General features: G+C 46.2%; 3 protein-coding genes and 1 long non-coding RNA gene across 9 annotated transcripts; 3 read left to right on the top strand and 1 right to left on the bottom strand.

The window, feature by feature from the left end:
- The first annotated feature begins 782 nt into the window (after positions 1-782).
- Positions 783-3,588, top strand: LOC144583719 (uncharacterized). Its single transcript, XR_013537638.1, has 3 exons — positions 783-973; positions 2,325-2,394; positions 2,721-3,588. It is a non-coding gene; the product is annotated as an uncharacterized LOC144583719 (long non-coding RNA).
- A 2,754-nt stretch (positions 3,589-6,342) lies between these two features.
- On the top strand, positions 6,343-22,976 carry CIB3 (calcium and integrin binding family member 3). 3 transcript variants are annotated; one of them, XM_020800256.3, is made up of 6 exons: positions 6,343-6,525; positions 7,124-7,158; positions 13,520-13,631; positions 20,529-20,676; positions 22,004-22,199; positions 22,673-22,976. In XM_020800256.3, the coding sequence occupies exons 1-6, from the start codon at positions 6,475-6,477 to the stop codon at positions 22,692-22,694; spliced, it is 564 nt and encodes a 187-aa protein (XP_020655915.3). In that variant the 5' UTR covers positions 6,343-6,474; the 3' UTR covers positions 22,695-22,976. The 3 variants fall into 3 exon arrangements, with proteins under 3 accessions (XP_020655915.3, XP_078234319.1, XP_078234318.1); XM_078378193.1 differs by having other exon boundaries at positions 6,351-6,525; positions 22,043-22,199; XM_078378192.1 differs by having other exon boundaries at positions 6,354-6,525; positions 22,001-22,199.
- A 3,794-nt stretch (positions 22,977-26,770) lies between these two features.
- On the top strand, positions 26,771-70,356 carry SUSD2 (sushi domain containing 2). Of its 3 annotated transcripts, XM_078378194.1 has the most exons (14): positions 26,771-31,425; positions 32,521-32,725; positions 40,264-40,415; positions 40,929-41,096; positions 41,594-41,765; positions 43,772-43,973; positions 45,732-45,817; positions 45,925-46,193; positions 47,602-47,754; positions 48,631-48,789; positions 52,652-52,906; positions 63,805-64,077; positions 64,760-64,942; positions 67,027-70,356. In XM_078378194.1, exons 1-14 carry the CDS (start codon positions 31,356-31,358, stop codon positions 67,110-67,112), a joined length of 2,433 nt encoding a protein of 810 aa, XP_078234320.1. In that variant the 5' UTR covers positions 26,771-31,355; the 3' UTR covers positions 67,113-70,356. The 3 variants fall into 3 exon arrangements, with proteins under 3 accessions (XP_078234320.1, XP_078234322.1, XP_078234321.1); XM_078378196.1 differs by lacking the exon at positions 52,652-52,906; XM_078378195.1 differs by lacking the exon at positions 48,631-48,789.
- SMARCD3 (SWI/SNF related BAF chromatin remodeling complex subunit D3) lies at positions 70,068-105,416 on the bottom strand. Of its 2 annotated transcripts, none has more exons than XM_020800189.3 (13): positions 104,064-105,416; positions 88,902-89,182; positions 88,345-88,387; positions 87,573-87,695; positions 85,647-85,769; positions 84,634-84,729; positions 83,137-83,238; positions 82,043-82,204; positions 81,105-81,202; positions 77,987-78,122; positions 75,968-76,090; positions 75,157-75,258; positions 70,068-75,022 (listed from the first exon to the last, which is right to left on the bottom strand). In XM_020800189.3, exons 1-13 carry the CDS (start codon positions 104,139-104,141, stop codon positions 74,969-74,971), a joined length of 1,521 nt encoding a protein of 506 aa, XP_020655848.1. In that variant the 5' UTR covers positions 104,142-105,416; the 3' UTR covers positions 70,068-74,968. The 2 variants fall into 2 exon arrangements, with proteins under 2 accessions (XP_020655848.1, XP_078234323.1); XM_078378197.1 differs by lacking the exon at positions 104,064-105,416 and adding an exon at positions 89,860-97,152.
- Between the last annotated feature and the right edge of the window lie 6,671 nt (positions 105,417-112,087).

Raw genomic sequence — 112,087 nt, forward strand, 5'->3', positions numbered from 1 at the left:
TTTTTAAACATTGCTCTTCACATGCACACTCCGTACCGCACTTGGGATGGCACTAATTAATACAAAAGGAACAAGAACTGTAAACCCTAAAGAACAGAAACCCACATGCTATTTATACCGATCGCTGTGACCCCAAACAATTCACCTTGCACGGCTTTAAATACCTCACTTCCAAATCAACGTCCCATAATTCAATGACAACTTCTTAGATTTTTTTTAAACATTTCTTTTCAAATAAGAATTCAAACGCACAATTACGAGGGCACAAACAAGTAAACCCTAACCAACAAAAACCCAGATGCAATTTATTCAAATCACTGCCACCTGCAAGATTTCAGTTTTCAGTCATTTAAATACCGCACCTCCGCACTGCCCTTTAACAATGCATCACGGACCCCGTAGCAACTCATTCCCTTTTCCTTTCAAAACCTTTCAAAATTTCAAAAACCTTTCCCAGGAGAGGTAAAACACTCAAACGCTCCCCCTTCACTTGATTCGTACAAAGAGGTGCACCTCCCCAACGGAACCCTAGACACTCTTAACCTCTTCTCTCTTTTGCTTAACCAACGAAAGAAACAAAAACCACCTCTGGCACGGCACAGTCCCTTCATTAGTACCTCGAACCCTTCCCCGCGTAGAACTCAACCCCCCCCAGCCCCCGCACGAGAACTACACCGACTTGCTTTCGCATGGGAACCCGAAGTCCAAATACCCCTCAACCGGCATCTCCCTCACTTTCCGCAGCACCGCCTCCTCCGTATTTCTTTTAACCCCATTGGTTGAATTCAAACCACTACCGGATAGACCCGCCAATCAAGGATACCGTTTCGTCACGTGTAGCCCCTCACCTGGCGCGGTTGAGATTCCTGGGGGGGCAGCTGTGTCGTCAACGTGGGGAGAACGGCGTTTCGGATTTCAGGTAGCCAAGCCTGACCAAGAAGCCTTTTTTCCCGTCTTCAGATCAACGCTCAAAGTTTGTTGAGGGGGGGTTTGATACATTGGGTGTTAAGCGGGGCGGGGTGGTGGTGGTGTTTCCATCTGACAAGCTCCTACAAAAGTTTTGAACCAGCTTGGCAGCCTTTTCTACACAACGTCAGGTCCTTTATTACCTTCCTTATTAGTCGCCTGCGGTAGTTTGGAAATCTAGGCTCTCTCTGATAAAACCTGTCGTGGGGGACCTGTGTTACTCTACTGCAGTCCCCCCCCCCCCAGTGGTTGCTCAGGAGGGTCTAATCTACTGTCTGCCAGCCCGACCCCATCAAATAGCCAAACAACCTCTTTTTAATGTATCTTGTGCTCTGCAGAGTTTTCGGCTCAGTAATTTGCAGGGGTTAATGTTTTCCTCTTGCCTATGTGTTGCTGAGACTGTTAAGCTACATCTTCGTTTACAAGATTTCCTCTTACATGATTACAGGCTGCTAGAATGACTCTACCGCAAAATTCAATGAACGTGCAACAAAATTAATATGCATTTTAAATAAAAATAGTGCTGCCTAAAAATACTGTCCTCCGATTTTGGCTTCTCTGATGAAACATCATGCACTGGTCAATCTTAGTTTTCTTCACCTGCGGTGTTCAAATCTACTCAATAAATCGGGAACTTGGAATTTCTAATTTGGCCATTGTAAGTGTGCGTTAAAAAAAACACCAGACAAAACAACGACTTATGCAACGTTGGCTTTATTTCAGGGAATCTAATGTTCCCTAAGGAATGTTCTTTCCCCCACAAACCTGTTTCATTGGGTGTGGCAAAAACAAACAAACAAAAAACTAAAAGACATTCCCAAACACGAAAATAAAAGAGTGGATTTGTCTGTTATAGGTATGTACTTAACAAAGACAAAATGACAGCCACTCCTCCCTGTGTGTTCTGGGTGAAAAAATTGTATGCAAGAAACGTAACTAGTAGGTTTCAAACTGAATGATACCAATTTTCATCCAAGAGCAGGATGCTTAATTTAATGCTCTGTGATGTTACTCGTCTCGACGAGTATTTCAGCCCGGGCTTCCTGATTTCTTAACGTACTCTCTCCACTACAAAAAAAATGGATGTTTTCGTTAGGAATAATCATGATAGGAATAACGATGTTATACAAATTTTTGGATTGATTGCTGATTTTAACTTATAAATATTATCTTTTAATGCTGTGAGTCACCTTGGGTCCTGTTTTCAGCAGGAACACAGGGTAGAAAAACTTCAAATGAATAAAATCTACACGGTCGTCTTAGAACTCCTAAGTTGGAGGGCTGTTTGTCGGGTTCTCTAGACGAAGCAGATTTGTAAGAAGCGATCCGGTGATACTAAATATTTTACTTTCCCTTAGTAGGAGCATCGGAGACGTCGGGAGGAGGTGCTTGCGCCTTCATGGAGCGGCCGAAACGTCTTCTATAAACGTATGGAATAGGAGCTTCCGTTTTCTCTATTAGTATCGATAAAGGAACGTGTGCTGTGGTGGTTTCTTTTTCTTTATACCTGCCAGAAGAGAAAGAAACAAAATGTAAACTAATGCTTTTGATGTTAATGTGCTTCTTAACGTTAATGTGCCAGGATTAGTTTCTTCTTTGTACGATGACAGGATGAAGGAAATCCCTTCGTGGGCTTTCCTTCAAGGATGCTTTTGTGTCTCTTCCTATATAGAGGAACGTGTAAGCAATCTATAGCTATCTTTTTAGGATGGGGATTCTGTGCAGGACATTTGATTCTGTATTTTTCTTTATAGGACGGGGAAAAGGAAATCCCTTCAGGGGTTATTTCGGCTATCTTCCTATGGAGATCCATAAACAGACGGGATCCGCTCTGCAACCACTCAGGGATCTTCACATGGAGGCAATTGCTCATCATACATCCCACGCCTCTGGCCTTGCATCGGCGTTGCTTCTGAAGGAGACCAGCAGTCTAGCCTTCTGTGCAGGTGGAGTGGGGGTGGGAGTTAAGCCCATAGGGGTAGTTTATCATAAGGAGCGATTATGGGCTCAAGAAGTACCCTTTATTGTAGCTTAATAATCAATCCAGATTGGGTACCAGGCTCCAACTGGTCGCGTCGATAGAAAGTGTCAAGATACTTCCGCAGGACTAAAACGTGGCGGCCGGATTGCAGACTGTGGTTCCTGATAGGGATCGCCTCGCCCTCGTGTTATGGCAGCTCCGCAGGCTGCCGATCGGTTTCTGGGCTCAATTTAAACAGCTGGTTTTGACCTATAAAGCCCTTTCTCTTCAGGCAACTCTTCCCGGAGTGTCTGCCTACCTAAGTGTGGTTTTTAGGTGGATTTTCATGCATTATACCTATGACTGGATGTTTACTACTACTTGTGTTTTGCTTTATTCAGAGTGATTTTAGTTTGTTCATTTATAATATTCACATATTGCTTTTACCTTTAATATAATATTTTGTTGATGTAAGGTGCCTCTCTGTATTCATTGGTCCTAACTTTAAATATGGCCTTTTAATGATGTAAACCACTGTTGGATAGTCCTTGTTTCTGCTTTTAACTATTGTCTTTCAACAATGTAAGTGGCCTCTTTAAAGAGAAAGGGGGGCTAAAAGTATTTTAGCTAAAATGAATGAATAAATAATAGTGTCTTGGAAACCTGAGTTTCAGGATATTTTTTCCCACCTCTGCCGCTGGCTGTCAACTTTGTGCGACATCCTCTCGGTAAATGAACGTGACCTTACTCTGTTGGCGTTGCCCTGCATCACAACCCGTTGCTGTCCAATTAGCGCTAGTTTGTTACAGTCATTCAAATATTATTTTTTTCTAACTTTAATTGAAGGAAAATGGAGAAAACCACAGCTCCATATGGAACCTCCATCCTTATGAGAGCCTCGTGGTGGACTGGTTAAAATGCTGTACTGCAACCAAAACTGCTCACGACCTGGGGTTCGATCCCAGGTAGCCGACTCAAGGTTGGCTCAGCCTTCTATCCTTCTGAGGTCGGTAGAATGAGCACCCAGCTTGCTGGGTGGGGGCAATGTGTAGCCTGCATAATTAACTTGTAAATCACCCTGAGAGTGCTTGAAGCACTATGGGGCGGTATATAAGCAGCACACTTTCTTTTTTTTCTTTTTCTTTCTTTTTTTCTTTCTTTCTATTTTTCGCTTACTGTGCCTGGGTCTTCTTTAACAGCTTGGTACTCTTGATCCTCTTATGGAAAAACCGGTCCTCCCCGCCTTAACTACAGCCATGGGAATTTCGGTGGGGAAAGCCTGAAGAATATGGCTCCCCCTCCTTGGAAGTAATCCAGGAGTCCCCCGTCAAATGCCTAAAGGGGGAACTCAAGAGCTTAAAAGCAGCACAGGTTCTTGACTCCTGAAATTTTAAATTTCTGGGCACTTACATCTCAGAGGACTTCTCATGGACTATAAATGGCAACATGCTAGTGAAGAAGGCACAGAAGAGGTTGTATTTCCTGAGAATGCTCGGCAAGTTAAATTTATCTCAGCATTTACTTCTGTCATACTATCGTAGCACCGTTGAGAATGTCCTAACCTATGGCATTCTGGCATGGTTTGGGAGTAGCTCTGTAGCGGACAAAAAAGCTCTACAGAGAACCATTAAAATTGCCCAGAATATCATCGGGTTCCAGCTACCAACCCTGGATGACATCTTCACATCCCGCTGTCTAAGGAAATCACATAGCATCCTGAGAGACTCTTCCCATCCTTCTTATAACTTTTTAGTTATAACCCTAACCCTAAGCGTTTTGTCCGAAGACAGTTTCCATGGTCACGTGGCCAGCACAACTAGACACGGAACACCATTACCTTCCCACTGAGGTGGTATCTATTTATCTACTTGCATTTACATGCTTTTGAACTGCTAGGTTAGAAGGAGCCGGGACAAGTGATGGTAGCTCACTCCATCACATGGATTCGATCTTATGACTGCTGGTCTTCTGACCCTGCAGCACAGAGGATTCTGTGGTTTAACCTGCAGTGCCACCACTGCCCCAGTGATGGGGTAAGTAGTGGGTGACATATCCTAATTTTAGCAGAGGGGAAGAAATGAGGCTGGTAAACCACTTGAAGAGAACTCTGGGAGGGCAGCTGTAAATCAGAATCAGTTTCATAGCACACAACTTTAAAAACTGTCTGTCAGTGTGCATGTCTAGTTCTTGTGGTGCCTTTGCAGGAGGTGGGTCACTTTCATTTTATAGTTGGCTGCACTGTCTGAAGTACTGGAGGGTTGTAGTTTTGTAGATTCTGCAAGAAATTGCACTTTCTCATCCCACCTGCGGGCACATATCCTATTGTCTTAATCCTTAGTAGCTTCTCTTGGCCATCAGGAAAAACAATAAAGGAATCCAAAGTGTCTAATGGATTTAAAAAACTGTTAAAAGAGCTAAAATGCAATAAATTACAATAATAAAAGCAGTTATATGGATTATAATAAAAACTGCTCAGCAAAAACTATTTAAAACATATTTTAAAGATAAAGCACACATACTGTACACCTTTCTAAGAAAATGAGTTTGCCCAGTGTGGTACAGTGGGCAGAATTACGATTAGGACTTGGGCAGCCTGGGTTCAAATCCCTGATCAACCATGGAAACTCACTGGAGGGTGGTGGTGGTTGAACTTGAAAAAAAAATAGACTTACCATGAAACCCCAGTTAAGGGTTGCCATTAGTCCCGACTTGATGGCACATAACACACATACAACAGCTATTTTTTCTTGACTAAAAGAACGGGTCTTACCTGTGAACGAACAGCACCGAGGGACTAACTGCTGTCTCCTGCAAAAACGGTACGTTGCCCTAAGTCGACTTGACTTCAGGGCACAGAACTATGATTCATCCCGCTGGAGTTCGGTACTCAGTACCAAGGCCCTAGTAATTTTATGCAGGAACAACGAACGTTTAATAGTTCCCAGGGCTGAGACTGGCGTTCGGGGGCAGCGTGGGACTTATTTCCTTGCGGGCCGTGCTGAGACGCCTCCAGGTCAGCGAGGATGTGGCCGGAGCGCGCCGTGGCTCGACTTCCCTCGGGAGCGATTAACCAGCTATGTGTGGCCGGTGGAAAGAGTTCCGCGCGTTCTCCGGAGAACAGTTTGTGGGAAGGAAGCTGCGGGGGGGGGGGTTGCGCTTGAGAAGTACCGTTGTCTTGGGCCACTTGGGGAGGTGCTGAGGGCAAGCGAGGCGTGGGCAGGGGTTCCTTCTGGCCCCCGGGAAGCGAACGACCAGGCAATGTCTTTAAGCTGGGCTCGCCCCACCCTATGCCTGGGGCCCCCGGTTGAGGAGCGCCCGGCGTTGTTCGAGGCAGTTAGTGCCCTTGGATCTTCTTGGCCCGGGGATGCCGGCCGCAGGTGGGCGGCGCGGGGCTCCAGAGCTCATGACCTGGCCCTGCTCCGATCCGGAGCTCTGTGGAGCACAGCAGGCCGACACCTGATCCTCGCCAGGCTCAGAGAAAGACCGATTGTTGCAGCTTGCCGCCGCCTTCGGGGAAGGAGGTATGGGACGAGGCGCGGGGTGCCGAAATGGGTAACAAACAAACCGTGTTTACTCCGGAGCAACTGGACGCCTATCAGGTAAGGAAAACGCAGGTCCTTTCCACCCCCACCCCCGCGTGTGTGTATTCATCTGCTCTGCAAATCGTTCCCACTCCTGAATATTTCTAATGCAAGATAAGGAAAACGGCGCTGTTTCCGTCCAAAATGCCAAAGCAGCGCACCGGAGGGGAATGGCGTGCTGGATCACGACACCTCCAGGGCGGCGAGAAGGCAGACAAGGACAGCGCAGGAACCGTAGCACCTGCTGCCTTCGCCACTGGATTTAGAACAGTAACAACAACAGCAGCAGCAGCAGCAGCAGCAGCAGCAGCAGCAGCAGCAGCAGCAGCAGTAGTAGTAGTAGTAATAATAATAATAATAATAATAATAATAATAATAATAATAATAATAATAATAATAATAATAATAATAATAATAATAATAATAATAATAATAATAAGGAACGAAGGAAGGAAAGACCTTTCCTGACTTGACAGAGCAGATGGTGTGTCTTCATGGTTAACACGCATCACGTTTTCCCACTGGGCAGTGAGAAATTACGGAGATGTTGGAGGCAGGGTTGGCGGTCATTTATGAACTCTTAGATGCCTGTTCTTGTCTTCTTTTGGTGTTTCAGGATGCAACATTCTTCACAAGGAAGGAAATTCTGAGGTGAGATATGCTTTTTTACAAATCGGTCACTTCTAAAGCATGTATCAGAAATACCAATTTATGGGGGAAGCAGAACTTTTGCCTTTTCAGTGCCAAAGGAAATGAACTTTAGCTTTCTACTGATTGCTGACAATCTCATTTCAAAGCATAGGGCTTTACTGGCCTTTCATTTACTTCACTAGCATGTCAATTCCCCCATTCCCCAGCTCAGCCTCTGGTATCACAGCAACAGAGTATGTTTAAGAATTCAGCAGGAACACAGTCTACAGCTGTGACTGTTACGTGATGGGGGTTTTTCTTGTTTGTTTGGGTTTTTTTGTACTTCCAGATGAGCATTCATGCTATTATCCTACTTCATCCATGCCATGTTATATGAAAAGACGTTACCCAGATTTTGGCATCTTCCACTTGTAATCTATTAGGGGCAAAGAAATGTGGATAACCATAGGGCATCCACTTTGAAAGTGCCTGGAAGCCCCCATAGTTTTATCCAAGAACTCAGAGAGTCTCTCCCTAGATGTCGAGCTGGATAAATGCATTGGCAAAGCAGCTATCATGTTCTCTAGACTCACAAAGAGGGTATGGCTTAATAAGAAGCTGACAGCATACACAAAGGTCCAGGTCTATAGAGTCTGTGTTCTGAGTACACTCCTGTACTGCAGTGAGTACTGGACCCTTTGTGCATGGCAGGAGAGGAATCTCAATATGTTCCATATGTGTTGCCTCCGACGGATTTTTGGTATCACCTGGCAGGACAAAGTTCCAAATAGAGTAGTCCTAGAATGAGCTGGAATGTTTAGCATGCATACATTTCTGAAACAGCAATGTCTACATTGGCTTGGGCATGTTGTGAGAATGGCTGATGGTTGGATTTGAAAAGATCTGTCAGCGCCCCAGAAGGAGACCGCAGCTGCGATACAAGGAGATATACAAGTGGGATCTGAAGGCCTTAGGAATAGACCTCAACAGATGGGAAACTTTGACATCTGAGTGTTCAGCCTGGAGGCAGGTGGTGCAGCATGACCTCTCCCAATTTGAAGAGACACTTGTTCAACAGGCCGAGGCAAAGAGGCAGTCCCGAAACCAGGAAAATCAGGGAGCTGGACAGGGGACATTGTATTTGTCTTCAGTGTGGAAGGGATGGTCACTCTCGAATTGACCTTCTCAGCCACACTAGATGCTGTTCTAAGACCTCTACTCAGAGCACTTTATCATAGTCTCTTGAGACTAAAGGATGCCTCCTAAAAGAGAGCTTGAGGTATTTGATACAGGTGACTCAGTAAGTTTGTAGTAAATAATTTATTTTCTGGACCTTGGGTTTGCCAGCAAAAAAACCCACTATTTAAAACAACAACAACACAATTTTATAATCCTCCATGTTTTCCTCCCCCTCCCCCCATGTAGACTATGTGAGTCTTGAAGAGATAATGAGGTGTCGTGGGTGAATGTTTGGCTTGGAATCTTGATACATCTGGTTTCCAATCCGCACTCACCTAAGGAAGTTTACTGGGTAATCTTAAGAGTCAGTTTTGCTCTTTCTGTGATCTGCCTCTCAGTGCTACTGTGAAAGTAAAATCAAGGTAAGTGCAAGAACAATGCTGTTTAAATACAGATGTGGTATGAATTAACAAATGAATGAACACAGTCCTGATGGTGGAGAGACATGACCACAGGCTGAGGGACATGGCAACAATATCAGGAAAAGCAGGGACACAGGGCATGCGGAGGGTCCAGGTCAATAAGCATTTGCCCCTCTTTTATAATGAGTTGTATGCCAAGTAGCATGAAATGCAAATGGAGTGAAATAATGCAGTTCTTGAAACCTAAGTACGGGTATGCTTTCATGTCTGGAATGGAAGCCAAGACCATAATTGTATCAAGAATAAGGCATGTATTATTGATAGGGAGCCTTTCAAAACTTCTCATTCATTGTTCTCAGCCACAGCCACTGATGACAGCTGTGCACAACAGACACTCCTCCACCCACTTCAGAAGCTACAGAAGTAAAACATTGCCAAGAAGGCAGACCCCCTACTATTTCCCTCCACCCCCCACATTTTCAGTGTAAAATTGAGGACTTCGCCTTCCTCCTGCATTTCAGAACTTTTTCACAAATTATTTTGTTAATTAGTTATATTTTTCAATCCCACTTTTTTACCTCCTTTACAGATCAGCTGACAACAAAATTAAAATGATAACTTATATATGGGGGCGGGACCTGGAAAGAACAGATTTTGATATTAACTTGCGAAGTGAAATGAATGCCACAATTAGATACTAATTCAGGTTGTTAGAATAGGAAGAGAGCAGTTAAAACTAATATATGTTTACTCAAGTAAACTTCTCTGCATTCAGCAGGCCTTATTCTTAAGTAAACACAGGGTTGCAAGGAACATTCATGAACAGGGATGGCTAAATTTAACTGCACACCCTGGCAAAGCCCTCTAACCAATACCAGCAGGTTCACATCCTCATGGACTTACACAGCAGTACCATTATTTCCATACCATAAAGGGATGTGGTGGCGCTGCGGGCTAAACTGCAGAAGCCTGTGCTGCAGGGTCAGAAGACCAAGCAGTCGTGAGATCGAATCCACGCGACGGAGTGAGCTCCCGTCACTTGTCCCAGCTCCCGCCAACCTAGCGGTTCGAAAGCATGCAAATGCAAGTAGATAAATAGGGACCACTTCGGTGGGAAGGTAACAGCGTTCCGTGTCTAAGTCGCACTGGCCACGTGACCATGGAAGATTGTCTTCGGACAAACGCTGGCTCTATGGCTTGGAAACGGGGATGAGCACCGCCTCCTAGAGTCGAACACGACTGGACAAAAATTGTCAAGGGGAACCTTTACCTTTACCATTATTTCAGAAGGTCTTGGCACAGCTGTCAAATCTGTTTGTGTCCTGAGCTCTCCTAACTGCTTCGAGATGACTGAAATCTTAACTTGACCCTCCTTCTGCCCTCTTCTGTATTTGGGGTGGGGTGAAAGGGCAGGACCCTGCCAGCCTATATCCTCCAGGCAGCAGCCCCATTGCACTATTGAACGGAGTCTGAAAAAACAACAACCAAAAAACCCCCTTCAAAAACTATTTAAAAAGGCCTTCTTGGATCTTAAAACATACTGCCTCAATAATGTAACATCCAACCTACTGTCATGTTTCCATTTTTATTTTTTTATGTTTTTACTGTGTATTTTTACTGTAATTTGTTTTGCACCTGTAATATTTTATTTGGCTGTTGTTGCATACCCTTGTCACTACTGTATATTATTGTTATTGTTTACAGTACAGTATCGTCGTTTAGTCGTGTCCGACTCTTCGTGACCCCATGGACCAGAGCACGCCAGGCCCTCCTATCTTCTACTGCCTCCCAGAGTTGTGTCAAATTCATGTTGGTTGCTTCGCAGACACTGTCCAGCCATCTCATCCTCGGTCGTCCCCTTCTCCTCTTGCCGTCACACTTTCCTAACATCAGGGTCTTTTCCAGGGAGTCTTTTCTTCTCATTAGATGGCCAAAGTACTGGAGCCTCAGCTTCAGGATCTGTCCTTCCAGTGAGCACTCAGGGTTGATTTCCTTTAGAATGGATAGGTTTGTTCTCCTTGCAGTCCAGGGGATTCTCAAGAGTCTCCTCCAGCACCACAATTCAAAGGCATCAATTCGTCGGCGGTCTGCTTTCTTTATGGTCCAGCTGTCACTTCCATACATCACGACAGGAAAAACCATAGCTTTGACTATTCGGACTTTTGTCGGCAAGGTGATGTCTCTGTTTTTAAAGATGCTGTCAAGATTTGTCATCGCTTTCCTCCCAAGAAGCAGGCGTCTTTTAATTTCGTGGCTGCTGTCCCCATCTGCAGTGATCATGGAGCCCAGGAAAATAAAATCTGTCACTGCCTCCATATCTTCCCCTTCTATTTCCCAGGAGGTGATGGGACCAGTGGCCATGATCTTAGTTTTTTTGATGTTGAGTTTCAGACCGTTTTTTGCACTCTCCTCTTTCACCCTCATTACAAAGTTCTTTAATTCCTCCTTTCTTTGGGACTGGAATGTAGATTGATCTTTTCCAATCCTCTGGCCACTGTTGGGTTTTCCAAACTTGCTGGCATATTGAGAGTAGCACCTTAACAGCATCATCTTTCAAGATTTTAAATAGCTCAACTGGAATGCCATCACCTCCACTGGCCTTGTTGTTAGCCAGGCTTTCTAAGGCCCACTTGACTTCCCTCTCCAGGATGTCTGGCTCAAGGTCAGCAACCACACTATCTGGGCTGTCCAGGACATCCAAATCTTTCTGGTATAATTCCTCTGTGTATTCTTGCCACCTCTTCTTGATGTCTTCTGCTTCTGTTAGGTCCCTCCCATTTTTGTCCTTTATCATGTCCATCTTTGCGCAAAATGTTCCTTTACTATCTCCAATTTTCCTGAACAGATCTCTGGTTTTTCCTTTTCTGTTATTTTCCTCTATTTCTTTGCATTGTTCATTTAAGAAGGCCCTCTTGTCTCTCCTTGCTATTCTTTGGAAGTCTGCATTCAACTTTCTGTAACTTTCCCTATCTCCCTTGCATTTTGCTTCCCTTCTCCTCTTTGCTATTTCTAAGGCCTCATTGGACAGCCATTTTGCTTTCTTCCATTTCCTTTTCTTTGGGATGGTTTTTGTTGCTGCCTCCTGGACAATATTATGAGCCTCTATCCAAAGTTCTTCAGGCAGTCTGTCCACCAAATCTAGTTCCTTAAATCTGTTCTTTACTTCCACTGTGTACTCATAGGGGATTTGGTTTAGATTATACCTGAGTGGCCCAGTGGCTTTTCCTACTCTCTTCAGTCTAAGCTTGAATTTTGCTATGAGAAGCTGATGATCAGAGCCGCAGTCAGCTCCAGGTCTTGTTTTTGCTGACTGTATAGAGCTTCTTCATCTTTGGCTGCAGAGAATATAATCAATCTGATTTCGATATTGCCCATCTGGTGATTTCCATGTCTAGAGTCGCCTCTTGTGTTGTTGGAAAAGAGTGTTTGCGATGACCAGCTTCTTCTCTTGACAAAACTCTATTAGCCTTTGTCCTGCTTCGTTCTGAACTCCAAGGCCAAACTTCCCTGTTGTTCCTTTTATCTCTTGGCTCCCTACTTTAGCATTCCAGTCCCCTAGAATGAGAAGAACATCTTTCTTTGGTGTCAGTTCTAGAAGGTGTTGTAGATCTTCATAAAACTGTTCAATTTCAGTCTCCTCAGCAGTGGTGGTTGGTGCATAAACTTGGATTATTGTGATGTTGAAAGGTCTGCCTTGGATTCGTATTGACATCATTTTATCATTTTTGAGATTGTATCCCATTACAGTTTTTCCCACTCTTTTGTTGACTATGAGGGCCACTCCATTCCTTCTACGGGATTCTTGCCCACATTAGTAGATATGATAATCATCTGAGCTGAATTCGCCCATTCCTGTCCATTTTAGTTCACTGATGCCCAGGATGTCGATGTTTATTCTTGCCATCTCCTGTTTGACCACCTCCAGCTTACCAAGCTTCATAGATCTTACATTCCAGGTTCCTATGCAGTATTTTTCTTTGCAGCATTGGATTTTCCTTTCACTTCCAGGCGCGTCCACAGCTGAGCGTCCTTTCGGCTTTGGCCCAGCCACTTCATTAGCTCTGGAGCTACTTGTACTTGTCCTCCGCTCTTCCTCAGTAGCATGTTGGACGCCTTCTGACCTGAGGGTCCCATCTTCCAGCGTCATATCTTTTAGCTTTTTGTTTCTGATCATGGGGCGTTCTTGGCAAAGATACTGGAGTGGCATTGCCATTTCCTACTCCAGGTGGATTGCGTTTAGTCGGAACTCTCCACTATGTCCTGTCCGTCTTGGGTGTCCCTGCACGGCATAGCCCATAGCTTTTCTGAGTTACTCAAGCCCCTTCGCCACGACAAGGCAGCAATCCATGAAGGGGATTGTTATTGTTTGCTTCCATTGTTATTGTTTACTTTGTTGTAAACCACCCAGAGTGGCCTTGGCTGCCAGATGCGTGGTATAAAAATCAAATAAATAAATAAATAAATACATAAAAATAAATAAAGGTATCTTGTTGGCCTCTTCTGGCCTCCAAACAAAATTGCTTTTAGCGGTTGAAGTAAGATAACCACTTCAAGGTCTCTTGCATGTGCTGCTGTTGATGTGTTTGATGTGATTGCTGGTTGGGCTCTACCTTTGTTCATTTTAGAAAACAAACATCAGACCAAACTACCCAGTATTGTCCTGTGTCATAAACAGCATATTACTTGCTAATGGTTGTTGGTTGTATATCAACGAAGCCTGATGGACCAGCAAAACACTGGTCCTGGCTCTAGAAATTTTCCTCTCCTTTGCTTGCTTGCAGATTGTTTGATCGGTATCGTGATCTAGCCCCTCAGCTCGTCCCACTTGATTACACAAATAAACCTGATGTGAAGCTCCCCTATGAACTCATTGGCAGCATGCCTGAACTGAAGGTAATGTCTATGAGAAAGTGTGAAGGGAACAGTACAGGCACCACAGCTTCCTCTAGTGAACAATGCACTGTATGCTAATTGCCCAGGGCCTGGAAAATTACTGAGTGTCAGCAGTGGTAGCCTAGCATATCAAATGTATAACTTTCCAGAAGCCACTTATATGGAGTATGTGATTAAAGCAAGAGAAGAAACAGAGGATAGAAGTTAATTGTCTTCAAGGAGGTAGCTGGCCTGACTGGCAGGAGAAGATGGAGCACCAGGCCTCCTTGGCCTGTTCTAGCTGGCTTTGTGTCCAGGCACTATACAGTGGGGTCTTGACTTGAGAACTTAATCCGTATTGGAAGGCGGTTCTCAAGTCAAAAAGTTCTCAGGTCAAATCTGCATTTCCCATAGGAATGCATTGAAAACCATTTGATCCGTATCTGCTCTTTTCCGTCCATAGAAACTAATGGGAAGCTGCTATTCTGCCTTCGACCACTGGAGGGGGATATTTTGTTTCTTTTTTTCTTAGGTCACGAAAGGTTCAGGGAAGGCAGGGAAAATACAGTCCAGGCAGTACCACGCAGTCTGAAGACTCCCAATCCACTCTCTAAACGCTGGGAGGAGTGAGGAAGCAGACAGGCACCCTTTTCACTGGCCAACAGTTAACTGAAAGTTCAAATTTTGCACTTTCCCTGCCTCCCACGTGTTTTTTTTCAGTTCTTAACTCAAATCTAAGTATGTAAGTCAAATCAATATTTTCCTATGAGAGCGGTTCTTAAGTCAAAATGTTCTTAACTCAAGCCGTTCTTAAGTCAAGACCCCACGTACAACAAAGACAGGTCCACCATTAATAACAGCCACAAATGCCATTGACTCCAGATTTACTTAAATATCAAAGGGCAAATTATTTCACTAGAACATTTTGCTTAAATGCTGGAGGGAAAGGAATAGAGAAGTACATCTGTATATACACACACATATATGCTGAATGAACTATGAGATATTAACTTGCCAGTCAAGGCATTGATGACATTTTCTGATTTTTCTGGGTAGGAGGCAGCATTCTGATCCAGTCTGAGTTTTCTATTCTGTAGAACGAGCACAGTGCAAATGAGTCCCTACTTAGTTCCAAACCAACTGAGTGTTCATTCCCCCTTCTTTCTATATCACCTGAAGTATTAGAATTGCTAGATGCTCAATGCATTATTAAAAAAGAAACTGCATTTCTAAATTCCATTACTTGATGTTTCAAAAATCTGACTAAGAAAACAAGACACTCTCAGTATACCTAAGTCTATTAAAGAAGAAGAAAGTTAACCATTTAATTGTATAGTCTCTGGGGCAGTATTCCATGACCTATGAGTATCTTGTTCCTAGTACTTAGCCCTGGACCAGCAAATAGAGGCCTTTCAGGGTATAAAATAAGTGAGGTGCAAGAGTTTTGAAGCCAGAGTCAAAGCCACATTTGGGATCATGCAAAGAAATAGAACTGACATTTAGATTGCAAGGATGCCATAGCCCTTCCCTGAACTCCGCTGCAGGAATGCTGAAATGCAGGATTTTGTCCACTGTTCTCCTCAGGAGGAAGAGCTTTTTCTCAAGAAGATACCTATTCTTGAAAAGGCCTCTTTCCCCTTCAGCCTAAGTATTTCTTCTTGTAGCTTTTATTCAAGGCTTGTGACATTAACCTGTGGTGTTCTTGTGGGCTGGAATAAATAAATAAATAAATAAATAAATAAATAAATAAATAAATAAATAAATAAATAAATAAATAAATAAATAAATAAATAAATAAATAAATAAATATACCTCAGAGCTGCCTTTGTGTGGTGTGAGATTCTGGTCCTGTGGCATTTATAGAATCAAGGAACTGCTGGATCTGGCAACTCTTCATCTATGCTATCTTTGGGAGGCTGTGACTCACCCTCAATGTCCTATAGTCAGTCATCATAACCTTTATTGGCATAAAACATACAGCAAGCAGGGGTCCTCAGATAGATGGAGGGTATATACCCTGCATGAAGCAGATCAAAAAGCTTCAATGCGGGCAGAATAAAGCATTACATAGTTTCAAGGTATACAGTAGTTGTAGACCACTGCATCATGTGGATTAGGAATGCTTAATGCAAAGCTTAAATCAATAAAAAGCCTGTGGAGAGTAATAGAGCCATGGCCAGATTACGTTGGGAGAGTGATTCAACTATGCCTGGGGGATGGTCTCTCTGATTTGAATTGCGGTATGTAAAAAGCGAGCGACATAGGTAGTGACATGGTTAATATTCCCCTGGACTAAAAAGCAAACCTTGGCCTTATCGGAGCGTCCTTGAAAACTGGAGAGCAATGGTTCTAGAAATCTTGCACGCAAGCTGTTGTAGAAAGGGCAGTCCAAGAGAACGTGAGAAACTGTTTCGATGGCATCTTGACCACAGGGGCATAGTCTGAGATTAAGTGGGACTCTGTGGTATCTACCAAGTAGAATAGCTGACGGTAGTACGTTGAATCTTGCCAGCATAAATGCTCTTCTGTAGTGGGCGTCAGTTAGAAAGGAGAAATAGGGAGCTAAGAGCCCTGGCTTCAGGGGTAGGCCCAAATGACTAGGGGAACAAGTTTTCCGAGCTGCCTCGGTCAGATGTTGGAATTGGATGTCTAACAGTCTGCGTTTGATTGATCGAAGTATTGCCTGACTAGAGGACAGGTGGAATGTATCCAGGGAAATTCCCAAGGACATGATTTTTTTCTGAATCGTGGTCAACCATTGGGAAGCATGATGATCCGTCAACATCAGAAAGGTAAAAGAGTTCTGTTTGGAGTTGAATAAAAGACGGAGCCAGAACTTGAAGGTCAAAAGCCAAGCACAGGTTTCCAACAATAGCAATCCCGTTTCTATGCACATAGCGGCATAGGGGACACAATTAGGCAATCCGAGAATTTTCCTCAGGAAGGCAGATTGTAAGCCTTCGATGGTGCGATCAAAGGCTTCAATCCATATGGGGGCACCATATAGGAGTTGGGAGCAAGATTTCGCATTGAAAGCTCTTAGAGCCATAGGGACATATCGGTTCCCTTTCAGATAGAAAAAACGGGCAATAGCCGAAGCACTAGTTCTTGCCAGTGATAGAGCGCACTTGCGGTGGGTTAGCCAGCTCCCATTGTAAAAAAAAATTGTTCCCCAAGTATTTGATTGATTTGACCTGCTCAATAACACTTCCCTGTATTGACCGGTTTCAAGCTGGCCTGTCTTTATTAGTTTCCCAGCAATCTAAATTTAAAGTCCTGGAATTACCCCCTTGTGACACTCTTGCTCAGGCTTTCCGTTTTAGCTACAGTCTTGTGTTTATTGTTGTTAATGTTTACCTTCCCCCCTCCCACAACAAAGCTTCACTATGCCTTCTTTGGGAGCGCCTGTCCTCATACCTTGAGCATCTTGAACATCTGTTTCCCATGACAGACATCGTTTTACTTGGAGACTTTAATGCTAGAATCGGCAAAGATGACAGGGATCTTTTGGATGCCTTGGATTTAGACCCTAATGTTTCCCTCCCCTGGTTTTTTAGATCAGGCAGGATCTCCAAAGACGCACATATTAACCAGGCCGGTATCCAACTTGCCAAGTTTTGTATTCAATATGACAAACAAGTGCTAAATGGTTCCACCTCCAGAGATTCCCCGGGAGAAGTTACTTTTGCATCAACCCGAGGTTGCAGCGTTTTAGACTATATTTTAACTCCCCCGTCTTTTAAAGATAATTTAAAGCATTTTTACATTGACCATCGCTCTGAGAGCGACCACTTTCCCTTGGTTTTTATATTTGACATTTCACTATTTCCCAATGACAATTCAGCTTGTGCAATAGCTGATATGTCAACGGGGTCCTCACCCAGACTTAATTGGTCACCTAACCTTGCCGCAAAAGCTCAGTCAATAATCACTGAGCAATTACTCGAGAACCTACATTTTATCCTTATGTCCCCTACTAACCCTGAGGAAGTTATTACTGTTTACAATAATCTCATTTCCAACTTCATCTCCTTGCTTAACCCTTCTTCTTCCGCGGTCTCAAAAAGCAAACCTAAATACAACCCCTGGCATAACAGAGAATGTCTTCATCTGAAGTCCACCCTTCGCTCCATCATCCACCATTATAGATGCCGCAACATGCCCAGTCTACCCCAAGACTATTTTACCATTAAACGCCAACTATCAGATACGGTTAAAGCCAAGAAACTTCAGCTCGCTAGAACCCAATGGGAGCGCTTGATCGAAGCCTCCAGGTCCAAGGATAGTGGGAAATTCTGGGCACTAATCTCCGGGGATCTGCAGGGGAAACCCAAACAATCAATAACAATATCCCCCCAGATTTGGCACTCATACTTCACAAATCTTTTCAGTAGCGATGGGGCAAACCTTTCCAACCCCCCTGAAACCGATATCAGAGAACACCCTGAGTGGCCGCCAGTATCCCCCGAGGATATTATTACTTTGATCTTGCAACTTAAGCACAAAAAGGCTCCTGGCCCTGATGCAGTTATTCCAGAACTATTGAAGTTCTTCCCAGAATGGTGGGCTCCCCCTTTGGCTGCCCTGTTCACTACAATTAACAGAACTGGAATAATGCCCACAACATGGACCAATGATATTATAGTGCCTATTTATAAAAAGGGCAACCCCTCACTCCCGGAGAACTATCGGCCAATCAGTCTTCTATCAATCATCGGTAAGCTCGACGCTAAACTTCTTCTAGCAAAATTAGAAGACTGGCTAACAACGTGTAACATACTAGGCCCAGAACAAATAGGGTTTCGTCATGGCAAGTCTACCCTTGACCATTGTGCAGTATTGTCACACTTAGTTTCCAAATACAGTGGGAAATATCGGAATAAACTCTTCGCTGCCTTTTTGGAACTTAAGGCGGCATTTGACTCAATCCCGAGAGAATTGCTGTGGGCCAAGTTGGCCAGGTTGAATATAGATCCCAGACTGCTCTTCCTGATTAAAAACCTATACTCATCCACTAGTTGCCAAGTCAGGTATAATCTTCAGGGGAACTTAACTCCGGGAATTCCAATTTGCAAAGGCGTGAAACAGGGCTGTATTCTTGCTCCAGCACTTTTCAACTTATTTTTAAACGATCTAGCCCCAGTCTTATACACAATCAATGGGCACGCCCCTAAACTTGCTCACCGCCATATTCCCATCCTCCTATATGTGGATGATGCCGTTGTATTGTCATGCTCCCAAGTTGGACTGAAGCGTTTATTACGTCAAACTATGACTTACCTCCATCTTAACGATCTAACATTGAATACCAGGAAAACAATGTCCTATACATTGAGTGTTGGTATAACAAAGGGCAAGGCCCTATCTACCTGTTTAAGGATGGAGAGAAAGGTCCACCCTTTGAAGTGCTACAACACTATACTGCTTCTCCCTTAATGTAGCACATATTTCATGTAAGAGGAGCAAATCAGTGGTCAGTCCCTTTTCCTGCTGGAAGAGGCTTTAGATTCACAAATGGCAAAATCTATTTGATTCTTAGACATGTCCCAACACAAGGGGCAGGCATATCTATTTTGTTCTTTTTGTCCACAATGAAGTGGGTAAAAACAACAAGGTGAACAAAGAAACCCTGTTTGCTCCTTTTTTCTATCCACATTACAGTTGTACCAAAAGAGACTGTACTGTACTGAGTTCTCTGATATCAAAGCGCTCCAGATGGACAGATAGAGTTGTCCTGTACATCTAGGCAATAACACACTTTTCCATTTTTAAACTGGTTCCACACAGAATAGTGTGTCTGTCCGTCTGCAGCAGCGGATGGAGCAATGGGGTGGCTGGAAGTGCCCTGAGTCTTAGCTCTGCTGAGACACCAACTGTTATTTGGCTCTTTCTCTTCCTGAACTGCTTCCATTCAAACTTAATGCTGTATGATATATTATACAGTACAATATAAAGTACCATTGCCTGTGTTTACTTGTTTCCCTCATGACTCGCTGTCCCCTTTTCTCTTTTGTTGTGTTTATTAGATTTTGTGTGGCAACACAGAGTCAGTTTCAGCTGACACAAGATTTCTGAAATAGCAGGATCCCACTGCATTTAATTTATTAAATATTAGTTTATTAGCCTGTAAACTGTTCCTTTTAATTCATGTGCCAACACTTAATATCCTACACTAATGGATCAGCCTAAATCTGCTTTAACCAAGAGCAAATGGTATCACACCAAGACCTTGGACAAATACTCCCTGGTGTTCTTCTCTGTTTCTTCTCTGAAGTTTGGCAGAATTTTCTTTTAAAAATTCTATTAATTATTATATTAGCAGCAGCAGCACTACCATGCGCTGCAACATCTGCCTATACGTTTTATTCCACCTTTTTCTTGTCTCGTGACACAACTAAAAGTGATTGTGTCTTTAACCATCACTTTGGGGTTTTCCAAACGTGCCAAGGGGCATTACAGAAACCCAAAAGACGGAGAACAGTGTTTGCTGTGCTGCCATGGCAGGTTAGAAAAGTAAGCTTGATTGAGATAGAAGCCATAATTATTTGTGCCAATATATGCTTAAAAGCATCTTTAAAATGAGAGCACCAGATTGGAAGGGCAATAGCATCTTGAGTATATTCTGCCCCTGGTGCCACCCAGGACAGAGTTTGCTGTGGGCATGATACTGAGTACTATTTCTAGCCCAAAGTTGGCCTTCTTTCTCTCCCTCACAGACACCTTTCCAGCTTTAAAAAAATACAAGGAACATTGCTAAGTGCGAGGCTTGCTTTGCCTCTCTTTCCTAAGAGAAATTTTGTTTTTTCTGGTTACCAAGTAAGGGACCTATTCTGAGGCCAAAAGGGGAGTGCAAGGGAAGCCTTCCACTTGTCACAATAGATGTAGCTTGGTTCACATTCTACCCATCCCTTTTCCAAGGACAACCCTTTCCGGCAACGGATAGCTGAAGTCTTCTCTGAGGATGGTGAGGGCAACATGACCTTAGATGACTTCCTGGATATGTTCTCAGTGATGAGTGAAATGGCACCTCGTGACCTCAAGGCTTATTATGCCTTCAAGATCTATGGTGAGTGATCCTGGGGATGGCGGCGGGCGGGGGTGCAGCTGGGGATTGTTGTAGAGGAGTGTTGCAGGTTGCATCCATGGCCTTGTCAGCCTTCCAGAGCACAGGCAGCCTCTTGTCATTTGCACTCCCACTAAGTATTGTGAGGAGCCATTAGTGGCTGGAGCACCTACTTGTTCCAATAATGGAAAGGGCAGGCAGCTCTTGAAATGAAATCACAGTGGCATGCAGTGCTAGCCTTGGCAGGCTCCATGTAAGAGTTGCAGAGCAATCAAGGGACAAGAAAAACTGCATTTCCAAGATTTTTAACCCATCATACATTTCTAAAGGTACAAAGAACATCACTGAAACCTCACTGAAGAGTGAACGCCATAGAGGAAGAATATGTTTTAACATTGATTATGACCTGCCATATGTAGGAATAAGACAGGCCTGACATTTGCAGAGGGAGACCAGAGATGGTGAACCATATTGTGAAGTAGCAACCTTATGCAGCAGGTGTCACAGTCCAAGATATCCCAGGCAGCCTCTCACCAGGGGCAAGGGCACCAGGACCCAGTCCACCACACAGGGTATTGAGTCCAAAGACACTCACTGCACAGTTAGTTGTGACTAAACAAAGGCAAGAGCACATGGCTGGGAGCACAGAGCCAGAACAAGGCACCGAGATGCAGGAGGCCAACAGAAGTAAGCAGGGAGGAAAGCAGGGACAAGAACAGGAGCAGATGCAGGAACACAGGAGTAGGTCTCCGGAGCTCAGGAGCTGCTAGGCACCCAGGACAGTAAGCACACAGGGTCGAAGCAGGGTTGAAGAGCTATGCTGCTAAGGCAAGTCCTGGGAGAACCACTCCCAGGACAGGCCTTCCCTCTAGGTTTCCAGGAGAGCCTCATAAGTGGCCCAGCAGCCACTACACAGGACTGGGCCTCAGCCTGCAAACACCAGGCCATTCCTGAGTCATGCTGGCCCCGATCCTTCAGCTGCCAGGGTGGCATGGGCCAGATCGTGACAGCAGATTTAGAGGGTGTGGGCCACATTCCCTAAGCTTCCACAATGTCCAGTCTAAATGCTGGATGAATCCCATCACTGGGCTTGAACTAAGAGTCAATGGCCAATCTAGTTACTTCTGTACATAGGGCATGCAGGGGGGTGGGAAAATAAGTCCTTTGCCTCATACAACATAGTATCTTGGGTTTGTAATCCCACATGGGCAGCAAAGAGATATCATGAAGCATTCCTGTGTTGAACTCAGAGAGTGGACCTTAATGCCAGAGAAACAAGTTAGCTTTCTGTTGGGCTTCTTCTGATACTCCTAAGTGCTCCTTTTAGCAGACTTTAACAATGATGACTACATTTGCAAATCTGACTTAGAGAAGACTGTTAACAAACTGACCCGCAAAGAGTTGACCCCTGAGGAGGTGTGTCTGGTGTGTAACAAGGTGATTGATGAAGCTGACTTGGACAACGATGGCAAGCTTTCCTTAGAAGATTTTCAACACATGATTGTGCGGGCGCCTGACTTCCTAAGGTAATAGAAACCATCCTTCTTCACTGCTTGTCTGCTCTGCCAAATTATGTCTGTGGCATGCTTTACTGGAATGTGCCACATGTCTTCTTCTGAAGGATCTCATCTCTGCTCTCAGCTGAGGTAGAGTGGCTCACTAGATGGTTTGGGCATGGTAGCTGCTGCAGATCACTATAGCTTTAGCTTCAGGATTGAGCATAACCTGTGCCTCTCTCCTTTCGTAGGACACAAACACTTGCCTCCCTTCTCACACTGTTACACTGATTTTTTTTGCTGCCTTATTTCATCAAATGCTTCAGACAGGGTGGTGGCAATTTCTTGGCTACATTAATGTTTGAATCTTCTGACCTTTCATGGAAGTTAGAAAGCTTAAAATGTGGTTTGGAACTTTTTTATTTTTATTGTTGTCTTTGGTATCAAATGCTTTCCTGGTAAATGATAAGAAATGCATAATCATTACTCTTTTTTTTAAACAGCACTTTTCATATTAGAATCTGATGCACCACAAACTCTCCAGGAGATAGACAGCAGACAAGTTTTTCTCCTCCTCCTGCTTCCACTGCTGATACTGAAGGTGGATCAGAGGATTCCTGGAAAGTCCTCTACAATATCTAGCTGCCGAGTTCTCATTGGTTGCTAAAGTGAAACCTTCCACTGAGAGGTGCAATAACAACAACAACAACAACAATAACAACAACAACAACAACAACAACAACAACAATAAACTTGTTTTGTTTCTGACTGTAGGATTATTAAATGAAGAGCTAAAATGTGACAGGATATATTTTTCTACCTATTAATTGGTTGGTTGGTTGGTTGGTTGGTTGGTTGGTTGGTTGGTTGGTTGGTTGGTTGGTTGGTTGGTTGGTTGGTTGGTTGGTTGGTTGGTTGGTTGGTTGGTTGGTTGGTTGGTTGGTTGGTTGGTTGGTTGGTTGGTTGGTTGGTTGGTTGGTTGGGTTGGGTTGGGTTGGGTTGGGTTGGGTTGGTTTCATTTGTATACCACCCATCTAACCAAAGCTACTCTGGGTCATTCATAACATATCAACAGTTTTATTTTATTTTATTTTATTAAAAAGGAACTCATATCTACAATATAACAAGGATCAAAAAATCTTTCCTTTTTACTTTTTGACTGGTTCAGTGAATTCCATACATTGGATTTTAAAATAACTCATTTTGCCTTGTTCTCTCAGAAATGGCAGTCTTTTGTAGACCTGCCACTCAAAGCTGAGCATGGTATCTTATCTCACAGTGACACCTAGCTAAAGAATGATAGTCTGATCGTAGATACCCTATCATTTGTTTCATGTCACTAACCTTCTGTGCAGCAGCCATTTCGCTCCGAAGTATACAGAAAGAATGAACATTGAGCTTTGTTGATGGTAAATAAATCCTCTTACAAAAGGATCCTGATGTAAACACACATAGTAGCACTTTTTACTGCTGTTCTGGGAAAATGAGCCCTGAGTTTTCACAATGAAGTATACCCCACAATTCCAATTTCTGACCAGAGAAAACAAATAAGCATCTCTTCTTTTTTTTCACATGAACAGGAGTGATTAAATCATCCTACTATTTTTGTGCAAGCACATTCCCAGTCCCAGCCTCTCATGTATGCTTAATGCTGAAGGGACTCCAGAGTCAGGTTTGCACGCCCTTCCCACTCAGGATGGGAAAATAGTGCATTGGAAATGGATGTCTGTCTCTCTAAGGGACAGATATGGACTTTGATTGAAAAACTGGCATTTGTTGCATATGCCACAACAGTTGTTAAATTAATGCACAACATGGAAAAGAAAGGGAAGACACTGGATTGGGTTCAATGATTTCCTCCAAGATCAGAGTTCTACACCATGGAGGAAGAAGGAGGATAATTACAAGGTTCATCGTTGTTTAGTTGCTCAGTCGTGTCCGACTCTTCGTGACCCCATGGACCAGAGCAAGCCAGGCCCTCCTATCTTTCACTGCCTCCCGGAGTTGTGTCAAATTCATGCTGGTTGCTTCGATGACACTGTCCAACCATCTCATCCTCTGTCCTCCTCTTGCCTTCACACTTTCCTAACATCAAGGTCTTTTCCAAGGATTCTTCTCTTCTCATGAGATGGCCAAAGTATTGGAGCCTCAGCTTCAGGATCTGTCCTTCCAGTGAGCACTCAGGGTTGATTTCCTTTAGAATTGATAGGTTTGTTCTCCTTGCAGTCCAGGGGACTCTCAAGAGCCTCCTCCAGCAACACAGTTCAAAAGCATCAATTATTCGGTGGTCAGCTTTCTTTATGGTCCAACTCTCACTTCCATACGTCACTACAGGAAAAACCATAGCTTTGACTATGCGGACCTTTGTCGGCAAGGTGATGTCTCTGCTTTTTAAGATGCTGTCGAGGTTTGTCATCGCTTTCCTCCCAAGAAGCAGGCGTCTTAATTTTGGGGCTGCTGTCTCCATCTGCAGTGATCATGGAGCCCAAGAAAGTAAAATCTGTCACTGCCTCCATATCTTCCCCTTCTGTTTGTCAGGAGGTGATGGGACTAGTAGCTATGATCTTAGTTTTTTTTTTTTAATGTTGAGCTTCAGATGGTTTTTTGTACTCTCCTCTTTCACCCTCATTACAAGGTTCCTTAATTCCTCCTCACTTTCTGCCATCAGAGTGGTATCATCTGCATATTGGAGGTTGTTGATATTTCTTCCGGCAATCTTAATTCCGCCTTGGGATTCCTCCAGTCCAGCCTTTCACATGATATATTCTGCATATAAGTTAAATAAGCAGGGAGACAATATACAGCCTTGTCGTACTCCTTTCCCAATTTTGAACCAATCAGTTGTTCCATATCCAGTTCTAACTGTTGCTACCTGTCCCACGTATAGGTTTCTCAGGAGGTAGATAAGGTGGTCAGGCACTCCCATTTCTTTAAGAACTTGCCATAGTTTGCTGTGGTCCACACAGTCAAAGGCTTTTGCATAGTCAATGAAGCAGAAGTAGATATCTTTCTGGAACTCTCTGGCTTTCTCCATAATCCAACGCATGTTAGCAATTTGGTCTCGAGTTCCTCTGCCCCTTCGGAATCCAGCTTGTACTTCTGGGAGTTCTCGGTCCATATACTGCTGAAGCCTACCTTGCAGGATTTCGAGCATAACCTTGCTAGCATGTGAAACGAGTGCAATTGTGCAGTAGTTGGAGCATTCTTTGGCACTGCCCTTCTTAGGGATTGGGATGTAGACTGATCTTCTCCAGTCCTCTGGCCACTGTTGAGTTTTCCAAAGTTGCTGGCATATTGAATGTAGCACCTTAACAGCGTCATGCCCCATGATCAGAAACAAAAGTTACAAGGTTAACATTAAGCAATGACAAGTAATAAGTGGCATAAGAACATAAGAAGAGCCTTGCTGGATCAGGCCAAGGACCTATCTAGCCCAGCTTCCTATATCTCACAGTAGCCCCACCAGATGCCTCTGGAAGCACACAAGACAACTAAATATGTGTCTCCTGGCATTTTGATGTACCTTCTTTACAAGCCTGCAGCTTATACATCCTTAACATGTGTCCTTGTGCTGACTCTGTTTGAGATCTTTTTTTTTTAAGCTGAAGCATGCTTTTGGAATCCAACACCTGGGGTGTGGGAAAAAACCCCAGGGAACCGCCACTGGGGCCAGCCCAAATTAGCAGTTGAATGAAATCAGGGAGAGAATCTCTGATAGAATGAAGACAAAGACAGTGATTTTACAGATTTTTGATAACACTTAGTGAAAACATTAATCAATGAAGGAATACATCATATAAAATAGTAAATAATACCATTCATAAATGTTAACAATGAAGAAATTGAAATAGTTGGAGAATTTTAGATCATGAAGTGTGAGAATGTGTCACTGGAGACTAAGACCAAAATCATCCACTATCTCATATTTCCAGCCACCATGTATGGGTGTTAAAGTTGGATAGTAAAGAAATCTTCTAGGAAATAATTGAATTTATTGAAATGTGATACTGGAGGAGAGCTTTGTGTATACCTTGGACGGCCCAAAAGATGAACAAATGGGTCCTAAAGCAAATCAAGGCCAAGGTTTCTCTGGCGACAAAAATGATAAAATGGAAACTCTCCTACTTTGGGCCGATCATGAGAAGGTAAGATTCTCTGGAAAATGCAAACATGCTGGGTAAGGTAGAAGCAGCACAAAAAGAGGTGCCATCTCCAAATACAAGATGGATTGGCTTCTTAAAGGAACCGCAGGCTTTAATTTGGAGGAGGTGATTGGGACTGTTGAGAACAGAACATTTTGGAGGTCACTCCTTCATTGGTCAGAGATGACATGATGGTACATAACAACCACAACATTGCCAAAAAGACAAGTAAGTAGGTGCCAGTCCAATCAAGTTTCAAATCTCACTAAAAGCTAAAATGATTACTATTGTGCCATATATGCTGCAGAATCAGTACCAAGTTTTTGGTGGTAGTGATGATGGACTGAAAAGCATAATGTGATCTCTGCCCAAATTGTGGAGAAAAAGTTTCAAATTGCAACGTGTGCTATGTAGGCTGGACATTTTCTGAAAGACAGTTTTGGCATGGGTAATAATAGAGGGAGGCAGTCCTGCAGAGTTCCCACTCTGAAGCATCATGAAGAATGGTGACATTGTGTCACCACTGCTATTGCCAGGATTGCTGAGCTGTTGCTGTGGATACTGTCTAGCTGCTGTGTAGTGCAGATGGGAGGAGCACAGCACTATTGCCGTGGAATTAGGGGCACTGGTGTTGCTGTTTCTGCCTTGCATTTGGTGTCGCTGGGCTGGGTGGTGTCAAAGAACAGACCCAGAGTCTTTTTGTCTATGCTGTGGGCTAATAGGAATAGGCTAATAGGATCCAGCTGAGGCGCCAGTACTTTGGCTATCTCATGAGAAGAGAAGACTCCCTGGAAAAGACCTTGATTTTGGGAAAGTGTGAAGACAAGAGGAGAAGGGGATGACGGAGGATGAGATAGTTGGACAGGGTCATTGAAGCAACCAACATGAATTTGACACAACTATGGGAGGCAGTGGAAGACGGGAGGGCCTGGCGTGCTCTGGTCCATGGGGTCACGAAGAGTCGGACATGACTAAACGACTAAACAACAAATGAATAGGATCCAGCTAGCAACTGAAGACTGAGATTTTGGGTTAATTTTGTGTCCTACAAAAGATTATTGTCCAGATCTGTTACTTTCACTAACACTTTCCAGATGATTCCTGAAATAATTCTGCAGACATTCTAGAGAAGGAAATGAAAGAAAAGATAGAAAAATGTTCTTGCAAGAGAGAACACTAGATGCCACTCTTGCACTGTGAAAATAGACTACCTCTGTGGATTCCACTGAACTGTGCAGGAAATATTTCAGAAAGTGCTCTACTGTAGATGTGGTACCTTTACTTTTTATATCAAGGAATAATGCAGCAAAATAATATTCATCAATAGTTTATCATCAAATTAACTGGAGGTTTCAAGTGTGTCATCTTTACCACGTCTGGACCTGTTGATCCAGTTACAGAGTTAAAAAGTCTAATCATAAACTTTAGTTTCTGAGTTAACTGAATTGCTAACATGACTGTATTATGTTATCTTGGAGTTATCTAAGAAAATATAGTACACCTCTAATCTAGCAGAGACTTTGATCTCAGTTCACTACCTTGAGCTAAGAACAGGCAGAATACTGGCAACAGACATGGAGACAATCTCAGCTAAAACATCTATCTATCTATCTATCTATCTATCTATCTATCTATCTATCTATCTATCTATCTATCTATCTATCTATCTGTCTGTCTGTCTGTCTGTCTGTCTGTCTGTCTGTCTGTCTGTCTGTCTATCTATCTATCTATCTGCCCGCCTGCCCGCCCGCCTGCCTGTCATTTATTTCTAATTTCTTAAAATAACAAAGTGGCTTACATAAATAAAAAGACAATGTTTAAAAGCAAAAAACAATGTATATTAATATTTTAAAATAATAAGTATTCTATTAAAATGGTAAATAAAATCAATACCAAAAACACATTTAAAAACAACAGACCACCATAACAATCCATTTAAAACAAAAACAAAAAAACAACCCTTCTCAGATAGCCAGTCACCAAAGAAAAGCCTGCCTGGACAGAAAGATCTTCGCCTTCTTGTGAACAGGCAGGCAGCAAAGGGGCCAGCCTGGCTTCCCGTGGGAGGGAGCTCCAGAGTCTGGGAGCAGCAACAGAGAAGGCCACTGTCCCATGTCCCCACCAAGAGCCCCTGCGAAGGTAGTGGAGAGAAAGGCCTCCCCTGATGAGCTTGATTCCTGGACAAGGTCATGGAGGGAGAACGGGTCCTTGAGACAACTTGGACCCAAACTGTTTAGAGCTTTATAGGTCAGAACCAGCACTCTGAATTGTGCCCAGAAATGGATCAGCAACCAGTGGAGCTGCTGTAACATTGGACGCATGTGGTCCCTGTAAACAGCCCCAATTAGCAATCTGGCGGCAGCAGATAATTTTTTAAAAATGGAACTTCATAGGGCTCTGTCCTGGACTGCATACTCTTCAACATTTTTTAAAAATCAAAAATATAATCAAGGGTGGCTAATGTGTGGCTCTCTAGATTTTGCTGGACTACAGTACTCAAACATCATGGCTGTCTTGGGCTGGGAGGGGGCAGATACATTCATACAGCATATGAATGAATTCACATGTTCGGATACATGCCCATGAGTGATTTTTGAGTCAAAGATTGGGCTGAGTCTCAACTGCAGGTGAAACGATGTAAAGGAACTTTTGGGCAAGGGTCCTAAGAGAAGACTGGTTAATAGAAGCCCTAGGCCAGAAACTAGAAGCCATCTAGGCTAGCAGGATTCTCTGGCTAAATCCTGTATTTTAGGGGACTAAGGTAGTGGTTTCAGATAAGAAATTAAAACAGCATAAATAGGCCTGGAATGGATAAACAGGAGGATTAAACAGAGATAGATACAGAAAAGAGCTTAATCCCAGAAGATGCTTTCTAGAATATCAGAAATGGCTACTGTGTGCCTTTTTATCTGGTTTTTGACCAGGTTGCCTAAAATGTCCCCTTGTTAGTCATGTGTCTTGTTCAACTCTGATCACAGTCCTGCCACCTGGCTGATAGTCCAGACTCCAGAGACAATTTAAACGTAGCAGGCCAATTCACTTGAAGGAAGAAGGAGATGGGCAGACACACAATTTGTGAAAATGCTGGACATTCTAGGGTATTTTCTCTTGAAGACCTCCAGACAATCCTTGCAGCCCAAACAGAAAAGAAAATGATCTAATCTGCAGAAGGGCTATCCTCTGAGACAACGTTTTGGCTGCGGTATTCATGTCTTCTATGTCATTTTGACAGGAGCTATATTCCTGTCATTTCCTCTTGGGGCTTGGTTCACTTTGAGACCAGAGACTACTTTTTAGACAGTGGCACTTCTCCACATGCCTAGCAACTATGATGGTGAAGAAGGGGGTCTTCAAGCATGACACTTCATCTCAGCAGAGCCTCATCTCAGGGGTTGGAGGAGTTTCCCCAATATTTCATATCACCCCTCAAGCCCGTTTCTGGTCCTCAGATTCCATGCTCAATGTCAGGCAAAAGCAAAAGAAGAAGAAGAAGACAAAAGCTTTGTGAGCGTTCACGGTCAAGTCCACTTCCTCAGACGAGTCCATGACAGCCCACATTAAAATACAGCAGTTAGTCTTTAAGTTGCCAGAATGCTTTTGTTTTAAATTTTTTTCTTTTGTTTTTGCCTGGAAGCACAGACTAACCTGACTACTTCTTCTAAAACTACATCCTAAATGTGTTTGTCCCCCTCCTTAAAATGAGAGACTTTTCAGTTTTTCTTTTTCATTTATAGACTAAGAATTAATGTAAAAAATATTCCCCCAATACTATTCACTGTTCACTTATCACTATTACTTTGCGTGTTGTGCTTATGATTGGATTATTGTAAGTTGTTCTATGTGGAGCTGCCAATGGGAAGTGTCAGGAAACTTCAGCAGGTCTAAAATGCAGCAGCTAGACTGCTGACTGGGACTGGATGCAGGGATCATGCAAACCCCCTGTTACAACAGCTCCACTGGCTGCCAATCCATTTCCAGACACAAATCAGACTGCTGGTTTTAACCTATAAAGTCCTAAATGGCCTGGGTCCAAGCTATCTCAAAGACCATGCCCCTCTTTGCGAATTTGCTTGAGTGTTAATATCATCAGGGGAAGGCTTTCTCTTGGTGGGGACATGGGGAAGGACCTGTTCTGTCACTGCTCCTAGACTCTGTAATTCTCTCCCACTGGAGGCCAGGCTGGCCTCATCTTTGCTGTCCTTCTTCAAGGAGGCAAAGAACATTTTCTTCAGGCAAGCTTTCCCTCAGTGACTGGCTACATGAGTGTGACTTTTAGATGGATTGTTATGTATAACTGCTCTGGCAGGGTCTTTTGTACTACTTCTGTTTATAATCTCTCAGAGTATTTGTTTGTTCCTTTTTAATATCTGTATACTCATTGTTTTCAGCTTTAAATATTGTATTTCATTGATGTAAGATGCCTTGGATCCTTTTTAAGGATCACGGCAGAGTAAAAATATTTTAAATAAATAAATAAATAAATAAATAAATAAATAAATAATAACTTAGCATTTGCATTTATAGTTAAAGTGAAATAACAAGAAAATAAAGTTGTTAAAATCCTCCCAAACCAATACTAAGATAATGCCTTTACTGGCAACAGAAAACTGTGAGAACCTGCAAGCATTAATCAAGCAAGGAACTGGCAAAAAGGGAGCAATGGGGGTGTGTGTGTGGGAGGAGCTGAACAAGGGATCTAGTGTCCACTGAAGAGATCATGGCTTCCATGTGCAAGCCTGGGGACAATTTCCCCTCTGACAAGGAGCAGAAATGCAAGTGTTGCCTGTCTGCAGATGCTACCACAGAAGGAAGTACTGCAGCAATCATACTGGCACTGAGCAGATCTGCTGTCTGCATTGGGGCAAGAAAGAAAGAGGCGGGCCAGTTGGCAAAGAAATGTGACCTGCATTTTGCTTGTCAGCAGTTCCCAAAGGATCTTTGTGCTACAAGTCCAAGGATCACTTTTCCCTGCTGAGGCAGTTCTGCAAATATTCCTTTCTTTCAAGAAAGTAGCTTGTGGAGAAGATAACTTCCTCAACCAAACATGACATATGATGGCCCAGGCAGTGCTTTCTCCTTCATGCTTTTCTTCATTTCTGTTCTCCTAAAAGCAGGTAAGTCATGATTCAGAGGCAGTCTTGGGAGGAACTGCCTTGCTGCTAACCTAAGGGGCAAAACATTTGGGATACAATACAGATGATAACATTGAAAATGAATATTCTGAACATCTAGACAGATTCTGATGCTGTTCACAGTAATTCAGCAGGAGGAAAGAGCTGGCAATTTAAAGCATATTCTTGATGGAATTATTTTTGGTAGCCAACTTGTCTTTTGGCTTTCTTATCTTTTTCCCTGGTTCTTGTAATCATGCCATTCTTTAACGGAAAAGACTGGGCTATGGACTGGCTCATGAAATTCTCTGAATGGTTCTAGACATTCTACCCTGGGGGGAAAATTTCCTGCATTTGCCTTTGGGATGATCTTGCTGTAGTGCCCCACAGCACAGCTTCAGGAGAGCCGCCAGCCAGCCAGCCAGCCAGGAAGATTGCTTTTAGGCCAAGGCATGAAATGACTAGTTTCTAGAGGACTGGCTGGAAAGGAGGTACAAAGAATTCCTCCAACAAGTTGCCACTGGCTCCCACTCATCCAGAATCCAGGAAGGTGTCAACATGGGTGAACCGTGTATATAATTACAAAATGTCTCCACCCATGTGAGTTGTAAAAGGAAGAAAATTATAATCTTCTGCTGATTGTTCAATGGATTTCAGTGAATGCTTGTTGAGAAAGAAGGGGAGAAGGTGAGGCACTCCTTCTATGCAAAAGGATCCATGATCGTGCTTTGTTCCCATCTGAAGATGTGGCTTGTCCAAGAGAAAACAGGCAAAGATAAATTTCCTGGAAGAGTTAAGAGTTGTGAGATGCTTCCTTTTTCAACCGGTACAGGTAACTAACTAATTTACAGAGGTGGAGAAAACCTGAGTAACTGGAATATATTTCTGCATGAACGTATCACAGGCTAACAGGAAACCCATCTCATGAAAATCTAGCACAGAGCATGTTCAGATAAACATAAGCTTTCAAGTACATCTAGATTAATGGGAGGAAAAAGGAAGATGCTCCCACTCTCATGCATGTTATTTTGTTGTTCTAGTAAACACAAAGGACATTTGATTTCGCTTTTCAGGATTTAATTTTCATTTTCTAACTAGGAGCCCAAGATACTTGCGCAGAAGGCTGTGGGACTTCATTAACCAGCTGTTCATGCCAAGTCACCTGTGAATCCCTTGGAACTTGTTGCTCTGATTTTTGGGAATTCTGCCTGAACATCTCTCCATACTCTGGAACTCTGCTTGGCGGAAAAGATTTTACTGCACTCAATGTGACCTTCAGCGCCCCTTATTCTGTGAAGTGCAGGTGAGGAGAGAAGCCACAAGGAGCTGAGTGAAGCTCCTGCCTACCTATTTATCAGACATAGCAGGGACCTCTGCCTCTGTTCATTTCCTACTACATTGTAGCTTTATTGCACTTTACTTGGGAAAAGGAGAAAGTGAAAGAGTGAATACAAATTAATAAGTCAACAGTTTATAAGTGAGAATAGCCTTGAAACCGGCACAGAGGCAAGAACCAGAAGGTGGAACCTCTTTTAATGTGGGGACAAAGTATCCTAGAGGACCCATCGTCCAGCCTTAAAACTGGTCTTGACACTATTCCTTCAAGGTGACTGGGATTGCCAGCTAGGTCTCCTGAAGAGCTTATTGCCCCTGCCAAAGCCCTCCTTTTGTTGTTACTGTTCCATGGGTATCTCTTCTCCCAAAATATCTGTGTTGGTGGATAAGTTTCAGTTTTTGCAGCTTGATAATGTGGACAGGATCCTTGGAACAGAGAAGGCTAGCACTTGTCTGCTAGACCCTTGCCCATCCTGGTTTATAAAGGCTGATAGAGAAGGACTGGTGTGAAGGTGTAGAAAGAGAGAGTGTGCCGTCCGCAGAGAAGAAAGAGGAAAAAGATGATGGAAAGAAAGAACAGCTGAATAGCAGCGAAAGTAATAAAGAAGAGAGGAAAGGGTTAACAGATAAAGAAGGGGAGGTAAAGGTGGAAGTGTGTTTGGCTGAAGGGGAGTGGGAGGAGTCAGGAGTGACAGTTGGAGGTGGAGAGAAGGAGAAGGGGGGAGTAGTGTGGTTTAGTGCGGTGGTGGAGGAATATGAGAGAAAGAAGAGAGATGAAAAAAGACAAGCATTTGAGAAAGTTCGCACCCAAGGTTTAATAAGAGATTTCCCAAACCTGCGAGTGGGCGGACTCTTGCCAGATCCCTCGCCTCAGCAATATCCACCAGTGCGTATACCAACCCAAGAGTGGAAAGTGACCGTGGCTCCGTGGAAAGAAGAAGAGCAGCGAGAGCGCGGTGGGAAAAGAGGGGAGTTCGAGGAGGGTCCGGATGAGAGGGGGTGGATTCGGCACAAATGCTGTGGGACAATCTGTGCCAAGAGGAGTCCCCCACCCCCTCAATGGGGTTACAAGAAACCCTTTGGGGACCATCGCCGTTAACCCCTTGGGACTATGTTCAATGTTTGGAGCATGTTGATGAGGCTTTGTTGCCAAGTTGTAAACCGTTGGAACCGTTAAAAGAAGTGCTGGAGAGTGGAAGTGGCAATAAAAGTTCTGTTGTTAAAGTTATAAGGACTCAACATTTGTTATTTCCTGCTGACATGGAGGGGCCGCCTGAAGGGAAAGGCGAACCTTTTGACAACTGGCCAAGTGGATCCAAGGGGTGGTGAATGCCTCCTTGCAGCAGGGTAGGATTTCCAGCTTTCTTGAAGGAGGCAGACCATGATTACACCCTCCTTGAACCCCACAGTACTGCATAATTACCAGCCAGTCTCTAATTTCCCATTCATGGTCAAGGTGCTGGAGCGGGTTGTTGCTTTTCAGCTCCAGAGATTTCTGGATGGGATGGATTATCTAGATCCATTTCAATCTGGCCTCAGCCTGGTTATGGGGCAGAGACTGCTTTGGTTGCTTTGGTAGAAGACCTACGCCAGGAACTGGACAGGGGAAGTGTGTCCCTGTTGACTTTGCTGGACCTGTCATTGGCTTTCAATACCATCGACCATGGTATCCTTCTGGGCCATCTCTCTGGGATGGGACTTGGAGGCACTGTTTTATGGTGGCTCTGGTCCTTCCAAAGCATGCCTTTGGAACTGCAACAGAATGTGTCTTTCTCTGGACTGGATCAGATGGAAAACTCTTTAATCTCTCTAGATTGAGAACGAAGACCAAAGTTCAACTGAAATGCATGCCGGACTTCCTCTTCGCCGATAATGCAGCTGTTATTGCCCATTCTGCTGAAGAGCTCCAACAACTGATGAATCGTTTTAGTAAGGCTTGCCAAGACTTTGGATTAACAATCAGCTTGAAGAAAACACAAGTCATGGGCCAGGATATGGACTCACCTCCCTCCATTAAAGTGAGGAGGAATTAAATAACCTCGTAATGAGGGTGAAAGAGGAGAGTGCAAAAAATGGTCTGAAACTCAACATCAAAAAAACTAAGATCATGGCCACTGGTCCCCTCACCTCCTGGGAAATAGAAGGGGAAGATATGGAGGCAGTGTCAAATTTTACCTTCCTGGGCTCCATGATCACTGCAGATGGAGACAGCAGCCCTGAAATTAAAAGACGCCTTCTTCTTGGGAGGAAAGTGATGACAAATCTTGACAGCATCTTGAAAAGCAGAGACATCACCTTGCCAACAAAAGTCCGAATAGTCAAAGCTATGGTTTTTCCTGTCGTGATGTATGGAAGTGAGAGCTGGACCATAAAGAAAGCAGACCGCCGAAGAATTGATGCCTTTGAATTGTGGTGCTGGAGGAGGCTCTTGAGAATCCCCTGGACTGCAAAGAGAACAAACCTATCAATTCTAAAGGAAATCAACCCTGAGTGCTCACTGGAAGGACAGATCCTGAAGCTGAGGCTCCAGTACTTTGGCCATCTCATGAGAAGAAAAGAGTCCTTGGAAAAAACCTTGATGTTAGGAAGGTGTGACGGCAAGAGGAGAAGGGGACGACCGAGGATGAGATGGCTGGACAGTGTCTGCGAAGCAACCAACATGAACCTGACACAACTCCGGGAGGCAGTAGAAGACAGGAGGGCCTGGCGTGCTCTGGTCCATGGGGTCACGAAGAGTCGGACACGACTAAACGACTAAACACAAAACACCCTCCATTACGATCTCTACACAAGAACTGGAGGTTGTTCATGACTTTGTGTACCTTGGCTCAACAATCTCTGACACTCTCCCCCTAGATGTTGAGCTGGATAAACACATTGGGAAAGCAGCACAAAGAGAGTATGGCTTAATAAGCAGCTGATGGCATACACCAAGGTCCAGGTCTACAGAGCCTGTGTCCTGAGCACACCCCTGTACTGTACTGCACTGAGTCCTTTGTGCACAGCAGGAGAGGAATCTGAACACATTCCATATGTGTTGTCTCTGACATATTTTTGGTATCACCTGGCAGGACAAAGTTCCAAGTAGAGTAGTCCCAGAATGAGCTGGAATTTTTAGCATGTATACATTACTGAAACAGCAATGTCTACATTGGCTTGGGCATGTCGTGAGAATGGCTGATGGTTGGGTTCCAAAATACCTCCTGTATGGAGAATTAGTGCAGAGCAGAGAAATCACCCCAGAGGGAGACCACAGCTGTGATACAAGGTGATCTGCAAGTGGGATCTGAAGGCTTTAGGAACAGACCTCAACAGATGGGAAACCTTGACACCTCAGCGTTCAGCCTCGAGGCAGGCAGTGCATCATGACCTCTCCCAATTTGAAGAAACACTTGTCCAGCCGGCCGAAGCAAAGAGGCAGTCCCGAAACCAGGAAAATCAGGGAGCTGGACAGGGGACAGGTTTTATTTGTCTTCAGTGTGGAAGGGATTTTCACTCTCAAATTGGCCTTCTCAGCCACACTAGATATTGTTCCAAGACCTCTACTCAGAGCACGTCACCATAGTCTCACAAGACTGAAGGACGCCTACATAGGTTCTTCCTGGAGGGCAGAATCCAGAGGGTGGTGCTGCGAGACTCTTCTTCAACATCCTGGTCATTGGCCTGTGGTGTCCCTCGTGGTTCTGTTTTGTCTCCTATGATATTTAATATCTACATGAAACCACTGAGAAAAGTCATCTGGAGTTTTGAGATTCAATACCACCAGTACACTGATTACACCCAACTCTATCTCTTCTTTCCATCTAAACCCGAGGAAGCTGTCTCGGTTCTAAATCAGAGTCTGGTGTCAGTAATGGACTGGATGAAAGCAAATAAACTGAAACTTAATCCAGACAAGACAGAGATGCTCCTGGTCAGTTGAAAACCAGATCAAGGTATAGGGTAGCAGCCTGTGCTAGAGGGTTATATTCACTCTGGAAACACAGGCACACTGCTTGGGGGTGCTCCTGGATTAATCTCTGAGCCTTGATGCCTAGGTTTCAGCAGTGGCTTGAAGTGCCTTTGCACAGTTAAAACTAGTGCGCCAGCTGTGCCCATTTCTTGAGAGGTCTGATCCGGCCACTGTAACACATGCCCTAGTTACATCTTGGTTGGATTACTGCAATGCACTCTACATGGGGATAGCTTTGGAAAGTGTACAAAGCTATCCCCATGTAAAAAGGTCCAGAATTCCACAGCCAGTTTGTTAACTGGGGTTGGTTACAGGGAACATGTAACACCCCTTTTACAACAGCTCCACTGTCTGCTAATCAATTTCCATGCACAATTCAAAGTGCTGTTTTTAACCTACAAAGCCCTAAACAGCTTGGGTCCAAGCTATCTAAAATAATGGTCTCCAACCTTGGGCCTCCAGATGTTTTTGGACTTCATTTCCCAGAAATCCTGACCAGCAGAGGTGGCGGTGAAGGCTTCTGGGAGTTGTAGTCCAAGAACATCTGGAGGCCCAAGGTTGGGGACCAGTGATCTAAAAGACTGCATCTTCTATGAGCTTGGCCAGGCATTAAGATAACCAGGGGAGGCCTTTCTCTCAGTCCCGCCACCCTCACAGGTGCACTTGATGAGGACACAAGAGAGGGCCTTCTCTGTTACTGCTCCCAGACTCTGGAACTCCCTCCCATGGAAAGCTAGGTTTGATCCAATCTTTTCTGTCCTTCCACAGGCAGGCAAACACCTTTCTCTTCAGGCAGGCTTTTTCTTAATGACTGGTACTCTTAGAGGGATTTTAAATGGACTGTTGTGCACTATTGTTTTAAACGTGTTCTAATATTGATCTTCGTTACCATTTTAATATACTGTAGTAATTTAATTCTTTTTAAACATTTGTATACTTATTGTTTTAGCTTTCAAATACTGTTTCAGTGATGTAAGCCACCTTGGGTCCTTTTGGGGAGAAAGGCACCATAGAAATATTTTAAATAAATAAAATAAAATATTTCAAATTAGATATTCTTTCTTGAGCTAGGGATTGCAAGACCACAGCAGTATTACTTAGGGAGAAAATACCTAGAAAATGTGAAGATCGGATTTTGATAAGCAAACATATCAGAGCTCTTTGGAAAAATCTATTAATGATTTGCTTATTATTCCTTATGTTGTAATCAGGGTTCCGTGCAACTAAAGAGTAGGAAAAATACAAATTGATCTGCTCTGAATTTGCACCCAGAAGTCAGATTTCCCATGCTAAATTCACTCCAGCTGATCAGAGACTTAGCAGTTAGCATTGTGTTAAGGCAGCTTCTGTGTGTCTCTGACCTCCTACAGATCTGGAGGCAACACAATGTGAATGCATTGACTGTCAAAAAAGTAGAAGTCTCAGAAGGAATGACAAAACTATGAATGGAAGTCTGAGCTGATATGTATTGACTTTTATGTTGTGTAGTCACAGAAAATAATACAAATCTGACTGTCCTGGAGCAGTTCCTATGTTATTTGTCAATATATTTGCTCCTTTGGTCTGTTGCAGTAAAATGACAGAAGGACAGATGGTTTCATAAGGGATGTGTGGGACCACAGAACTCATGCTATAATAAATCTACTGTGCCGTATACCTCTTTATCTTTTTTTCTGTCTTCAGAGTTGTTTGCAATCTCACTCATGTTTAATTGTGATACCTGGCATCCAGACTTTTCCAAATCTCCTTGAAGTTCTGACATGCAGCCCTATTGTGTCATGCATCCTCTTGCATATAGGATTTCTTTAACCCTGAATGGTTGGCAAGGCTCAACATTAGCAATTTAGGAGTGGAGTAGAACTGAAGAGTGTGGGCCTTACATCAGGACTAATGTGTTACAAACCATTAATCAGGATAACAGCAGAAGGAAAGAAGGAGACTATGGGGTGATGATAGAGTTGGAGTCTTAAGCATATGCATTCGGATGACGAGATTAAGATTTCTCTTCCAAAGCCTTATCTGAGAAGGGAGAGGTTGCTGAACTTCCTGATGTGTTCCATTCATCTCAAGAAGTGTGCTTGGAGACAAAAAAAAGCTTATGAAAAATAATTTTGAAATAAAATCTATCCTTCAAACAATACTAGAAATAGGGAGATCCCATTATCAAGAGACAAAACTATCCAATCAACATCAGAAGAATTATAGTCCACAAGCGACAGGGAACAATGAAGAAGGAAATGAGAGTGTTCCAGATGATGTATGCCAATCAAAACAGGAGCTGGAGGAAATTAATCTAAGAGAAACGTCAGTCTTGGATCAGAGGAGAGTACTAAGGGAAGACAAAGGGATAAAAACAGCAAAATTAACAACAACAAAAAAAAGCCTGGAAGATCCATTGAAAATAGACCAAGTACATAAAGAGTTAGTGGACATAAGTCAGATGTACAAAATGGTTTCAGAGGACATGAAAGATGGCAGAATGCTTAGAGACACAGAAATACTAAATGAAAAAAGAGAAATCAGAGAGGGAATTACCTAGAAAGATGAAAAAGGGGAAAACAAGGAAGGGCCCCTTAATATTGAAAATATGTATATATTTAACATCGGGAATTGTATAAGGGTATATTCTGTATATTAAAAAGGAGAATTAAATTGAAATAAGGGAGCCCTAATCAGGGTAAAGATGTAATATGGTGTTTTTTATTTTAGGCAAACTAAACTAGAAATAAAGCTGGGTCATGGATCTGGAACCACTTTCAATAAGAATGTTATTAGAAGACCTTGAGAATATTATACAATATGAGAGTAATATTATGATAGTAGTCATATTATATACTAAAATTTGTACATGAATGGTTTGAATGTTTGAAAGATGTTTGGAATTTGGGGGGACAACCGGGAAGACACTGAGATGTAAAAAACAAATAATTGTAAGCAAAGCATGTAACGCGATGTTTGACAAGCACAAAACAATGTACATAGATTAAAAAACTAATAAAATGTTTAAAAAAGCTTATGAAAAATAAGAACTAGTATTAAGCTCTTAAAGGGGCTGCAAGACATCTGATTTGCTTTTTGCTACAACATGGCTACTGAATTACCTTTTTGGTATAGAGGGAAGCTATTAACAGCAGATGTCAGACAGTATTTAGGAGATGTAACATGAATGATTAGGAATAAAAAAGGAGACCCTTTATTGCTATGGCATTTAGGGTAGGAGTCAAGGAGCTGTTTAAGCATCCTTGCAGAGCCAAAGCAAAATTAGGAAAAGGAGTTATGGGGAGCTGGCAAGGCCCCTGAGAAAAAATGAGGATGGCAGTGGTGGAGAAAGTAATGAGGGAACCCTCCAGTGAGCATAGTGGCAGTGATCCATACTTGAATGGTTGTGATCCTTTGTGGAAAAGAAGAAAAAGAAAGGGAGAGAGAGAGAGAGGTAGGTAGGTAGGTAGGAATACCACAAGACATCAGCTGGTACAGCAGGGGCATATTTTTCTGCTGGGACTTTCCCTTTTGCTCCTTTTAGCCACTGGTTGGTTCACTGTTGCTATTAACAGGTTTGATGGAGAAACTGAGACAAGTGGCTATGTCGCTGAAGATGGCCGGGTTCATTGCATCTCCCCTTTGCTCTATCTTACTGGCATGGTTAGCCTGGAGATTTCTCAAGATGATGGACAAACGTTTCCCTGGTCTGGAACTTGGCTGTCAGGTGATGTATTTGCTGTAATTATTTTTCTGCTTTGTATTTTCTCTCTTCTTCCACAGAACAGACTGCACACATGTTCCTCCTCTTCTTACCAGTTTATCGAGGAACAAAGTGTCCCTTTGATTTAAGCACTTGATGAAGCATTCTGATCTGTTCTTACCCGAAAACCTTAATGAAATTGCTTTACAATATGGCATGGGTGACAAAGATCGATCTGGTCAGGCACCACTCCCACCTGCAGTTCTGAGCACCCAAAGGCCTTTTGCTTCCAGGGCTCTGTTTAAAATAAGATGCTCGTGGGGGGACAGGGGGAGGGATGGGGTTTTTCCCCCCTGAATCTTCAAGCTGAGAGGCTGCAGAGGGGATCTCTACATACCAACCTTCTAAAAACTGATAGTTTGCATGCCACAGTTAATATCAGTCTGTTTGCAACAAACCATGACAGAAGCACGTATTTGTTTAGGTGAGATGTAAAGCAAATTACCAGTCTGATTCATCTTTTCTTCTACACTGCAGTTCATCATAACAAAGTGCCACCTTCAGAGAAAAGCACATTAGTGAATGAAACAAAGTGGCAGTACTACGGCACTCCAGGGACAGGCGGGAACCTTACTGTCAGCTGGAATCACCAGATGCTGCAAGCCAACTATGTCAACATAGAAGTCTGGGGCTATAATGAAACAGGTGAGTCCACACCACAGGTGCACGTGGTTTTTCATGGCAGGTGGGGGAGGGATGCCTGTTGGCAGCCTCCATGCATATACGTAGCAGAGGAAAGTTATTTCCGTATATCTAAATTGTTGAAATATGTCGGTGGGGGGAAGGGTCTGATGTAGTCCATACTAAATGGACTGATACAAGTTTAGTGGGACAGGGCTGGTCGCTGAGCTGAATCGGTTGGAGCTGTGACTTAGCATAGTAAGGTTTTGGGGAAGGGTGATCACCTGACACCAGCACCTGGAGAGGCCACAAAACAGGTGGCAGGGATACTGGGACAGTTCCTCCTGCTCAGATGCTTCCTGGGCTGGCTTAGGGTTAGGGTCTGTCAGGCCACTTACAGAAAATGCTGGACTAGAAGCCTCTTCTCTTTTGGTTGATTATTCATGTAAAATCCAGGTGGGACTTGTAGCTTGCCATTCTATGGCCCATGACGGCTAAGCCATTTCTCCTCCCTCCTTCAGGAAAACCCTACTCCAGTAATTGGGCTGCTGAATGGAAGTATCTTTACACCCTGAAAAGAAACCATTCCAATATAGGGGAATTTACTTTTCTGCCTGTCCCATCGGCTCAGTACAGGGACTGGGAATTGGGGGCTCTGAGGATTTCTTCCAGTGCTGCTTCTGATGGTCAGAGGTGAGTGGCTTCCAGCTTCTGCTTCTGATGGTCAGTGGCTTCATCTGCCAGAATGCCAGATCTATTCAGCACCTTCTAGACTAATAATAAATAAATAAATAAATAAATAAATAAATAAATAAATAAATAAATAAATAAATAAATAAATAAATAAATAAATAAATAATAATAATAATAATAATAATAATAATAATAATAATAATAATAATAATAATAATAATAATAATAATAATAATAATAATAATAATAATAATAATAATAAAATTTATTGTCATTGTAAGTAGATACACAGTATACCCATACAACGAAATTCACAGACACCCAGAGACCAGACACATGCACACACATAACATTCCCCAAACACTCCCCACCCACTAGAAGTCCCCCACTAAAAATACAAACATCTACACCTCAGGCCAAGTAACACAGTCCAACTAATTATTCGCTACTGGTGGTCTTTAAGATCATTATTAATTGCAATTATAGCTCTAGGATAAAAACTATTTAGAAAACGTGTGGTCCGAGTCTTAATTGTTCTATATCTTCTGCCAGATGGTAACAGTTCAAAAAAGTTATAAGCAGGATGGGAAGAGTCTCTCAGAATGCTGTGTGACTTCCTCAGACAGCGGGATGTGAAGATGTCATCCAGGGTTGGTAGCTGGAGCCCGATGATATTCTGGGCAATTTTAATGGTTCTCTGTAGAGCTTTTTTGTCCGCTACAGAGCTACTCCCAAACCATGCCAGAATGCCATAGGTTAGGACACTCTCAACGGTGCTACGATAGTAGGACAGAAGTACATGCTGTGATAAATTTAACTTCCCGAGCATTCTCAGGAAATACAGCCTCTTCTGTGCCTTCTTTATTCGCATGTTGGCATTTATAGTCCATGAGAGGTCCTCTGAGATGTAAGTACCCAGAAATTTAAAACTACCAACCATCCTCTCATGTTGACCCAGTCACACAAGGAAGGACTTTCCCATGTCCTACAAACGATGGTGGGAAGGAGAAGAATTGGGCATGGGATGAGATAGCGATGAGCAGTCACTGCTTCCTGTCTTAACTTCTCATTCTGTCTCTGCTAATCAGAATCTTGCAAGGAGCTCAGCTCCTTTGAGGGAAGACAAGTCCCAAAAGTACCATCCCATTGCCAAGTCTTTCTTAGTCTTGGGAACAAAGTTTCCGTCCATCAATCTTATTGGCTTTGAGCAACCCTACTCCCCCTCCTCTCTCCTTCCTCTCCACTCATTTAATTAGGTTGACAGTCCCCCAGACTTAACCTGAGCAGAGTCACCCTGAAGGAATCTATGCCAACATTCAGTAGAGGTGCCACTTCCAATCTGGAAACGACATAACCTGAACCAGCGGAAATGGCTCTTGACAGGACTCAACGTCAGTCATGTGACAGCGTTGGTAGCATGCCAGGGGTGCCAACTAGTAGTTTTCCCAGAGAACGAAGTTGCTCAGTGAGTTATCAAGAAAAGAGACAATGTTGATTATAGAAAGATTATATTGAAATCAAGTTTGCAGCAAGTTTCATACATACAGCATAGTCCTTTTTCAGTCCTTTGGTCATACACAGCAATATCAAGAGCTTCAATCCATAAATCAGTCCAGTAAATCTTTGTCCTTGTTAAATCTGTCTGACAGCATTCCTCCTCACTCCTCTGACCCACGCCACAAGGTAGAGTGCTGGAACTGCTGGCTTTATTCCACCTTCAGCCAATTGTTGGTTTCTTTACACAGCTGTTGCAAGTTTTACTACATATCTTGTTCTTTCACAGCTGTCTAAATCAGTATTTTACAGTATTTCTTTACAGTGATCCTTACAAATAGTTACAGCATTTATAAGTTCTTACATATGGTTTTACAAAACTGTATTAACAATTCTACTCAGGTTCTTGTCAGACCTGTCATCATGTAGTGCCTGTTCCTTGGCAGCCTCCAAGCATTCCTTTGTCTGTCTGCCTCTGCAATGGCTGGTTCTGTTCTGTTCCACACCCCCAGCAATGTGGCAGCCATTTGGAGCACGGAGCATGCCCTGGCTTGGCACTTGGGTGATGACTTCCGGAGGGATTCAGCTGCATGGGCCACAGAAAAGTGTCACCAGTGGGATGCCAGAGAGAGAGACCAGCCAAACTTTTTGGACGAGATTGAAGATTGCCCCTGCACTTTGGCACAAGCCCGGGCTGACACAGGCCGATTTCATGTAAGCCATTGGTGTTTGACCAGAGGATGGTCTGGGTGGGAGGGACACCCTATGAGACAGTTGCTGAGGAAAGGTTGGGAGCAAGTTTGGAGGCGTCTCGTCAGACCTTGATCTGGGGGAAGCCATGAGAGGTGCCTTCTCAGAGACACAGCAGCTGCATTCAGAGGCCGCAGAACAGGGAGAGCATTGTGCTCCCTTTTCAGCCACTACAAACCTTCATACTTGTGGGGCAGCAAAAAGATTCTAATCATTTTAACAATAAAAAAGACAATTTAAGATTAACAAAAGAGAGCACACTGTTGCTGAAATGAATGCAGGTATGGGAAGAATAGCCAGAACACGCCAACAGATATAAAGAACAAATCAAAGAGTCCACAAACTGGAAACATTCAATGTACATTCCTATTCTCAAGAAAGAAGATATGCAAGGAGGACAGTACCTGTAGGTAGGTATGGGCATTTTGTATTTTCTGGACTATAAATACCATCATTCTCCATTCTTGGAGTTCTGCCTTCCTTGTAGATACCTTGCAATACTTCAAAGTGATGGTCCTGGGAGAAATACTTAAATTAGGCGGCTTTCCGGCTTAGCTAGGCTGAGATCCACCCAAGCATTCTTCTTGGAAAAAAAAAATTCTGGGTAACCTAACACTCAGGTGGGAATGGGAAGCAGCCATAGCTTAGCTATAGTCCTTCTCATGCTGGCACTTTCCATGCTTTTGAAGACTTCAGTCTCTTTAGATAGACAGAATCCAATGGAAACACTGTCAACTTCAATATTTTGGGTGTATGGATTGCTTGAGAGGGCGCAAATAACTTTGCTGACCACCTCTTTGTGGGCAGATCAATGTGGTTTTAATTGCAATGTTCTACCTCAGTGGTTCTTAACCTTTGTTACTCGGATGCTTTTGAACTGCAACTCCCAGAAACCCCAGTCAGAACAGCTGGTGGTGAAGGCTTCTGGGAGTTGCAGTCCAAAACTCCTGAGTAACCCAAGGTTAAGAACCAGTGTTCTACATGACCTAGCGTCATGGTCTCTGGAGAACCACCTAGTGCAGAGGTGTAAACCTGAGTTTCTTCTTGGGCTGCATTGGCATTAGGTTGCCCTTAAAGGGCCTCTTGTATCTGTAAGACTATATAAATGTATCTGTCCTTTATCATATTAAATATAATCCTCCTCATTCAGTTACCACTTTCTGACTCTTTGCTGCTTGGAATGCTAGAAGTCCCACTGGGTGGATTCCCAGCATCCTTCTGGAGCATTATGAGTGACCAAGCAAGCGCCTGCGTATTGTATACTGCACAATAGCAGGCAACATGGCGAGGGCCACAGGAAATGGCCCGGTGGGTTGGATTTGGCCTGCAGGCCTTGACACATGTGACCTAGTGCAATCCCTCCAAACCTCCCGTTTCTTACTAGGGTGCCCGCCGTCAAACTGAACACTCTTTAGGCTCAAGTTCTAGGCTTGCTTAACTAGAAATAAGTTTGATTGTAGGCATATATAAAACTATATACCTAACCTCACATTAAAATTTTCCTGCTCACCCGGATTTTTAGTGGCCCTGAGATGTAGTTTTTTCCTCTTCCTACACTGCCTGGCATCGCTTACAAACACCTTTGGTGTATTTCACACACCCTTTGCTGAAAGGTCAAACACAAATGTTTTAGATTTATGAGTAAAGTTTGTCATCGAACGCAGGTTAGGATCAAAGCAGAACTCAGCTGGCATTCCCTAACATGTTCCCCTTCTCTTTTAGACAGACTATGGGTGTGACATAGAAAAGGGAAGTGTATGCACCTACCACCAGGGCGCCGTGCACTGTGTGAGAAGTGTTCAAGCCAGGTGAGGCAGTGTTCGGCCCATGATCATGGCCAGTGACTTCCTTTGCAAGGACCTGTGGCTTCTACAGGGTTACAACAAGCTGCTCTCCTTTCTTTGTCTCCAACCAGCCCACAATATGCTGCGGGGCAACAGTGCTGCTATGATGCTGCAGGAACCCAGGTCCTCACAGGGGACTCCATTGGGGGCAGCACCCCAGATCGGGGCCATGACTGGGGAGCTCCTCCTTACAAAAAGCCCCCTAGGGTCCCTGGCTTCTCCCACTGGATCTATGATGTCCTCAGCTTTTACTACTGCTGCTTATGGTCTGACAACTGCTCCATCTACTTCAAGCACCGTCCCTCAAGCGGCTGCAGGAGATACCGCCCTCCCAGAGCTGGTATGTTTCCCCCTGGCTTTGGTGGTACTGTTCCAAAACTGACAGATGTCTGGATGATTTTCTGGAGCTCAGTTTGTAACGATGTAATAAGCATTGCCTGGTTTTTTTCCCCCAAAGGACTCGTGAAAGGCATAAAAACGTCAATCAATTAATTTGTGAGAGACAGTGTGATGGCAATCAACTTTCTAAAACCAAACCAAGTCTTAAAATTTTACTGAGTTACAGGACATTTTCAATTTGAACACAGCCTCTTAGCTGATGAATTCACAGGCCCAGAACTTCAGTGGAACATTTCAGCATGCAAGAAGGCTAGTCCTATGTGGCTGATGTAGTTGGAAATTATCAGCTTTGCAGGAAGTGAGGGTATGAAGGTGCTATTGTAATAAGGCAGGTATAACAAAAATTAAAAACAGAACAGCACTCACACCTTAAAGATTATTTCAGACCTACTTCAGTGTAAGCCTTCATGGATTGCATCCCAAATCTGTAAGCAGTATGTTGTGATCTGTTAGGGTTTTTGGCAACAGTAGAAATACGCAGAGTTATTGAAGACACTTACAAGTTCTTCTTTGTTACAAGACAGTTGTATTTACACATATTTACAGTTATATACAGGCAGGTATCTTAACAGCACAGCAGGAACTCTTTATACAAACGGACAGCATGCGTGGCAGCAAATGATAGTGGAGGAAGAGAAAGAAGCAAACACACAGTCCACTTATATACATTTACATGGCATATTTTGTCCAATCAGAAAACAGATGACTTCATGCTTTGCACCTGGTCTTCTCCTGGTTTCAAGTCATTACATCATGTCCAGAGTGATTCAGCACTCTCACATCTGTGCACAATGACAGCTCGTTAATGAAACACATATACAGGTTCAGGCTTATAAAATTTCTATACTCTGACATGATCTATGAAAGTTCATTCTGAAATAAAATTGCTCTGAGCACCTGTTAGGCAGAGAGCCTGATTAATTAGTTCATTAAAATGACAGGGTTACTATATACAGTATGTGTTGTTTTATAGAAGATCCAAAAGAAGAGTGTGGCTGTAATTTACAGAGAAACTGGGGTTATCTGGAGGGCAAAACTCAAAATAGGGCTCCCCTTGAAGCCTGATGCTGTAGGATGGGACAGGTTTCACCTGTTCCTGTGGTGGTTTTCTAGTAGATGACATTCAACAGGACAGATCTGATATGGTCTGTTCTTAGCAGATACAATATTTGATGCATGGGTTGAAAGGAAAAACAATCCAAGGTGGCTGTGTGTACAGTCCTTTGAGAAACAGACTCAGGGTGATCTACGTGGGTCCTCATTCACAGAGCACTTGCAGTTTTCACATTACATTCCCAATAATCAGCAAGAACCATAATTTAAATTCCATCCCTGTGTTTGTTTCTCAGCTTCAGCTTTTGGAGATCCTCACTTTATTACTTTTGATGGCATGAATTTCACCTTCAAAGGCCTTGGAGAATATACCCTGGTGGAGTCGGACCTGACATGGTTAAGGATTCAAGGGAGAACTCAGCTTGTCAAGCTGCTGAGTGGAAAGGAAGGTGAGGTTTGGGGTTGCTTTTGTGGCCTTTTCTGGAAGGCTTTTTTCTCTCTCCAATAGCCTCTCCCTCCCCAAACTGATCTGCTTTCCTACATCCCATGTCTGAGGAGAACCTGCTTGCAGTCAGTGAAGGAGAGGGTCTGAGATCAGAGCTGAGAGGAGACAGAAGATGTTCAGGTCCATTCCCAGCCCGAGGCAGGACAAAGCCACTGCCATTAAGTCTCCTTGATAGCAGCCACTTAACCCTTCTTTAGAAATCTGCAATAAAGGGACACCCACCCTGTTTTAAGTGCAGCTCCTTCTTCTGTCAAAGCCTTCTTCACTCCAGGAAGACTCCCTTTTGGATCAAAGCAAAACCTTTCATGTACCAGCCCTTCAGAAGGTTGAATGAGGCTATCGTCTCACAAGTTAAATGCAGGTGGAATGTTTGATTTCTAAAGCTCTAAATTCACAAAAGGGACCAGGGACCAGGTGTCCTCTGTATGTGTCCCATGAACCCTCTTATCTATGAAGATGGCTGGGCTTCAGCTCCTTCTCCTCCTGGCTGCCCTGCCCTGCCCTGCCCTGCTCTAATAAGGAACAGAGCTTTTTCAGGGTTGAATTGGAACGACCCATATTCTCTGAGTAGGTGAGTCAAAAGGGATTTCTTCCCAGTCCTCTGTAGGTGCCAAGCTTCCAGAGTTTTAAAATTTCCACATTTTGTAACCATTGGTTTGTCATTGTAAGCTCTTTGCAGGGGGTGGGGTGGGGGCTATGGATTAGGGTATATTAAATGCAATGTAGAAGTGTAGGGTATAATAAATGCAATATAAATTTTACCTTCAGTCCCCAGGGGCCTGATAAGCCATTCTGATTCTGTTTTAAAATTACCTGGTAGGAACAGAAGCCCCAGTGACAGGCTTCTCTGCCATTGCAATGCAGGAGAATGATTCAGATGTGATTGAGATACGTATTCCAGAACACTCTGGCTCCTTAGAGGTCCTGTTGAATCACAAGACTCTCAACTTTTCTGAACAAACCTGGATGGACTTGAAAGGTGAGATTGAAAGAGACCCTTTCAGAACTCTCTGAGTAAATGTAAAAGCAAAAGGCAAGTAACCAAACTAGGAGGCTCCACCTCAGCTGGGGGAAGCAGCCAAATGCTCAGAAAGTGAAAGGCAGAGGCCATAATCCTACTGCATCATGGTCTGGGTAGGAAAAAAGTGCATGGGTTAGGGAGTGTGTGGAGCGTGGGCAGCTGTGGGCAGGGTTGTGGAGAGGTTTCCATGTCTTTTCTCTAGATTATTTTCCCTTTCTTAATCACGATGACTCCTGCATCTGATGAAGTGACCTGTGGCCAGCTAAAACTTTGGCCAAATAAAACATCTTAAGTCTTTATGGTGCTAAAATTCTCATTGTCACATTGTAAACAAGTCTTACCCATAGCAAAGGGCACTACTTATATGGTGCTTAAAGCTCTCTCTAGGCAGTTTATAATTTAATAATGCAGCCTACGCATTGCCCCCTCAGGAAGCTGGGTACTTAATTTACTAATTTCAGAAGGATGGAAAATTGAGTCAACCTTGAGCCAGCTTACCTGAGCCCAGGATCAAACTAAAGTCATACAATCATAAAAATCATAGAATCATGGTGTTGGAAGGGGCCTCTGAGGCCAATCGAGTCCAACCCACTGCTCACTGCAGGAATACGAATCAAAGGCTATCTACCAGGTCTTAAGCAGAGTCTTCTCTGCAGTAGTTTAACCACTGCACGATAAGGTTCAACTAAGCCCTTTAACCTGTAGAGATCTCTGAAAAAGTGGACATCATTTTACCCAAGTGGGTCAGCAAGAGACTTCATGCACTTTGACCTGCCAGTAGGCTGGCTAATGAGTGCAGTTAGCACTCGATTGACAAGAGAGGTCCCTGTGTTAAACCTCAGTCACTAGGGGTCCAGGTCCCAAAGAAGCTTGGCTCACTTCCACACACACACACCCCAGTATCCTTTTGAGCCCTCCTTTCCCTAGCAGCAGGTGTGGAGGACTGTCTTTAACCCTGCCTGCCTGTAGGACCTTGCAGTCCAGCAGAGGTTTCTTTGTGGACACAAAGAGACTTCTGGAGCTGTTGAAGGCACTGGAACTGATGTGGTAGTTGGGTGGAAATGGGGCCCTGGTATTCTTGGTTGAAGACCAGCAGCAGGCCCCTCTCCCTTTCCTTGCCAGTCCTCAGGGTTTCCTGCTCTGGCATACAGTTGACTTGAGCTTGGCAAGCAGGGTTCCTGGCATGGCAAAGATGAAATCATCATTCAAGAGTATCACTCCACACTCTCCTTCTCCTCTCACCCCCCCCCAACACAGGTCAGCCTCCTCCTGTCCCTTGGCTTCCCAAAGTTTCTGGACATTTCACCCTGCCTTCTGCCTGCAGGTCCAGGATCCCTCTCTGTGCCTGGCATTACATTGTGTAATGCCAGCACCCAGATGGTGCTCCTCCTGGGGGATTAACCCACCAGGGATAAGGTCCTGCTGGGTTGGGCTGCTATCCCCTACAGCCAGTTCCAGCTGTGCCTCTTTTCCTTTCATGACACTGGTCTCTGGAGGCAAGGAATGTGCAGAGGTTAGACCAAGCCCTCATCTCACTAGTCTCCCACTTCCAGTATCTTGTCTCCTTAGCATCTGTCAGTTCTTAATTCTGAAGGAGACATAATTAAGTTGGGAACTGAGATTCTGGGGGAGGGGGTGGCTTAACGTGATTTGAGAAATATTATATTCTTATGAATGGTGTTGACTGAAACCTCTGATAGCTGCAGCATTTTGACAAAAGGCACCTTCAGCTTCTGGAACGTACACTGAAGCCTTTGGTGAAACGACCAAGAAAATCATCCTGTTGCATCCGGTGGCTATAACTGCTCAACAAATCTGCACCTGGTTGGGATGTTAGGGTATTAGAAAACTATAAAGGCTGTTATCTATCTCAAAAGAGAAAGAAGGCAAATTGTGTAGTTAATCAAGAAGGGCTGAGAAGGGCTCTCCAAATCTAGTCCTTGTCTGGAGTTAAATGAGTTCTTCACATCTCACGACAGAAGATCTTAGGCAGAATCTGCTGCCCGAATGGTCCCTCCTGACTAATGAATTAAATCAGATACAGGTTAGAAGAGAGGATGTTTTAGACCTAATCGATAAATTGAAGTTCAATAAGTCACCGGGCCCAGATGGCATCCACCCAAAAGTTATTAAGGAACTGAGGAATGAAGTTGCTGAGCTCTTAACTAAAATATACAACTTGTCCCTTAAAACAGCCACAGTGCCAGAGGATTGGAAGATAGCACATGTCACACCATCTTTAAAAGGGGAAGGAGGGGGGACCTGGAAAACTACAGGCATGTTAGCCAAACATTTCTTCCAGGGAAGATGGTGGAAATGTCCTCCAAGATAAAGTCTTAAAACACATAGAAGAGCAAGCCTTGCTGAGGGAAAATCAGCATGGCTTCCGTAAGGGTAAGTCTTGACTCACAAACTTTTTAGAATTCTTTGAAAAGGTCAACAGGCATGTTGATGTAGGCGAACCAGTGGATCTTGTCTATCTGGATTTTCAGATGGCATTTGACATGGTCCCTCATCAAAGACTGCTGAGTAAACTCTCCAGTCAGGGGATAAGAGGGCAGGTCCTCTTATGGGTTGAGAATTGGTTGAGTCTGTCCTGGGACTGGTGCTTTCCAACCTGTTCATCAATGACCTGGAGACAAGGATAAGCAGTGAGGTGGCCAAGTTGATGGGTTCTGAGCTGTCTATGATGGATCAGGAAAGAGATCTTGGTGTGCTGATGGACAGCTCGATGAAAGTGACCACCCTGTGTGCAGCAGCAGTGAGGAAGGCCAATTCCATGTCCACCATGTCCCCTAATTCCATGCCAGGTATCATTAAAAAGGGGGATTGGAAATAAAACAGCCAACATAATATTGCCATTGTACAAAATGCTGGTAAGGCCACACATGGAATATTGGTTCTGGTTGCCACACCTCAAGAAAGTCATCGTGGAACTGGAAAAGGTGCAGAGGAGAGCGACTCAGATAATGACTGGGCTGGGGCACCTCCCTCATGAGGAAAGGCTACAGCGTTTCGGACGCTTTAGAGAAAAGGCGCCTGAGGGGGGACGTGATTGAGATGTATAAAATTACAGTATGCAGGGTATGGATCAAGTGGATAGAAGAAAGCTCTCCCCCCCACTCACAATTCCAGAACCAGGGGACATCTACTGCAATTGAGTGTTGGGAGAGTGAGAACAGACAAAAGAAAATTTTACCCAGCATGCTGTTAGTGTGTGGAACACTTTGCCACAGGATGTGGTGATGGCATCTGGCCTAATTGCCTTTAAAAGGGGCTTGGAGAGATTCCTGGACGAAAAGTCCATTTCAGGTTACAAGCCAGGCTTCGAAGCAAGGGACCGCCAAATACATCAGGAGACAGATATCTTCTTGTCTCATGCACTCCCAGAGGCATCTGGTGGGGCCACTGTGAGATACAAGAAGCTGGACAAGAGGGGCCCTTGGCCTGATCCAGCAGGGTTCTTCTTATGTTCTTAGGAGTTTCAACTTTGTGACTAATTTGCAGGATAATCATTGATATGAAATACGTAAGGATGACTCCTTAAATCAAGATGCTCGCAACAGATTTAGCTACTGTGGAACAGCAGATTATTGCATGGCCCATGGTTGCTCCTGCTAACCAGAGAGTCTTGCCTCCGCCTCTGAGCTTTCCCCACACATGATCATCAGATGCTGCCAAGGAAAGGGCATATAGAGAGGCAAACCCATCCTCACTGAAGACTCTCAAGGGTTTGGTCCGTTCTCTCCACACACACACACACACACACACTACTGTGCCTGACCAAGATGCTTACCTGTCGTTTTCACCTCTTGCATAGGTCTCTTCCTGTCTACTGCACCTGGGCTGAATGTCACAGTAATGTTCTCCTCTGGTGCTGGTGTGGAAGTGAGTAGGTGGAAGGCAAGGTCACTGAGCTTGACGGTTTTGCTGCCAGAAAAGTTCCAGAATCACTTGCAGGGGCTCTTTGGGAACATAAATGGCAACCCACGGGATGATCTGACTTTGCGCAATGGAACCTCCCTTCATACTGACTTCAGCACGCCCGAGGACATATTTGTGTTTGGAGCAGACTGTAAGTTACCACATGCCCCCTTCGCCTCTCTCTCAGACAGATGGGCTTTTCAGAGAAAACTGCAAGGAGGCAGGACCTCATCCCAACCTCGTCACATACTAAGAGGCCTGTTGTATGTCCTTGCAGACATTTTAATATTGAGGGGAAGGAGGCACTGAATCTTCCATGGGCCATAGACAAGGAAGTGGCATTCTGTGTGCGTTCTGCCTTTCCATTTCAACTCCTTGGTGGCTGACACAATCTAAGGGTGCAACTAGACAGAGAGGCTCTCCTGAGTTAACTCTGATGGATTCTATTTTTTCTATGGCCATTAAATAGTTATTGCTGTTCACACACTATGCTGAATTATCCCAGACAGTTTTCAGGGCAAAAGCCCACACCACTTCTCAAATCACTACAATTCTTATTAAGATCATTGGTTGCTCACCCTTCTCTGTCATTAACACTGTCCTCTTCACTGCTTTTTTTTCTGATGGAGGCAGTGACATAGCACTAAAGTAATATAACCACTTGAAACAGCAGCCCTTACCTGACATAGTACCATAATGGAAAAGCATAATTTTTTAAAAAAATATTCAGGCAAAATAGAAGAGGCACTCGAGGGAAATGTTCCAGCTGTATTGGCATATCCTTTGGCAGGGAGCAGCATGCCACTACAGCAGTGAGTTTATCTTATCTTTCCTCAATTTTTTAAAAAATTATATGTTCCCAGTATAACACTATACGATAAACATTATCATTTCACAAGTGGTTATAACAATTCTATGCTATGTCAATGGATAATTTTGTAAATAAATATGCCTCACTGCCAACCTCACCCAAAGATACCCAATCCACTGCCCTTTTTGACTGATATAATCACACATGCCAGAAACTGAAAAAAAAGCAATGAGTGTGGAATGACTAGACAGGCTGTGCCAGCTAGAAAACAAAACAAACAATAAATGAAGGTGAAAAAAGATCAGGCTCACTTGTGATTAGTGGTAGTTTTTTTTTTTTTTTTTGAAGAGGTAGTCCTGTTAGTCTGTGCTAGCATATCAAGCAAACATTTTCTGTTATTTTTCTCTTGAATGCCTCCAATGCAGGAAAACTCATCACCAGGGTAATTGGTTCCATTCTGTTAATGCTTCTTAAATGAACAATGCAAAGAAATAGAGGAAAATAACAGAAAAGGAAAAACCAGAGATCTGTTCAGGAAAATTGGAGATATTAGAGGAACATTTTGCTCAAAGATGGACATGATAAAGGACAAAAATGGGAGGGACCTAACAGAAGCAGAAGACGTCAAGAAGAGGTGGCAAGAATACACAGAGGAATTATATCAAAAAGATTTGGATATCTTGTACAACCCAGACAATGTAGTTGCCGACTGTTACATAACAGCACTGATGTTACCTGTCTGTCATGGGTTTGGAGGGAAAGTTCCATCCTATGGGGAGTGGAAGGCGGGACATCAGGAGGAGGGGCTGTACTGTATAAATATGTGATGCCTGTGTGGTGAAAGGAGATGCTGAGACAGACTGTGAGACACTGGGTTGGGACGAAGCAGCAGCTGGGGAAGAAGAAGCTGTTGTGGGAGTCTGGGTGTCTGACAGGGTACTACTGTGTGTCAGAGTACCAGCCTGAAAGGTTCAGGAGTCTGTTGGTTAGCCAGAACTGATGGGTTCAGGGTCTGTGCTTTAAGTTAAAGGTTCTAGGTGAACCAAACTGTATGCTTGTGTGTGTGAGAATAAGCCACGTTACTTTATTTTATTCACCTGATTGTTTTATTTACCCTGTTTGTATTTAAAATAAACCTTATTCTTTTATTGTTTAAAAATCCATCCCTGGTCTGTGTGACTTATTATAGGGAATGGTTGGTGGCAGCTTAGTAACTGTGTGATAGATCCCAGTAGGTCTGGGTTTGTCACATTGATTGGTGTCCAGCGTGTGGGATACGACTGGTCCAGTTGTCCAGTGGTCCAGCAAAGCCTTGGCAGGTGTGCCCAGAGCAAGGGGGGTCTAGTCAGGGACAGTCTGAGGCGCGTAGGTAATCTTCTAGGTGTACCTCACGGGGAGGTGCGCTAGTAGAAGAACGTGCCAACTGGGGAGACTTAGATTAAGGTGCTCTGAGGCAGCCTAGTTTTGGCGGGAAAACGCTGAGGCAAAACTGCGTAGCAACAGCGAGCTAGCTTGCCAGCTGAGAGGCCCAGCAGAGGGGGGTAGGCTCTGACTCGATACTGTTGCAAATTTAGTGCTGAAGAACAGCAGCAATCTCTAGGGAGAGCTGGTTCTGAGGCAAAAAGGAAAAAAAGTGGTCGTTTTATTTTGAGGCTTGACTTTTTAAAGCAGCCTGTTCTGAGGGGGGGTATGCCCTTGACTCGAAGCCAAGTAACAGAAATGAGTGAAGTGAAAGACCCCCAGATTGACCAAGGTTCTGAGGATGAATTTGGCTCAGTGCAAGGTGACAGCACAGGAGAGCAGGACCCAGAACTCAGAAAATTGATCCTAGTCCAACAGCATGAACTGAGGGTGAGGGAAATGGAGGAAAGGTTAGAGAGAGCGAGAATGGAGAGGGAAGAAAGAATGGAGAGAGAGAGAATGGCGTTTGAATTAAGAAAACTGGAACTGATGAACCAGAACAATAATAATAATAGGGATTCTGAGGGAGGCCAATTGTCTAAGGCTGACCTGAAGAAATTCCCTGTGTACCACAAGGGAGATTGTCCTGAGGTGTTCTTTTCCTTAGTGGAAAGAGCGTTTGTGGACTTCTCAGTGAGGGAAACTGAGAAGATGACCATCATGCGGTCTTTAATCAGTGGTAGCCTGGCTGAGGTTTATGCCGAGATGCCTGAGGAACTGATGAAAAATTTTGCAGAGTTTAAAAAACTGGTGTTTGCAAGACATGGGATAAATGCAGAGCAGCTGAGACAAAGATTCAGGTCCCTCACCAAGAAACCAGAACAGACTTTTACCCAAGTGGGGGCCCAATTGGTGAGGCTGCTTGAGAAATGGCTATCGCAGGAAGGGACAGAGACCTATGAGCAGCTTAAAGATTTGATAGCACTGGAACAGTTCTATTCAGTCCTGCATGGGGAATTGAAATTCCAGGTGAGGGAAAGGAAACCGAAATCTGTGGCAGCAGCTGCAGAGATCGCAGATTTTATTTCCCAAATAAGAAAGCCCTTGGGTGAGGGGAAATCTGTAGGTAAACCCAAAGAAACCTACAGCAAGTACTCTCAGGGACCAGGGAAAAGCCAGCAAGGGGGAGGGGCCCATGGTGAAGGGAAGCCCTCAGACATGAAACAAAGACCTCAGATTTTGGAGGGAAAACCAAAACAAGATGAGAGAGAATCAAAATACACTAGAAAATGTTATTTCTGTCAGGGAAAGGGTCATCTAATCTCAGAGTGTCAGAAATTAAAGCAGCTAAAAGGAATGGTGCCTCAGGAGTCTAGTGGGACCAAGACAAAAGCTGTGTTCTGTGTCCAGAAAGAGCAAGGCTCAGTGTCACAGAGGGAGCCTGTTGCCATGGCTACTCAGTCTGGGACAGCTGCCTATGCTGATCAGGCTGAGGAAAATGGTCCTCTACTGGAGGTAAAGCGCTGCTTGCTGATAAAAACAGATTCTCAGTTGTTTGAGACAGCAGGGGTGGACGTAGGAATACTTGACCGTCAGTATAGGGGGCTGCGGGACACTTGTTCCCAGGTAACCCTGTGCCATCCAGATATCATCCCTAGGGAGTTTATAATCCCAAATGAGAGCATGAAGGTGGCAGGGATTGAGGGCCAGGTAATCTCTCTGCCAGTAGCAGAGGTACCTGTCAACTTTCAAGGCTGGAGGGGAGTTTGGCGGCTAGCGATTTCATCGACTCTGCCAGCAGCCGTGCTCGTGGGAAATGACCTGGCTGAACATGTGAAACGGGTGCTAGTGATTACACGCTCACAAGCCACCACAGGGACAGTTCAGGGGGGTAATGATGAGCCAGAGACGGAAGCAGAGGGGAGTTCAGAAGCTGTGGTGGAAACCTTAACCACAGACAGCAGATTTGGACAGGAGCAAAAGGCAGACGCCACTCTCCAAAAGTGTTTTGAACAGGTGACTGACGCCCAGCTAACACCTGAGACCCCAGTGAGATTTCTGGAGAAAAAGGGGATTTTATATAGAGAAACCCTGAGGAATATCTCAAAAGGGGGAGATGGGATCAGAAGTCAGCTGGTGGTACCTGAAAAGTATCGCCCCATGATCTTACAAAGGGGGCACTCTGACATGTTTGCTGCACACTTAGGAGTGAACAAGACACAGCAGAGAATCACACAGAATTTCTACTGGCCTGACATAGGGAAGCAGATCAGGGAGTTCTGTAAACAATGTGATGTGTGTCAAAGGCAGGGGAATAACCGCGACAGGACCAAAGCAAAGTTGTGCCCTTTGCCTGTGATTGACACTCCGTTCAAATGCATAGGGGTGGATATAGTGGGACCTTTGCCCAAGGCCACAAAGAGGGGGAACAGGTTCATCCTAACAATTGTGGACCATGCCACAAGGTATCCTGAAGCCATACCCTTGACTAACATTGAGACTAACACAGTGGCCGATGCTTTGGTGGGGTATATGTCCAGGATGGGATTTGCCTCAGAGATAATCACAGATTTGGGAGCATCGTTCACATCAAAGCTCATGAAACGCTTATGGCAGATCTGTGGAATTAAGCACAAGGAAACCACTGCTTATCATCCTGAAAGCAATGGGTTAACTGAGAAGTTCAATGGGACTCTAATGCGCATGATTAGGGCTTACTTGGCAGAGAATCCAAACAATTGGGACCAGAAGCTGCAATCCCTTTTGTTTGCTTATCGATCAGTGCCACAAGCCAGTACCGGGTTTAGTCCATTTGAACTTCTATTTGGGAGACGGGTGAAAGGGCCCCTTGATTTGATCAAACAAAATTGGGAGCAGGTCACCCAGGATGACCCACAAGATGTTGTGACATACATAGACACCTTGATGAATGACCTAAAGCGAAATCTAGAGCTGGCAGCAGAAAACCTGCAAGCGCAGAAGGTCAAACAGAAAACATGGTATGACCGCAAAGCTAGAGAGAGGCACTTTGACCCAGGGGAGGAAGTGCTCTGGCTTAGGCCCTGCAGAGAGAATAAACTGCAGCTCAAATGGGCAGGACCATATAGGGTCATTTCCAAGATGTCAGACCTGAACTACCTAATAGAGCAGGAGGAGAACCAAGCAAGGAGGGTGGTTCATGTGAATGCCCTAAAACCCTACTACAGAGGGGAACAGAGGGTTTTATTCGCGATAAAAGCAGCTGAGAGTGAGGAAGCTGAATTACCCTTCTGGGAGGGTAGAGGGGAAGTAAAATACAACCCAGAGGAGGTAAAGATCAGTCCTGCACTCACCCAAGACCAGCAGCAAGAACTAAAAATGCTGCTTAGTAAATATCAACAGGTGTTTTCCAACAAGCCGGGGATAGTGAAGGGAGTGATGCATCGGATCCACACAGGGGATGCACCCCCGCAGGCAGTATCCCCATACCGAGTAACGGGACCCTATAGGGACAAGGTGCGGAAGGAGCTGGACGAGATGCTTAGGGAGAACATAATCGTCCCCTCTTCTAGTCCTTGGTCCTCTCCAATAGTCCTTGTGGACAAGCCTGATGGGAGCATTAGGTTTTGTGTCGATTACAGGAAATTAAACCGTGTAACCACTCCTGATGCCTACCCAATGCCCAGGCTAGACAACCTGATTGAAGCCATAGGGGGTTGTCGGTTCATCTCATCATTGGACCTGGTAAAGGGATATTGGCAATTAAGAATTGATCCCAGGGATCAAGAAAAGACTGCCTTTTGCAGCCCTTTTGGTCTCTATGAGTTTCGGGTCCTGAGCTTTGGTCTCAGAAATGCACCAGCCACATTCCAAAGGCTGATGGACCAGACCTTGGCAGGGCTCAGTGACTTTACAGTGGCCTACATTGACGACATAGGGATCTTCAGTAATACCTGGGAAGATCACCTGATACACCTGGAGTTAGTGCTGCAAAGGTTAAGTGCAGCAGGGCTAACAGTAAAGGCCAGCAAGTGTCAGCTGGGTAGCCCAGAAATAAAATACTTGGGTCACATGGTAGGGGGAGGAATGATAAAACCCCTGGAGGCCAAAATAGAAGCTGTTCGTGATTGGCCTAGACCCAACACCAAGAAAAAGGTCAAATCATTTCTTGGGTTGGTGGGCTACTACAGAAAGTTCATCCCGAGGTTTAGCGAGATTGCGGCTCCGCTGACCGATCTGACGAGGAAGAAGGCTGATGACCGCATCCCGTGGACCAGCGACTGTGAGGAGGCGTTCCAGAGGTTGAAGCAGGCGCTAATCAACTATCCAGTGCTGCGTGCTCCAGACTTCGACCGGGAGTTCATCATCTACACCGATGCGTCTAACAGCGGGGTAGGAGCGGTTCTTTGCCAGGAGGATGAGAATGGTGACCAACATCCAGTGTCCTACCTGAGTAGGAAACTTCAAAAAGGTGAGAGACATTTGGCAACCGTGGAGAAGGAGTGTTTGGCCATAGTCTACGCGATCCAGAAGGCCAAGCCTTACATCTGGGGAAGACATTTTATTCTGTGTACTGACCATTCACCATTGCAATGGTTAAAGACAATGAAAACCCACAATAGCAAACTTATGAGGTGGGCTTTAAACTTACAGGACTATGACTTTGAAGTGAAGGTGGTCAGAGGGTCAGTGAACTGTGTTGCTGACGCCTTATCAAGAAGACCTGAAGACTGAAGACGGCGAAAGAACATGGACTATATGTATATAATGAAAACAAAAAGTTAAAATGTACCTGGTTTTAAATTGGTTTGTATTAATAAAGGTAAATTGATGTAATGTATATGGTAAATGTTTAAATGCCTATTTGAAATGTTTAACTTAGAATGTAAGTAAGTATAATATGGTAGGTATAATTGGTGTTGTGTGTTTTATACAGGTTGTTTTTTGGTGAAAAGCACCTTAGCTTTCCCCCTACAAAACAACTTATAAAGAGGGGAGGTGTTACATAACAGCACTGATGTTACCTGTCTGTCATGGGTTTGGAGGGAAAGTTCCATCCTATGGGGAGTGGAAGGCGGGACATCAGGAGGAGGGGCTGTACTGTATAAATATGTGATGCCTGTGTGGTGAAAGGAGATGCTGAGACAGACTGTGAGACACTGGGTTGGGACGAAGCAGCAGCTGGGGAAGAAGAAGCTGTTGTGGGAGTCTGGGTGTCTGACAGGGTACTACTGTGTGTCAGAGTACCAGCCTGAAAGGTTCAGGAGTCTGTTGGTTAGCCAGAACTGATGGGTTCAGGGTCTGTGCTTTAAGTTAAAGGTTCTAGGTGAACCAAACTGTATGCTTGTGTGTGTGAGAATAAGCCACGTTACTTTATTTTATTCACCTGATTGTTTTATTTACCCTGTTTGTATTTAAAATAAACCTTATTCTTTTATTGTTTAAAAATCCATCCCTGGTCTGTGTGACTTATTATAGGGAATGGTTGGTGGCAGCTTAGTAACTGTGTGATAGATCCCAGTAGGTCTGGGTTTGTCACACCGACCTTGAGCCAGACATCCTGGAGAGTGAAGTCAAGTGGGCCTTAGAAAGCCTGGCTAACAACAAGGCCAGTGGAGGTGATGGCATTCCAGCTGAACTATTTAAAATCTTGAAAGATGATGCTGTTAAGGTGCTACATTCAATATGCCAGCAAGTTTGAAAAACCCAACAGTGGCCAGAGGATTGGAAAAGATCAGTCTACATCCCAATCCCAAGAAAGGCAGTGCCAAAGAATGCTCCAACTACTGCACAATTGCACTCATTTCACACACTAGCAAGGTTATGCTCGAAATCCTGCAAGGTAGGCTTCAGCAGTATGTGAACCGAGAACTCCCAGAAGTACAAGCTGGATTCCGAAGAGGCAGAGGCACTCGAGACCAAATTGCTAACTTGCGCTGGATTATAGAGAAAGCCAGAGAGTTCCAGAAAGATATCTACTTCTGCTTCATTGACTATGCAAAAGCCTTTGACTGTGTGGACCACAGCAAACTATGGCAAGTTCTTAAAGAAATGGGAGTGCCTGACCACCTTATCTACCTCCTGAGAAACCTATATGTGGGACAGGTAGCAACAGTTAGAACTGGATATGGAACAACTGATTGGTTCAAAATTGGGAAAGGAGTACGACAAGGCTGTATATTGTCCCCCAGCTTATTTAACTTGTATGCAGAATACATCATGAGGAAGGCTGGACTGGATGAATCCCAAACCGGAATTAAGATTGCCGGAAGAAATATCAACAACCTCAGATATGCAGATGATACCACTCTGATGGCAGAAAGTGAGGAGGAATTAAGGAACCTTGTAATGAGAGTGAAAGAGGAAAGTGCAAAAAATGGTCTGAAACTCAACATCAAAAAAACTAAGATCATGGCCACTGGTCCCATCACCTCCTGGGAAATAGAAGGGGAAGACATGGAGGAAGTGACAGATTTTATTTTCCTGGGCTCCATGATCACTGCAGATGGAGACAGCAGCCACAAAATTAAAAGACGCCTGCTTCTTGGGAGGAAAGTGATAACTAATCTTGACAGCATCTTAAAAAGCAGAGACATCACATTGCCAACAAAATAGTGAAAGCTATGGTTTTTCCTGTAGTGATGTATGGAAGTGAGAGCTGGACCATAAAGAAAGCAGACCGCCGAAGAATTGATGCCTTTGAATTGTGGTGCTGGAGGAGGCTCTTGAGAATCCCCTGGACTGCAAGGAGAACAAACCTATCAGTTCTAAAGGAAATCAACCCTGAGTGCTCACTGGAAGGACAGATCCTGAAGCTGAGGCTCCAGTACTTTGGCCATCTCATGAGAAGAAAAGAGTCCTTGGAAAAAACCCTGATGTTAGGAAGGTGTGACGGCAAGAGGAGAAGGGGACGACCGAGAATGAGATGGCTGGACAGTGTCTGCGAAGCAACCAACATGAATTTGACACAACTCTGGGAGGCAGTAGAAGATAGGAGGGCCTGGCGTGCTCTGGTCCATGGGGTCACGAAGAGTCGGACACAACTAAACGACTAAACGATGACGACTGTTAATGCTGAGACAGTATTAGCAGTAGAATCCAGCTATGACACTTCTTTTATTTCATTTTATTTTATTCCAGGAATTTGTTTTTAACATCTAGCATGACTCCACCTTCTTTTCTACACTTTCTATTCTTTTTGAACAATTTACATTCTTCAGTTGCTATTCTGCCATCTTGGGAGTGATCCCACCACATTTCAGTTATCCCTATCGAGTCATATTTGCCCTCCGGAATTAGGATTTCTTGACCTTGCTTGTTTCCCATACTCCTGAAATTAGTATGCAGACACTGGAGAGGGTGTGATTTGTGATCTGGTTTCCTTCCTTCATTTTTATGAAGACTGTTATTGAGCCCCATTAAAGCTGTTTGGCCTGCTCCTCTTACTGTGCATAAGTATTCATCTATCTTTACTTCTGACCTTGCATCTCTCTCCTACTTCCAATTTACTTTAAAGCCCTTTTGATGAAGTTCATTTTGTGGCCAACACGTTCTTCCCAGTTCTTGTAAAATGCGACCCATCGGTTGCCAGTGGTACATCTTCCAGGAAGCATTACCTGTGGTCCCAAAATCCAAATTCCTCACCTTGGCACCACCTTCATAGCCAGTCATTCACCCAAAGTATTTTTCTTCGAGAATACATATTTCCCTTTCCCTTTCTATTCCTCTTCTGAGCACTGGTAGGATGTTTGAGAATCTGTGCCCTAATGTCCTTGAGTCTCCTTTCTAGAGCTTCAATGTCTGATGTGATTTTTTCATGATTCCTCTTGGCTGTGTCATCTGTTCCCACATGGATGAGTAGAAAGGGATATGTTATCTGTAGGTTTTATGAGTGATGGCAGTCCTTCTGTCACATCCCTAATCTGTCCTTCAGGGAGACAGCATACCTGCAGGTCCATGAATCTTCCTGGCATACTTAAGTGTCAGTCCCACTCAGTAGGGAATCTCCTACTACAACTATTCTTATTTTTTGGTAGGGTTTTTGTTCAGGGTCCCCGCTTGGCTGAGCTTCAGCCTCTCTCTTGGGGTCCCCCATTGGACACCTGTAGGTTTTTCTCTGCAAGCTTTCTGACAACTTCCCTTCCAGAATCTGAAAGTGGTTTTTGCAGTTCCCCTGGTGAAAAGTGTTTTTCTCCAGGTTTTTTAAAAATGCTCCTGTGACCCTTTCCCATGATGTTTTCTCCACAATGTCTTTTCTCTCCTCAACACTCTGCTTTATATTGCTATACAGTAGTTCCACCTCCAGTGCTTCTCTTGGCTGCTGCTGCTGTTCAAGTGTTCTGTCTGTTCACTCTTCATCTGCTATTATGGCTTTAAGCTTGGCCATTTGCTGTTCCTGTTCTCTCACTTTTCCGTCTAACATTGTTGTTCTCAAGGACAAAGATAAACAGTGCACATACTTTGAATATCACGAGTATGGAAGTGTCTCTTCCCTCCATAATCCTTATTATCTTGGTTACATTTTTGTCTTTTGCGGAGGACCCAACGTTCAATTCCCCACTGTGTACCCGGGAACAGCCAACCTGTGTCTCCCTGGACAAGCCAGACAGTCACAGAGGAAGGGAATGATAAACCACTTCTGAGTACCTAGAAAACCCTGAAATGCATCACCATAAGTCTCTTCCACCAAACCACACAAAATGCCTGGTTTTCCAGCCCTTTACACTGGCTCTTGCTCCTGAGATCCCAGAAATTGTGACCTTTGCTGTGTGTGTATTGGTAGTCAGGTGGCTGTTCAGCTTTGTTTTAGAAGTTGGCCTAGCAAAAAGGGGCCACTCTGTCTCCTTTTGTCTTTACAGGGGCCATCAGGAATGAAACATCTTTGTTCACTTATGACACTCAACATTTGTTAGACAAATACTTCTATGGGCCAAAGCACGACCCCACTTTTCTTCCTGTGTTTACTCCCTCTGAAGACCCAACTGACCCCCTTGTGGAGCAGATGGCGTTTCTTTGCCAATCAGACCCTTTCTGTAGGTTTGACGTCCTGACAACCAGAGATCTTGCTGTGGGAAACAGCACCAAGTTGTCCCATCAGAGATACCTGTACCTCCAGGAGAGTCTACAGCCAGGTAAGCAGTCCTTATGGGAATGCAGAGGAAAGGGTAATGTTCACTGCATAAGTGCCTTCGGTTTCTGGATGAATCATACTGTGCACCACATTCTGGCAGCTGCAGTGAGTGAAATGTGAAATCTGGCAAGAAAAGAAACGTTCATAGTAACACCACGTCCCTCTCATTATAAGACAGCCAAAGTCCCATTCCGCCTCAGAAATGGCACACAGACCTCTATGTTCCTTTAGGACTCCCTGAAGAATCTTCACATTAGGATTGGTAGCTTGTGAGCTATAGCACAACTGAGACATTCCAATGGACCCGAAACAAGGTTCTGGGTATGTTCTTTTGCTACTGGAAAGGACTCCTGCTGAACCCGCAAGAGCTTAAGCACTGTGCCTGGCTTACCTCTCACTGAAGTCCTCTCATCTAAAGTCAGTTAATGTTCCAGACCTCCAGATGGAGGATAATGTTCCCCCCCCACCAGATTGTCGAGATCCCGACACCAGATGGGTTTCAGCCTTCCTGGGATCACAGAAGACAGTATTCTACCATCCCGATCCTGAGAGGAAGCAACACAGCAACTTGCTGAAAGGGGTTGCCTCTGTGCTTGCTGTGTGACCCCCCCCTCTCCAGGGCCTTCCTTCCATTTCACCGTGATGTGGCTTGACCAGAAACCCTTCTGTTTTTCTCCTCTCAGTGGTTTCTTGTGGTTGGCTGGCTCCCCCCTCAAATGGCAAGAAAGAAGGAACCAACTATTTAGTTGGGTCTGTTGTCAGATTCCATTGCAACCATGGCTACAGCCTTGCAGGAGCCTCAGAGAGAATGTGTCAGGACAATGGGGCATGGTCAGGAGAGCCCACCAGCTGTCTGCCACATGATGGTAAGTGTTGCTTTAGCACATGCACAGGGTCCCTAATCCCACAGGATGCGCTTAACAAAGATGTCTCGCAAGCTTTGCCCACCAACACCTCACATTGATTTTACATTTTGAGTGTGGAGGAAGCGTGCCGTTGTCAACTCTCTGCTAAAGAGACCAACACCATAACTATTTTTTTGATAAGCGCACAGGCAGAGGAGGGGAGAATGGTGTGGAACAGGACTGAGTGGCTGTAGGACCTGCTCAATGGACCAGAGGGACCCTTGGCCAAGGCAGTCACTACCCTCGTTTCCCCTTGCTTTTTTCTCAGAGAGCCAGTAGAGCGTGGGTGCGGGAGGGAACAACGGACTGCTAGAAAGGTAGCGGGCATAGCTTGGAATGAAGGATTTGCCTTCTCTCTGCTAGTTTCCCTCCTGTTTAGCCAGAGGGGTCTCCAAACTTTTGAGTGGGCGGGCCACATTGTGTTTTCCACATTTTTGAGGGCTGAAGGAATGAGTACGCACCTCTGCCCACTCCCCTGCATGCATGGACGCACGTATACACGTATGCCCCCCATCCTCCCACACAGATGCCACCCCCCCCCCCACGCACACAAACGTAGGCTGAAGAGGACAGCCATATAAAACAGCAGGGTTTGGAGACCCCTGAGCCAGAGGGTTCAGGTTGCACAGGAACAGCTGCTGCCACTTGGAGGCCACGGTTAGTGTTGCCACATGATGAGTGCCTCTATAGCTGAAGCCCACACTTTGCCACGGCAGTCCTTGCCACCTTGGGGAGCTTGAAGCAAAGAAGTGTCTCCCTTGCTAGCAGCTACCTGGGCCAAGTCAAAAAAGCCTGGGCTGGGTGGGAACAGACGGTGATGTTCAGGCTAAGACACTTCCTTAACATAAACATAAGAATGCTGGATCAGGCCAAGGACCCCCCTAGTCCAGCTCCCTGTATCTCACAGGGGCACCACCAGATGCCTCTGGGAGCACACGAAACCACTAGAGACCTGGCTCCTGATATCCCTCCTGCCACATCTGGCATTTCGAGGTACCTTTCTTTGATGCCTGGAGATTGTACATTCCCATCATGGCTTGTAACCTGCAATGGACTTTTCCTCCAGGAATCTGTCCAATCCCCTTTGAAAGTCTTCTAGGCCACATGCCATCACCACTTCCTGTGGCAAGGAGTTCCACAGACTAACAATATGCTGGGTCAAAAAATATTTTCTTCGGTCTGTTCTCAATCTCCCAACACTCAGTTTCCTTCCGTAGCATTTCAGTCTGGCTTATTATTCATTGGTATTATTATTCAACTTGGTATTTTTTTTTGCCCTTGAATTTTGAAATGTGCAGAACAATGAGTTCTACTGGCTTTGGACACGTATCATGTACAGATGAACCTAAGCAGGGGACTTTGTGTATTTTCCTTTACAACTACAGAGCAGAGCAAAAACTGCACATATATGCCCACAGGTTCTCTCCTGTTAAATCCAGCATTTGTGGAGCTGATGTCTTCAGTACTTCTTTGCATTACTTTCTGGTTGTGATTGTTTTACTTCATTCTGAAGCCATTGTTTACTTTGCTGCAGGATTTGTTCTGGGGTGCGTTGATGGAGATTATGGTGTTTTCTATGGCACGTGGGGCAACTGAGCCCATTCTTCACCTTCAGATCTTCTGGGGAGGCCCTTCTCTTGGTCCCATGTGCCTCTCAGGCACATTTGGTGCGAGCATGAAAGGAACTTCTCTGTCCCTGATCCCAGATTGTGGAATACCCTTCTCTGGGAGGCCAGGTTGACACACATGCACCAGTCCTTCCAGAGGCATGGGAAGACATTTCTTCTTAGGCAGGCATTTAAACTACACTGGGTGTTTAAGTTACACTCTCTCTGAGATCTAAAGTGTGTTTAAAAGTTTTTTTAACTGTTTTCTTCTTATTCTAAACTTTGTATTTTAAGCACAAGTCCTTTAATGAGAGAAAGGTGGCATGTTAATGATAGCAATAAATACACAATAGAGAGGAAGCAGAAGCAGCCAGCCAGGGCCTCTTCGGAGAGCTGGGGGTCTGACCATGGCTTTGTCTTCTTCTCCTCCTTCCACAGGCTCTGGTCAGCCGGTGTCCCCCTTCGTCCTGAAATGCGGCATTCTGGGGTTTGCGGCCCTGGCAGTTGCCCTTGGACGGGTCTAACCTGGTCACCACCTTTGGTAGAAAAGATGGAGGCTGCGGAGCCACCTGTCTTGGCTCACTTTCTGCCACAGCAAAGGGAGTCCAGAGGTTTTGTGACCTGGATTTGCAACTGGATTTCAAGAATGGCCACACCTCAACTACTTGCGGACTTCACTACAGAAAGTGTAGTCAAGCACTACAAGTAAATAAATAAAGCAAACCAAATTGTTCAGTCGTTTCAGGGAACGGGCTCCAAGGGCTGGAAAGGGAGGAGTGCATTTGTACGTCTCTCATCTGAGAGCTTACTGCCCCCAAATGGTGATGGAAATTGCCACATTCAAGGGACTGCTCGATCTCTACCCCTTCCCAAGTTTAAATTCATGTTTAGACTTTGTGTGTGTGTGTGATAGTACATCACTCCATTGGGTCTCTTGTGTGTGCATCTGGCCAGCATCTTCATGATGTGTGTCACACATTTATCTGGGTCAGCATTTACCTAGGAACACTTTAATCTTGTAACACACAATCCTGTAGCATGTTGCAACTAGAGTGGACCCACTTGAGTCAATGGAACTTATGGAGGAGCTTACTCACGAAATCCCCACTGATTCAATGGGGCAACTTTAGTTGCAGTGTAGCCAGTAAATATTAATGTTCAAGCTACATATAGGAAAAAAGAAAGCTAGTGGAGGACTCCATGGCATATCAGGACATCTAGCTTAACAACAGTAGCAGGTAAATTGTGAGAGACACAATTATCAATATGCAGGAGAACAAGATGTGATGAAGACTTTTGTCAAGCTGTGCCGTTTCATGAACCTCTTACAATTAATTCTACCAGTGTGAAGCACCTGAATAGGAAAGATCCTAGCACATGTTGGCTGGTATCCTGTTGGGTCCCAAACAGTCACAGAACAATCTGTCTGGCATGTGGCTCCTTTCCCGCCATTCCTTCCACAAGGGGGACGTATACTAATTCTGCATGCAAATGGAAATTTCCATTACAGTATTTGTGAAACTTCCAGGCAGAGGTCACAGGAGCAAACACCGAAATGTTTGCTGTTTTGTGGTGTCAGTGACTGGCCAGAAAAAGAGCTTGGGACTGTGCCGGAGAGTTTGATGAAAATGTCAAACCAGTGTGTGGCTGCTCTCAACGTAAGCCAGGGAGGGGAGGTGTCCATTTGGGGCTGATTAGGAAAGGATGTGAAATTAAAGTTCCTCTTATGATACCTACAGTGAGACCACACTCAAAAGACTGCACACAGTTCGCTGCACCTGAAAAGAGATACTGTCGATTCAGGCAGAAAAGGGCAACTTAACGGGTTAAGGGGCTGAAGCAAATCTCCTGTAAGGAACAGTGGCAGTGTTTAAAGCTGCTCCAGAAATGCAAGTGAAAGGGGACATAAGAGAAGTGCATAAAATTCGTGCCTAAAATTAGGCATCTTGTGGAGAAACTGGAGAAAGAACAGTTCTTCATAGTCCCATCTGCGGGAATTAACTGATGGGAGACACACATTGCCAACCAATGGCTTTCAACTGGGATTAAACAGATCGATTGGGTGCAGGTTATCACCAGGGCAGAAGACAATTGGAATAGCTTCCAATAAGCAAACCTTTCAGACAAGGGCGCCTTTTATCTCCCTATCTGTTCAATCTGTACACATCATATAGCTAACTGGATTAGATTCAGAAGGAGGAGTGAAATGGTGGAAGAAACACCAGTAACTAAGACATGCAGATGCTCTTTTCTGCCATCTTCCAGACAGAAAGCAGCAATGACTTGAAATGACTATTAGGGAAAATGGAAGAAGAAAGTGCCAAGGCAGGGCTGCAGTTGAATATTATGACGACAAAACCATGAGTACAGAAGAACTCCACAACTTTAGCAATGACAATGAAGAAACTGAAATAATCAGAAATTTTGAATACCTTGGCTGAATCATCAATCCAAATAGAAACTGCAGTCATGAAATCAGAAGACTGAGACTCGGAAGGGCAGCAATGAAGGAATTAGAAAAGATCAAGTGTAAGGATGTGTTACTGGAAACTAAGACCAAGATCATCCACACTTTAGCCTTGACTGAAGAAGCTACTTGGATGAGTAGTGAAATGTTTCAACCTAATAAGAAAGAAGTCCAGTTGCCATGTTTCAGTTCCAGTTGCAGATAACCTCACCTGGATGACTGAGAATCTTCACAGATATATAAACACTTTAGTATTCCTAGTTACTACGTCTGAGTGTGAAAGCTGGACAGGGAGGAAAGCTGACAGGGAAGAAAACAATTTGTTTGAGATATGATGCTGGAGGAGAATTTGGTGCATTTTCTGCGCCACCACAGATTTAAAACAAGGGTCCTAATTAAATCCTGGACTCTCTCTTTAAGCAAAAATGAGGTCATCATACATTAGGAGCATAATGAGAAGACACAACTTGCGGTACTACTGTACTACAAAAAGCTGAAAGTAGCAGGAAAAGAGGAAGACCATCTAGGAGACAAACTGATACAGTAAAGGAACCACTGGCTTGATTTTGCTAAGAGGAGGACCTTTCACAGGTAAATAGTTCATAGGATTGCCATAGAGCAGAAGTGACTTGATGGTGCGCAACAACAGCACGACATGATAGCTGCATCTTATCTCCAGTATCAGAGGGAGAGGGCTCAGCAGATCAATCGCTCACTGCCCAGGGTGTGAATGGACTGCACTGCTGGACAGCCCTTTGTTTTATTACCTGCATGGCTCATCCTGGCCCTGTCTGGTTTTCAATCAAGTGAAATAGCTACCATACTGTACCTGAGCATATTTTGCATTATCCTATTTATTGCCTTAGTGCAGAATTCCACAGACATCTCTTCCCTCTTTTATCTTGCAGCTAAATTTTTTTAGGAAATCAACATGAGCTGCAGTTAACTGGTAGATCTCTGCCAAACAATTTTGCAAACTTCCAGATGAAGCACTCAAGCAATGCTCGATAGATACAAAGAAACAAAGTATTTATTATTTAAAAGCTTTTCTACGAATCACTCTGCACCACACAACAAAGACGTGGCAACCATCAGGGGAAGAAGACCCCATGTCCACCTGCCTTTCAACCCATCTCCCACTCCAGTGAATGCTGGTCCTGGAGAAGACTTATTTGTTACGGCCAATACTTCTGCTAACAAAATATGTGCAAACAGACAGCAAACTGGAAAATGACAGAGCACTTATGAAAACAACCTTTTCTCAGGAACAGAATCTGCTTCACTCCTCTTTCCGCCCCCCAATCAACCAGTAGGAGGCTTCTGCTTGTATAACTGGGCTTTGACTTCTCAGATGCACCCACCCCCACCTTGCCTTCAGAGCTGCCCCACACACCCTAGCAGATAGCCTGTGGAATTACTGCTTCCTGCCATCACACTCCAAGCAAGCAAGGAAAGGCAGCAGTCATATAACAGCGAACCACCAAAGTACCAGTAGTTAGATTAGGCATCCTTCAGTCTCGAGAGACTAGGGCCACGTGCTCTGTATGGAGGACTTGGAACAGCGTCTAGTGTGGCTGAGGAGGCCGATTCGAGAGTGACAACAATCCCTTCCACACTGAGGACCAACACAATCTGTCCCCTGTTCAGCTCCCTGATTTGGCTGGTTTCGGGACGGCCTCTTGGCCTCGGCCTACTGGACAAGGGTCTCTTCAAATTGGGAGAGGCCAAGATGCACCACCTGCCTCCAGGCTGGACGCTCAGATGTCAAGGCTTCCCATCTGTTGAGGTCCATTCCTAAGGCCAGTAGTACAGAATTTTATAATATTACAAAAATGTGAGACTGCAGGCAAAGCCAGATTGTAATGTGCTGTTTTAACAGGCCAGGATATTAGTATATGCTTGGTTCAAATCCAAAAGCAAAAGGTTTTTCAGAAACAAAAATGACTGGGTACAGCAGGGGTGGGCAATTAATTTCTATAGGGGGGCACATGAAAAATCTGAACTGTGTTCGGGGCCTAAACCAAGTTTACTTTAAAATAAAATGAAACAGTGATGTTATGATTGTTTTTATTTTAAACTTAATCTTCACAAATACTAAGGAGGTTTTTTTTACGGTATGTTAAAGATAAGCAACTGATCAACTTTAGACAAAAAACTATAAATGGTTTTGATGTTCAAAACTGTCCGTGGGCCGGACAGGAGTGGCTCGCGGGCCGTATGTGGCCCTCGGGCCACACTTTGCCCATGTCTGGGGTACAAGATGAGCAGACATGCAGAACAAATCTAGAAGCAAGGCATCACCAAATGGTAAAAACTGAGTCAAGCTTCTGGATAAAAGTTACCCTGCTTCCATTGTTTCCTTCAGTATCAGCACTTTGTGTGCTGTAACAGGTCCCAAACTATATCACAGTGAATCTCCAGAAATGTCTTACATTTTTGACAGTTTGATAAAGATCTTGCTTTTAGATTCGTTCTGAATGTGTAGCCATGTTTTACTGTTTGTTATTTTTATTCTAATACTGCCTTTTGTTTCTGGATTTTACCAAGTCTGATCTCTTATGGCCACTGAGCTTCATACCCCCTTTTCCTCACCTTCTGTAACTCAACACCATGGCACGCTGCTTGTTTGCGCGTTGCCTGCCAGACCCTGCTACCTTGCCTGGCATCCAGGCTTGGATTACAGGCAGGGTTTTGAAGGGAGAGGAAGTGCGAGATTTCTGTTTTTCCCCAAACTGCTTAATCCAAACCCCTTTTCTCCAGCTGCCTTGTGCGAAGCAAATACTTGCTTGCAGCTTTTAATGAGCACTGACCAATGGAGAGCAACAGGCATCCAGAATGAGGCAGGAGGATGAAGCCAGACTCAGCTTGTCCAGGAAGGATTTAGTAGGCAGGTCACCTAACATGTGACTTGCTATCGTCAAGAAGTGGCCTGCCTATGGCTGGTTGCCAGGAGAGAGACCCACTGGCAGAGGCAAAGAGGCATCGACGTGCTACACACTTTCCATGTTTGCTAGACCTGTAGACTTCTGAGATAGCCACTGTGTTGCAGTGAAGACCACTCAGGAGCCCTGGGTTCAAATCCCTGCTCAGCCTGAAATCCCACTGGGGGTGGCAACAGTATAACCAGTCCTCCAGTCTCTCACATACCTTTATAAACCTTTAGGGTCACTGTAAATTGGATGAGCCTTGATGGCAGATACAATAGACCTTCAAGCAAATGGAGCTGACCTTGGGCTCTTCCACCTGCTCTCCCTCATCTCTCTTCCCCCCCCCACACACACACACACTGAGGTGCTTTCACTGGCCATCCATCAAGTGGGACAAGACAGCAGATGGTTATCCAGGGGCTCCTGCATGCCAGATTCTCAGTACTCGTTAAATGCCTCTGAAAAAGCCCTTTTCCGGGACCATTTTGTTCACCTCCAATTTTTCAAGCCAACCAGGGCTGGGCACGGTTTGAGGCCCTTCAGCCATCCTGCAGGCATTAAAGGCCAGTACATAAATAGGGCTAATAATGAGAGGAGACCACTGATTGCACTGAGTCGCCATATTTTGGAGGAGGCTTGGTGGCTCATGACAGCTACATTAGAAGCACTGAAGAGTCCAGGTATGATTCATTTTCTGGCTCTTGAAGTATCGCCATTACTAGTTTTGCCGCCTGCTTGCTGCCACCACCACCTCCACCACAGCTGCAAGATTTAATCAGGGCTGAGGGCCTGGCTTTGTGTTTGCTGCTCCCCTTCACACAGCCTGTTGTGGCTTGTCAAACCCTCACAGCTCCACAACTCCACGTGTGTACGTGGGTTCTGACCCTAAAAAAAATCACAGTTCCACATTTTGAGAAACAAAGCCACTGGGTTCGCTAGCAGGAAAAGGAGACAGTCGCGGGGGTGTGCATCCGACAACCTTTGGTCTATGCTGGAGGGTGGCTGTGGCTCTCCAGGGGTACCCATTCCTAGCCCTGCCACGAGTGGCCTGGCAGATTGGCATGGGCACCTTCTCCATAGAAAGCCTGTACTCTGACATGGCATTCTGCCCATTCCTAGGCCATTGGCTTCCCCTTGGGTCCATCCATGCAGAAGGACCCGGAGAGAGTCGCATTATTCTGCCTGGCAGCCCAGCATCTCCCTCGCCGTGTCTCCCCGTGCAGACTCTCAGCATGTCCTTATCTGATAAAGCGGCCTTTGCCCTCCAACTGGCCTGCCCATGGCACGCTTCACCCCACACTGCTCTGCTCCCTGGCTAGAGCCAAGAGTTGATTCCTCAAGGGCAGCTGCCCAACCCGCAGGGAAGCACCGCTCTAGCAGTCGTCTGGCAGGGCTCTTGGTGGCAGCCGTTGGGCCTCTGCCAGTGCAGGACCAAAGAGCAGAAGCGGCTGGGCAGAGGCCGTCCGGCCAAGATGGCCCTGGCCAGGACTGTGCCCTGCCTCGCCCTGCAGCCTCGGATGGCCTGGCTCAAAGGGGGGGCTGCTTCCCCAGGCTTGCTGCCTGTGGCAAAGTACAGAACAGAAACAGTTGGTCCTATGCCGCTGGGGTGTGCCCCATCTTGGGTCATAAAGAGGGACTGAACATCTTTCTACATCGCAGCTTTTGAAGCTTTGCAAATGGGAGAGGAGGAGGTAGGAAGGGAGAGAGAGAGAGAGAGAGAGAGAGAGAGAGAAGCACAAGGAGGCGGAGCTTCAGGGCCCTTGCTTGATCCAACAGGTGAAACTGCTGAGGGAGAGGGGCAGCTCTTTGCCCCAGCAAGGAAGCGCTGGACCGACTGACTGACCGACTGACCGACCAACCACAGGCATGCAGGGAGAGCCACTGCTTTTGAGATGCCATGCCAGAAACAGCCGCCCAAGGTCATGCTGAAGCCTACAACCCTGAGGTATGCCTGTCCCAGGAGCGGCAGAAGCCCTGGAGGCTCAAGACCCCAAACGTCTCGGCTATCCAACACAGCCAGGCCATAGGGCTTCCTTGCCCAGCAGAATCTGACCCTCTGCCCACCAGCTCAGCTGAGGCTGGAGCCCTTTGGTACTCCCGGCTCTGGGATGCCTTGCCTGCGAAGCATTCCACCCCTTGGGGGTCTGGGGTTCCTTCCAGCTGTGGAAGGGACACCCCCCCCCACGAAAGCACCCACTTTGTCACTGCCCCCAGGGAAGGGCAGGGCTTGCCTCCTTGGACTCGTCTCTGAGGAAATGGGGGAGGGAGGGATTGGGGGGGGGGGGGAAACCTGTCTAATATTTCAGCCCTTCCCACCCAAGGGCCTTGCCTGGGGCCAAGCGGTGAGAATGCCAAGGGGGCCACCGGCACAGCTAACCGCAAGAGGGAGGAGGAGGAAGAGGAGGAGGGGAGTTGGGGTGCAAGGCAGCTTTGCCAACAGACCTGATGGTGCGGCTGGGAGGCTGGTGGGATGCCCCCCACCCCCACCCCCACCCCTCCTGGCAACGGCTAAAGCCCCCATGTGCATTGCTTTCTGAAGCCTCTGTCAATCCAGAAATTGGCACCCTTGCTACTTGATGCCCGAAGAGGCAGCGAAAGAAAAAGAGGCAGAGGGCAGGGAACAGGGCGAGGGCGAGGAGGTTCAGGAGCCCTGCTGCCACGGGGCCTGACCGCTTGCCCCTCCAAACCCCTCCACCTTCGGTCCAAAGGCATTCCTGTGCATCACGTGCAGGTGGCCTTACCCGCCAGTGGAAGTGAGTCAGGTGAGCAGAAGCCCCTCCCAGCCAACCAAAAAAGGGGAGGAAGAGGAAGAGGAAGAGGAGGCGCTTATGGGTCAAAACACACTCGACAGCTGGTGAGGCAGGTTTGGCATTGCTGGGCCCAGTCACGAGGCAAGCCCACAGACAATGGGAGCTACATAACACTGAGAGGTCCATTGGCAGATGGGGGGCCCCCACAGGGGCCAGCAGCAGGTCACGTGGGCCACCTATGTATTTCGCACACCGAGGGACTGCTCCAACTCTTGCCTGCGCTGCTGGATCTGAAAGGACAAGAGAAGGCAATGTGCAGGGCTGCTGTGGATGCTAGCGCATGGGTGCCTCCCCCCCCCCCCCGCTGCTGGGGTGGGAGATTTCTCTTGCCCGCTCTCGCCTGCCCCCCTCCCCCGGGTCTCACCTTGCAGTAGAAATATCTGCTCACGGCCTCCTGGGACCAGGACTCATGGTAGAACTCAGCTCTCCGCTCCTCTTCCGGATTGCCCACCACATCGGTCATGACCTTTCCAGGCAGAAGGAACAGCATGCGGGTCCAGTTTCACCAAGAACCCAAGAAAACACCCCTCTCCCCACCCACTCCAGGTAAAAGGTCTCCTGACCAATAAATTGAGCATCTCTATTTACACACAGGTGTAAACAAAAGAAAAATCAGAAAGAAAGGGAGGGAGGGAGGAATCAGATGAAATGAGGTGAAATTAAGGTTGAACAGCCTTTCACATGGAACATTATGAATCACTTTCAAATTTAGACCTACTTTGAGTATTTAACTGACTAACTAGCACGCCTCTCAGGATCTCAACACTTATGAGGGTGCATACAGAGAGAGAGAGAGGCAGGGTTTTTCACTTCGCAGTTATCCCCTGTTCAATTTCAACCCTATAAAAAGAACTGCACAGCTAAACACTAGAGATGGTGGCCGTGGGCAGAATGCAAACTACAAACCATAATAAAAAGGAAAACTAAGTAACAAGTAGTTATAAAAGGAGGACATCCTGAAATGCCTCCATGAAAAGCAATGTCTTGATATGCTTTTTGAATATTAGGAGGGAAGGGGGCCTGGCACCGCCTCTACAGGCAGAGCATTCTACATGTTTCTTTCCACTGTGAAGGCAGAATTTGTGTTTGCCCACTGAGGGCCATTGTGATGCCCTCTGCCCAGCTCCCCACCTTCACCTCAGTGCTACAGGCTAAACTCAGACCTCGTTGCCTACCTTCAGGTCTCTGCTCTGCGATCGGAGAAGATCTTGGATGTATCCTTTGGGGTCCTTGGAGAAACTCAGCATGAAATCTCGCTGTATCTTTAACTGATTGATGGACTCGATTGTCTCATGAATCTACACAGGAAGGAGAAAGGGACCCATTTCTTAGAAGAAGAGAAAGTGGAACCAATTCATCAAGGGAAATGTTCTTCAAGTGTTGTGTAACCTGGAAGCGGGGGAGGCGAAAGGGGCTGCGTTGCCTTCCCTCCAGACCAGCCTACCCTCTAGACGTTCCTCAGAGTGGCAGGAGGCCCAGCTTCCTTCCACATCCACAGCTCCCAAACCTGACAGGGAAGGCCATCCTCCAGGTCAGGCTGGGAAGAGGTGGAGTGTCTCCTTCTCTTCCTCCCACCCCCGTCAGCTTAAGCTGCCAGGTTGGCACTGCCAAATACTGCTTGTGTTATGGCATTACTCGGAAAGCAAGGGCAAGAACATGAACCCACAGACTCCTTGGTGGTATGCGAGGCTTCACCGGCTGTGAGGATAATGGTAGAAGGAACCCTCCTTGGAAGCACAGAAGACAGTGAGGGAGGACTTCGGGAGACACTTGAAAGTGAAGGGCCCAAGCTTGGGGCGGAAGGTGTGGAGCAGCAACCCCCAAGGGAAGCTGGACAAAGGGACACAATGGGGCCCGTCCACAGCATCCCTGTCTGGGGAGAGGGAGTGCCAGGAGGAGCTGCTCCCTGGTGTCGTCATCATGAGCCAGACACCTCTGGTGAGGGGAAGCAAAACATCACACCAAGAGGTCTCCTGCTCCCCTGTCATTTGCAGACACCCACCCACCCACCCACCCACCAAGAAACACATCATGGCAAAGAGCGGACTGCCAGACCCTGCTAGGTTGTCACAGGGAGGCCCCAGGCTGGGCACTAAAGGGAGGAAATGGAAGGGTGGGGGTGGCAGAGAGTCACCCACCAGGGCAAGTGCAACCAGGACTGCCTGCCATGGTTATCCGGCAACAGACCACTGACCGACAGTCCTGTCCTCCTTTGTGTCCCTTCCAAGGGCACCTGAGCCACTGGCCACCAACGCCAATGATTATTCCACCCAATCTTGCTCTCCATCAGAATGACCTATTCTCCAAAAAAGGGAAGCTCCTGCATGCAGAAAAGGGCAACCGCTCTTGACAGTTGAGTTCCAAGGAAGCCCTACTGTTCAGCCACGGGCCTCGGAAGGCAGCCCACCTTCTGTTTTCCATCTGATTTCTGTAGAACAGGGGCAAGAGAATGACGAAGCTGTGCCAGGTCAGGCCAGTGCCCTATTTTATCAGGGGCAAGCCTGCAGTTGCATCTGAGTGTGGAGGGAGTCCTTCCCCATCAAGCCTAGCAGCCACTGTGATGAATCTGGCTGATCTCCCTTTAAACCCATCCACGCCTGACTTCATCGAACAGCAAGGAATCCACCTGGCAGGAAGTTCTTTTCAGAAACCAGCCTCTGTGGACGACCCTTCTGCAATGCGAAGGGAGAAGAAAGGGAAATTCTGGCTTCCCTGTTTCTCCCCACGGCGCCTCTGCTGTGTTGTGTTGTGGTCCCCAATGTTGACCTCCCGTTGGCTCAGCAGTGGTTAGCCATGCCTTCCAGACTGAAAGTGTCTTAGGGACAACTCTCAGAATGTATCACTAAAAGAGAGAGAGAAGAGTCACAGCGGAATTACAGATTTATTTTAGTTGAGCTTCTGTGGAATAAAACTAACCTCCTGAAACAGGCGGCTTCTGAATTATAATGTGTTCGTTGTGATGGTGCCACAACAGTTGTTTTTATTTTCACTACAGACAATGAAACAGATTAACATGGCTACCTTTTTGAAAAATGGCAGGGAGCCTAAGCCTCCCCCCCCCCCCGCTACCAAATCTGTCCTGTTTCACAGACTCCTTCCAGCCCACCCTACCCTTGTGCCTCCAGCCCCGAAGATCTGCAGTAGGGCCCTTCTCCCCACCCCACCCCCCCTACCCACTTGTCACCCCACGGCACCTTGTTATCCAGGGCTGTGATTTCCTGCTGGTTGGCTGTGGAGAGAAGAAAACTGCTCATTTGTCCTTTCAAAGGATCTTCCACTTCAACGTCAATGTCATAGCAGGCTGTCTTCTTCTGGTCGTTGGGGTCTACACTGCAGGGCAGAGCCAAAACCTTTCAAAGTCACACACCAGGTCCAAGGAAAGTCACCTGACCAGCGTGGACCCCCAGGTGGCGATGGAGCACACAGCGGCTCCGAGAATGGACATGGCCGACCAGTGACTTAAGTAAACAAAGTCATTGAAAAAACAGAAAGCTGCTTCTTAACAGTTAAGTAAACAAACATTAGAGAATATATAAACAGCAAGTGATTTCTCACACGACAATCAGAGGAATCAGAGAGCGAGTGGCAGCAGCAAGAAACATCAGTTCCAGTGAGTAAACAATGGATTTCACTTAGGCTGGGTGAGATGTGTTCAGAAATATTTTCCTGTGTGTCTAAATATGCTTAGAGCTACATAATGCTTTTTGCTTTTTACAGTCTTATTGCTAAGAATTTTGATGTACGTATTTAGAGATGTATTCTCCACTTTTATAGACGATAAGGTTCGGTATTTTAAAGAATGTACGGTATTTTTCAGTGTATAAAATGACACTTTTTCCTAAAATCATTACAGGAAAATTGAGGGTCGTTTTATACAAGGAAGGAGGCGGAGGCAAAGGAGCGGCCCCACTCAGCGGCCTCTTGCGACTGCCCACTGATGGCTGTGGCCACGGTCCAATCCCCTCCTCCAGCGCCACTGCTGGGGCTCACCTCCAGCTCACATCACCGCCTTGTCCCCTGCCCAAAGGGAGCCCGCGAGTGGCACTGGAGGAGGCAACCTGGTGGCAGAGGCAGCAGCAGGTGGAGACGGAGGCAAGGGAGCAGCCACACTTGGCCGTCTCCTGCATCTGCCCATGGATTGCTGCCACTGCCGGATCAGTTCCTCCAGCCTCACTCGCGGGCTCCCTTCAGGCAAGGGACAAGGTGGCAACGTGAGCTGGAGGCGAGCCCTGGCAGTCGCACTGGAGGAGGCAACAGCAGGAGACAAAGGAACAGTTGTGCTGGGCTCGAGGCTGCCCCACGCCTGCTCCTACGGCAAGGGACAAAATTAGGGGGTCATCTTATACACTGGGGGTTCGCGTCAGGTCTTAGAAATACCTGTAAGAATTGTTGATCAAGTTTGTAAGAAAGTCAGTAATAACGTTCTGTAGAAAGAGTTGTTGAAAGACTGCAGCTGTGCTAGGAACAAGCTAACAGTTAAACTTCAAGCAGCCGTGGAAACAAAATGCAGGAGAAGAAGGCTACAGAAGCTAATCTCCAATTGGCTGCAAGGGGAAATAAAGCTGACAGCCTCAGCTCACTTGTTTTGTGGGTCAAATGGAGAGAAGAAGGGGAAATTCTGCTGGACTTATTTACAGAGCAGAATTTACTACAGATGCTGAATTATTGAATAGTAAGTGGACTGATTTTGATTGCTGTTACGTGAATGACCAAGGACTGATGAAAAGAACTAATCTGTATGTATTAATGCTGCTGCAACATTGATTCAATATATTTACTTTACTACACTCAATATGGTTTGGTTTGTTTGCTGACACCCTGAAGAGGCTTAATCTCTGTGTGAGTGCCCATTATTCTGCAAAGCACCCTGTCAGTTTGTATACACAGAAAAATATGATAACTTAAAACATTCTTTCTGATATTTTATTGTGTTTTGGATGCTGGATTTGAGCAAAACTACAACTTAGGTTTTTAACACTTGAGACTTGTCATAAGTTGCAAGAATGGATTTTCAGTATTTAATGCCCACAGTTCTGTTCTCACAACTGTATGATTGTTTCAATATATTATGGATTTGCTGTTTTTGAATTATAAAATATAGAAGCTATATAGACAATAAAACCTGTGGGAAAAAACCCAAGAAGCTTGGTGTTACTAGAATGATTGCAACAAAGAAAATACTTATATTTAAGATACCTAGATGAATCTTGAAATGCTTGTCTGTGATTGTCTGAGTTCATTCTAGTATTAACCCTTTACTCATTGCTATTGTCAGCAATGATGAACTTAAGAAACTTTTATCAGCTATTCCAGAGAAAATTGGATAACCATCTGTCATATCTGCTTTAATTTGGATTCCTGAAATAAACAGGGGATTGGACTTGATGGCCTTATAGGCCCCTTTCCAACTCAATTATTCTGTGATAAACAAGGATAGGCTTCTGTGATTTGCCATGTACGTCTGCCTTTAGGTTGGCTTGTAAGGGAGATTGTAAAAAGTGCCTCCCAGCCCCCTAGCCAGAGGATCAGATAATCTAATAAGGTAAAGTTAAAAGATCCAGAAGACTGATATGCTTAACTCTAACCCTAAGACTAACCCTCCACCCTGCATTGACCAACAGCATGACATGCAAGAAGGGGAGGCGCCTTTTGCATGGCTCCTGCAGTCCTTTCTTCTTCTTGATTGCTACCATAGAAATGGTAGCCATCTTAGTCTGTGCAAGCATTATAGGTGAAGACAATAGAAATAAAAAGTAAAAAAAGACAAAAATGTGGTGGCAGCTTAAAGACTAACATTTATATATTTTAATGTGAGTTTTTGTGGACAAGCTCACTTCATGAGATAATCTTTATGGTGACATCACGGTTTTGTCTTTTTTTATTGTTATTTTTTACTTTGTTTATTTTATTTTTAATTTTAATTTCTTCCTCCTCCTCCAACTCCCGTGTCCAGGAAGGGCCTTCAAGTTCTGCTGCCCACCAGGCAGGGAAGAACGGGGTCATGCTCAAAGTCTGGGCTGGCAATAGTCCTGAAGAGCTTAATACTCTGAAGAGACAGAGAAAGGAAGGCCCCCTATCCCACCATCACTGGGAAGGGGATCCTAGCGAGTACTGCTCAGCTCATCTAGGCCAGATCACGTGGGCTGTGATGCTGCACGGCTGCTCTCCGAGGGTCTCCGGGAAGACCTTGGCTTGCCTATTGGAGCCGGTGGGAACTTCACAGTCTGGGCACATCAGCCTGAAGGGCAGCGTTTGCTAAGGACATTCCCAGCACTTGGGGCAGAAGAGGGCAGGGAGGTGGTTCTGTCTGACCTGATGATGTGATTGATGACTATGGGGTCGGGTGGCAAGAGCAGGTTGGTGAGCCTCTGCGGGATTTCTGAGAACTTGAGCCGTGGACAGTCAAAGATCTGGAACAACAAAAGGTCAACCAATTCCCTGGTTATCTAGAGATGGGCACGATGCAGAGGCACAGCACCCAGTGCCATAGACAAAAATCTCTGGGAAGTGCCACCCTGGAGAGCCCAGCACCCCCACATCCCTCCTCCTCTGCTCCCATCAAAGAGAGAAGAACCAGGGAAGCAGGAAGCGCCTCTGCACCAAACATAGCCAGAACAGCGAGGAGGAGGAGGAGGAGGAGTGGGGAGCACCCTTATCCCCTGCCTGCCTCAAGAGGCAGAAAAGGGACACCCGAAGTGAAGACATGGCCTTGGTGGGCATCAAGGAGAGGTGAGTGAAGAAAGGTCTGCCGTTTCCCACAGAAGTGAAACTCAAAGGCAGACCATACGGGAGGCGTCTTCCCTCTGGAATTTGCAGGTCGCCCATCTCAGAGATGGGGCTAAGGTGGCTGCCCTTTCCCCACGGGCAACCTGGAGACCGCTGGAAGTCATGGGCTTCCAGAGGAAAGAGGGGCTCCAGCACATGGGAAAGGGAGTCCGACCCGCCTCCCTCCTCCTCCTTGGAACCACGACCCATTGTGCCCAGGCCTGCCGGGGGTCTCGGCCTCCACTTGGTCTGAACTCTCCCCAGAGCTCCAGTGACATAGAAGCCAGGACCCCTTGCTGAAAAGGAAGGCAGGGGGAGCAGGAGGCAGCTGCTCCCTCCCTCTCCTCCTCCTCCTCCTCCCCCTCCTTCCCATGGACATCTTGCTTTCCTGCACAAACCACCCCAGGGTGCTGCCCCCCAAAGCAAGGAGCCCCCAAGGGAATCTGCTCCCCCAACCGGAGCGCCACAAGGGTCGAGGGGCTCACCTGCTGAAAGTACTTGTCACAGTTGATGTATTCCTTGTCGTGGGAGTCCTGCAGCTTGTTGGTCTTGATGTACTGCCAGAGAGCCTGGATAATGGCTGAGCGGGTCTGTGTGTGGATGCCCAGCAAGCGGGCCAGGCGGGGGTCAAGTTTAAATTGTGGCGGCTGCAGCAGCAGAGAGGGGGGGAAAGAGAGGCGGCATGGGGGGAACACGTCAGAAAACACAGGCCGCCATGCCTTTTCCATCCCTTTCACCTACACTGCCCTTAGTGAAGGGGCATCAGCGGCTCTTTCCAACTAGAGACATTGCTCCCCTCCCCAGACACAAAGGTAAGGGGGCGCGGGGGCATCTCATGAAGCCTCTGGATGCCACCATGCAAATTATCTGGCCCCAAGATCCAAAGGGGCTGATCCCTTCCTCAGGCTGGGAGGCTTCTCATCTATACGTGGCAATCCACAGAAGAAGAAGAAGTGGCCAGGCTTGCAGGTCTAGGCTCATTTGCCACAGCCCTCCTGCAGGTGGGCCCAGCTGTTGCTCATGAAACCACACGCAGCCACCCTCGGACCACCATGGAAAAAGCAGGCCTTTCCATCAGAACTCAAGAACCTTTCATTTTTGAACTGTAGCTCCCAAAATCTGTTAGGCAGCAAGGCCTGAAGGACTCAGGAGGGAGACCAGCTCAGTGGACAACAGCAATCACCACTAATGTAGAAAATGTTATTGTGGCTTTCTGTGAGTCACACGAAGAACCTCAGCGGCCTGTTGCTCAAGGCCACAAGTTCTCTGTTCCAGCCTCTCTGGCTCAGGACCTCTGCCACACCTAGTGGCCCCGCTGTGTCCCTGCGTCTCATTCTGCCAAACCTACAGCCTGGTCCTGCTGGATCAGAGAATCAGGGAATGGCCGAGCCAGAAGGAACCCCTAAGGGCCCTCGAGGCCAAGGGCCTGCCGAAGCAGGAGGTCAAGGATGCCTCTGACTCAGGCGGGCACCACTCGTGGCAGGCAGGGAGGGGGCAGCTGAGGGGAGGGGCTCACATTGGCTGTGAAGGCCAATGTGGTCGAGCAGAACATAGGCCACCCACAGACCAGCATCTTGACCTGGTAATCCAGCATGAGCAGAAGAGTGCAGCGTACACTGACGTCCCCCGGTCTCTTCACCTGGAAGCCATCAGTCTCTTGGGTGGTAGGGGTCCTGTGCCACTGTTAAAGAGGAGCAGAGAGACCGGCTCAGGGCTGGCAGGGATGCCCACGGGCACAAGGACACGGACAGAAATCACGATCTTCGTGAGACAATCTTTCTGGCTCCCAAAGAAGGACCCCCACCTCCACCCTGGGACAAAGCTTGAACACTGAGGTCTGGCTCCTTAATTCTTTCCAATGTAGAACCCAGGCAGTTTTGGTTCTTGCCCCTCTCCTGCCAGCACATCAAAGGCTCCACTGCAACAGCCCCACTGATTCTGCCAGGCTCCAAGATGGGTGCTGCCCACCAAGCCTGCCAGGAGCTAGCCCACCCAACCTTCCAGTCTTCTTCACCTCTCCATCTGCTGCCGAAGCTCTTAACACTTTCTAAGGAGACAGACCGAAAAGGTCTCCAAGCAAGGGGTTGAGGCCACTGGGCACTGCTACATTGGGAGAGAGGGTTGGGCGGACGGACGGGAAGTGCCAAAGCCTATGACCGGGCATAGTCCAGGGCTGAGAGAGGCAAGGAACTTGAGCGGCACAATCCTATGGCCTAGTTCTAGCTCCATCTAGGCAGAAGCTGGTCTTCCTCCAGACGTTCCCAGAAACCTCCTCCTCCTCCTCCTCTCGGCCTTGGCATGCAGGTCCAGCAATGCAGGCTCCAACCCATCATCCAGATTGGCTTTATGGAAGGCTCTTGGGAAGAAAAGCTGCATTGTTGGGGTGGGGTGGGGTGGGGTAGAGAAGAGTCAGCTGGGAAGGTGGGCGAGACGGGAGGGTCCCAGAGAAAGAGGACCCACTTCTACAGCAGAAAAGAAGGAAAGTCAGGAAAGTGGGTGTCCTCATGGATCTATGCAGGGGCTGCTCTATAAATAACTGGCTTTAGGGTGAGCAGTGAGGTGGTCAGACCAGGGGAGGTCACCAAATCAAGAGTTCTCCCCTTTGAGAGAATGGCTGGAAAAGGACGGCCAAAACCATGGAAAGGCTTCCACATTAGGGGCTGAAAACGGGACGAGGAAGAACCACTGGGGCCTAATCCGCCAGTGTTCAAGCACCCTGCAAATGGCAATTAATTAATTAATTAATTAATTAATTAATTAATTAATTAATTAATTAATTAATTAATTAATTAATTAACTAACAACAACAACAACAACAACAACAACAACAACAACAACAACAACAACAACAACAACAACAACAACAACAACAACGGTAATCCTCTCCCCACCCCTGCCGCTACAGTCTCCCTGCCCTGGCTGGCATCCCAGGCAAACCCACCACAACCAAACCAGAGACAGGGATGTAGCACTAAGAGGAGGGGGAGCTGTGGGAGGAGGGCATCCTGGGGTGCTCAACGGGTGTATGTCTGGTGGGGAGGGGGGCAGGTGTGCATTCTGCTGATACAGGACTGACCTCTACCAGGTGATTGTCTGGTCCGTAGAGATCCTTGTCCAGCTCGATGACTAAACTCTTGAAGAAAGAAGAAAACTTCCGCTTCTGCTTGCTAAGCTGTGGAGTCCGAGAGAGAGAAGCATCACCGCCACCTGAAATCTCTGGCAAGACACAAGGAGGCTCCTGGACGCCCGTCCTTCCCTCTTCTGGTTGCGCCGGAGCCAGGAACCATCTAAAGCCCTCCAAAGAGCGAAGAAGGACAGGATCCAGGCCTCCCTGATACCCACCCCCACCACAGGACTGCACTGATGCCTTCTCTGCATCAAGAGCCTTCACTCGAGGGAAGCACACCCTGGGAGGAATTGTGTGCCGGGTGCAGGTGTATTTGGGCATTTCTGATTCTCTGTGAAAACCCCACTCCTACAAATGAGGAAATGCAAATAGCCAGGCTGGGTCATGGCCTTAACAATGCCAGCAAGACAGAAGGGTACCTGCTGCAGAAACATACCTTCAATGCCTTTCCCACATCCAGGGAACAGGAAGGACACAGAGAGAAAGTGGAGAACAGGAGGCTCCCTGGATTGCCCTTTTAAGAAGAAACTGAACACTGCTGTGTTTGTTGCCCTTTTAAAGTCCTCCACTCACTGCCTTCATGGTGGCTGCCTTAGGAACCCAAGTGGGAGTTTCCACTGGCAGCTGTAAAAGAAGGGGTGTGGGTGGCCAAAAAAAAAACCAAAAAAACCTGAGCTCCCAGCTGCCTCCTTCAACTGGCGACCTGGCCTTGCAGTTTGCACACCCTAGTAAAGAGCATCCTGTCCTTCCATCTTCCTGAATGTTCTTGATCTTTCCCCCTTCTAAGGGTGACCCACGAATGCTGAGTTTAACAGAAGACATTGGTGGGGGTGCCGCTGTGTTGCTCTGCCTCCAAATCTCCCTGAAAAGGAACAACCCCCCCCCCAACCCAGTTCATATTGACACATTTGTCTAGAGGCAACACACAGGCCTAACGCCACCACACTCATCCCTAGGCCTACATCATCGAGCAGTTTGCCCTCCACACGCAGCTCCCAGGAAGCGATGCTGCCGTCGGAGTCGTCGGCGTCAGACTTGGCTGGGTTGAAGGTATTGGAGATGTAAAGGCGCAGCTTCCGCTTTTGCTGTTAGACAAACAAGAGAAGATCAGGGTCAGGGGGAGGAGAGGGAGGAGAGGCCAGCAGACGACGATTCTGGACAGTGATGGGATTGCAGTGAAAACGCTGGATTAAAAAAAAAAAAGAGGGGGGAACCTCCTCACACGGTCCAGAGGGTAACTATGGCGCACACACACAAACATGGGAGGTGAGGATGACAGACCATCTAGACAGGGTTCTCCATGGCGATGTGCCGCAAGGGGGACTGAGTCCTTCCAGCCTCGGTGGCTGCACAGCACTGGTGCCAAGGGCCAGGGAGAATAGGCTGGGGGTGCTGGGGCCTGGGGTGGCCTTTAGGAGAAGAGCATGCTCGGCTACCGAGGCCTGCTCGTCTCTTAGCCAGTCTCAGGACTCTTCCCATGTTTTGGGGGGCAGATGTGTATGTGTGTATGGCATGTGTGTATGGCATGTAGTCAATTGGCATGAAGTGCTCAACGGGGCCCCTCCTTGTAAGAGGCACTATGATAACCAGAGAACTCAGCTACCTGCTCCGCACACCTTTCTGTGGGTTAAGTGGGATTGGGGAAATGACTTTCTCCTGGTGGAGGAAGCCCACCTCCACCTTCGGCTGCTTTGGGATGGGGAGGCGGCAGGGATAGAGACGATGAGGCTGGAACTGAACATCTCCAGACGTTTTACAGAAAAGAGGAGCGTGAACGGACATGAGCAATAAACTCACATCCTGTGGCTGAGAAATCCTTCTTGGGAGACCAAGACGCTCGAAGGCAGAGCCTCTCAGAGGCAGGGAGGTGGAACGGGCATCCATTGGGACGCTGCTGACCCATCAGCTCCCACGGTGCTGCTTGAGACCCTCTTGCACACGACCGATGGGAGGCGACGTCCCATCCCACCTGGAGGGCTGCAGGTTCCTGCCCATCCTTTAGATGGCATCACACTCTTTCACCCACCCAGGCCTGTTTGGGGGTGGGGTGGGGACAGCCTATTCTCCATTCCCTGCTCCCCCCCCCCCAAATTCTCTCAATCTCACTTGCTCTGCCCCTACCACACTTTTCCAGCATCTCCCTTAGTTTTCTGCCCTACGGCAGTCTGCCTGCTCTGCTGGCTAGTGTCAACCAAAGGCAGGTCATGAGAAGGAGTCCTGGCTCAGAGTTCAAGCTTATAGAATGAAGAAAACGAATTCTTCACATGGCCGGAGGAATCTCCAGCTTCATTCGAGCTGGAATGTTGTCTTGAATGAAGATTTGTCAGATTTATGACAGTCTCCCAACATGTCACCACAGATTTCTGTTTCTATTTATTTTCACAGAAGGATTCCACCACGGACCCTTGAAAGAACCACATGGTGGTTAACAAACTATATATATATAGAATAATCAAGGCTTAAATATTAGGATGTAGTCAGCACAGACACAAATGAAGGTACAATAGACCAGAAACCTAAAAGAGGCCCCCAAACCCTGAAGTTTAAGAGGCCATCCGTCCTAACCTCCTTCCCGGACGGGGCAAGCTCAGCGCCTCTCGTTTTGCTAGGAATGACAGGGAGACACATAGCAGTGAGATACAGAGGCGGCTGCTCAGGCAGAAGGTTTTCCAAGGCACAAAGGCAGAGAAGGAGCAGCAGGAAAGAGCCCCCAGTATGGCGGGACAGTGGGACCCCTCGAGCACTTCGGGAGACACGTGTTTCTGACAGGACACAGTCCCCCGTCCCCAGGCATGTTTCAGGAGCAAAGGAAGGTGAGGAAAAGTGTCTCTGCCAAAGTGAGGGCAGGGGAGAAAGCGGCCTGGCAAGGGGCGGTCAGAAGCCAGTACCTTCATGGGCCTCTTCAGGGCCTCTTGGATGTCCACTCGCTTGCGCATGATGGTCTGATCCAGCTTACGCTCAAAGGCCAGAAGGTCCATGTAAGCCTGCGACTCTGGGACAAGCTCCCGGATCTGGAGAGTAAGCAGAGCATTGGCGGAGGAAGACCCACCCATGGCCCAAGGTGGACTCAAGGTCCCTGGGGGCACCAGGAAGGGTGGGAGGAGAACCCACACGGCCTGATCTAGGCCTGCCTGAGAGAAAGCCCCACCAAGAACCAGCAGAGTTCATGGTCTGTGCAAGGGGTTGCTGCCCTCCCCAAGAGCGGTGGCGGTGTGTGTGTGTGTGGGGGGGGCTGATTTGGACCACACGCTGCCTATGGCATACTGTACGCCGAGGGGCCAGGCCCACGACGAGACTGCCGGGCTCTGCTTGGGGCTGGGGAAGAAGCCCTTTGCCTTCTTAATAAGGCCATAAGACCTGTCCAGTGGGTTCAGACCAGAGGACACCCCTCTCTCTGTCTCACGCGTATGCACATGCACACATGCATGCATGCATGCACACGCACGCACGCACGCACGCACGCACGCACGCACGCGCACACACACACACACACACACACACACACACACAGAGACATATATTCTGGGCATGCAGGGAGCAACTTCCAGTAAGATCAGAGCGCTTGCACATGTCAAGCCATGCGAGGCATTCTCTGGATGGAGCTCCGTGGGATCCCCTGATCTGGCAAGGAAAGAAGCAAAGAAAGGAAATGCCACTCACCCTCTGGGGAAGGATTTTGTCAGCCATTTTCCTCCTCTTGGCACTGTACATTTTGGAAAGAAAGGAAAACCCTTTTGCCAAGGTGACTGGTCTAGGAGCAAAGAGGCCATCTGCTAAATTATCCTGGACAGATCTTTGCTGGACAGATCTTGGAGAAAATAGTGCCCAGGGTCTCCCTACCCAGCCCCGGGTGGCCGGCTCTGCTCAGTGGACAGCCTGTCCATTCCACGGTGACCTGCGAGAAGGGAAGGCTATCGCAGGAAGAAGCTGGGTCACGAGGGAGAGAGCAGACCCACGCAATCAAATGCCCAGTGGCCAACCCCATGGAAACGTAGGCAAATCCACTGAGTCCATGGCCGGGCGAGCCAACAGAACATTGGGTTAGTGTCTTTAACACCCCCTCCAACAGAGAGTGCAACCGAGGACTCTGGAAACACAAGACAAGGAGCCGGGAAGCCAGAGGTTGGCGGTGGGGGGTGGAATCCCTCTGCCAGGAGCCCCGGGGCAGAGGCAGGAAGGGCCAAAGGAGGCTTCCCCATGTGCCACCACTCTCTCACCTGCGTGGCCGGTTCTGAGTCACAGCCGCTGCCTGCCGCTGCTCCGCCTGCTGCTGCTGCGCCTGCTGCACCTGCTGCTGCGCCTGCTGCTGCTGGGCCTGCTGCTGCTGCTGCTGCGCCTGCTGCTGGGCCTGCTGCGGCGCTGCCCTTTTGCGTGTGGGCTCCATCACAGCCTGGGGCATCCCAGGGCGCACAGAGGGGCTTCCAACATAGGGAGGGCCCGGGGGACCCATGGGCGCCCCCTGGTGGGGCATGCGAGCTCCTGATGGCATCCCAGGCCGCTGGAGAGGGAGGGAAAGAGAGGAAAGAAAGCCTGGGTGAGAAAAGGATAGGGCTTGCCTGCCTAAGGCATCATGAGCATCCCTTTGAAATGCTCCCCCTCCCCTCCCCACCCCATGCAGAAAAGCAGCCTCAGAAAGCCCAGCCACCTGATCAGCTGAAGTCTTGGCCTGGGGGGGGCTAAGGTCAGGCACAGGCGGACAGTAGCCAGGCAGGGCAGCAAGACCTGTATTCCTGAGTCAGCATGAAAGGTATGTGTGTGTGTGTGGGGGGGGAGAGACTCTGTCAGTGACCCTCTCTGTCTCCTATCAGACAGGTAAGTGGCTGGTCTATTGCTCTTCCTTCAGCTGCCACTGTCTACAAAATAAAGAGGAGCCTGCCAAGAGGATGCAGCTACAGCAGCCCAGTCCTGTCAGGAGGGCAGTCTCCAACCCAGACGTGACTCAGGAAAGCCAGCCGGGAGGGGGCTCTGTCCGTCACCAGCAGGACAGAGGAAGGCATGCCGGGCAGGCAGGTTGGCTGAACCTGGGGCATGCAACCCGCCCAGCAGCAGTGAAGTGGCAGGAGCTCTTCCCAGCCCTGCCTTTTTTTGGCAGGAGATGCTGATGTGGCTGCTGGGGAGTGTTTTCTGGTGCAAAGCATATGTGGTGCCCCCAGATGGTCTCCTCTTCTTGCTTACCGACCATTGTGACTGTCTATGGACATGATTTCTGCTCCACCCTACGAAGCTCCAGGCAACAGTGGTGCAAGTCCAGAGCCAGGGACCAAAATGGCTGAAACTCTGCACCTGCTAACAGATGCATGGCTGCTACAGAGGACAGTAGGTGGGTGGGTGGGGCAGGGTGAGGGGGTAGCTAGATCTCTATGCAGAAGGGGCAGATTCAGAGATGCCTTCCCTTTCCTCACTCTCCTAGTTCTGCCCCAGATAGCTGTGCTCCCCAACTGCAAGATTCAGTCTGTAGCCCCAACCCAAAAGTTTGGCAAACAGCAAATGTACTTCAGATGGATTCAGATCTCACTATAAAAGGAAATTTCAAAAAGAACAACACTTTTCAAAAACAGAAAAAATGAATGCAATTTGCAGGCCTAGTAGCTCCTAGGAAGAGAATTACACCTGTAAAGATCAGACATATCGGTGCATGGTTTTTGTGCTAGACTCCACGATGTCTTGCTCAGTTTTTAAAGGGGACTGCCAATGATCTTCATACTTTTAACAGAGCTGACTGAAATTTGGAAGACGTCTTCTTCTTCTGAAGTTATCAATGATTCCAAATTTCAGAATATTGTTTACAATTTGGGTTTTTTTTTCCTTTTAAAAATGAGGACCTATTCCTCATGTGTATCTGAGAGGAATTGTTATGAAAATGGCACACAGAACAGAAGTGGCCTTAAGAGACCTGCCAACTTTCAGAACTTTGGGATAAAGTTTTAGGTAGAGTGGTTAGCATGAGGGTAGGCTTAATGTACTTGGAATGGTTTGCCTCTTAAAGCAAAAAAAAGTCAAGCGTGCTGCTTATATACCGCTCCCCATAGCACTTCAAGCACTCTTTGGGCAGTTTACAAGTTAAATATGCGGGCTACACATTGTCCCACCAGCAAGGTAGGTACTCCTTTTACTGACCTCAGAGGGATAGAAGGCTGAGTCAACCTTGAGCCGGCTACCTGGGATTGAACCCTAGGTTATGAGCACAGCTTTGGCTGCAGGACAGCAGTTTAACCACTGCGCCACGAGGCTCTTAAGGTTGTGCACTTCCTTTCACTAGAAGTCTTAAAACACAGGTGAGGTGGCCACTGGTCAGTTTTGGACATCCTGCACTGGCAGGCACCTGGGCTCGGTGGCTCTTGGACTCCCTTCTTTCCAGCTGTAAAATCCTATGCTTCCTCTTAACCCCTGCTATGTATTTTCTGAACATCTGTTTGAAAACCTCATATGTTGCAGTCACATCCCTAGGCAAGAACACTGACACATTTCAGAAGGAAGTGGGGGAGGTATGAGGGAAGAAAAGAGGCTATGGTTTGAACAGTTTTATCCTTCTTTCTCTGATAAGGCCACATGAGCGCAAGGGGTGACTTCTGAGGGTCATGGAGTGCAGTACGGCAGCAGAAGGAAGAGGCCAGGGGCACCCCACACGTTTCACTATCCAACATCCAAAGCCCATCTTCTCAGGTCCCACCAAGACTCCACCAAAGAGTGTTAGGGTCCAGTTCTTAGGCAGAGACAGCTCACAAAGATCCATCCTGTCACAGCAACAGTCCCCCTCTACAGAATGGGAACTGGAGACTCTGGGCACAGCCTTTCACTGTCACTGGCTTGCAGAGCTGCCAATCAAAACAGCAGCAGCAGCAGCAGCAGCAGCAACAACAACAACAACAACACCCTCTCCTCTCCCTGCTGTTTCCCTTTCAGATAGTGTGGAGAGTAATGTGCATCTCTCCAAATCCAGTGACTAACATATCTCCAGAAAGCATTAGTTCAGATTTGTCTGGAGCCAGTTGTTGGATGTCTCACTTTACTTCAGACCCCTTGGTAACATGTCAACATCAGCCCAGTTTCCTGTCGGACTCAGTATTTCTCTGAATCCAGAGCACATCACTCCTACAAAGAACACAGGATGGCCAATGTGATTTAAGAAGTATTAGTAAAGAGGAATGAAACCTGCTGGGATAAGATTCATGAGCGGATTGCTGTAAACTTAGAGTATAACTTTTTCATATTATTCTTAAATCTAACCCAACCTAAACCACATAAACCTAACAACACAATAAAATACAATTACATAATACAACAGTGCCACCATCACCCTCAGGGCTAGCATTAATATTTTAAATTTCCTTCAGTGTGTTTTCTCTCCAAAACTCCGTTTCTTCCTCGGTGTATACCCCTTCCCTCCCCAAAATATATATTTTAAGAATACACTCCATAATTTCTTAAAATCATTATTTTTGATAGACCTCTTCTCATTTTCATATCACATGTCAGTTTATCATTAATTGCCATATCCCATAGTTCTCTATATCATTCCTCTAAATTGAGTTGGTTATCATTTTTCCAGTTTCTTGCAAAAATTAATCTTGCTGCTGTGATCATAACTATTAAGTCCTTATTTTTTTTCAACAATTGATCCTTCTCAACCAAATTCAATAAAGCCATTGACGGGGACATTTGAATATTTAATCCAGTTATTTCCCTTATTTCTTTAAAAATTTGCTTCCATTCTTCCTTTCTTAGTTTACATGACCACCACATAAGTATATATGTCCCTTTCTCTTTTTTACACCTCCAGCATAGTGATGATACATTTGTATTCATTATATTCAGTTTTACTGGTGTTAAATACTACCTCCATATTACCTTAAAACAAATTTCTTTTATCCTTACAGACATGTTCTTCATAAATCTTTGATCCCACATTTTATCCCATTCTTCTCCTATTACTTCTTTGTCCAAATCATACTGCCACTGTATTTTTAATCCTTGTGTATCCTGTTTGGCTTGAACTAATAATTTATATGTATGACTTACAGTTCCCTTTCTGTCTGTCTTTTCCTCTGATTTCAGTCTTTTTTCCATAATCTCTTCAAATTTTGTCATTTTTCTACTTTTCCCTTCCTTACTATTTCATTCCCTTGTCCACCTTTCTATTTGAATCATATTAAATCAAGAAATCCCCTCTCCTCCTAAAATCTCTTTTATGTTTCTTTTACCCCTCATCTTCTCCATCCAGTCTTCTATCCTATTCATCCCTTTATTTTTTGATATATTCTTAAGAGTTTTTAAAAAAGATTTTCTGGAAAATTCTTTAAATCTACCACCTGGGATAAAGGAGAGATTGGTGGGCTCAATATACCTCTAAACTTTTTCCAATTTTCTACCATATTTTTAAGGAAAGGGTTAGTAATCTTTTTAATTTCTCAGATTTTTTCTTTATACAATATACTTTTAATTCTTTCTTCCTTATCCTGCATTTCTATTTCTATCCATATTAAATTTTTATTACCTTTAATAATATCTGGAATATGTCTGAGCTGATTTGCTGTATAATGTAATTTTAAATTGGGTAATCCAAGACCTCAATTTTTTTGTGTTACATACCATAATTTCTTATTAATCTTCACTCATTTATTTCCATTGCAAGAACAATTTATCATTATCTGCCACTCTTTCAGTTGTTTTTCTGTAATCTTTATAGGAAACATCCAAAATATAAAATTTAATTTAGAAATAATTTTAATTTTGCATAATGCCACTCTACCAAACCAAGAAATCTTTAATTTCTGAAAATCTTTTATCCTTTCAGTTATCTTTTTTCAGTCTATCCAGATTTATTTTAATTATATCCTGTAAGTTCCAAGTAATATTAATTCCTAAATATTTAATAACATTTCCCATTTTATCTTCAAATATTGCTTTCATTCTTCTTTTCTCCTCATCTGAGTGGTTTAACAATAAACATTCTGACTTTCCTGAATTTACTTTTAATCCTGTTATACCCTCAAATTCCTCCAAATGTGATTTAAGCCTTTCTGTTGTTTCTACTGGATTTTTAACTCTTAGTAATGTGTCATCGGCAAACAAGTTTATCTTACCATTATGTTCTATCCCTACAATCTGTTTATCATCTCTTATTATCTGTGCCAATAATTCTATTATCATTGTAAATAATACTGGAGATAAGGGGCAAACTTGTATTGAACCTCGTCCTGGGTGTATTGTCTCAGTTACTCCATCATTAACTATTACTCTAGCTGTATTCTGGGAATATAATTGGTGAATTAGCTGCCTAAAATTAGCTGCCTGGTTTTTAAATTTCACTATTTTTTTTTATTCTCCAGACTTTTTCATCTGCAGGCAGCTGTAGGCAGGAGAGGTCCTAGCATCTGGCAGTGAGTTGAGAATTTAAAAGAGGGCTAGAGAGCTGGAGGGACGTGGCTGGCACTGTGGGTTAAATCGCAGAAGCCTCTGTGCTGCAAGGTCAGAAGACCAGCGACGGAGTGTGCTCCCGTAGCTTGTCCCAGCTCCCGCCAACCTAGCAATTCGAAAGCATGCAAATGCAGGTAGATAAATAGGTACCACCATGGTGGGAAGGTAACTGCGTTCCGTGTCTAGTCACGCTGGCCACGTGACCACAGAAGATTATCTTCCGACAAAACGCTGGCTCTACGGCTTGGAGATGGGAATGAGCATCGTGCCCTAGAGTCGGACACAACTGGACTAAAATGTCAAGGGGAACCTTTACCTAGAGGAGGGCTGGAAACCACACCTGCCTTCCAGTAGTAAATTACAACTAGAGTAGGACCATTTGAATTAATGGCATTTATGGAGGAGTGGACTTACCAAATCCCCACTGACTCCATAAGCTTTTTTTTTTTTTTTTTTTTTTTTTTTTTTTTTTTTTTTTTTTTGCTTTTAACTTACTCCCAAGTTTCAACCTATGGGTTTGTTATGGCTTCTCTCAAATACGGTACCTTTTTTCAACATCAGACTTTTCTGGGCAGCTCATAGCCCACAACTGGAAGGAGAGAGAGAGAGAGAGAGAGAGAGAGAGACCCAGTGCCAAACACACTGCACACAACCACTGTGGCCCTTCTGTTTCCCATCTCCTCCCCTGTTACTGCCTTAAATGTTGAACACATTTTTGGTACAGGCTTTAGAAGCACAGGCTTTAGAAAGATACTAAAAACAGTACACCTGTGAGCATTTATTTGATCAAATCCTGTGGTTAATAAATTTTGCACAGTTGTTTGCCAGTCTTTATCTGATTTTTCTGGGTTCCTGGGAAGTTAGGTTCCCTAAAGCTGATGTTTGAGCTGGGGATGTTCCTGGTGGTTGGGGTTTTGGTTTCTTTGCTGCCATTATAGTTCATTATACAACCCAAATACAAACCCACTATCAACCTCCTCACCTATACCTTCCCCAATCTTTACCCAGTATTACAGTGTATAAGACAGTTTTTAAATTAACACTTGTAGCTAAGCTTGTAGAATGTAGGCTAGACAATGATACTGTTTGCTGGATTTGTAGCGAGTCAATGGGCCATGGATACGCAGCACAGTGTAGGAGGCATCCTTCAGTTTCTTTTTTTTTTTATTTTAATTAAAAAAAATACAAAATACACCTACTACTACAGAAAAGAAAAACTATAAAATACAAAACAAAACAGTGCACCCATCACCCTCAGGACTAGCATTACACTTCATTCCATCCATTTTCCTTCCAAAATTTCATTGTTTCTTCACTCGGTGTAAACCCCCTCCCTCTCCAAAATACATGTTCTAAAAATACATTCCATATTTTTTTAAAATCATTACTTTTCATTTGGCCCCTGCTTATTTTCATGTCACATGTTAGTTTATCATTAATAGCCATGTCCCACAATTCTCTACACCATTCCTCGAGGTTAAATTGATTTTCATTTCTCCAATTCCTTGCCATAATTATCCTTGCTGCCGTAATCACTATTACGGTTAAATCCTTATTTTCATTCACCAATTGATCTTTACTCAAATTCAATAAGGCTGTTATTGGGGACATTGAAATATTCAATCCAATTATTTCAGATATTTCTTTAAATATTACTTTCCATTCTTTCTTTCTTTTTTCACATAGCCACCACATATGTAAATACGTCCCCTTCTCTTTTTTACAACTCCAACATAATGATGACACAGTTTTATCCATCATATTCATTTTGACCGGCGTTAAATACCACCTCCATATTACTTTATAACAGTTTTCTTTTATCCTTATTGACATGTACTTCATAATTCTCTGGTCCCATATTTTATCCCATTCTTCTCCTATTACTTCTTCATCCAAATTATTTTGCCATTGCATTTTTAACCCTTCAGTACCCTGTTCTACTTGATTTAATAATGTATATATTTGGCTTACAGTTCCTTTTCTTTCTGTCTTTTCCTCTGATTTCAATCTTTTTTCTACAAATTTTGTCATTTCTCTACCTTTCCCTTCTTTAGTATACCATTCTCTTGTCCACTTTTCTAATTGAATTAAATTTAACCATGAATACTCTTCTCCCCCTAGTATCTATATTATGTCCCCTTTTTCTTTTATCTGTCCAAATTAGGTTTTTATTATCCTTAATTATATCTGGAATATGTCTAAGCTGATTTGTTATGTAATATAATTTTATATTAGGTAGTCCAAGACCCCCCCTTTTTTGTGCGACATAGCATAATTTTTTATTAATCCTCACTCGTTTATTTCCATTGCAATAACAATTTATCAATGTCTGACATTCTTTTAATTGTTTTTCTGTAATCTTTATAGGGAGCATCCAAAATATAAAATTTAATTTAGGGATTATTTTCATTTTACATAATGCAACTCTACCAAACCATGAATTTTTTAATTTCTGATATTCCTTTATCCTTCCAATTATCTCTGTTTTTAATCTATCCAAATTTATTTTAATTATTTCTTGTAGATTCCAAGTTATATTAATCCCCAAATATTTCATGACCTTTCCTATTTTGCCTTCAAATATTATTTTCACTTTACTTTCCTCTTCTTCTGAATGATTTAACAATAAGCATTCGGACTTCCCCCAATTTACCCTTAACCCCGTTAAACTCTCAAATTCCTTCAAATGTATTTTCAACCTTTCAATTGTTTCAGCTGGATTATTAACTATTAATAATGTGTCGTCGGCACATTATTACTTTCCATTCTTTCTTTCTTTTTTCACATAGCCACCACATATGTAAATACAACTCCAACATAATGATGACACAGTTGAGCGCCCCGTAGAGCGATGAATTCGCTCTACGGTGACGCTTTTGCAATCGCTAATGCGATCGCAGAGCGATGCCCCCAATGGGCGAAAATCGCAGAGCAAAGGTCGGTAAGCGGTTCGCTTACCGACCTTCGCTTTGCGACCCGCCGATCAGCTGTTCCGCGGCTTCAAAATGGCCGCCGGAACAGCCGAAATGGCTGCGCGCAGCGTTTTCGCGCCCTCCCCTCGCTTACCAAGGGCGCGAAAACGATGCGGCCGGCCATTTCGGCTGTTCCAGCGGCCATTTTGAAGCAGCGGAACAGCTGATCACAGCCATTTTTGCGCCCTCGTTAAGCGAGGGGAGGGTGCGAAAATGGCTGCCGGCCATAGAGGGACATCGCTGTACGGTGAGTAAATCAGCCGATTGGAATGCATTAAACTAAGTTTAATGCATTCCAATGGCTTTTTTCTTTCCGTACAGCGATATTTCACACAGCAAGGGTTAATCCGGAACGGATTAACCTCGCTGTGCGAGGCACCACTGTATGCTAAAAATTCCAGCTCGTTCTAGGACTACTCTATTTGGAACTTCGTCCTGCCAGGTGATGCCAAAAATGTGTCGTAGACTATGCATATGGAACCTGTTCAGCTTCCTCTCCTGCACGCTGTACTGGCTAGATTAATGGATTAGGACTCAGGAGGCCTGGGTTCGAGTCCTCACTCAGTTATGGAAGCTCACTGGGGGGAATGGAACTGGTAAAACTAGTCCTTAAATAGCTCACTTACCTTGAAAGGCCTGTTAAGGTTGCTATAGGTCAGTTTTGACTTAACACATAACAGGAACAATGATGGGCCACATCTAACAAGTGCTCTCACCCATGGTTCCTAGAAAAAAAGCTGGAAGTGGAGAGCCTCAGGGTTTTGTCTTGGGCCTGGCATTGTTCAACATCTTGGTATTTGGGAGGGCAGGTGACAGGCATCAGAACAGCTGGCCTCACCACGGGAACTAAGCTGGACTCTGAAATGCATCTTTATCAACACAACTTTCAGCCTTCAGCATTCCCTATGTTTCCTTCCATGCTGCTAGCTGTCCACACCACACACACACACACACACACACACACACATACACAAAGCAGTGTTTCCTGATCCCTTAGATGGCTCTTCCATTTCCCTTGGCTGACGACCCCCACCACTCACATTGTTCAAATCAGGATTGGCACGTGACTGCCATTTAAGTGTCAACACTTCCCCCCCAAAGATCTGTAAAAATGCTTGAAATGCTCTTTCAAAAGTAACTAAAAACCATTACCTTTTCACACCAATAACACATGCTGAAGCCATTTATTGTGCTGCTTTCAAAGTGTGACTTTGCTACACCTTCATTTCCAAAAAAACAACTTCTTGCACATGGCTATGTTGGCTAGTAGCCTCTTGCTCCCACATTCCAATTCAGTGGGGTTTGGCAGAGAGAAACCTGTCCTCATTGCCATCACTACCACTGGCTGCAAAGACTCTGGGAGGGGACAACAGACAGAAAGGCTGGAGGCAGACAGAGGCCCGTTCCTTCAAGAAGCGCAGGCTCGCTGGTTGCAAAGACAACTGCAGGAGCCGGGCTGTAGCGAGTGGGGCTGCACCCACCCGGACGGCCCAGCATCCTCCACCCTCGCAGCAGCTGACCCTACAAGCATTCTGCGCCCACCTGCTGCTGTCCATCTGTAACTCGGGCTGCCTTACATGGAGACTCAGCTGCTACCTTCAGTCACACCAAGAGGCAGATCAATAAACGTTAGAAATGTGCTAGCAATCATTGCAGGCAACCTGCTCCCAGCTTCGCTCTAAGAACAGATTTTCCATACTTCACAGAAGACACAAAAGGCCTCGCAAGTTCCTCAGCTTTCCCGCTCTTCTTAATCTTATTCCTCAACAGGAGAAGCCTTGGAGGCTGGCAAGGTCCAGAGGAATCTATGCCTCATCACCGTAATTCAGACTTTGCCTAAATTTACATTTAAAAACTCATGTAGCATTAATAATAAAAATGCAATTAAAGAAGAAGAAGAAGAAAGGAAAAAACAGTTGCCAGTTTAAAAAGTAACTGTGGTATAAACAACACAGCAGTACAATTGTACTGTAGGAAGCCATCAGTCCGGTTGACCTGGAAGGTCTGGGCTATAAATTAGAATCCTAGAATCATGAAGTTGGAAGGGTCCTGCAAGGCCATCCAGTCCAACCCCAGCTCAATGCAGGAATACAAATCAAAGAATATCTGCCAGGTGGTTTGTCTTTAGGTTTCTCTTGAATGCCTCCAGGGTTGGAGCACTCACCACCTCGCAAGTTAACTGGTTCCCCCGTCTAACTGATCTGACAGTTAGGAAATGCTTCTTGTTATTCAGTCGAAATCTGTCTTGCTGTAACTTGAGTGGGGTACTCCAAGGGTCAGTCCTGGTTCCGGTACTCTTCAACATTTTTATTAATGATTTTGATGAGGGAGTGCAGGGAATGCTTGTCAAATTTCCAGATGACACAAAATTGGGCGGAATAGCTAATACCTTGCAAGACAGGGAAAAAATTCAAAATGATCTTGATAGGCTGGAGCACTGGGTTGAAAACAACAGAAGGCAATTCAACAGGGATAAATGCAAAGTACTGCACCTAGGAAAAAGAAACCAGACACACGGTTACAAGATGGGGGATACCTACAAGCGAGAAGGATTTTGGAGTTGTCAGAGCTCACAAGCTAAATATGAGCCAACAGTGTGATATGGCTACAAAAAAGGGCAAATGCTGTTTTCGGCCACACTTCTGCCTTTTCTTTGCAACCTGTTATCAATTTTTCATTTCCACTGATAGTTGTGCCACTATTTCTTTTATCTTTTGCTTTGCATATACCTGAAGAATGCTTTTTTTATTGCTTTTAGTGTTTCTAGCTAATCTCAATCCATTCTCAGCTTTTGCTCTCCTAATGCATATAATGCAATAAATAGCCAGTGGAGGGGTAGGAGGGGGGGGTAGATGGGTTCCTGAGTGCCATCACTAGAAAGGTCCTCCCTTCCAACATACTGCTAAGAAACCTTCCTGTGCTGGCAGTAGGAGACAAAACAGCCAAAATCCTCTTGCAGAACTATGCACGTCAAAACATTAGGAGGCCAACTGCCCCAAATTCAAAAATCACTGTAGATCTTATTAGTTGCATATAGGGTCATACAACTCAGCATACATGTAATAATGTCTGCAGACCGGTAGTACTTCCTTCTTGTTTAACATTTATTTAATACTTGTTTCTGTCCTCCAAACATCATTGAATGATGCTGGTGATTCAGATCTGTCCATTTCTTCTTGTTCTGAATCAGCAACGAGGTGCTATTGTGGACGACTCATGGCAGAGGCCGCGTTCTTTGTTCTCTTGAACCTCTTAGTGGCTTTTGTCACCATCCATCACAGCATGTTTTTGGCTCCTTTGCCCAAACTGGTCTTTAAAACATGAACAATCTTCATCACCACCTCTGTCCCCCCGCTTCTCCCAAGGACGACATGGGGAGGTCCAGCATTTGGAAGCAGATCGAGATGGGGAAGTGTGAACAAACAGACACTTAATCCAGACAAGATGAAGATGCAGGAGACAACATGGCTAGTCCAGGTAGAGGTGCACCACTGCTCTTAGATAAGGTCACTCCTCCTGAGGGGGGCGATGTGCTTCATTTGGGAGTTCTCCTAGGCTCTGGAACCAATGTGGATACTGGACAGGGGAGCACGGAGGAAGGAGCAGGAGTGCTTCACAGCAGCTTATATTGTGTCATCAGCAACTCTGCTTGGAGCAATCTGACCTGTTTCAGCTGTGTGCTAGTGATATCTATACAAGACCACTGTCGTGCGTCCCGTGTGTTGCTGCCTTTGAAGATGGTTCCAAAACTTCAACTGGTGTTGAATGTGGCTGCCAGAGCAGCAGTGGGTCAGGCAGTTGGTTCATCGGACACCTTCAGAACACCTGCTACTCTGATTGTCTGTATATCCAAGCCCAGTGCATCTCCTTGGCTGCGCTCTGAGACTGCTTGTCAAGCTGTAGTCATGAGACCACTCATGGCTGCTGGGCACTTGGTGGGTGGCTGAGAGTTTGGAGGTGGCCCCACCCCACGCTTGGGGAGTGCTTTGCCAATGTCAGGCCCACCAGTAGAAGCCCTTGAAAAGTCCCTACCGACTTCCTTTCTTCTGCCTTCATGTTAGTTTTTACCACGTGCTCATAAAACATTACCTTTGTTAAAATTGTCTATTTTCCCCCGTATTTGTGTCGGGCAGATGAAGGTGTATTATTGGCTCTTATCTAGAGATGGGCACGAACCTCAGTTCAGAGAATTGTGCCAGTTTTTATGTATGGTACCACAAGTGTCACACATTCTCTTCCCCCACCCACCTGGCCAATGACCCACCCATCAGTCAGAGTGAGAGAGAGAGACCACCTGACTTGGGTGTCTTGTGATGTGGTGGCCCACGGGACAGCCTCTGAGAAGCTAAGAAGCATGGTGTAAAAGGGCCCTCCAAGACCTCTCCATTCCCCCAACTTCTGGCTTCCTGGTCCTGTCATGGCCCTGCCTGTTTCTCCCTCATCAGCAACAGGAAGAGCCCTCACCTGAAAGTTTGGATTCTGCCTCTCTTCCTCTTCCTCCAGCATCTTTTCCACATCACTCTCAGCCTCTTAAGACCTACTGCTGGTGGGGTTTAGTAAAATCCTATGTTCACTTCCACAGTTTCTTACCACTGTTAAGAGGGTGAGAGGAAGCTTCAAGGAAACCAAACGTAATTTATATATCTGAGAAAAAACAAACTATCTGTTGAGATGCCTATACAAATTCAGAGCTTCCTGGGGCAAACAGAATGCACTTCAGGATGAACAGCAGCAGCCTTTCCATATAAAGGTAGGCTGAACACTCAATAACCTCAGAACTGTGGGAGGCCCTAGAGGTTATGGGCAAAGGCAAGCAACCAAATGCCCAGAGCTAGTTCAGCTGAGACATAACAACATAACTTCAAGAAAAGAGGGCCATTTGAGAGGGAGGGAGAAGTGGGTTACCCAGTCATTTCCTCACTCCAAACTTTGCCTTTATCACCAAAAATCATATGTGAGGACAGACATGTGAGGACAGACATGTGCCAAGTACTCTGTGTGCATGGGAATCCTCTTTCCTTGGAAATGGTAGGATACCAAAAAAAAAAAAAAAGAAAAAAGAAAAAAAAGAGAAAAAAGAAGGGAAGACGGAGTACAGCAACAGGTACAGGGTGGACCAACAGCGTGCTATGTCATTACATCTGCACACATGCGCTCAAGGTGCAAAATGTTCACAAAACTCATAATGACTCCAGACTGTTCAGCATGTGGAGAAGGTTTTCAGGTGCAATGTGAGTGTTCAACGAAAGGTGATTTCTCTCTGCTTCCATCTGGCAACACCCACTTATCTTGAAGGCCTTAGGAATGGCACTGCCAAGTGGCAGACAGTGCAACACCCTGCCTGACGGGCTTTGTGGTGTAGATGCTAGCAGGCTCTCAAGCAGTGGGGCAGAGGTAACGGGCGGACCAGAAGCTAGCGGGACACACAGAGGATTGGGCCAGAAGGAGCAGGTCCTGGAAACAAATGGTGGCAGCCATGCTGGTTACTGATGGGCAGAGGAGCCCCTGAGTGGCTGTGCAGCTAGAAAGTGGGAGCAGCCCCTCACCGTCTCAGGTTGTCCATTGAGAAAGCAGCTGTGGGGCATGGAAGAGGGATTTGGGGACTAAGGCAAGATGGGGATGGGGGAGGCAGGGGGAGGCAGAGAAGAGTCATTTCAGCCTTCACCTGGGGTGCCACAACATCCCATTTGAGGCCAGACTGAAGCAGGGGGGTTGCTGAGTGAGCTACACACCCGCTCTCCTTAAGGTGTCTACCCTTCATAGAAACCATCCGCTAAAGAAGCAGCTGGGCCCCTGAGGCCCCTTACCAAGCCGACCACACCTGAGCACTGCCTCAAACAGGCTTCTTGGCTAACACCCCGGATTCCTGGTGTGTGCCTTTGGTGAAGTTTCCTGTTCCTAAAGGATGCTCTGGAGGGCTACACACCGGCCCATCTCAGGAGTTGGCTGGCACAGGCCTTGCACAGGCCTCCCTGGTGCTCTGAGAAACTTCAGAACAGGCACCAGCTGGCCAGCTACAGAAAAAGACTGGCAACCTAGAAACGGGGTGACCTCCCCACCACTGAAGGATTTCAGGATCCTGCCCCAGAACCAGAGACCCAATGGCAAGAGGATGCACATCACATGGGAGAGGGAGCTTACAACCTCACAGCACCAGAGGCAACCTAGAACTGGCAGCAGATGGCCAGGAATTACAGCAACCAAGTCGGCAAGCACCAGCCCTCATAACCTCACGGATGGGCAGCGTCCCCCCTACCCTATTCTGTCTGCTAAACCTCGATCCGCCTGAGGCTGGTGGCACAAAGCTGCAGGCACTGTTTTGGTCAAATAACCAGTTGCCACCCACCAGCAAACCTCAAGCAACCCCCTGCCAAGCATTGCCACAGGATGTGCCAGTCCCATGCCAGATGCCAACCTAAAAGGCCCCAAATCCCCACATTCTGACACAGCCAAGGCCCCTGCCCCTGGGTTGGGCACCCCATACAGGGGGGACTCCAGGATCTGTCTCCCCCGCCCCTCCCCCCGCCGGACTGGCCTTTTCTTTTCCCAAAAAAGGAACTTTGGACTATGGAGGAACAGCATCCCCCAGCGCCACTAGCGAGGAAACGTGGGTCCGCCACACACCGCCGGGGTGCCTGGGCTGCCGCCGCGGCAACTGCCCACCTCCCACCCCCGCGGCTCTCCGGCCGCCGCACCAGTGGCTTCAGCGCACCTGCTCCCAGACGCCGGGCCTTCGGCCAAAGCACGTGCGGGAAGGGGGCGTGGGCACCCCCCCCCGTCTACCAACTGACACTGTGACTGACACACACACACACACACACACACACACACACACGGACGCACGCACAGAGGCGCCCAGCCCGGGCTAGAGGAGCCGCCGCCGCCCCCTCCCCCCTTCCCCCCTCTCCCGCCGCCCCCCCCCCGGCCGCCCGCCCCGAGCCAGGCCGCTCCGCATTCCAGGCAAGGCCGCCGCCAACTTTCCCCACTCACCACCCCGTGGACCAGAAACTCAAAAAGTTTGCTTTTCGTCGCCTTTCGCGCCCCTCCGGTGACTTCCTCCGCGGCCATCGGGGTCGGCTCGGGGCTGCTCCGCCTCCTCCTCCTCCTCCTCCTCCTCGTCCTGGTCCTGCTCTTTCTCCCGCTCTTCCTTCCTTCCTTCCTTCCTTCCTTCCTTGGCTCTCCCGCCCGCCCGCCTCGCCTTCCCCTTTTCCTCCAATTCTCGCCGCTCGCTCGCTCTCTCGCTCGCTCCCCTCCGAGCCCGCCTGGGCGCTCGCTCGGCTCACACTTCCAACGGCGCCGCCGCCGCCGCCGCCGGCCGAGCGGGCAGAGGGGCCCGGCAGGGCTCCCGCGACGGCCCACGGCAGCTGCGGAATTCCGCGAGGCGCTCGGGCGCCTTGGCCGGGAGAGGAGGGGAGAGGACTAGGGGAGAGGCGGGCTGGCCTGGAGGGCGGTCTCCCAGTCCGGCGGCGGCGGCGGCCCTGACTCTGTTCAGCCTGGCTAAGGCCGAGCCTTGGCTCCTGCTGCTGCTGCGGCTGCTGTTGCTGCTCCTGCAGCCTCCGCCGCCGCCGCCGCCGCCGCCGCCTCGCCTCTCTCCGTCCCCGGCGGCCGCCTCCCGCCGCAGCCCAGGTCCTTCCCGCCTGGCCGGGCGCTCCGTCCGTCTGGCGCTGGCTCGTCCCTCCGTCCGTCCGTCCCCGGTCACACAATGACTTCCCGTCGCGCCCCTCCCTCCGCCGCTTCCAGGCCTCATCCCTCGGGACCGTCTAGGCCGCGCAGCCACCGAGGGAAGCCGGGCGAAGGAAAGGGAGCGCCCCTCTCGCCTGTCCCTGCTCCCACCCATCGCAGACCGGGGGGGGGCGCGGGCGGGAAGAGAGAGAGAGAGAGACTGCAGAAGGGAGGGCCGGAAAAGGCCTGCGATCGCGGCCGCCTCTGCCCCCGACCGCCACAGAGGACTGTGTGTCGAGCCCCCCCCCCCCCCACCGTCCAACGGCCCCTCTCCCTCCTCCTTTCGCAGGGATGGGGTAGGGAAGACCGGCTCTCTGCAGCAAAGCCCGGAGTGAGGCGGTGCTCGGCGAAGGCATCATCCCCTCCATTCGTCTCAACCCCCCCCCAACGCCGCCTTTCACAGCATGGCGTTGGCCGGCATCTCCCCGCGCGTCGTCCTGGCAACAGAGGCGGCGTTGCCAAGTAACGAGCAGGGCGTGGTACCCAAAGGACGCACCCTCTCCCTGTCCCCGGGAGGGCTTGGGAATCTTCTGGAGGCAGAACGGGGGCGGCGTGTTCACACGTGAAGGAAGGGGGCAGCCAGTTCACCCAGGCGTCCCAGCCTGCCCAGGCACTTACAGGCAACACAATTACAGCCCGAATCGGGGGGGGGGGGGCGGGGCAGGAACCGGGAACCCCACTGAAGAAGATGCCCTTCACGCCACCACCACCCCGCTGCCAATGGGACGGAGCGGAGGGGGCGGGCAGATTGGAAGGAAACAAGCCCCCCCCCCGGGCGCTGAGGCTTTACACTGGTTGATTCACCCCTCCCGAATTACCGGGCTCCTCCCGGGCGCCTGGGGCGCATGCGCATGGTTGCCTCTCTGGTCGCCCCGTGAAGGTCAGCCGAGCGAACCGAAGGGGAGGGCCTTAACTCCTGCCGCGCTGGCTCGGAGGCCGAGGGAGGCCCAGCCCGCCCACCGCAACCCTCAGTGGGCGCTCTTTTTCCCCACCCCGGGCTCCGCCGAGCGCCGACGCGGCCGGGGCAAGCGCGCCCCCACCCACACGCGCTGTGCCGGCGCAGGACTCGGGCAGCGGGGGCTCCGAAGGGCGGCCGCCTCCTGGGCCCCTGGCCGGGGCCAGACTCTTCTCCCCGGCCCTCTCGATCCTGCTCGCCAGGAGAAGAACCTGTCCCCTGGCAATGGCCCGGCCACCCGTAACGGACCGCCGGGTGGAGAGCGTGGGGAGTCCCCCCCCCCCGGGCTGTCCAAGACCCCTCTCTTTCCCCCCCCCCCCGGGGCGGTCACGTTCTCCCCCCGGGATTCCGCCCAACCCGCCCCGCGGAGAGACGGACGGGTGGGCACTCGCGGGGCAGAGACGCGCCCGCTCCAATCCCCAGCCCTCCCCGCACCCCCCTCCCCCGTACGACCAGCTGCCGGCTCGGCGATCGTCGCGCGATCATCGTGGCAACGCCTGGAACCGCCCTCCCAACGTGGGCCGGGGTGCCCGACGGCAGGTGCGGCCGCGGAGAGCCCGCAGACGAGACCCGCCAGTCGCGGGGACGGGACCGGGGCCGTGTGTGGGAGACGGAGAGGACGCGACCGAAACATCTCGGGAGAAGCCCTCGCGGGAATCAATTGGCCTCTCAGGTCGGGACGGAGAGCTCTTCTTATCTCGAATCGCGAGAGCGAGGCTAGTCGTCGGAAAGGTGCCCCCCCTCTCTCTTACGGGCAGGCCGGCGGAGGGGCCCTCCGCCCACGGGATTCCTCGCCCACGGTCTGGATGCACCTCTTGCTAAAGGGCCGGATTCCAGGCCGGTACCCGCACATTCGGCCCCAAGGCGTTCCCCTCCTGCCGCCGCCTTCACGCTGTACTTTAACTGTTTGTAAACTGCCCACAAAAGTGCATCGGTATATTAAATAAATATATAAATAAAGTAGCCCTATCTCCTCCTCCGGTCTTCATCGAAGCGCTGCTCATTCTCCCTCCCCGTCTGCGGGAAATGAAGCAAAACACAGCCTGACTGGGTACCCATCGCCGCCTCCGTTTCCAAGCTGGGGTCTGCCTCTGCCCGGGAAAGGGAGGGAGGACTCCTGGGGCGGCTAAGCCCACCGGATGGGAGCAGCGGCGCTGCAACAAAGACTTTTAAGAACTGTGGAGGGAGAAACGCCAGATGTTTAACCTGTAGGCAGAAAAGGAAGCAGCGCTAGAGATCTTGCCAGAGTTTTTCTAGTATGCATTTGAAAATAAATTTGCAAAGGAGTTGGAAACTAATAAATGTGTAGTTGGAGAAACGGAGTGTGTGTGTGGAACAGACAGGCTTTACCTAATTGTTTATTAAAAACTTAAACAAAAGGCAGTGACAGTTTCCAGCTGCAAAATGTTGTGTTCAGCCTTTTGCTGGAGCTGGGGGAGGACCTGGATGTAGGGTTCCTGGAGCATACAAAGAATTTTAAAAGGCCACTCTATGCTTTATAGGCTATAGCAAAGCCTTTATTTTGTAAGTCTTGAAAAGCTACAGAGCATTTTCAAAGAAATGGGTGTGCATTTAATTGCCCTGATGTGCAATATGTAGAGAAGAGGCTTGTGTTAAGACAGAACATGGAGGAGCAGAAAACAGGCAGAGCTGTAGCAAGACAGAAATAAAAGCCAAAGCACAATAGCCTGATTTTTATGATTCATTGTGAGCTTTCATAGATACATCTGCTTCTAAAGAAGGAATTGTAATAGTCTACTTTCTTTTTGTTTTTAATCTTATCTGGATAGGCTTTAGCACAAACTAACATGGGCGACTTCTTTCAAAAAGACAAGGCCATATTTCAGCTCCCAGTCCGTTCAACTGGTATGCAGTTCATATCATATGGAAAGTTGGGGTTGGGTCAGATGGAGAAGAGGTGATTGTGTCTGGAAGAAACAATAATTTAAAATATGCAAGTGACACCATATTATGGGCAGAAAGTAGCAAGGACTTGAAAAAAATCTGTTTGCGAAGAAAGTTGCACAGAATTTGTTACAGTTAATACTGACAATGAAGAAATCAATATTATTAAAGGTTTTCTATACCTCAGTGAAAAAACAAAATCAGAAGAAGACTGAGATTCACAAGTGCAGTTTTGACACGAAAAGATGCTCAAGTGCAAGGATGTGTCACTGAACACCGAGAGCAGTCATATTGTGGCTCCTGTTTAATATGCGTGGTTGAGAAGGTAGGACAGTGAAGAAAGCCAACAGGAAAAAAGTTGATTGTTTTGAAACGATGTTAGAGGAGAATTTTGTGGATAGCTGGGACTGCCCAAAAGAGAAACAAGTGAGTCCTGCATGAAGTCGAACCTGAGCTCGAACCTTTTTGGAAGCAAAAAGGACTGGACTGAAGCTGTGATACTTTAAGCACCTTATGGGAAGACAGGCATCATTGGAAAAGACAATGCCGGGCAAAGTTTAAGGCAGCAGGGGGCGGGGTGGAGGGCCAAATATGAGGTGGATTGACTCAATAAAGGAAGCCATAATTTTGATTCTAAGAGCTGGGCAGTGCTGTTAATGATCCATAAGATTGACAGAAATCAGAAGTAACTTGACGGAACTGAACAGAGATCAGTTCTCCGCCAGGGCTCTTTGCCTGCCAGCTGCCACAGTTACCCACCCTCTGATGGGACCAGCTATTAGGATATATCGGAGAGCCTGAGCATGAAGTAGTGGGTGCTCTTGAAATAAGCAGAGGAGCTGCCTCACTCCCCCAAATTCAGGGGGCATCCCCTGCTCCACACACGAAACACCCATGCCCTGGAAACCTCGTTCCCCAACCCTGCTTGCCCAAAGGTGGAGGAGGAGGAGGCCTTGACCAGCACCAGGACATGAGTGCACAATGCCCAGCAACAGGTTTGGAGCACTGACTTTAACCCCCGAGCCCCCCCCCCACCTCACCCGAGGCTGGAGAACCACGTTGTGTGCCGTTTGGGCAGGGAGCTGGAAGAGCAGGACCATTTTTTGCGGAAGACCAAACATCCAAGCCTATCAACCCAGTGAGAAAAGTCACACAATGAGGGTGGGGAGGAGAGGGAGAGAGAGGCTGATCTGGGGACCCTGGCCAGGGAGTGCTCTGTCTCTGGGTTCCATCCTGTCTTCAGTGCTGCTGGTCCTGTGAGATTCTGGGCAATCGGGGAACCTTGTGTCTCCTTAGAAAATCCCCTAACCCAATGATAAGCACTTCATGGGGAAATCAACTTAACTCTACAAGACTAGCACACTGAAACCTGGTTTAGCCAACTTACTGAACAAGGAACAGCAGTGTCAGGTTTCAGAGTTATTCTGGGAGCAGGGCTGGATTCCATGCTGGGCAAGGCCATAAACAGATAAAAACAGGACCAAAAAAGCCTGTTTTAACTTAAAACAAAGGGCCTGCAAAGCTGTCTAGAAATTTGGGGGAGGGGAAGGGGAATGGCTAAACTGTTCTGTTAGTCTGTGTAATTCACATATCGAGCTCCTGCCACACCAACAAACCCATAGATATTCCTTGTACTGTACATTATAGACACATGCTTTGATCTGTAGCATCAAGATTAGAAGTCAAGGTACAGTCCTGATAATTTGGAATGTCACAGTTTTAAGGCAGAACCCAAGAGGCACTTTGAATGCCAAGGAACATTAATATGAGGTGTGGGATATTTAGAAACAACTCTTAAAAAGACAGAAGGAAACTCGGTCATTAAGAATGTACTGAGCATTTTCGTGCATGACTATCCTTGTAACAGTGACAATCTTACAAGCATTCTTGGGAAAGGCTCTCCATATCCTCAAAATATTCTTTTCAGCAGATCCAAAATACTGCAGCCAGATTGTCAACTGTGGTTGATTATATGGATCATGTAAGCCCGCAGTTACAGTAACTCCACTGGCAGCTGATCCATTTCTAGGCACAATTTAAAGTGTTGATTTTAACCTACAAAGCCCTAAATGGCTTAGGTCCAGGCTAGCTCAAGGAGAGTGAAGTCAAGCGGGCCTTAGAAAGCATGGCTTACAACAAGGCTAGTGGAGGTGATGGAATTCCAGTTGAACTATTTAAAAGCTTACAAGATGACACTGTTAAGGTGCTACAATCAATATGCCAGCAAGTTTGGAAAACTCAGCAGTGGCCAAAGGATTGGAAAAGATCAGTCTACGTCCCAATCCCAAAGAAGGGTAGTGCCAAAGAATGGTCCAACTACCGTACAATTGCACTCATTTCACATGCTAGCAAGGTTATGCTCAAAATCCTACAAGTATGTGGACTGAGAACTCCCAGAAGTACAAGCTGGATTCCGAAAGGGCAGAGGAACCAAAGACCAAATTGCTAACATACGCTGGATTATAGAGAAAGCCGGAGAGTTCCAGAAAAACATCTACTTCTGCTTCATTGACTATGCAAAAGCCTTTGACTGTGTGGACCACAGCAAACTATGGCAAGTTCTTAAAGAAATGGGAGTGTCTGGCAACCTTATCTATCTCCTGAAAAATCTCTATGCGCGACAGGAAGCAACAGTTAGAACTGGATATGGAACAACTGGTTCAAAATTGGGAAAGGAGTACAAGACTGTATATTGTCTCTCTGCTTATTTAACTTGTATGCAGAATACATCATGCGGAAGGCTGGACTGGATGAATCCCAAGCCGGAATTAAGATTGCCGGAAGAAATATCAACAACCTCAGATATGCAGATGATACCACTCTGATGGCAGAAAGTGAGGAGGAATTAAAGAACCTTGTAATGAGAGTGAAAGAGGAAAGTGCAAAAAACGGTCTGAAACTCAACATCAAAAAAAACTAAGATCATGGCCACTGGTCCCATCACCTCCTGGGAAATATAAAGGGAGGATATGGAGGCAGTGACAGATTTTACTTTCTTGCGCTCCATGATCACTGCAGATGGTGACAGTAGCCACAAAATTAAAAGACACCTGCTTCTTGGGAGGAAAGTGATGACAAACCTAGACAGTATCTTAAAAAGCAGAGACATCACCTTGCCGACAAAGGTCCGCATAGTCAAAGCTATGGTTTTTCCTGTAGTGACGTATGGAAGTGAGAGTTGGACCATAAAGAAAGCTGACCACCGAATAATTGATGCTTTTGAACTGTGTTGCTGGAGGAGGCTCTTGAGAGTCCCCTGGACTGCAAGGAGAACAAACCTATCAATTCTAAAGGAAATCAACCCTGAGTGCTCACTGGAAGGACAGATCCTGAAGCTGAGGCTCCAATACTTTGGCCATCTCATGAGAAGAGAAGAATCCTTGGAAAAGACCTTGATGTTAGGAAAGTGTGAAGGCAAGAGGAGGACAGAGGATGAGATGGTTGGACAGTGTCATCGAAGCAACCAGCATGAATTTGACACAACTCCGGGAGGCAGTGAAAGATAGGAGGGCCTGGCTTGCTCTGGTCCATGGGGTCACGAAGAGTCGGACACAACTTAACGACTAAACAACAACAACAATCTCAAGGATTATGTCTCTGTTTCTGGGACTGCCTTAGTATTAAGACAATCAGGGCAGGCCTTTCCCTCGATCCCACCACTTTCACAGGTGCATCTAATGGGGACATGGGTGAGGGCCTTCTCTATGGCTTCTCCCAGACTTTGGAACTCCCTGCCACTGAAGGCCAGGCTGGCCCCATCTTTGTTGTCCTTCCGCAAGCAGGTGACCTTTCTCTTCAGGCAGCTTTTTCCTTAGTGGTTAATTGTCTAGGAGAGGTTCTAAAATATGATGGTTTATATTTTGTTATCCTCTAAATCTAATTTTCATAATGCTTTTAAACATTTTAATATAATATTGTAAATTATTCTTCAATATTTGAATAATTTCCTACTCTCAATCTTCCTCTGATTTCTCAGCTGCAGTCTCCATTTGGATTGATGACTAAACCAAGATACAGGTAAAGGTAAAGGTTCCCCCTGACAATTTGTCCAGGCGTATCCTAGCGGGCGGTGCTTATCACCATTTCGAAGCCAGTGTTTGTCTGTAGAAGCGTTTGTCCATAGACAATTTCTGTGGTCATGTGGCCATGCGCTAGACATGGAATGCGACGGGAGCTCACTCCTTCTCATGGATTCGATCTTATAACTGCTGGTCTTCCAACCTTGCAACACAGAGGCTTTTTGCAGTTTAACCCACAGCGCCACCATGTCCCTGTGAACCAAGATATACATCTTTATTTCAGTTTCTTCATTGTCAGTGTTAAAGTTGTGAAGTTCTTCTGTAATCACAATTTCTGTCTTCTTAATGTACAACTGCAGCTCTGGTCATTTCAAGCCATTGGTATTTTCTGCCAGTAAGATGGTGGCATATCT

The sequence above is a fragment of the Pogona vitticeps genome, chromosome 6 (genome assembly GCF_051106095.1).
Source record: "Pogona vitticeps strain Pit_001003342236 chromosome 6, PviZW2.1, whole genome shotgun sequence".
NCBI classification, from domain to species: Eukaryota; Metazoa; Chordata; class Lepidosauria; order Squamata; family Agamidae; genus Pogona; species Pogona vitticeps.

What these genes read in the sequence shown, in the direction of transcription:
- SUSD2 (XM_078378194.1), top strand. Translation starts at nt 31,356, where the DNA reads ATGACATATGATGGCCCAGGCAGTGCTTTCTCCTTCATGCTTTTCTTC. An exon ending in GTCTGGAACTTGGCTGTCAG is followed by an intron (nt 40,416 to 40,928) that starts GTGATGTATTTG and finishes TCTACACTGCAG; the next exon opens with TTCATCATAACAAAGTGCCA. An exon ending in AACCTGGATGGACTTGAAAG is followed by an intron (nt 48,790 to 52,651) that starts GTGAGATTGAAA and finishes CCTCTTGCATAG; the next exon opens with GTCTCTTCCTGTCTACTGCA.
- SMARCD3 (XM_020800189.3), bottom strand. Translation starts at nt 104,141, where the DNA reads ATGGCCGCGGAGGAAGTCACCGGAGGGGCGCGAAAGGCGACGAAAAGC. An exon ending in AGGGCAAACTGCTCGATGAT is followed by an intron (nt 84,730 to 85,646) that starts GTAGGCCTAGGG and finishes CGGACTCCACAG; the next exon opens with CTTAGCAAGCAGAAGCGGAA. An exon ending in CGCAGAGCAGAGACCTGAAG is followed by an intron (nt 75,259 to 75,967) that starts GTAGGCAACGAG and finishes CTGCCTGGAAAG; the next exon opens with GTCATGACCGATGTGGTGGG.
- CIB3 (XM_078378192.1), top strand. Translation starts at nt 6,475, where the DNA reads ATGGGTAACAAACAAACCGTGTTTACTCCGGAGCAACTGGACGCCTAT. An exon ending in ACAAGGAAGGAAATTCTGAG is followed by an intron (nt 7,159 to 13,519) that starts GTGAGATATGCT and finishes GCTTGCTTGCAG; the next exon opens with ATTGTTTGATCGGTATCGTG. An exon ending in GCAGCATGCCTGAACTGAAG is followed by an intron (nt 13,632 to 20,528) that starts GTAATGTCTATG and finishes CCCTTTTCCAAG; the next exon opens with GACAACCCTTTCCGGCAACG.